Here is a 144179-nt window from a genome sequence, read left to right on the forward strand (position 1 = left end):
ACCTGATCGATTGGAAGGGGTAGTCGGCCTGCGATCGCTCCTGGGAGCCTGCTGTGAATGTCCATGCCCCTCAGCTGGTGCAGTGTTTTTCCATCTTCATCCTTGGAAACCTGCGTGCTCCTGGGGGAGGGCAAGGTGTCAGGCCTCATGCCTGTCACAGCTGCGATCTGTGGTCTCCTACCTGGCGCTGTTACTCCCGGTGGTGCTTGGGGTATGGAGGAACAGGGAGGCAAGCCGGTTTCTAGGCACCAGGTCCTCGGGCCCGGAACAGTCCCTGGCATTCTGTTGGCATCTTTAGGCAGGGCACAGCCATGTTGTCCTGTGTGCGCACGTGCAAGGGCCCTGACGCTGGTTCCTAGCACATGCGTGATGGAGGCAGCGTCAGGCGGCACCATGGCAATTCCGTTTACAGAATTGTGTAAACGCTGGTTCTTCTGCAGGCGGATGTGTCTGAATGCGCTCTGTAGTTAGTGTGCTTGCACCTTGCTTCCTTGTTCCTGCCTTCTCCTCGTTTTGCCTTTCCTGCTGTCATTTATCCTGCCCTGGCTCTTGACTTCCCTCCCTGTGCTCTGCCTGCCTTGCTCTTTCTGCTTTGCCTCTGCCTGCCTCTATTGCCTGATTCCTCTTTGCCTGCCTTACCTTCTCTCTCCTTGGCTACTGAGAGATACTGCTATTCCTGGAATTGCATTGCTGTTAACCATCTACTGCTTCGCCCGATATAATGTGGCTTCCCCCGCCAGTGCTCCGGCACTGTCCTCATGCCACGTTAATACCGGGTAAGCCTTTCCATGGTGTGGGAAGTTGTTTTCCGAACCTTCCCCTTGCTTTGCTACGAATGGTGGGTTGGGAGACTTTTCTACACACTGCTCTTACCTCATCTCGTAACCTGGATGAACCGACGCAGACCAAGGCTTGAGGGGAGACAATGCAATCCTACCAGCAACCAGATCGGGTATTTGACACTATGTCACCTAACCAAGATGGTGGCACAAAAGAGAGAGCGCATCCCGAGTGTTATCATGGTCTACTGATGCACCCTGTCAACTTTTCTCTCAAACCCAAGCAGCCAAACTTCCTTTTTTGGCTTCTCCTTGATGAGCTCACGGCTCACACATAAAACAGAGATATAGCATGCATCATCTGATGGCCTGGAAGGTGGGGATGAGTGAGCAGAAATGATTTAAGATATTCTTTCTAGCAAGAGATCCTAGCATTGAGAAAATACTTAAGAAGATCCTTAGAAGTTAGCCATGTTGTTATAAATTTACACGTAGCCATCCCCTGGCTTTTTACAAAATATCTGCCCAAGTTACATGAGGAGGAGATGTGACGTAGCGGTCAACCTTCTGCCCTTCGAACATGGATTTCTGTGTTAGAAATAGTTTCCATCTTCGAATAGTGGAGTTGGAAACTTTTTCAGGTGAATTGTAGGAAGCCAATGAGCTTCCTATTGTTTGGACATGCGCTTGTTGGGTATTTGCATCTTCAATATTCGGCAGAGTGATTTCATTCTTTGGAATACCAATGATTGGAACAGAGCAGATTGGAAAGGAGACTGATGTTGTCCCTGAAGAAGGTCTCGGAGTAGTCCAAAATGAATTGCAAATGTTGTTTTGCAATGCTTGTGTAGTTACACTTATTAACAAGAATGGAATGAAGAGTTAGTGGATATTCCACTGGAGAACACACACCATCATGGAAAGTGTCCTTGATCATAGATCATAGTTAGTTAAATACAGCACATTTGCAAGTGTGGTAGTTGTTGTCCACATACCTTATGTTAAATACACATTGATCATGCCTAACCAAGGAGGTGCCAGGGACCACATCCTGGCCGCCCTTTACTGTTCCAGTTCTGTTCACAAAGTGAATCACTGAAAATCACCAAGTGGACGAAGCAATGTGCAGTCACTTATTTGTATGATAGGGTGCAGTGCAGTTTTCACCAGGCGCTGGAGAAGCATTTATTTGGCTGAAAGAGGTTCTGCTATATTTTGAATGAAGTTGTTCAGGAAAACCTGGATATTTCTGGGAGAGAAAGAAGTACAGGAAAGGTCAGCTATGCCTCCAGGGGTGGAGGGGCTTTAAGAATTGAGGTTGGGGCTAGTCCTGGCACTCTTCCAAAAATGCAAGTGAGCCGGGGCTCTGCTCTCCTCTGAGCCCCTTACTAGACCTAACCAGCCTTCGAGGCCGCTTGGCACTTAAGGGTGTAGGTTTGACGAATTGACACATGCGTTGGCTTGTTCATTTGTTTGGTGGGGAGGAGCAGACAGCGAGATAATTCCTCTCACTTTCCAGCCACCCTACGCACCCAACAGATGCTGTTGATCGGGGCTGCAGCGTTATCAAAAGGCTGCCTGCTGGGGGCGCCAGTGCCACAGCCATTATAAAACAAAAGGAGATTTGGGCACACAAGAGCAATGATTGCAGTCTGTTCACCTCCACAGCCAGGTGCCGGCCTCTCCTGCCTAGCTCGGAGTCCAAAGTCTGATATGATATGATAGGTTATTAATAACGCGCTTAATACCGAGCGGTTTCTAAGTGCGGACCCGGGTATCGAACCGTCTTGCTTCCAAGGCGAGCACGTTGCCGCTGACCTATCCTCCCGAGACTGGCATGTCAGTCATGATGCATGGACTGCTGAGGCAGGCCTAAACCCAAAAACAGACTGTTTTGGAGCCAGAATGTGGGGCGCGTGGTTGTTCACTCTCTGGTGCTTTGGCAATAAAAAAGTAATGATCTCCCTCAGGCAGTATATGTAACAATGACTGAAATTAGCCTTATAGGTATGGCAGCTAGGATTAAGGAGGAGTTGGCCATAGCATCAAGATGTATGGTACAATGTTGTTGCATCGCCAGGCTTTTTTTTGCTGAGTTTTTTTGCCAAGATGTGTATTAGATTAGCCACGTGTGACCACCTTCTCTCTTTCTTACTACACAGCAAGCTCTGTAAGTGCAGCCTTTTCTGGGAAGGAGGCTTAGCACGGGATGTGCTGCCCTCCTTTCATTTTGTTACCTATATGTGCACAGTGGCAGGGCATTGTTGCCCATTCTTGTCATACTCCCTGCATGTAGGCTCAGTCACAGTCCTTTCACTGTTATACCTGCAGTGAGACTTAGCAATCCTACTAATTAATGAGCCATAATAAGGCGGATGGATTTCATCTATGTACATTTTTTATGTAATTTCCAGGCGATTTTGGGGATATGAAATTCATTCATATGCGACTCATGGAACTATAATGGCTATCTAAGATGTGTTTCTGGCTGATATGAACATGTTCCAAACGTGAGAGTTGGTGAGTGGCTGGAAAATGAAATTATGAATATGCTTAAAAACTTACATATTCATAACCTTTTATGGAAATGGCAGAAATGTGCCCCATGGCTGTGCTACATGATACGGATTTGGTGGTCGACTTATCTAATTCCCATGATTAGCTGAAACAGAAAATATGTTTAATATGGCAGTGTTCGAGTCCTAAAAATAAAAGTGTGGTGACTCTGACGTATGCAGTGCAGAGTTACGTCACAGGCAGTGAATGTAAATTGAAAGATATTTGCATTTTTCATTTTAAGATGTCTTTCCTAAATCAAGAAAGTCCACAGGACAAATACTCATTTCCCAAGAGAACATGATTTCTTAAAACATTGCTGGCTAATTAGAAAAGGTGTGCACCTTTTATATCTTAGAACGTGTAAGAAAAGTCACAAAGTCACTATGAATGTTTCCCAACTAAAGGCTCAGAGATTCTTGTGGTCTCAAGGTTGAGTTTCTTGCCACACGGGTCAGAATCCCAGACACAGCGCTGGAAGTAGCAATTTGTTTATTTAAAACATTTATTAATTGAAAACACCTGGGGGGTGGGTGCACGCCCCCTGAAAAAAGTGGGAGGACGATGTCTGCCAGCGTTTTCCCTCGATTTGAGCCATGTTAATGAGAGACACAATATTGCAACACCCAAAATTCACGTTGATGTCCTGTGAATAGTTCAAATTGGTAAAAGTCCCATCCTTACCCCACATTTAGGCAACACGCAGCACTTTTTAGGCCATGCCCAGTACTCAGGCCACACCTCCTTGTTAGAGGCCCCTACTCGATTTTTCATCCCACGTAAAACACTGGGTACTACAGAGGGTGGTATGTTTAGGAGGGTGTGGGGTAACAGGGAAGACCCCTCCGCTGTAATTGTGGAGGTTGAGGAGTGGCTGCAGGGTGTAGTAGACACTGGGTATTGTTTGAAGGACAGAGAGTTTGCACCAACGTTTCCTCACAGTATGCTATGTTTGGAGGGTGGATGGGTGCAGGTGTGGTTGTGTGTTTTTTGAGAGGGAGAGAAGTGACAGGTGAGATCCATGTGCCATATCCCGGTGAGATGGTGGGTTGAGAGTTGAAGGGGAGCTTGTGGTATTTTTTGGTGAGGTAAAGATGTTACAGGGATTGTCGATTCTTCAATATTTAGGAGGGGTTGGTGGGAGTATTGCTGAGTGAGAGCGTGTGTATTTTCTGGGAGGGAAAGGGGTGGCTTGTGCGCCATGCTTGGGACTGTGCAGGGCAGATATGTACAGGAGAGGTCACAGGGAATAATCTACACTATAATTGCTAAGGGTGATGGGTGTAATGTGGAGCAGTGCCAAATAGGCTTGATATTTTTGAGGGAGGGAGTGGTTAGAGGGCATGCCTATCAACTATATTTGAGGGGTGGGTGCCATGAGGAGGCATGAAGGAAAGGTTGGGTGTTAATTTTTTGGGAGGGAGCAAGGTTACAAGAAATGCCTGTCCACTATATTTGTGGGGGTGGGTGTACTGTTGAGATGTGTAGCGAATGCTGTGTATTTTGGTAGACAAGAACAGGAGAGATCTGTTATATTACTTTGGGAGGGGCTTTGAGAAGGTTAGATACTTCTGTCTGTGGAGGGATATAAACAGTACAGGAAAAGTGCCTGGACTGTTGCTTGCTGGACCAAAGCTGCCGCAGTATGTAAAAAAATTACTTGAAACGATACCATCTTTCAGAATCCGTCCTCTCTCAAAAGAACTGAGTGCTGCAGGCCTGCTTGGCATTTGCGCAGATGGGTTGAGGCACTCGTCCTGATTTTAGCAATGTTGCAGATTTTGAGGGCAAGCCCTGCTCGTGGTCCTCCTGAGTAAGTCAAGGAAAGAGCCCAGGCCCCAGGTGCATACCGCTCAGTGGCAATGTATTGGTCTGTTACAATCCTCAGCAGCTTACCATGACTCCTACTGGCCAAGGAAGTAAGCCTCCATATCTTATTAGATTTCGTTGTCAGTTTAATTCTGCAATAATGCTTTCCTTATGCACTGGTGAATTTCTTTATCACTGATAATTTCAATACAAAAAGAGTTTAGTATAACACCAAATGGCACCCATGGATGTTTCTATCTGGTGCTTATAGAAATGGATGTTGGATTGTTTGTGGTATTCACTTTTGTGCACAGTTGAAAAACCTGCAAAGAAAGATGTAACTTTCAGGTATTATTAGTAGACTACAAACTAAGTGAGTCATTCAGAGTTGGGGAGCTTTTATAAGAAAATACCACTGGAGAAAGTTACCACCTCCGCTGGTGGTATTTTTGAAAGCCTCACCAATTCAATGTTTACTGGTGGTGAAGGTGGTATTTCTGAAATACCTCCGGAAGTACTATAGAAATACCACCTCTGCCAGTGGTAACAGAAACAGGTGTTTTTAAACCATTTTCTTAGGCATTTACACCTTAACTGTAAAGGTGGAAATGTAATATGTACAGTAAAGGCTCGTCCCACTACTGTACATTTTCTTTATTCACAAAAGGAGCAGTTCAAACCCTTTTATACATTACATGGATAAGGTTGTAAGGTGGGGCATCAGAGATTCCCCCCTTACCATGGCCCTTTGTAAAAATGTTGTTCACTATATTGATGGGAAGCCCCTGCACTTACCTACTGTACAGCAAAAACATGTTTTTAAAAAAATGGGACCACAGACTATACTTGACTCCAGAAACCTCCTATTATACTGATTTTGTTTTATTGAGCTTCTATACCCCCTCTTCTTCTTTGCTATATTTTTCTAAGGTTAATGTTATGTTTTATGTTTACGAAATGCCAATAAATAAAAATATCTAAAAAGAAAGAATTGGGACCAATTTTTATTTTTTTTACCTCTTTCTCTTAGGTGGATGTACAAATAGGCAGATTTTCAACTGAATGTCCACCTAAAATACTGCTGCCGGTGGTATCCGATAAAACCCTGAATTGGGAAGACAGTAAAATCAGCTGTATTTGCCAAATAATGCCTGTTTTACTATTACCACCCTACTCTGAATGACTCTCCAACTTTTTTCTTCTTGTCCAGAACACTTATGTGACCAACAAAAGCACATGTAAATCAACAACATATTCACATATGTAGATACATCCATCCACATATACTTTAATCACCATAGTCACACAAACCGAACATAAACACACAGACAGACAAACACACTCCACCGTCCTTGAAAACACAAATATGACAGGTCCCTCTTGCTCGCTCTCCATCGCAAGATTCCAGGTCAACTCCCCTTTCAGTGTGGGGTGCATTCAAAGGCCCCAAACAGAAGTCCATTTCACATGAATAGCAAGATTTTAAACACTGAAACAAAAACGGCCTGGCCTTTGTTTTTGATTTTCAAGTATAATTAAAGAGACATGTGGAAATGGGCTTACCTGTCATTACCAATAGATAAGCAGCATTTTAATTTACAAAAGATGGAGGAATCAAATATCCCGGTCACATGGAAAACAGGATTGTTAAAAATTGAAAACAAAAATGGCCTGCACAGGTGTGTGCAAATAAAAATGGTTTTAAAAAGTAAAGGTGAAGAAAATATCACTGCTCACAGAAAAATGTCAGGAAAACAAGACATGATGTGCGGGGTTGACCAAAAGCAATGTATATTATGTTTCACCTACAAAACTCCAGTGACATATCAAGAGCCACTTCATCTTCATGGAAAATGTCAAAGAGCAAGCTTCCAGCACAAAGGAGACTGATTAAAAAAACAAAAATCTGGGCACAGGCTGACCCATTGAAAACAAATGTCCGGAAGGAATCAGGGCCATTTGCCCCCCTTGAAGATTAACAATTAATTTAAAAGGACTATTCTCATTTAGGCCTTTTTCTCAGCCATCATAAGGTGGATGGATTTCATCTATGTACCATTTTGTATGTAATTTCCAGGTGATTTGGGGGATATAAAATTCATACATGTGTGACTCATGGAACTGTAATGGCTAACTAAGTTATGTTACTGGCTGATCTGAACATGTCCCAAAGGTGAGAGTTAATGAGCGGCTGGAAAATGAAATTAGCGATATGCTTAATAACTTACATATTCATAACTGTTGTGCTTCTTATGGAAACTGCAGAAAGGTGGTACATGGCTGTGCTACATGATACGCATTTAGTTGTTGGCTTATCTAATTCCCCACAATTAGAGGAAACAGAAAATATGTTTAGTATGGCAGTTGCTAGTAAAATTATGAAGTTGTGATACATAACTAGTTTTTGCCAAAAATGTGAAAGTAGAACAAAGGGCGATTACAATTGGGAATTGCCATATGTTGCTCCAGGCACCTAAACCAATCCTGACTTGGAGGCTGGGTTTGGGAGGAGAGAGAAGGATAACTGTCCAATTCTAGTGTCAGGAAATATTGCAGGGTACCTCCCCAAGATCATAGAATTGGTGGTGTCATTGCTGCTATATAAGGGGGACTGCACTAGGAAAGTGAGAGACAGAAAAAAGGAGTAAGATAGGAGGGCATTTTGTTAAAATCCGAAATTAAGAAAACTCACTTCCCAGTGTGTGCTGATAACTATAGCCTATTAATTAATTGGGTAATTCTTGTTGTCCCGCTGCTCCCGACTTCTTTAAGGAAGAGGGGTATCTTTGTTTTTAAATCAGTCCAACCTTTTTATCCACCTTCCCCAAAACAGGACTCATTAAGGGGATCCTGAAATCCGAAATTCTCCAAAACATTCCAATTGTTCTGTCTGACTTCCCAACATAGATCAAAGCAAGGGGGGTCTGAAAAACAAACCGCTAAATCACCCTATGTTTATTTTAAACCACAGGTGTGGGCAAAATCATAATTACCAATCTTGAAATCCTGCTGCTAGAGTTTTATGCTGGCAGGGAAATCAAAATCGCACATCACATGATAAGTGCCTTTATTATTATTAATCAGTGTAATTATTTTGTGGAGAATTGTGATTGTGTTCTTTTTCATTCTTTTTCATTAACTTTTGTGATTAATGTACACTGAGAGAAGTTGATTGTGTCATGACATGGATAAAGTGGTTTCGGACATTTTTGTGCTCATTTCTATTACTTTTAGTATAAAAAAATACCAATATATTTCCAATACACCGTCCTGGTTCTTGGCTCATTGTTAGCTCATGGAAGAGGTATCCAAGGGGCATGATATGTGTCTGAGATAGGGCTAAAAAAAGAATCTGTTAAACAGTTTGTTGCATAACCACGTGAGTGGGGAGGGAAGGAACTCCCTGTGCTGAGGGTGGCTTCTCAATAAACCGTTAGAGCAGTTCCCTATGCTTGGATGAACTAAAATATGCAGCTGACTTTCCAAGAAAGTGCATCTTGGGAGCACAATAAAAACCAGGTCCCCTCTGAGTCTTTAAATCTGCATTGTCCAAGTGCAGTCCCCAATTACCAGCAAGACCCCAACCGCAGCTTCTTGTCGTGTCTGGCAGAGGCTGACCAGCAAATAAAGGTGGTCTACCCTTTACATGTGAGCCCGGGCACTGAAAAGAGGGCGAGTGACAAAGAATTGGTAACTGAATGTGGGCAAGGGACGTGGGTATGTATGAGTTATAGGGATTGAGTTGAGGGTTAAGGAATGGTGCAAAAGGGGAACGGAGGTCTGAAAATGATTTGTAAGGAAGGTGGGTGAAAGGGCATTGAGGATGTATTGCATATGAATGACATCAGAGCATGATGGGTAAGGATAAATGGGTGAGACAGAGGTACACATCTGGAAATGTAGGCCAGCAGATTGAGTGACTGTTGCTGAGAACTATGGCTGACCTGCAAGCCACTGCACCAGACAGTAGAACTGGCACAACTCCTTTTTTTCTGACAAAGTGATGCCTGCTTGCTTTGTAAATATATGTTTCAATGAAGACCTCTTACATTTTGTCAGGTTGCTTTATCATTGGACTTGGTGCCTTGAAAGCCAGATTTATTAAACAGTGTACTAGTTTAGCTCGTAAATAACAACTTTGCAGAAAGCATTTTATTGGGTCTGATATTGAAGATGGGATAAGAGAAGATGAATTCTCCTCTGCTTTCCAAATCTGAAACTGCGGAGCTAGCAAGCTAGGGCTCAAATCCCTGCCTTCCTCGGTTGATACATTTTGGAATCCTGAGCAAATCACTTTTCATCACTGTGCCTTGCCTGTAGGTGAAGTCTCAATCATATGGGTTTATGAGTTCTAGTCTTATTCCATAAATAAATATTGAGCATTTATATAATGTGTACTGGTGTGGAGGCATGAAGCCAAGTGAGGGTCTTATGTTGCAAGGGATCGGGGGGGTTAGACAGGGTGCTAGGTATGGGTTTTGTGTTGTGGGGTGGGGAGGCCGGAACCCAGGTATGGGTCCTTTGCTTTGCCAGCACGTGCTTGGCTCTTTAAAGGGAAGTCAGACACCCTGACTCGGCTCCACTAATGAATTCAAAAGCTTCTCAACCTCTTTTCATTGGTCTAAGCCTAAAGATGGAATGGGATGGAATCCGCTGGGAAAAATGTAGCCAGCTGTCAGATTGCAAACTGCTGCACGAGACAACCAGGGCTCAAATCCCAGCTTTCCTATTTCACCAAATTATAATATCCTGATGAAATTATTTTACTAGGTTTTGTATGTGGAGGAGGTTCCCTTGAGTCCAGTCCCTAAAAGAAAAAAGCGGACAGATATGTTGCAATTATGTGGACAATATATTCTTGAGAATATGTGGGTGTGTGAGAGATTAATATTGAGTTTAATTGTTATGGAAGTTGGGGACCCTGCATTGTCCGGCTTGGGCTACTGCACCATGATCATGAAAATAGTGCTTGCCCCCAGACCAACAGTTGCCAGTCCTCCCCTGGACGAACACCACAGCAGAGCAGAGAAAGCTTGAAAATAAGATGACCCGTAGACCCCAAGAAATATCTGCCCCTAACTCCACTCTTAACTATTGAACAGCACTGCATAGAAGGGAAGCTAGAAGGTAGATCGGGGGTGTCATATTGGGGTCAAGAGGAGGGCAAGACTCCTCCTTGCTGTGATCTCATCAGCAAAATATAAACCTGAACATGTCCCGCTCTTCTAATGAAAGGTGTGCCTCTTTCATTCGACCCGTTGTAGCCACGCCGTCAACTTTGCCCAATGGAGGTGAATGTTGGTCTATGGCTGTTTTTCCCTGCGGGTTTAATAGAAGCATCGTCTCTGATAGGAAGCAGCACGTCACTGCAGTATTACCATTGCATATTGCTATGAAAGTGTCTTGCTGGGGGCACCCGAACTAAGGACAGTACCCTGGTACCTAGCCTTCCGGAACAAGGTAAAACTATGGCTCTTCGCACAATCCAGCTAATGTCACTACGTGCTCGCCGATGACAGCCTAAACCTTTAGACCAGTATGACTACAACTCAGACACCCTCTATGTTCTTTCCATACCTGCCCTGGCATCCTCCCCTAGTCAGCGTATCTCTGTATTTAGAACAAGTTTCCCACGGTTATGTCGTTTGCTTATGGTATTTCTGTGACTTGATCTGTAACACAAGTGTATTGTACATATCCTACCACCTTTTTTGTCTTTACCTGTCCTGATAACCTCGGCTTATCAGTCTCTTGTAACAACTGTTGTACAATCACGTGAAGCGCCCAGATACCTCTGGGTTTGGCGCACTATATAAGCAAATAAACTAAACTAAAAGTTTAAAATGAATTAGGAAGAGATCCGAGTTTAGCTGAGGCGATCTCAAATCTCTGAGGCTCTTTAAAATCCTCACTCTTTTTAAGAATAATAACAACAACAATCATATTTTTTTCCATAGAGCCTACTGCCGGTTTCTTCCTGCTTCTAAGTGCTGAAGTAGCAAGTGTGACTGTAACTGGATTTAATTGTACTCAGGCTATCAATGTAAGAGCGAGGTGGTTTGCCCCTGCCACGATTCGAACTGGTGATGGAAGATCTCTGAAGAGAGCGCTTTCCTCTTTGGGCTATTGTACCAAGTTAAGTAATCTGATAGTTTTAAAAAGAACATTGTGATGTAAACATGATTTGACTTCACAAGTCAAGCATATCTCTTGAGGATCATGAAACCCCTAATTTAAAACTATTGACTAATATTCTATGCATTTACCTCTGCAGAAATACATCTCATGTGCTGGGTGGAAAACCGTGGGTCTAATTAATGTACAGGAGGAACAATATTTTTATGTCACATTTCCTAGCGTTCCAACATTTGACCTCTTCCTCAAGGCGCTTACATCTCAGACTCATGCCTGTGAACTCCCTATCGTCAGCTCCATGCTGCAATAACTGGGCCTCTGGCTGGTTATAGTGGCCATGTTTTAAATCCGTGTGTCACTAAGCTATCATCATATGTCCAGGACCCCTGGGATGCCCCAAATAGGATAGGGAATATCCCATGGAAGAGAGACTATTGGCTGTTACCACTGGATGTGGCATCTCGTAATACATGTCTTAGATATACAATACAGATGCCATCCAGGTACTTGAGGGAGAATCATCCACATTCATGGTGGATACCAGTATTGTGGCAAGATGACCACTGCTCTGCAGAAGTACAAGAATAAGTAGTGGCTAACATGCCTACTCAGCCCCACACTACTACTACTTCACCAGTAGTGAGCCCAGTCATAAACCAGGTATAACCCCTTCACCTTTTTGGGGTAGTACAAGCCAAGGGCATGCAGGATACAGTCTCCTGTAGGGGTGTGTGCTGGTAAAGAAGCAACACAAGCAATAGTACAGGGGTACCCAAATAAAAGAAAGTATGGCCAACCAAGGTTCTATAAAAATAGGGAACTTTCATTAAACTAGCAAAAATGCACACAACTAATAATATTCTAGTGGCCCACCCCCATAAGGGAAAACACAGTGACGGTAGACTTCAAAATAAAGAGGCACTCAGGGTTTGGAGACAGGGGTGCTAAGTCAAAGATTTCAGCAGCAAAATCTAGAAGTTAATGGATATGTCTTTCACAAAGGTAGAGAAGGGGGCCTAAATTGCTTAGCGTTCTTTAAGGTGGACCAGTGGAACAGGGCCTATGCTAATACCTTTAGTTCTTTTGTCTTTCAGGGCTTGACAGCGTTGAGCCAGGCTTCAAGATGCTTTCTGATGCAGTCATTTGGCTTCGGATTGGTGAGCAGGACGACTAGGTCCAACACACGGCAGGGTTCAACAAGCGGCAATGGAAAATACATATAGTTCCATATATGGCCATGGCCAGTGTCATCCTGCCTTGAAGAGAGAAGACTACAGTGGGCAGAACCAGATTTTAACTGTTTGTTAATAGTTCCCAGGATTCAAGTTATGTATCCGCACTTGAGAGGAAGCCCAGTAAGGAGCCAGCTCATGTTGAATGTGGCTACCCGGGATTTGGTGACCTATAGATGTTTCTATATATGGTCATGGCGAATGCCTGCCTCGGAGAGCTGCATTTCCGAGAACCAGATGTGACCGCTTTGTGAATGATGTCTGGGATTCAAAGTCTGCATCTCACCTGAGAGACATCCTAGGAAGAAGCCAGCAAATGCTGAATATGGCAGCCCCCCAGTTATTGGGTGGCCTAGAATGTTGGTATATAATGCCATGGCTACTGACTGCCTCAGAAAGAGATGACATGATTTTTCAGAACCTGGTGTTACCTCCTTGTGTATGATGTCTGGGACTCAAGCTCTGAATGCATACCTGAGTGGAAGCCCGGGAAAAGCTAGTGAGTGCTGAATGTTCTAGCATTTACTGACTGGGTGGCTACTAAAATGTTGACTGAATGCAACCTTGGGATTGGAAGGAGAGTTACAGGCTCAGCTTCCAAGAAACTGTCTAGCCCGTCCAGCTGTATCCTTACTTGGTTGAACCTAGGCTTGAGTCCCAAAGCACAGAAGACACTAATAGAAGGGGAATCGCAAGGGAGCTCTCTTCAAACCGTGAAACTGTGCCCGTCAGTAGCTGCAGAAACCAGCCTTCTTACAAGCAGAGTGTTGTAAAGGCCTGGTGCTCTCTTGTCTTCACCGGGTAAAACCACCCGCGCCACAAGTTCTCAAGGACCCCGTGCTCACTGGAAAGACTTGCTCATCAGGCCTTTTGCATGAGATCTCCTGCTGCTATCCACGTCAACTAGAGCTGAGTAAACTGCTTTCTCTGGCACTCAGTTGACGACATTGACGAAGAGTTGAGTGTAGGTAACTGACAGAATCTAAAGCCCCGTAGTTCACTGCTCGATCACTGCTTCCACTAGGAGAGCCACAGAAGCACAAGGAACCCATTGCATTTACCTAGTCTTGACATAACCCTCTCTTACAAAGAAACGTCCGTCAGGGATAACACGAATTAAGAGTTTGGGGTGGAAAAAGCGTTGGCTATCTCAGTCACACTCGATTTAGGCCAGGGATTTATCTTCTTGCCCAAAATATGTGTGTGTGCGTGCATGCTCGTGTGCATCAATGCCACACTTTCTATGTTCTTTAAATGTACAGAAACATGAATAGACGAAAACAATTCTGATTGCGCCTTGGTAGGCACTTCTAAGGAAAGAGGTGCCCACACAAAAAGACAGGTATAAGCAAAATATTGAATCCCATTTGTTTCTCGGAGCTGTTTGAATGACTAAAGCCTGCCTTATCAGCATCGGCACTGGTGAGTTTAATGGAGACGACACAGATTGTTTCAATGCGGCGCTAGCCAGGGTCACTGTTGGCATTCTAACAAGAGTCCATTTTAATAGATCTTATGTTTCGAATTGAACTCGTCCGTTTTGCTGCCGGATGAGAAGCTGGCATAATAGGGGGACTGATCTGAGCCATGTCTCTTGTAGGCACAGTATATCAATCTGCTCCAGAAGGGAGGACTTTTCCCTTAAAAAGAGCCCTAAATCCTCTCCTGTTCCATGAAGCAACTCTAAGGGTCTGTATTGTAGGATGGCTTTTAGTCTATTCCTGTTTTGAATTTCCCAAAGCCCCGGCTAGCTAGTCCCAAGCTCTTTCCTCCTTTCTTACATCCACCTGCCCCTCTCCATTAGTATTAGGCTTTTTTCTGATTTCCCACTGTGAATTTAAACAAAATCAAATCCTTTTTTGAAAAAGTAGGGGACTTTGGTTTACCCTCATGTCGAGGCTTATTTGAGATTTTATCTCCCTTTTTCGGGGTTAGTTTCACTTATGCCCCTCTTTATTCCATTCTTGTCATCTGTCGCCTCCTTCCAGTTGACTCTAATTCTCTCCTGGTAATCACTTATATCGTACCCTAGCGGTAAGAATGTCTCATTTTGTGTCCTCAGCAAATCCTTCTTGGCCTGTGAATTTAGATGCAGGATGACCCAGTCAGTCCTCTTTTCCAATACGAATTCCACAATCATAATATCAACTGTGGATATCTGTCGTAGTGGTAAGATTCAATGCAACCAGTCTCAAAACATTCCTCCTATTTAAGATTGGTACATTAGGCCCAGTGACAATTCGTTCAAGATAGATCTTCGGGCTAGCCGTTGAGGTCACAGGATATTAGGTTTGTTTTGCTCAATCTTTGAGAGTGGCCCAGAGATTACAACTTTCGTTTGGCCTTTGCTACACTTTCCCCTGAAGTGTGTATCGGGCTTGTTACTTGCAAACTTTTCATTTGTTTTTCTTCCATTGTTCTAAATCGCACTGAATACTTCTGTGCTAGCGATTGTGTTTGCTTAATGTTGGATTTTAGCTTCGGCATATTTATAGGTTGGGTAGTTAGAGCCAATAGGCTCTCAATTTCGTCCCATTCCGATCTGCTCAGATCATTTCAATTGACATCGTCTTCCACCTTCTCAATTTATTCAATTAAGTCACTGAAACAAGTGTCTGAAAGATCGACTACTTCCTCACGACTCTCTGTCGCAGGTGTTGTCAACAGATCACCAGTCAATAACACCAACGGAAGCATCAGTTCTTTCCTTGCAAGTTTCAATATAGGTCTATTATCCGTTGGAGGTGGCGAGTGCAGGTTTCTTAGCAAAGCTCTCGAGCCATTCGATTTACTCTTGGTATTAGACACCATACTCTTCGATTTTCTTTTCTGTTGCATGCTCTTCTTCTTACCACTAAGTGGAAATATAGTGGTTTCCGGAGGCTTGGTTGGTTTGAACATTGAGAAGATGTGACAGATTTCGGGTTTTCTGATTCATTTGTCGTGGTCGCAATCACCTCCTTTGCAGAGTTTGTCTCCTTTTTCGGTCAGTGGTTGATGGGAAGGATCCCTTTCCACTACCTTCGGTTGTTTACATTGGGCTCCCATCCATTTACAATCAGCTAATAGAGCATCCATCAGCAAGGACTTATCCATGGATTTCTTCCTTGCTAGGTCACATAGTTGATTTTGCCAATTTAAGTAGTTGTCTGCCTCTTTATCCAAGTGAGAGTCCACCTTATTAGCCAGAATTTCCAGCCCCACCATTTTGTTGGACATGGCTGTGATGAGGGTGCTTTGATCCTGCAGTGTGTTACACAAGGCCTCATACAATTTTGTAAATGGTGTTAGGGACGCTGATAGAGATGCCATCACAATCTGTTGGAAGAAGATCAATTCGCAAATACCCCTCACCTTTCCATTGCTTCCATTGTGCGCTCTCTGAGGCTTGCTGTGAGGAGGCTGATGAGGGAATGGAACGATCGCTTTTCCTAGCCTCCTCTGCCTCCTTTAGAGCCTCACTGTCAGACGGAGAGCCCCAATGTACACCCTTTTCCATAGGTTCTTCCCTACTTGGGCAGGTCCCTTAAGATACCATATTATATTCAGTTTCCATATTATATTCCGTCTGCGATTCCAGGTCCCATTGTTCTGTCTGTCGTTGGACAGATTTTCGCTCCACAGGCCTCTAATTTTCTTTGCAGAAGGGGTCCCCCATCCCCTTTACTGGCTCCTGTCACTCTGCGCTTTTATCAGTCTGTTTCATGGATTGGTCAAGCATGAGTAGCCTATCCTTCACACAAGGTAGACTAAGTCTTTTCTGCTGTGCAATTTTGGTAGTTAAGTCCATTAGCTCTCTGGCCAAATGAGTTGCCAGATCTAAGTTCCGACCTCTCATTGGAGACCAGCCTGGCTCACCTTCTCTCTCATTTTAGGTATTTGGCTCTTGTGTAAATTGTTCAGCCTCATACTGGCTTTTTTGGGGCTTTGGTGCGGGATGCCCCTGTTTCGCCATCTCTTAACAGCTCGAGCTATAGCTTGGGCTAATTAATGCTCCTTGCACATTATTTAAACTGGACTCCAAGTCCTGGGATATTGCAGCTGATTCAATATTCAGTAAATTGTTTGTAAAGAGCCCACAGGGGGTGCACTTCTCCCTCTCCTGCGCTCCCCCACTAGCTTGCTTCAGGCAAGGAATCTGCGACTGAGAATCAAAACCCTCTTTTCTCTTCCACTCCCCCTTGCTGGGCGACCGCTCAGAAACAACCGCACATTCTGTTGGGGAGCTATTCGCAGTGAGCATTCACAGAAGTGGACGTTTGCTTAACTCCCTTGTTATCCATGCCTTAGCGTGGGCACTCAGCGCCTTGCCCCCCCCCCCCCCACTCTATCCGGCCCCTCTTGCCCCCCCCATCCCTACTACCCCCCTCACCCCCCCTTTCCGCATCAGTCATCCCATGCAGGCGGAAGCAAGAATTGACACGACACCAGTTTATGATTGGAAGGTTAACATGCCTCAGCAGCTTTATTTGCATAAAGTCTTGGAGTTATCTTACAGGTGATCCGTAATTCACCGTCACTGATATACTATTCCAAGTGCGGCTACCTAGGGCTTACCCCCCTCCCCCTCCCCATCGTCCTCGTCCGGGGGACGCCTCGGATTGAGCCCGGCCCTGGCTATCCACCTCTCTCTACCCCGGCCGTTGTTGATGTCAATTTTTTGCCCCCATTTCTCCCTGCCCCTTGCTAGGTCTTTGTTGCGGATGCCCGACCCCCCCCGCAAACTTACCCCGTGTCCTAATCGGGCTCTAGCTAAAACCGGCAGCCACGCGGTGCCTCGCTAATGTTCAGGTTCCTATACCGGCACCACCACAAGTGCCCTTACAATTTCCTATACCGGCACCACCACAAGTGCCCTTACAATTTAATTTACGTATCCGTATTTGGGCCGGCACCGCCCTCCGATGCCGTCCCCCACTTTCTGCCTGCCTAGTTGGTCATCGCTTGCGACGTCCATCTAACCTTTTCTTACCAAACTCTACTCAGCCCCCCCTACGCCTTCGCGTTGTTCCGGTTATTGGCATCCCAGTCCTATCCCCGCTATGCAAAGCCCCCCCAGGTCTCCCTCCTGTGTCCCCGAGCCCCCAGAAACTTCGCAATTCCCTCTCACTAAAGGCGCCCCCCCCTCCAACTGCAGCCTTAGCAGGTGTCCTCCCCCCCTTGGCTGGTGTCGTATCTCTTCCGGATTCCCTGTCCCTCGTACTATCTTCCTTTCCCAACTGTCTCCCCCATTCCCCCGGTCCCCTTATGCTGCACCCCGCCAGGCCCCCTCTTTCCTGTCCTTGCTGGCCCTCCTTGTCCGAGCTCCCCCCCCCGATGTTCCTACCTTTCTTACTCCCTCCTCCAGCTCCCCCCCCTCTTGCCCCCCCCTTCGTGACGACTTCCCCCTGCTGTATTTTTTGTCCCGGTAGCATAACCCCCCGTATTCTCCTCTTGTTCCCCCCCAACCAGCTTCACTTGCTGCCCTCTTTTGGTTTGTTGTTCGTTCCCTCCCCCACCCGCAATTTGGGTCTTGGAATTGTCTCCCAAGTCCCCTACATCCCTCCCCTTTTTCCCCAGGGCCTCCCCCAAGCCTATTGCTCTTGGGGCGCCGTGCATCTAAACTCTTGGCTGCTCATTCCCCTGTGGGTCTGCTGGCAGTGCTTCGTAAGGGGATCGCAATGTAACTCCGCTGGGCGACCTGTAAAACAAAAGAAAACATTTTTTATTCACATACTTTTTACCGGGAGGGTGGGTGGGAAAACGAACGCTGCTTCGACGCGACGGGAAACCGAGGGAGGATGTGTGATTGCTCACACAAGTCCGGGCTTTTATGGCCGACTTCTCCCCGGTTTCCCGCCCTGCGCCTCTGCTTTCGCGCCCTTCAGGGGGGGGCGGGCCCTGTATTACATCATCATCCCGCCCCCCCGGCGCGTTATTTCTTACGGGCGTGGGGGGGGAAGGGCGTCCTGGACCGCCCCCACTAAGGGGCGGCGCCCGCCATGCCAGCTTTCCTGGCGCGTTCGCCCGCCGTAGCGTGGGCACTCAGCGCCTTGCCTTCCCCCCCACTCTATCCGGCCCCTCTTGCCCCCCCCCATCCCTACTACCCCCCTCACCCCCCCCTTTCCGCATCAGTCATCCCATGCAGGCGGAAGCAAGAATTGACACGACACCAGTTTATGATTGGAAGGTTAACATGCCTCAGCAGCTTTATTTGCATAAAGTCTTGGAGTTATCTTACAGGCGATCCGTAATTCACCGTCACTGATATACTATTCCAAGTGCGGCTACCTAGGGCTTACCCCGCTCCCCCTCCCCCTCCCCATCGTCCTCATCCGGGGGACGCCTCGGATTGAGCCCGGCCCTGGCTATCCACCTCTCTCTACCCCGGCTGTTGTTGATGTCAATTTTTTGCCCCCATTTCCCCCTGCCCCTTGCTAGGTCTTTGTTGCGGATGCCCGACCCCCCCGCAAACTTACCCCGTGTCCTAATCGGGCTCTAGCTAAAACCGGCAGCCACGCGGTGCCTCGCTAATGTTCAGGTTCCTATACCGGCACCACCACAAGTGCCCTTACAATTTCCTATACCGGCACCACCACAAGTGCCCTTACAATTTAATTTACGTATCCGTATTTGGGCCGGCACCGCCCTCCGATGCCGTCCCCCACTTTCTGCCTGCCTAGTTGGTCGTCGCTTGCGACGTCCATCTAACCTTTTCTTACCAAACTCTACTCAGCCCCCCCTACGCCTTCGCGTTGTTCCGGTTATTGGCATCCCAGTCCTATCCCCGCTATGCAAACCCCCCCCCAGGTCTCCCTCCTGTGTCCCCGAGCCCCCAGAAACTTCGCAATTCCCTCTCACTAAAGGCGCCCCCCCTCCAACTGCAGCCTTAGCAGGTGTCCTCCCCCCCTTGGCTGGTGTCGTATCTCTTCCGGATTCCCTGTCCCTCGTACTATCTTCCTTTCCCAACTGTCTCCCCCATTCCCCCGGTCCCCTTATGCTGGCCCCGCCAGGCCCCCTCTTTCCTGTCCTTGCTGGCCCTCCCCCCCCGATGTTCCTACCTTTCTTACTCCCTCCTCCAGCTCCCCCCCCTCTTGCCCCCCCCCCTTCGTGACGACTTCCCCCTGCTGTATTTTTTGTCCCGGTAGCATAACCCCCCGTATTCTCCTCTTGTTCCCCCCCAACCAGCTTCACTTGCTGCCCTCTTTTGGTTTGTTGTTCGTTCCCCCCCCCCCCTGCAATTTGGGTCTTGGAATTGTCTCCCAAGTCCCCTACATCCCTCCCCTTTTTCCCCAGGGCCTCCCCCAAGCCTATTGCTCTTGGGGCGCCGTGCATCTAAACTCTTGGCTGCTCATTCCCCTGTGGGTCTGCTGGCAGTGCTTTGTTCAGGGATTGGCCTGTGATTCCTCCAAGACTCTCTGCTGGCTGCCGGCGGCGGAGAGTTCCCCCCCAGCTTGCTTCCACAGGGCACTCCCTGAATTTTATATGGCTGGCATCTCGGGCCCCTCATACACATCCCGCATTCTGAAGTGCCGTCATCCATTCCAGGGACATCAAGGCAGTGCCCACCTCGGACAAGTGGGTCCCGTCCCCTTCAAAATACCCTGGTACTTTTATAGTGATGAGGGGATGGCTATGGCTCGTTTGTTGCGCAGCTCGTGCGACCAAATGTGCATAACTGCCGCCACTGGGAATAGCTCCAGCATGGTGATGTTTTTGCACCACCCCTTTCTCACCCATGCCTTTGGCCAGTTAGCCCTGCACCATTCCTTCCCTAATATTGCCCCGAATCCCACCCTACCTGCAGCATCCGTGAATAGCTGTAACTGAGCGCATGCCCAGCTTTCCTGCTGGGGAACAGTGCTCCTGCCCGTCCCTACTGGTTTGGTTGCATGAGAGGACTCCATAGGACCGTCTGCTATTTCCAGAACGCCCCATGTTAAAGCACATGTAAACTTGGAGATTACCCGTGGTGCACTGTATTGCTGATGTTTGGCTACGAATTGCTGTGTAGGCGTCTTCCTTGCCCTGCCGCAACGCCTAGGGTTGTGTAAAGGATTTCATAGATCTCTGGCAAACCCTTGGTTATGGTAGGCTGAAGTAGTGTTGTGTGGGTGTATGCAGCACACTGCTGACTTGTCCATGGTCTCTCGACGCTTATAAGGTGATGTCATATTTCCATCGCTTTAAAATTACTAGCCAGTGCTGGATTTGCGGGGAGCGCAGTGGCTAGCCAGTGTTGGAATACTGTGGGAACACCCTCCTTATTGCGGGAGGTGTGCGGGGGGGGCAAGGGTAAATCTAGGAGGAGTGTCCAAGGTGCGTGACCCAGGCACGCTAATACCAAGGATGAAAAGGGGCCCTTCATTTGCTTAACCTGCAAGTGAATGTCATGAACTAGCTTAATCAAATCAGGAAGCCTGAGCATTTCTTTGTCCTATGATCCGACACTACATCGCGCCCTGAAACACTTGTGTATAAGCGCGTTACAAGTACCACCTCATAGCATCCTCTTGTATGACGAATTGTGAAATGCATACCATAATAATGCATGTTGGCGATGAAAACCTTTAATTTCACACCAAACAGGCCATTCACATTTTTTTTTTTTTTTTTTTTGCCCCCCTGCTCGAGAGGCAGCCCCCCCCATGATACCCCGCGCCGAACGCCACCCCCCGCCTACCCCCCGAACCCTGGTCCCGCATGAGCCAAACCAACGCCTCCACCCGGAAGACCCCCCCCGAACGAGCAACCCACGCCACCACCTTCCCCGCAGCGGAGTCCGGTGGCAGAGCCACCCGCCCGGGGAAAGCCATCCAAGCAAAGGCGCCGGTGCCAGTGGCATTATTTATTGTAATGCGGCCCCCCTGCCCATGAGGCAGCCCCCCATGATACCCCGCGCCGAACGCCACCCCCCATCCAGCCCCCGAACACCCGGTCCCGCAAGAGCCCCCCACTCCCCCCCCAGCCCCCAAACCAACCCCTCCACTCGGACAACCCCCCCGAACGAGCAACCCCGCCACCAACCCCCCCACAGCGGAGTCTTGCGGCAGAGCCACCCGCCCGGGGCAGGCCTTCCAGGCAAAGGCGCCGGCCCGAAAGCCGGAAGGGGAGAAACCAAGAGCCAACGGCGCCCGCAAGACCAACACCACTGCTCCGATCTCATTTAAACTTGCTGAGTGCAATGGCGCCCCCGTGCCACCACCGCGCCGGCCGCACGGCCAGCGCGCCCGTACCCCAATGTCCCCTCACCCCCACACCAGCAGCCGCTCGTGTCCAGTGCTCGAAGGACCAGAATGAGAGCCGCCCGGCCGACCCCTGAGATGAAGCAGGGACACAAGGAGATCCCGCCCCATATCCTGGCCGGCGCCCATTGCACGGAGGACCTTGTCCACACCTCTGCAATGCTCACCCTACTAAATGTAGCCGCCCCGCCGCCCATGTACCTACGACGGCCCATCCACCTCCATCCGACACACTGCCCCTCGAGTCCTGCACCCCTCCCGAGGGGGCCCCGTATGGAGCCGACGGCATCGCCAAGGCCCCCGTCCCAGTCTCCACGCGCATTCCCCCAACACAGGCAACGAGCAATATCCAGCCACGTGCTCCCCCCACTCCGGCGTCCCCTATCTGGTCCCAAATGACCCCAGCTGCCCAGCGCCCCATGCGAACCCCGTTGGCACTCCTTTGCTCAATCTTGATCTATAACGTTGTTTACAAAGAATGCATGGCTGCGCATATCTGCCTAGAATGTTCCTGTGTGGGGCGATGTTAGCCATGTTGCTTTACAATGTTTTACACAGAAACTTTCATAAGCACTCAGACCACAAATTGCAGAATGTCCCCCTCGCGCATTGTTTTCATTGTTTGCGCTATCTCCCCGGCAGTTACATTACTTTTTCATGTCCCGAAAGTTGAAAATGGCTGTAGCTTTAATAGAGCGTTAAAGATTACACACTCATCCATTCGTTGATACAAAAGACATGCTTAGATCCAGCTTCCTTGCTGCTTTGTACTGTGGGCTCGTTGCGCCCAGGGCCGCTTAAACAGAACTACTCCGTGTGCTCCTGGACCACTTTTCGGCTAAGGAGAACACCTCGGACGGTGCTGAGGAGGCCGAGCACCGCGGCCTGCATTCACTGGCTCCCGCACAGCCCACAAGCCCCCCAGCAGCAGCCGGAACACCGGGGGCCGCCAGCCAAAGTAGGCTGCCCCTAAGAGGCACTCAGTATGAGCCTGACAGCCCGGCGGGCATTCAAAGGAGCCCGGTGACCATTAAATACAGTGATGCGAATGCAGATGGGGCTTCCGCAGTGCCTGCTGGAGTCGATGCAAAAACCCCAAACATAACTGCCCGATAAAACCAATACCCTAACGCTCCAGTCGCAAGGCACCACCCGTACCGAGCCTTCACCATTCAGCAGACCATCGTCCAGTGCGGCCCGCCACCCACCGCGTACTTGGCCTTCGCAGTCCAAGAGAACATCCTAGGGTACACCTTACATATCCCTCTTTTCCCAAAATTAGCAATGCTCTCTTAAATTATCAATGCTCTCTTGTACCCGTCCATACAGCACCGAAAGTGGGCACGGCATCGTTTCCCCTCTACACAAACCCTCACTTTAAATTCAAACCAGAAATGTAACGCGACCCACGGTCACAGCTTCACTTAACACGATTGACCTGCCCTCAAAAGCCCACTGCACCCACAATGGTGTGCTGGGAAACCATCCTCACTACCCCCCACGCTACCAAGCACCGCCCACCCCCAGGTCAAACATGCAGGCAAGCGCAACATCCCCAACTTCGACCCCTCCACTAACCCACAAGGCCCCCGTCCTCCGTGACAGCATGTGGCCACCCATACCCGCTCTCCCAACAACACCCTGCATTTGCACGCGCCACGACCTGGCCGGCAAGCACACCATGCTACCCAAAAGCGATGTCTCCCCCCCGTACCTTGGTCCCCAACCGCCCCCAATGCAATACCTCCCCCTCACCGTGGTTCGCCCCCCACACAACAAACAACGATTTGTTTGGGTTATGCATTTTTAAACCCCCCCCACCCGCGCACCATCATCGCACGCACCAAAAACCCCTTCATAGCGAAATAGCCAAACACCATATGCATTATCTCCCCCCGCACCTCAGTCCCCAACCGTTCCCCCGAAACTTGCGGCGCCATCTTGCACTCCCCAATGCATACCCCTCACCGTGGTTCGCCCCCTCCCCCACAACAAACAACGATTTGTTTGTCTTATGCCTTTTTTAAACCCTCCCCCCACGCATCATCATCACGCGCAACAAAACCCCTTCGTAGCAAAATAGCCAAACGCCATATGCATTATCTCCCCCCGCTCTTTGGTCCCCAACCGTTCCCGCGAAAATTGCGGCGCCATCTTGCGCTCCCCCAATGCATCCCCCTCACCGTGGTTTGCCCCCTCCCACACAACAAACAACGATTTGTTTATATTATGCATTTTTTAAATCTCCCCTCCCACGCCCCATCATCGCGCGCAACCAAACGCCTTCATAGCAAAACACCATATGCATTATTTCCCCGTTCGAATGCGTTCACCCTCCCTCCGCCCCGCGGTCTCGTCCGTTCCCGTGAAAACATTTTGTGACACCCTCTTGCCCTCTTTACGCGCATCGCACCCTACGATGGTTATACCCCTTTCACCCTCTCGGCACCTCCTCGGTTTGCCATATCCCCAGCCCAGTGGGGGCTAGTCAGGGAGATTGCTTTCAACGTATATTTCACCGCCCCTGGCGCCAACCGATGTTACCGAAAATTGCTCCCCTGGTCCCCCGCTCTACCCCCCCGACCGCCCTCACTTTAACCGGCCCTTGACTACCCCCTGCCTCTCCCCCCACCCCCACTACCACTATACACCCCTAACTACCTTGCATTCGGCGGCCGCCAAGACGCTCGCCGTGGGCCGACCAGCAGCGAGCCGTGCAACTATACTACGTACCTTTAATTGACCCGGCTGGAACCGAAACCCGCAGCGGCAGGAACTCCCGAGAAATCCACACGTCTATACTCCTGGACCACGCTTGGAACCAACCGCAATGCCAACGAAGCCCGGGGAGCAGGATGCAAGAGGGTTCTCCACGTGAGGCAGGATGCAAAATAAAACGTCGATCCGGCGAGGCAGGAAACTGGAAACCAACACCAAAAACGAACGCTGCTCCGACGCGACGGGAAACCGAGGGAGGATGTGTGATTGCTCACACAAGTCCGGGCTTTTATGGCCGACTTCTCCCCGGTTTCCGGCCCTGCGCCTCTGCTTTCGCGCCCTTCAGGGGGGGGGGCGGGCCCTGTATTACGTCATCATCCCGCCCCCCCGGCGCGTTATTTCTTACGGGCGTGGGGGGGGGAAGGGCGTCCTGGACCGCCCCCACTAAGGGGCGGCGCCCGCCATGCCAGCTTTCCTGGCGCGTTCGCCCGCCGTTCTCTGCACACCGAGCAACATGCCTAGACAGCGCCGCGTGGGGGGAACCCCACAGCTGGAAAGCGGGGGCCAGTAACCTGTGCCCGAAGGAGGACAGGGAAAAGGAGAGGGACAGTTAGTAGTCGGGGGGGGGGGGGAGACAGGCACTCCTCCCTCTGCTCACCCACCCCCTCAGGCACCTGGGAGCCAGGCAGGCTGAGGGGGCAAGTGCAAGTAACACTTCTGGCAGGACAAGAAGTAGGTGCTAAGCACTCCAGGGCAGGTGAAGCAGGAAACACACAGGTAGGGACAATGAGGCACCCCAAGGTGCAAACTGCCATCAGTGCCAGCCAGCCAGGGGCTGAACAACAGCCCCCACACAGGCAGACAAAGCCCAGGGCTAGTCCCTGGCCAATTTAAGGAGCTGCAGAAGCAGCCAGAAACCACAATCATTGTGGGACTCAGAACGGAGCCCCAAACAAGTATCCTGCATACGCAGCTTACTTTTTCTTTACGAAACATTGACCGGTTTCAGCTGTGTGTGTTTCAAGTGTGAGCTCTGCCGCGCTCCGCTAGAGTAAACACAGCTGCATTGCCGGTGCTTGCTGAAAACTTTGAGCAGTAACTTGCTCGAGTTGTGCGGCGCACACTGAACGAAGGGTATGTGAACCTTTTTGCTTATCCCAAAGGGCTGGTGAAGTACGTCACAAGAAGCCTGTCATGGGGTGCTGTTGGGAATTCAGCGGTGGTGCTTACAGTGAGCTGGTGCCTCGCGCTTGGACGGGCAGAACTGTAAGCGGAAACAGAGAAAAAACTACGGGGAAAAAGCTAACCGGCGGAATGCTGCAAAGTGGACGGAGGATCCGAGAGTTGCGACAGCCACTACCCTAAAGAGCAGCTAACGCGACGAGGGACTCCCCCGAGCATTTCAGCTCAGACAAACGGCTACCCGGAACAAGACACCTCGGAACATTCGGAAGGCAGGCTCACAGCAGAGATAAGGAGCGGCGGAAATAACAAGACCCGGCGAGGGTTGCAGGCAACGCAGCGTCGGGAAATAACAAAGTTTTCAGAAAACGAGAACTGCAAAGCATTTCTTTACGCAAAAGCAAGGTGGGCACATCATGTCTTGGAAACAAGACCACGCAGAGCAAAGAACGGGCCCAGAATACGAACAGCCACACATACAAAACTGGGGCTGCATATAAAAAATATAGTGCAGTCTGGACAAAGAGGCTACAATTGGAACACAATGCAGAACGGGGGAAAGTCCTGTCAAGAGCCAACCACAGCCATGAATACAGTTACCAAGAAGAGAACAAAGCTCATGCAATGGGCAGATGAGCTAGAACTAATTCATGGTTGGCCATGGGTGAGACAACGCTTAAGCGAAAACCCTGATGATGAGGAAGCAGGCATCACAGCAATAGATGAAGAAACACCACCAGCAGAAAAGAAGACCAAGGAAAGCATGGAAGCAACAGGTTCAGGGGAGCAGACCACACACAGAATCGAGAACAAAGGCAACAAAAAAGGTAAAATGAAAGCTATAATGTCTGAAGTATTAGATGATTTTGCAAACAAGTATTTAAAACAACAGGAAACAGTAGTAAATGCAAAATTAGAGCAATTAAGGCCGAGCTGAGGGAGAAACAACGGCAGCCGGTCGTAGCAGAGACTGCAGGTGAACAGGTGGGTGGGGGGGATGGGTCTTTAAGGGCATGGACAGGCCCTCTCCCTACCCAGGGGCAGACAGTCAGGACAGGGGCCAGCCACACAACCCCCCCCAACAACTCTTGCAGCAGTAGAAGGGGGCCCACATTAACAGGCAAAGGGGATACAAGCGATGTTGTGTGTGGGTCTAGTCTTCTAGTGCGAGAGAGCGTCATGACATCCTCATGATGCTTCTCTAATAAAAGGGGCTCTGCTGGCACGCACACAGCAGTGCAGCAGAGCCCCAGGAAGTGGCAACTCGTGTCTGTGTGTTTTATTTGGGGTCCACTTGCCGCATGGTCGCGGCCTGGTTGGCGGACTTGCCTGCGTGCCCCCAGTGCCTAGGCTGCCGTTGCAGCCTTGTGACAAACGCTCCGGTGATCCAGGCATTGCAGGGTGAACCCTGCCAGCAATCAGCTGCATAAGTGCAGCGTCTGTGTGCTTTGTCGGGTGCCCCCAAACCGATCTGTGGCCTGCCCCGGTGACTGGAGGCAGGCCACCACATTGGCGACGGGGATGGCCCAGCCCTTTGTGTTGGTAGCACGCAGGCTGGCGGAAGCCTGGTCCTCGATAGAAGCGGCATCCATCCGCGTGTGAGGAGAAAGAGGCAGCCACAGTACATCAGACTGCTGGAGGCCCAGGGACCTTGTGCTGGGCATCAGCGCGGGTCGCCTGGTGACGACACGTGGCGGTGCAGCCAACTTCGCTCGTGGCTGTGTTCGCCGCGTGGCCGGCCATTGGGGGCGGAGCCGGCCCTCCGTTTGGCCTGCAGAGGAACATCCTTGCAGACAGCTGCCCTGTGGGGCAAATCAACGCCCCCACTAAGATCCGGGCCGCGAGGGAAAACACCCTCACAGCGCGACTCCATCCGGGCCTGACGGTGATCAAGAAGGGAGGTCTTGTGCTCTCCGATGAAGGGGAAAACTGCCGTATTGCGACCCGGACCGCAATTCTGGGCGGGGACACGCTGAAAAGGAAGAGGGCGTGGCCTCCAAGCTAGCCCGGCGAGCAGCAAATGAAACCAGCTGATCCTACAGGGGAGTGTGGGCATGGCCCAGTAACACCAGACTGCAGTTTTGGAAAGCAACTAACAGACATCAAGTGATGAGGGTGGGCATTCCATGACCCAGAACTGGTTAAGGAGCACATTGCTCACAACGTGAGCCTAGGTAGATGCAGTAACCCCGTGCTGAAGAACACAGGGGGAGGACTCTAGATTTGTGGAAAGGGACAGGCGGGCACCTACCAGGGGCAGTGCCAACACGGGTTGCGGCTCCCCTAGGAGTGCTTGTGCACCCTCAAAAGACTACACACCCCAAGACCCACCAGCAGTAGTTGTATCCTGGGCCCTGGTATGTCGAGGACAGCCCGTGCCGCTACATCACTTTGATGTGGTGGGTTTGCCTGCCAGTTTGGGACCCCGGTGGACAGCCTGGGCAGAGAACCTGGAGTTATACTTTGAGGCGGTGGAGATGAAGGATACAGCCAAACGCCCAACCCTCCTGTACTCCGCCGGACTGGCTGTCCAGAGGCTGTTCAAGACACTAAGGCCTGTGGATCAGTCCTATGACGCGGCCATCGCAGCCCTGAACAAATATTCATGGTCAACAGGGACTATGAACGGTTCAGGATGAGGTGCGCGATGCAAGAGGAAGGGGAGAGCATCGATGCATTTCACGGGAAGCTGCGCGGCATTGCACTGTCCTGTGCCCTGGGCAATTTTGAGGAGGACGAGATCAGGGCGCAGATCATCTACGGCTGCAGTTTTTCGAAGCTGCGGACCCAGTGCTAACCCTCGAACGGATACTAGACCTTGGCCATGCCCAGGAGCTGGCAGAGGTGCGGGCCTCGGTCCCGAACTCATCCAGACATTACCTCAAGCTGGAGGCCCCCATGCAGTGGATCAAGTTGGAGGAGGTGTCAGCTGTCGGCAAGTGGCATGAAGGGAAGCCGCTGAGGAGGGGAGATTGGCCAAGGAGAGACCCCAGTGCCACCATATGCCATCAGTGTTGGTGGTATCTTCCACACCCGCAGGACTGCCCTGCTAAGGGACACATCTGTGGGAGGTGCAGGAAGGTGGATCACTTTGCACGGGTGTGCCTCGCACCGACCCCAGCCAGCATGGTGGGGACATCGGGGGAGAGTGATTCGAAGGGGAGAAAGACCCCCAGAGTGGCTGCGGTCCAGGTGGCGGAAGATCAAAGGAGAATGCGGCAGGATGTAGAAGAGGAGGAAGATGAAGAAAAGATATTTTTCTTGTCCTGCAGCAGCGCCAATGGTCAGTTCGATCCTGGAATATTCTGAGTCGGAACAGCCCGCTGTCGGGCCCCGTGGTATGAGGAAAGGAACACACCTGTTTGGTTGCAGTGTTTAAAGTTCAAGGTTTTGATTAGTTATTAGGTGGTGCTCGGACTGGAATGCACCTTATGTTTGCGGTGATTATATAGGATTAGAATGGGTGCGCGGACTGGAATGCACCAAGTTAGACCCAGTAGAGGGTCGCTGTTTTGCAGTGGGAGATATTTTTCTTTTGTTATAATAAAGGAGGGATGTTGTGTGTGGGTCTAGTCTTCTAGTGCGAGAGAGCGTCATGACGCCTCTCTAATAAAAGGGGCTCTGTTTGTGAAAACAGAAACAAAATATCGAGGCTGAGTACCACAAAAGGAAATACACCGAACACGGGTTACAAAGGAACATACAAAGTACTTTATTCTCTACTGAATTCAAATACAAAAACAGTGCAAAGTCAAATAGCTATCGGCCCTCAGTACAACACAACGAACTCCAGCTTGTTTCAGTGTGTTCAGTGAGAGACTGTACATTAGAATGCATTTGCTTTTTATACATTTTTTGGGCACTATGTCCAGCCCCACTTCGGGTTAATATTCCACTTTATACATCACCAATTCTAGGGTTCGTTGCCGAATCCCAAATAACCACATCTAACTGGTTTGTTTTTATTACATGTAACAATAAACGTATGCATTAACTGTGTATTATAAAGTTTTGCATTGCAGGTCTTCTTAAACATAAATACAATGTAGTAAAACAGATGTTCTTCGCTCAATATGTAAATACATTATCATAATATATACTCGTGGATTGGTTTCATTGCACGAGTAGTCCTTTTACACATAGGTCAACGTAGGACGCGGTCTCAGTTCATGACCTTAACAAGTAGCCTGCAGGCAGATTACACATTAGCGATGTACAGAGGTCAAGACGGCCATGTTGTATTTTGCAATGACATCGTCCACCATTTTAGCTCACAGGGTGACTTTTCCACACAAATCCTAAAATGGCGGTTCGACCTAAAATGGCGCCCTAATTGGATTAAAGGTCAGGACCTTGCAACACAGATTTCTCTCGCAAGCGACTTTCGAGCAATAGGAGGCACAATATATTTTTCTATTCCAACAAACCCTCCTTTTGGCCTATGCCAAGTGCTAAAAACTCCTTTGGGTCTCCTTGCGAATAATTCTATGCATTAGTATCCATGTACCCTGAATCACTATCTGAAATATCTATTGCCATTAGGTCTTTTACTTATATATCTTTTAACACATATTCTTTGGAAGCTTTATTTGAGGCATGCACCTTATGTCCTATCGAATCTATTGCTCGTGTGCAACATCCCCCTAGCATTGAACACATACCAGGCAGACACTGAATACAGCAACAAAGGAACAACAGAATTCCTAAAATAGTTAATAAGACCGAAAGTACCTTCCAACCCCAAGATCGCAAGAAGTCCCAGAACCAAGCGCCAAGATCCAAATTTCCCTCGGGAACGTGCACTTCGGAACTAAGGACGTGCAGATTGTGTATTGCATTGAAGATAGTTGGGGAGGAATCCGGTACGAAAACACAGCAAGCGGACCCCGCTAATTTGTCTACTCCACCACGCTCAGCTGAAATGACATCTAATGCTATACGATTTTGGAGTGCTACTAATCTTATTGCTTTCTGCTCTAATGTCACATTGTAGAGTATATCCGTGGTCCGGTTGATGGATCTCTCCAGTACTCTCACTAGTCTCCTGATATCCTCTGAATTCGCTATCTGCCCCCAAAATGGCACAATTGATTTCGCTATATCTCCCAAAACCTGTGCTGGGGTTGTCACCATTCTCTTCCCGTCGTGGATGAGCTTTTGAAATTTCTATAGTACTTGCTATGAACACCCCAGGTAACAGGATCCCTGCCAATCCCTGGGCAACCATGGAAACGCTACATTACTGCAAACAAAATAGACAGGTTCACCTACATACAAAGGTCTGTCTTCCCCAGTCAAATTCGCAACGTTGGCACAACCTTTAAAAACTCCCATTGACCGAGTGCCATTCCTCTGTATGCAGAAAGAAACTGAATTCTTATTGCCTATCAGAGCCATTTTAAAGGAAATCAAAGATTGAAAGGGACGGGACAGTCTATCAGAAGGCCTAATAGAAGCAACATTCGGTTTACTCCTATTTGCAAAAAGAGTGCATCCCAGGGGAGTCAAAACACGTTTCGCAAAACTATTCAAATTTGTGCCATCAAAGTTCCCTGAGACACTATCATTCCATCGGCCAAAATAGTGCTGTAAGAGAAGCATAGCAAGCAGTTGTCAACGGTAAAGGATGAATATACCAACCTAGCCCCTTATCCCCGTGTTGCGGTAAATGTGAACAGACCCAACAATTGGACCTATTAAAAATGGCATGTGTAGCGTTCATGATAAGTAACAGTGTATTATTATGATACCTTTGTCTGTGCTGAGAATCTCTAGGGGACAAATTATGCAAATGCACAAAAGGTGTATGGACAGTGGGTACAATTTTAGTCGGTAGCGAAAACTCTAAAGGATAAGCTTCTTCTAAATACCAGAGGCCTACAACAGTGCCTATTATAAAACCAAATATTATTACAAAAATACAGCAGTACGTTTTCGGGGCCCAGGCATTTTGTCCATTGTCCCGGTTGGTCACCCCCTTATTTACAAGTCCAATACGAGCGGCGGCGGTAGCAGGCATTGCAGTCTTCAAACGTAAACCCCAATGTTCGTTGCTGGCGACCCCCCGGTCGCGCGATTTCTGTGTCCTTCCAAAACCCGAGCCAACAGAACCCACTTTTTCAAATTTGGGCAAAAGCAAGCCCTCGATGACTCTTTTCCTTCCTTGAATGCACAGCCGAACCGTGCCGTATGTCTATCAGATGCACAGCAGAAACGTGCCGTGTGTCTATTTTCTCGGACGCAAGTGATATCTGGCTATTCCTGGTACTGATTGATCCGGAAACAATGTGTCGTCACTTCCCGTTGGAAGCAACGTATCAGGGACAGATGAGGCTGAATTTGAAACAGCCGTTTCCAGGTGCAAAATTTGTGGAGAGTGTGGAAACAAAATGGCAGCTTCCCCAAGCCTCTCGGGCTTAGAGATATTCTCCGACACACTCTCAGTGCTGCTTACTGCTTTGGGATCATCAGTTGCAGTATCAGCGAGGGGTTCTGCTTCTTCTGTAACGTGTGGCACAGGGTGAGGAAGTTTCTTGATGTGTGACGCGGGGATCCAATTCTTTCGGCCAGCTACCCGCACCGCTGTTTGGGTGACCAACAGAACCTGGAATGGCCCACCCCAGCGAGGCGCGAGGCAGGATGTGCGCTCAAATGATTTAATGAGCACCCAGCTCCCCGGTCGTATGCCGTGGCCCGGGCCTTCGTAACGCACAGGTAAGGCCTCTCGTACCTGGTGGTAAATCAAATACAGGTTTTTAGTCAATTGGCTACAATAATCTGAAAGTAGTACATTTTCAATACTTCTGAAATTTCGACATTTTGGAACATTCCAGATATTGGCAGGTCTCCCCATTACCACCTCAAATGGAGAGAGCCCAGTCTTAGGTTGAGGGGTTGTACACATAGCAAGTGACACGATCGGTAAGGCGTCCGGCCATTTTAGTTTGGTGCCGGCACACGTTTTAGCAAGCTTGTTCTTGATGATACCGTTGTGTCTTTCTACTAGTCCGGCGCTCTGAGGATGTCTGGCCGAATGGAACCGTTTGTCAATTCGTAACGCTGTACATATCTGTAGGGTTACAGTGGCGACAAAGTGTGGACCATTGTCCGACCAGATAACTCTCGGCAAACCGAACCGGAGAAAGTACTCTTTTAACATGGTTTTCACAGTGGTCATGGCTGTAGCAGCTTTAACAGGGAAAGCCTCAACCCACTTACTAAAGGCACAAATGACTACCAATACATATTTTAAATTGTTGCATCGCTCCATTTCAATGAAATCAAAGTGAATTACTTCAAATGGGACAAAGGGTGGCCCAAAACTTCCCCTCGGGGTTGCTGTCCCCTTTCCCACATTATGTTGTAAGCAAATCATACAATTCTGGACGTAGTGCTGAGCAATTTTTGAAATGTTGTCATTTACCCAAACTTTTTCTAACATTTTCGTCATCTGTTGGGCACACACATGCGTAGGACCGTGTGCCATTACAACCATCATCATCACGTAAGCATCGGGAAGTAACCATTTCCCATCAACCGTGTCCACCCAACACCCATCATCATCAACTTTTCCCAAGCCCTCAGCCCACCTCTTAGCTTCCTCTAGTGTGGCATCGGCTTGGATATCCCGTACAGACCCCACGCCCTCATCCATCACATTAGCATTTTCAGTCTCCCTAGAAACATATATCTTCGTAAGGAGATCAGTGGCAGTTTGTCTAGCTATTTGATCAGCGAAAGCATTCCCTCTTCCAATATTATCTACAAATCTTGCGATGTGCTGCACATTTTACAACTGCTAACTGAGTAGGGAGTGCAAGTGCTGAGAGTAGTTGCACTATTAGGGTGCCATGTAAGATCTTGGTGCAATGCGAGGTTAGGAATCCTCTTTCCGACCAAAGTCTCCCAAAGTTGTGAACCACCCCAAAGGCATATTGACTATCAGTATATATATTTACTACAAGCCCTTCGGAAAGTTCACAAGCTCGGGTTAATGCTATAATCTCTACGGCCTGCGCAGAATTAGGGGTAATTCTCTTAGTTTCCACAACCGTGCTCAAGGTAGTGATTGCATAAGCGGCTGTGGATGTACCATCCGGAAGTTTAAAGCAGGAGCCGTCACAAAACAGCTCTCCTTGCGGATTATCCAAAGGGGTATCTTTCAAATCAATCCTGCCCTTTGTTTCTTGTTCAGTCGTATACAAACAATCATGTGAGTCTTCATCGCCGCAAGTTATATCTTGCGGGAAAGGTAGGAGTCCAGCCGGATTAAGAACACAACACCTCTTAATTTGAATGTGAGGGGCAAACGAGATCAATTCATATCTCGTCAATCGTGCGGAAGGGAGGTGTTGCGTTTGAGTCCGGTTCAATAGAACATCTACAGAGTGAGGCACCATCAGGGTCAAATCATGGCCTAGGACCATTCCATCACTCTTCTTTACAGACGCAGCAGCGACAGCGCGCAAACATCTTGGCAAAGCGCATGCTACAGGATCAAGGGCGGAGGAATAGTAACCGCACGGCCTATTCTTCCCTCCATGCTCCTGCGTTAATACAGCCAAAGCACATCCATCACATTCATGCACAAACAATACGAAGGCCTTTTCATAGTTTGGTGTGCCCAAAACTGGTGCAGAGCATAATGCAGTCTTAAGCAAGTCAAACGATTGCTGGTGTTTCGAGGTCCATGGCAACTGCGAAGAAATGCCCTTCTTCGTCAAGGTCAACATCGGTTTTATCACTAATGAAAAATTTGGGATCCACAACCTACAGTAAGAAGCCATACCTATCACGGCCCTAACTTCCTTCTGCGTATTTGGGACAGACATGCCAGAAATGTGTTTTATTCCTTCAGGTGTCAATCTTCTTCCCTCCTTTGACAGGAGATAGCCTAAATAGGCGACCTCCTGACAACAATATTGAAATTTCTTAAGCAAAGCTTTGTGACCATGCTTAGCTAGATGAATAAGTAGTAACACAGTGCCCTCCTTACAGGCACTCTCAGAGTCAGCAGCCAGAAGCAAATCGTCAACGTACTGAAGCAAAGTACAAGTAGAGGGCAATTCAAGGGTATCAAGTTGTTCTTTCAAAGCCCTACTATAAATATTAGAACTCTCTGTGTACCCTTGAGGTGCACGAGTAAATGTAAACGAGCGTCCCCCTAAGGTGAACGCGAACAAATATCTACTATCCTTGTGTATAGGAACACTAAAGAACGCATTCTTTAGGTCGACAACACTAAAGTAAGTAGCTGTAGCTGGAATCATGGTTAGAATTGTCATCACATCAGGCACAATTCGAAATTGCGGTGCCACAACTTTATTAATGGCACGTAAATCAATTACAAAGCAGAATGGAATTACATTATCGCCTTTCTTGTACACGGGTAAAATCGGACTATTACACAAACTTCCGGAAATTTCTCCAATCACACCGCGGTGCACAAAATCGGAAACAATACATTTCTCAGCCGAAATCTTACACTGGGGAATGTGTGGCAGCTCAATTCCATGTTTCAAAACTATCTTAACAGGCTTAATCTGCAAAACACCGACATCATTGTCATTGTCGTCAACAGCCAACAGCTAACAAGTTCTCTGGTACCTCAATGAATTCTGGAGGCAAAGGTCTAGTCAGAAATTGTGAGGCAGAAGATTGCTGTGGTGAAATCGTCAAGCGCACTCCATCGGAAGAACATAAATCACTGCATTCAATTCTTTTAACAAATTGAACCCCAGCAAGTTTTCCCCGCAATCCGAGGTCAATAGAAAAGGACACTGGTCCGTAAAGGGACCCAAAGAAATAGGTACCGGCATAGAGACCGGACAAACAACTGGTGTACCGGAAAACCCTACAGAAACATTGGTTTGCCCTGACAGTGGAATGTTTGTAACCCGCGAACGATCAATGGAACACTTCTGTGCTCCAGTGTCTATCAAAAACTGATGTTTCCTATTTCCCACCATCATCTCAATGTAGGGACCTTTCTGATTGACGGGAATAGGTGTAGGTTCCAAACCCTGCTTCGGGCAATCCTAACGAAACAGAATATTATCAAAAGGAAGCTCTTCAGATAAATATGCAGTGGAAGGATGATCGAATATGTTCCTAGTGTCCGCACTCGGAGTCTGATTGTCCTGTGAAAAAGGCTGTTGAGGGTCCTGTGTAAACGGACCTCTACCAGGGCCCCCTACGCCCGGGCGACCTCTGGATCTCCTACCCATATTATTATTCGACCTCTGTTGAAGGATGGGGCATTGTGCTCGCCAATGACCCTCTAGACGACAATAAGCACATTGATTAATGTTCACAGGACCCAAGGGCACATTCCCCTGTGGGTCATACTGACCTCTAACCTGAGAGTTACCCCCTCTGGGGCCTCTAACAATTTGCTGCAATAGCAACTTTGTTTTTAAATCACCTTTCCCTTTTTCAATCCTATCTTTTTCATTATTGACACGATTCTCATAGTACTGAGCCATGTGCAGTACTTCTGATTGCGATTTCGCCTGCCAAGCGCTCTCAGAGGACATAATCAGTGACTGGATGTCAGGCAGCAATCCACGTACAAATTTGTCCACAAATAAACTTTTCCCAGACTCTGTGCCTAAGTCTTGTCCACTGAAATCTGAAAATACCTGTTCGAACTGATTAAAGAACTCGGTAGCACCCTCAGACTTTCCTTGGACACAGGCCGTAAGCTTGTCCCAAATAATTCTTTTTTCGGGAATTATGGTTTTTAATTTAGCAATAATTCTATTAGGCAGAGTTAATATCACTTGTTGTGGTCTTTCGCCAGCTGGCCTTTCACCATCGAGCCTAGTTAAATTCGCCCATGTATCTCCCAACCCGGGTACAACGTCAATAGTTCTAACTTGTTTCCATAAATTTACAGGCAGGAGTACTGGAAACAATAAATCAATGTCACCTAAGGTGAACACTGAGAATTGCAAAACAGATTCCATCTCTTTATAGAACCCTGTCGGATTTTTCCTAATATCAGGAATAGACTGTCTAATGGTGTTCACTTCCTGTCGTGAAAACGGGACGTGAACAAACTGTGATACATAATGTGCGGGAATGTCCACAGCGATTATACCTTGAGCAACATTGGCCGCAACCTTAACCTTCGGGACAAATGTCGGAGGGACCTCTCTCATAGGCAACTGAGATGTAGGCAACTCCGAACGCTTTCTAAGCAACAGAGCCAAGTCGAGCGCTAAAGCAGTCGAAGAAGTGTCAAGTGAAAAAGCTCTCATAAATATTCAATAACTCTGTGGGACAACTAATCTTCCTCTTTACACATTCATCCTGCAGGTACTCTACCATTACCTGTATCACTTTCCTCTGCATTTCCAACGTATATTGACTATAAGTGTCATATACCTCAACTGGAGTTATCGATATGTCTGAAACCCATCTAATCGCATCTTTCTTACAAATGTGCATTTCCTCCGATATCGGTTTACGACACGGAAGGTACCGTTTCTGTACATACATACTTTCCTCATCATCATCCTCATTCCGTATCCTTTCTAACTCCTTTCTATACTCAGATAACCTCTCGACATGCTCATTTACCTTCTCCACAGTGTCTCTGGAAAGTGCTAAAGTATTTAGATCCCTTAACCCTTGCGGAACATCCACATTATTTAATCTTCCCCACATTATACATAACTGAATCCCCAAACCTTCAATAAAAACATTTTTCTCAGGAAAATTATCCGTATTAAAAAGTGTGGAAAAAACACTAGCCTGACCATCCTTCTCCATACAATGCTTAGCCCATGCAATTAACTCACGTTTCTTATCCGGTGGTACAGTACTGCGAGTGACAACCTTTGAACCTGCACCATGATCGATTACAAGCGGCCCAAGACCACTTGGAAGAGGGGGAGCAGGCAAATTCGATGGAGGAGCTATAACTGGTGCGATAAAAAGAGGCGGAGGAGCAGGTGGAGGGACAAAAGTCGGGGGAATAGGAACAACAGGTTGAGTAGGGAGAGCAGGAATAACAACAGGAAAAGGTACAGCAGCGGGAAGAGGAACATATGGAGGTGGCGCAGAGGCACCAGACCTTCGTTCATTTAATATTTTCTCAAAAAACTCATCAGAATCATGAAGATCTTTGGAAGGATAGATTTTCTGAATACCAAGTGAGAAAGCCCTTTCCATATTTTTAGCCGATTCAGACTGTTTATCCTGGTCATATAATAACGCTTTTTCGGCATTCATTGACAGCGCACATGTTTCTCTCTACTCTTAAGCTGTTGTAACGCTTCTTTTTTCCAATTCTGCAAAACATCAAATGCTGCAGGTCTAGCCTTTTTCTTCAACAATACTGACTCCAAATATTCAATGCGAGGGATCTCAAAACTACCATTGATTGGCCACTGACGTTCGGAGGCATGTCTGGTTTGTCTGTGCCAAATATCAGTAAATACTATACTTCCAATGCCATGCTTACAGTACATAGTACATGCCGGCGACCCCTCCTGTGGTGCGGGAAGGCTAAATTCCAAAGATTGTCTATCACTGCGGAATAATGCCCTAAAGCAGGTAGACAATTTACCAGGCATATCTCAAATTCTTGGCGTTACCTGGTCAATAATTGTGTATGCAGATACAATGCGCCAAAATTCAAATTGCCAGGGTTAAATTAAGAGTCGGGGCACGACTCACCTGGCCAAACCTAAGGAGGACCGATCGGTACTTCTAAGAATCTTACCTAACAAATCTTAACCTCGTGTATGGTGATTTCGGCAAATCTGCCCGCCTTGATAAGTGGACCCTCGTCAAGATGCCGTCTCAGATCACAGGCTAGTCATCCAGGGATCGGATCATGCAGCGCTGCTGAGGTGTTGCGTCTCATCCAGGAGCCCCTTACTTTTTGTCACACCGTCCGATCCCGGTCCGATAGCATGTGTCAACCTTCAACAACCCGGCATCAATCTTGAGGGTCCCTATTCGGGCACCAACTGTGAAAACAGAAACAAAATATCGAGGCTGAGTACCCCAAAAGGAAATACACCGAACACGGGTTACAAAGGAACATACAAAGTACTTTATTCTCTACTGAATTCAAATACAAAAACAGTGCAAAGTCAAATAGCTATCGCCCTTCAGTACAACACAACGAACTCCAGCGTGGTTCAGTGTGTTCATTGAGAGACTGTACATTAGAATGCATTTGCTTTTTATACATTTTGTGGGCACTATGTCCAGCCCCACTTCGAGTTAATATTCCACTTTATACATCAACAATTCTAGGGTTCGTTGCCGAATCCCAATTAACCGTATCTAACTGGTTTGTTTTTATTGCATGTAACAATATACGTATGCATTAACTGTGTATTCTAAAGTTTCGCATTGCAGGTCTTCTTAAACATAAATACAATGTAGTGAAACAGATGTTCTTCGTTCAATATGTAAATACATTATCATAATATATACTCGTGGATTGGTTTCATTGCGCGAGTAGTCCTTTTACACATAGGTCAACGTAGGACGAGGTCCCAGTTCATGACCTCAACAAGTAGCCTGCAGGCAGATTACACATTAGCGATGTACAGAGGTCAAGACGGCCATGTTGTATTTTTCAATGACATCGTCCACCATTTTAGCTCACAGGGTGACTTTTCCACACAAATCCTAAAATGGCAGCCTACATGGATTAAAGGTCAGGACCTTGCAACACAGATTTCTCTCGCAAGCGACTTTCGAGCAGCTTGGCGTAGGCCAATATTAAATATATTTTCCACAATAGGAGGCACGATATATTTTTCTATTCCGACATGTTGGCACGCTCACGGCAGTGCAGCAGATCCCCAGGAAGTGGCAACTCATGTCTGTGTGTTTTATTTGGCGTCCTCTTGGTGCGTGGTCGCGGCCTGGTTGTCGGCCTTGCCTGGGTGTCCCCAGTGCCTAGGCTGCCATTGCTGGGGTGATCCCCATCCTGGTGACAAACGCTCCGGTGATCCGGGCGTTGCAGGGTGAACCCAGCCAGCAATCAGCTGCGTGAGCGCTGCATCTGTGTGTTTTGTCGGGTGCCCCCGACACGATCTGTGGCCCGCCCCGGTGACCGGAGGCGGCCCACCACAAGTGACACAACGGCAGCAGCGAAAAAAGAGGACGTACTGGTCACAAACACCCAACTAATGGAAAGGCTTAAAACTGTAGAAAGTGGGAATTTTGAACAGATACAAGAGGTCACCAGCTTGCAACATTGAACAAGTGATCAAAAAATCAATCTGGAAAAAAGGGTCCTTGGAAATATTTTCACTTTTAGAAGCTTAACAGAAGGGTATAGATGCCTTCAAAGACCCCAACAAGGTGCAAGAAAACGTATTAGCAAGAACTGCACAGGTAGAACCTAACTGGGACAATTGGCTAAAGGCATTTGTTATTTTAGCAACCATAATAATGGAAAAAACACCAGAGGAGGGCACAAAACTAATGATTTACATAGATAAAATCAGTGAGGTAAAAGAAGCATATGGTGGAGACACGTGGCTCGCATACGATGTAAGATTCAGAAATGCTATGTCTGAAAGACCAGAGAGTCGAATGAGGTCCAAAATGACTTATATCTAATAAATGGAAAACCACTGGGGAATGGGGAGAAGACACAGCCACAAAATAAGACAACATATGCAAGCAGCAATAAAGGCAGTGAGCAAGATAAACAAAGAAAGGGCGAACAGCCCTTTTGGAAGAAGCAGCCATGGGGGGAGGTCCAATACCCGCAGCCAGTACACGAGCAAAACTCAGAACAACAGCAGAAGTAACACCAGTTGTTGGAATTTTGAAAAAGGGCATTGTGCATGGGGCAAAGAATGCAGGTACAAGCACAAGTGTACCAAATGCAGGGGAGAACACCCCAGCAGCGGGTGCACCCGGCTCCCAAACAGAGCTCCCAAAAAAGAAGAGCAATGAGACAGGAGACAAAAGTATTAATAAACCATGGGAATCCCCAATCAACATAGAGGATTTCAAGACGGCATTAGTCGCCTACCCTGACAAAAGCATCAGCCAGGCAATAGAGAAGGGTTTCAGGGAGGGTTTCTACATCCCTTTCAAGGGTAAGGGGTCAACCAAAATCTCAAAGAATCTAAAATCAGCAAAAGAGAACCCGGGGATAATAAGGGAAAAAATTTAAAAGAGCTAGACCTGGGGACAATAGGGGGGCCTTGGGAGCAAATGCGTTTCAAAGAATACATATTTAGGCCTTTAGGCCAAGTGACCAAAATAAGAGCCTGGAAAAATGTGGATGATACATCATCTATCATACCCAAAAGGGCAATCCGTGAATGATGAAATCCCAGAAACAGAAACCGTAGTAACCTAAACACATTTCCAAGCGCCAATCAGAATAGTCAAGAAAAGCGGAAAAGGGGCTCTAATGGCCAAACTGGACAATGAGCCAGCTGGCTTTTACCAGTGCATCCAAAATCCCAACCCTGGTTGGGTTTTTCTTTTGATAGAAAATGTTATGTAGATAGGTGCCTACCAGTGGGGTGCGCAGTATCTTGTGCCCTATTCAAGCAATTCAGCTCATTTCTTCAGTCGGCTTTTCTAAAACATTTACCAGAAGCACAGGTAGTACACTAACTACCTGGATGATTTTATGCTGGTAGGGCATCCAGAGTAAGGAGAATGCCAGAGCGCACTAACAACAATGATGGATATGGCAGCTCAACGGTGCATATCATTGGCAGAGGGAAAAACAACCAAACCAGAAACAAGCATCATTTTCTTAGGGATAGAAATGGACTCCATAGCTGCCATTTGCACGATACCAAGCAAAAAGGTGGAGGAACTACTTGATAAAATCAGGAAAATAGGTAAGAAGGGCAAGGGTACAGTAAGAGAGATACAATATTTGACAGGAAGCCTAAACTTTGCAGCCAGGGTCATACCACAGGGCAACACATTTGCAAGGCGTTTGGAGCTAAGGACAAAAGGCTGCAAAAAACCACATTTTCACATTAGGTTAGGGGAGGAAGTTAAACAAGACCTACTAATATGGGAGGAGTTCCTCTCAAAATTAAACGGCACAACACTATGGCGTACGCCATTGAACACAAGCGTAAAAGAGTGCTTTTTACCGGTAGAGCTGGGTGCAAAGGTTTTGGGGCCATTCTGGGAGCAGCTTGGGTCGCTGGAGAATGGCCGGACTCATGGCACGCAGCAGGGTGAACCAGAAACATCCCGCTTTTGGAAATAATACCAATCTGGCTGGTGCTACACATTTGGGGCAAGTAGCTGGAAAACGCAGAACTAACCGCTTGGTCAGATAATATGGCGCTAGTGTGGATTATTAATAGAAGAAACACTAAATGCCAGCTAGTGTTAAGAATTCTAAGAGCTATAACCAAGATCACACTTGTTGAAAACATTGTGGTAAGAGCAAAGCACATTTCAGGAACAGACAATAACATTACTTATGCTTTATCTCGTTTTCAGTGGACAAAGTTTCGCCAAAGGGCCCCAAATGCACAAAAAGCAATGACAAATATCCCAAAGGACTTCTGGGATATTCTGGAAAACTAAGAAAAGCAGCATCAAGGCCAACGTTGGACGGCCGGGGCGGAGATGCGCAGCCATCAACATCAAACACCTTAAACATGGGTGAATGCAGGCAAGCACTGCCAACAGAAAACTCAGGCCCTTGAACTGGGTTACTTTTAGATCGGGCCAAGAAGGCACTGACGGTCAACACCACAGAACTGTATAGTAAGTGTTTAAAAACAGTACTGAATGTTACAGGTTTGGCACACATGGAATTGATAACGACTAAAGATATTAATGCATTTTTAATCTGGGCTTATAAGTAGGGAGTAAAAAAGGAATGGGCAAAAAGGCATTTAACAGCAGTGGCTTATTTTGCTAAAATAGAGGAGGAGTCAGACCCCACCAGGAGATCGTTAATTACATACGCCCTCAAAGGCTGGGAAAAATTGGAAGGACCAGACAAGGATAAAAGACGCACGTTAGACTTTCAAAAATTAACAATATTAACAAACTGGTTGGCGGTGATATGCTCACACCCTTTCCAAGAAATATTATTTAAAACTGCTTTCTCTTTGACATATTTTGGGGCTTTCAGAGTTAGCGAGCTCATAGCATGGGGCACAAAAGCCAGTGATGGCCTAGGGGTGATGGACATAAGGGAAAGGTCAGACAACATCACCATCGAAGTCCAGAAATCCAAGACAGGGTGCATTGTATAGATGACACCAATAATTGCCCAGTGTGCACGGCCAACAAAAACATGGGACAGCGGCCACTAGTGGGAGACGGTTTTTAATCCATAGGGACGCATCCACCCTAAGCCTTTTTCAATTCAAGGCAGTATTGATGAAAGCCTTAGGAAAAACCGGGTGGGACCTGAAGGAATTTGGGACCCACTCCTTTAGAATAGGCGCTGCAATAACTGCATGGCAAGGAGGGCTGGGGGCTCAGCAGGTAAAAGAAAGAGGGGGATGGAAATCTGAATGTTACAAATGATACATAAAACCAGAGCTAATCTAAAGCTTTTCTTCATGAACAGATCATGACACCCCCCTCGAATGATATGATAGGTTATTTAGAACGCGCTTAATACCCAGAGGTTTCTAAGCACAGACCCGGGGATCGAACCTGTGGTGCTCCGTGTCGTCTTGCTTGCAAGGCAAGCACGTTGCCCCTGAGCTATCCTCCCGAGACAAGGATCAGCCTGGATAGTAGGACACTCCTTCGTATTCCGAACAGGGAGATGGTCAGAGGAAACGAAGGAGGGAACAGCATTAAAAAATGTCATCACTTCATGATAGGGGTACAGGAGGCTAACATGGCCAGACATTCATGACAAACTGGCAGATCTAGTTGCTCACAGGGACCCCCCAGAATTTCTGATTATACATTTATGAGGCAATGATTTGGTTCCCATGGGAAGAAAGCAATTATTGGAAGACACATGCGCTTCCCTAGCACGCATAGCTCACAACTGGAAGGACACAGAAATCTTTTACTCAGCCATTCTACCCAGAAAAGCATGGCTGGGGGCAAATTCATTCAAAGCCATAGATATAGCCAGGAAAAAATTGAACAGAGGAATGGAAAAGTTCTGCACTAGCAGAGGGTTTCATTTCATTAAACACAGCGCGATAACTTTGGCTAATCCTGACCTGTTCCACAGGGATGGGACCCACCTGTCAGAAAAGGGAATAGAACAGTTTTACAGGGAAATAGTGGAGAACTTGGCGGCAAGAGTATGTCAGTAGCAACTTTTGGGTGAACCTGAATGGCCGGCAACCCATCCAGGTGTGGACCTCGTGCCCAAAAGTACACATTATGTATTGTTACTATGATTGTCACGGTTTTATTACACTGCACACTCTAGCCAGGGACTCCTTCCCTAACAATGAATTTGGCGTACAATAAAGCGCTTTTTATTTTTAATAAACCACGGGTTCTTTTCTGTTTGAGTAAGCCTCCAACCCGTCTTGCACCCAACCTCCACAAACACCATGTGTCACAATGGCCAGGAATCACACCAGTGTGTATCAATAGATATTTATTAATGTATTAATTAATGAAAAAGAAAAATCAAAAATTTTACAGCCACTAATGCTGTGGTACATAATTGCACTAATCTCTAAAAAAAAACAATTTGGTTAAAATATACTGTTACAATTCTCACAAACTTTAATGGCAACACAGAAAAAGAGCAATTTTAGAAAGAGATAACACCAATGGTTTAGCACTCCCCCCTGCAAAACTCACCCCGAACATTAGCTAACTTGATTCCTTTGAATGGAAGCCAGTGGCATTGAGTAGGGATAGAGAGAAACAAACCGATTTTGAGTAAAGCCCACCACCCCAGGAATCGGAGGCCAGCAAAGAAAGTGAAAACCCATTTCTGGAGCAAAACGGCAGAATTGACTTTTGATTATTACTCACACGGCTATGGGACAGAATGAAAGGAAATTCGTGTTGCTACACTTGAGGAGAGAGGGATCTTAGAGACTACTAATCAGCACACCAGAGCAATGTAGAAATAAAGTAGGACAATCGGTTTTGCAGAGAAAGCAAGTGCAAAAGGAAAAATACAAAGAGCAAATGGAAATTCGTTTTACACTGGATTTACAATGACAGAATAGGCAAATCGGTTTTCATTGACACGGACAGAGACACATAACAGGTAGATTGTCAAATACTCCTCTGACATCTGCCGCCTCCTGAAGGAACTTGACCTTGATGTCCTCGGTCTCACCAAGACATGGTTCACGGCCAGCTCTGTCACAAGCTCTGATACTCTCCTCCCTGATGGCTACAAGATTCCCTGATCGCTACAAGATCCTCTCTCTGCCCAGATCCAACTGTCTGGAGGGAGTGTAGCCCTGATCTTCCCAGAGTGGGCTACACTCCTCTCTCTCTCTCTCTCTCTCCTGACCACTCCCTTGCTGTGGCTACCATCTATCAGCCACCTGGTCAGATCTCCTCCTTCCTCTCTCAGTGGGCGGACCTCTCCTCTTCCCTCCCAGTCTCAACCACTAACCTCCTCCTTCTTGGAGACTTCAATATCCACCTGGATGCTTCCAGTCCTTCCCCTGGTTTCTTTCGTGACCTCTGCGACTCTCTCTCACTCTCTATTCTTCTCTCTGGCCCTGCTCACTCTGTAGGGAACACTCTTGATGTTCTGATCTCTTAAGACCTTCCCCTTTCGACCCCTCTCACCACTCCTCTCCCCTGGAGTTATGCCTTTCTCCTTTCCTCCCATCTCTCCCTCTCTACCCCTCAGGCCAAGCTAACTCCTGCCCTGCCACCTACCTTCTCGGATATCCGACCCACGAAGCGTGTGTCAGTTGAGGCTTTCGCCACCCCTTTCTCCCCCCCTTGGCTGACTCACACCCTGACACAGCCCTTTCTATGCTCCACTCTGCTACATCTGACACTCTCGATGTTCTTACCCCTGTCATGAGGATCCGATTGAAGCCCAAAGACAAGTGCAACTCATGGTATGACTCAGACCTCGTTACCCTTAAACACAAGTGCAGGGTGGCTGAGAGGAAATGGCGTGCTTCTGGTACACCCTCTGACAAACTGGCCTGCCGCCTGCTCCAAAGGCAATACCGGCTCTCTGTCTGCACCAAGAAGAGAGCTCACATCCAAGCCTGCATCTCCGCAGCATCTAACAACTAGGCCGAACTCTTTAAAATCTGCAAGAATCTGGCCAATCTGATGCCGTCTCTACCGCTCATGTCCCCTCCCAGGCCTCTGCACGACCCTGGCTTCTCATTTAATCTCTAAAACTCAGGACATCCTGTCCTCTCTCTCTTCCTCTTCCCCTCCTCCCTCCACTACCTGCTTTTCCTCTGGCCCTTCTGCGGCTACCTCTCCTCCCACCTTCTCTGCCTTTCCCCTATTCTCCTCAGACGATCTATCAAAAAAGTCTTGTCAAAACAGGTTCATCCCTGTTCCTCCAAAACCATCGAGGACCACATTGACACCCTGGCTCCTTCTCTGGCTGATTTCTGCAACCACTCCTTCGCCACTGGAGTCTTCCCCTCCCCCCTGAAGCACTCCCTTGTGCACCCTCTTCTTAAGAAACCCTCTGCTGACCCTTCCTGCCTGGCTAACTATCATCGAATCTCCATCACTCCTTTCCTGGGTAAACTCCTGGAAAAGCTGGCCATCTCTCAGCTTAATCTTCACTCTGAATCTGTTGGTTGTCTCCATGACCATCAGTCTGGCTTCAGAGCTGCCAGAAGCACAGAAACTGCTCTCCTGAACATCTGTGAAGACCTGCTCTCCAACCTTGACTCCAACACCCCCTGTCTCCTCATTTTACTTGATCTCTCTTCTGCCTTTGACACAGTCAACCATGCCATCCTGATCAACCGTCTCTGTGATAAGCTGGATATCACTGATCAGGCCCTGGATTGGCTGACCTCCTTCCTCTCCGATATACCCTCCCAGGTCCAACTTGTGTCCTTCCTCTCCTCTATCTCTATCTCTGCCTGTGGTGTTCCCCAGCGGTCTAACCTCTCTCCCTGGCTTTTCAACCAATACCTGGCACTTCTTGCACGCTGCATTGTCACTCTCTGCCCCAACTTTCAGTGCTATACGGATGACACTCAACTAATCTTCAGGCTCCCTTCTGCCCCCTCTTCTCCTTCTCACATCCTTGACTGTCTGTATGCCATCCAGGTGTTGTGTGTCGCCAATGATCTCTGCCTTAATGCCAGTAAGACCGAGATTCTACTCATCGGCACACCTGCTCCCTCCTTTCCTGTCACTCTCTGGCTGGCCACTCTTAGCCCTCTTCCTGCTCCCACCTGTGAGGCTAAAAACCTTGGGGTCATCTTCGACTCCACACTTTCCTTCTCTCCTCACATCTCTGACGTATCTAAGAAGTCACATTACCAGCTACACCTCCTCAGAGGTATTCTTCCTTTCCTCTCCTTCCCCCAGAAGCTCACTGTCTCCAGAGCTATGCACTGGCTCCCAGTGGCGGCAAGGATTAAGTTCAAAACCCTCTCCATTGTCTACAAGGCCTTCTGGGGCCTGGGGCCTCAATACCTTCAACTCTCTCTTCCTAAATATCTTCCTTCTCAAGCTCTTCACTCATCCGCCTCCAACTCCCTCAGGGTTAGTCGCTTCTCCAATCAGGGAGCTGGTGGTAGATCTCTTTCTTCTGCTGGGTCCTCCCTCTAGAACAGCCTCCCTGCCTCTCTGAAACTTGAGGAGAACCATCTCTGGTTCCGGAAGCACCTCAAGACCTTCCTCTTTGCTTCTCCTTTCTCTCCACCCTCTCCCCTGCTGATCTGGCTGAATCTGAAACTGCACTGGTTACCTGGCTGCCCTCTGAACTCTGACCCAGCTCCCCTCCCCACCAGTTGCATGCCTGCAATGCCCCCCTGGCAATCCTTGCACTCAGGGACTGTTTCTGTGTCCATACAGCCCCTACTAGCACTTGACACCTGATGTCTGCACTTACTGTTGCCACCAGCTGGCCGCACTTTTATTTACTATTATTTTATTTATTTTACTGTTTCCTATATACAGCACTGCCCTCTCCTCCTCCCCCCCGCACTTTTCCCCTTCCCCCCCCTGCACTAGCGCAATCTCAATGTCACCTGGCCTAGTAGGATCGCTGTCTCTGTCTTCCCTCTGTTTCCCCTGCCTTGCCTCGTCGTGCCTTGAAACACATGTGTATAGGCGCGTTATAAATGCCATATCATATCAAATCATTTGGAGGCAAAAGGGATTGCTCTCAACGGGACTATGGTTTGGGGGTTTTTATAGGACAGATGCAAATAGGAATTTGTGGGGTAATGCACACAATACACGGGCAAATTTGTTTTTCATTTACAAGGAGACTAATTCTTTTAAGGCAATACTTAAATGACTATAATTATTAGAAAAAAGACACCAGCGACAAGGGGGTTAATTTTGAATTTTAACCAACTTGTAACGTGATTTTCAATGGCGAATTAATTGATTTACTTAAGAATATGCTAAGGATTTACACAGACACTGAGATGTTTACCAAAGGGAATGTGCTTACGTACACAGGTTAAACACAAATTATTTTATGTGGAAGTGACTGAATTACACTAGCAATGTGAGGTTGTCATTGGGGTTTTTAATGGGATTTTCAATGGGTTTTCAATGCTACCAAAAGGAAGGGCATATGCAATTTAGGGCTAGGGTTATTTGCTACTTACAAAGGTAGCCTTGGTTTGGGATTTCTGGAAAGTCAGCTTGATATCAGGACACTCTGGACAGCTAGGCAAGGGGTCTGGTCACTGCACTCTCCTTGGTTTGGGATTCTGGACAGCCAGCTGTATCTCAGGACACTCTGGACAGCTAGGCAAGGGGTCTGGCCACTGCACTCTCCTTGGTGATGTTCAACTGCCTCAGTACTTTATAATTACCCCTGCCCTCGGATAGGACAGTTTCCCATTTCTCTCTCTGCCCCCTGGCATGATTGGTCCAAGGGAAGAGAGCACCATCTGTCTATTGGAATTGTATTACCCTTCTTTGTTCTCTTGGCCACTTTTTGACAAAAACTCAGTTATGTCTAATAACTTCTTATTTCTACTAGTCCATGACATATTCATTAGATATGCGGTTTGAGGGGGTCATAGGGAATTAGGTAAACTGATCGCCAACTTCGTACGAGGTAGCATGGGCCTTTGGCACATTTTATGTCATTTTCATCAAATGTATAATAGTTATGATTCTGCAAATGATCAAGCATGTTCCTAATTTCACCTTCCATCTTTCCATTAAATCTCATACTCGTCATATCTTCTGAGCAGCCATAAACTAGTCTTAACTGGCCATTTCAGTCCCCAAGGTCCAAGGAAAATGCACTATAGCTCTTAAAAACTGCCTGGAAATTACATAAAAACAGCATAAAACAATATTATTTTGCATTCCAATTGTTACAAAAATGCCTAAAAATGGACTCAGTCCTTTAATGTCAATTTGGAGGAGCTGTCCCCCTCTGTGGGAGGGGCACTTTATTCCCCACAGCCGGTGACCAGAGATTTTGATTAGCCCCTTTGAAGTTGTCAGGTAGTCCTTGGTAGTGTGTGCAGGAGGAACTAGCTCCTCCCAGTTAAGTTTTTAGCCACACTTGTTTTCCTTGAAATCCCTGAGCCCCTGACTTCAAGTCTGGCAGAGCAGGGAATTATAACGCCCTCAGTACATCACATGTCATTGCAGGCTGATGCACTACTAGGTGTGACTATCAGTGGAGAGGGGGGCTTCCAATTAAGAGGTTTCCTGCCTGAGCCCAAAAACTGTTTTTTCCGGTATTGTGAGCCTCTTCCAAGGTGATTGAAGTCTTGTGGGTGGGAACATAATGTACATTGCTTAGTCAGCCCCTTCTCCACAGCATTTTTCACTGACATATCTGTGCGAGCAAAGCTATCCTTTCACAGTGGCTTTTTAAAGTCATTTCTTTATTTATATGTTACACGTGTGCAAGCCGTTTCTGCGTCTGATGTTTGAACTCCTATCTTGTGTGTCACAGGATTCTTTAATTTGTCCTTTTTGAGTGAGTTGGCCTTTACTGTTGGTCCATTGACATGTTGATAACCCGACTCATAAATTGGGCAACATACTGGATTTGGTATTTGCGCATAAATTCCTTCTAACACTTCAGTCTATTGAACCCATCCCCTGGTCTGACCATTTCCTGGTCTCTTGTGGACTGGAAGATATAGGCAAACCTATTAAAATTCTGACAGAGAAATTTGGCAGCGCTCCTGGCGTGCTGTGGACACCTCACGTTTGGCTACTTTGATCCAAGCCAAATGCAGCCGCGAGTCAGCAGTGTCACTGTCCTCTATGTCCGAGGCTTTCCTTGAAGTGGCTAACATGGTTGCCCCCTCTTCGGTCGATTCAACCCCGTAGATTGTCTCCTGAACCATGGTTCACACATTTTTTGAAAGAAGAACGCCTCAAACTACACCAGTTAAACCCTTAACGCCTGATTACGAGGTCCCTTTGCGGGTGGCCCAGTCCCATTGAGCCCTATGGGGCAAAAATGGGAATGGGGAAGGGCCATGGCGGCGTGGGGAATTACCGCCCCGCCAACCTCGGAATGGGGCGGTAATTCCCAATTCCGCCATGGCGGAGTCGGTAAGTTACCGGCATGGACCATGGTGCAATTAGCACCATGGTCCAACGCCTGGATCGTAATGAGGGCCATGATCCTGCTCTTAAAATTCAATATAAAATACATTCTGCTACATATTCAGCTACAATTAAAGCTGCCAAAATGGCACATTTTACTACCAATATTGAGTCCTCTCTCTCTCAGCCGAGGGTCCTGTTTGCTGCTGTCAAGGATCTTACATCAGTGGATAGGCTCACCCCTACTGTCACACCCACCCAGGAACTGTGTGATGCCCTATCTCACTTCTTTATTTCTAAGATTGATCAGACAAACCATCGCTTTGGCAGTGACAAGGGCTGGACCCATTGATAACACCAACCCTTTCCTCACTGTCTCTGATCTCACCACTGCTAATACTTGGTCTATCTTTCCGACTTATACCGAGGAAACCGTCCTAACAGCTATTGGAAAAATCAAGTCATGCTCTCCCTCGGATGCTATGCCCTTACAGGTCATGAAAGATATTGCCCCTGATCTGCTATCAGAGATTACTAAAGCTAATAATGACTCCTTTCAAACAGGGTATGTCCCTCGGGAGCTGAAGTCTGCTAGGGTGATCCCTCTTTTGAAAAAACCTACCTTGGACCCTACTACTCTATTTAATTTTTGTCCTATATCACTTCTCCCTTTTCTGGCTAAACTTCTAGAATCATTGGTGACCCCCCTACTATCCACTTTTCTAGAATCTTCTAATCTTCTGGACCCGGTTCAGTCCGGGTTCCGTCCCGGTCGTGGCACGGAGAGGGTTCTGGTCGCGTTTTGGATGATATGACCAATCTGGTGGATGCAGGTGGAGTGGGTGCCCCGATTTTGTTATACCTATCAGCGACTTTGACGCGGTCGACCACTCCATCCTGCTATCTCGCCTTGCCCATATCGGTATATCTGGACAGGTACTAGCTTGGTTCAGTTCATTCCTTGCGGACCGTACTCAGACCCTCTCGATGCCCCCTTTTCTCTCTGCTCCTTGTCACCTCAGTTGTGCAGTGTCCCAGGGCTCCTCTTTGTCACCTATATTGTTTAACATCTACATCTGGGCCCTTGTGTGTCTCATCCGCTCCTTCGGCATCAGTTGCTACTCCCAAGCTGACGACACCCAGATACTGATCAGATTAGATCTTGATCAGACTGAGGAGTCGTCGTGCTTGCGGGGGTGCCTAACTGCTTTTGGAGATTGGATGAACCACAACGTGCTCAAATTGAACGGGGATAAGACTGAGGTGATGGTGTTGGGCTATCCCCCTGAACCCACACTCTGGGTATCCTCCTTCTGGCCCTCTTCCCTGGAACCCCTGCCGACTCCAGTTAAGAAAGTGAAAAACTTGGGTGTGGTCCTATCTGCATCCTATGGACCAACAAGTCTCTACGGTCTGTCGGGCTGGTCATTTTCAGCTGAAAATTCTGAGGAGAGTATTACCTCTGATCCCGGCCCCCGTTGCTGCCATGGTTCTATCACAAATAGACTATTGTAACTCCAAACCCAATGGCCTGATTAAACGGCTGCAGGGCTGCATAATTTGGCCGCTAGGGTAGCCATAGGTTCCTCTTTTGGAGCTCACATCTCCCCTGTGTTACGGAACCTGCACTGGCTTCCTGTGGCTCAACGGGTTGAATTTAAGGCCTTGTGTATTGTACACCGTGCCCTTCATGGTCAGGGAGCAGAATACCTTCAAGCCAAGTTTATGTGTTATCACCCCACTCGTAACCTTCGCTCAGCCACTTCCGAACAACTTGTTGTTCAAAAGTACAACAGAGACCGGGTTGGCGGCCAGGCCTTCTCTATTGCTGCAGCAGTTCTGTGGAATAATCTCCCACTTACCATCAAGAAAACCCCTAACTACCTGGAGTTTAGAAGGCGGGTTAAAACCTACCTATTTTGAATTTTCATAGGGCTGTCTCCATCTCTCTTAGCGCCATGATGCCTTCGGACGACCATGCGCTTTATAAGAAATATTAACATAACATAACATAACATTGACAATGAGGTGTAGGCCCCCTTCCACAGGGTTCTTTAATTTGACACTGAATAAAAGAAAAAGCCAAGCCATTTTTCATTTGCAATGGGGATGCTCAAGTGAAATGGAAAGCAAAAGCCGTGTCTGGTTGTAGAATTGCCATTCTTGCCCGTCATGTGAATGAAAGGTAAAATAAGGCTGTTTTTGATGCAGTGAATGACTTCATGTCACAAAAGCAATACAGGGCCTTTTTTGGATTGCATGGTTCAACTGCTTGCCACCCACGTGACAGCGAAAGCAAAGCACAACTGTTTTTGGTGCAGAGTTTCAATGCGGTTTTTCAAATGAAAGAGATTTCTGTTTATGGACGTTAAATGCACCCCACATGATTATGATTGTTTGGTGTATTATTACATAATGATGTGCAGTAAAAACACACGTCTTTTTATTGCCACAACTCAACAAATGTTTTGTGTGGTACATGGGGGGTTGATGGGTGTCAGCCACCAACTTCTTGGGTACACCGGTTATAGCCAGCACTGCGTAGGGGGAACCCCACAGCTGGAAAGCAGAGGTCAGTAACCTGTGCCCCAAGGAGGGCAGGGAAAAGGAGAGGGACAGTTAGTATTGGGGGGAATACAGGCACTCCTCCCTCTCCTGACCTACCCCCTCAGACACCTGGGAGCCAGGGAGGCTGAGGGGGCAAGTACAAGTAACACTTCTGGCAGGACAAGAAGTAGGTGCTAAGCACTCCAGGGCAGGGGAAGCAGGAAACACACAGGTAGGGACAATGAGGCACCCCAAGGTGCTAACTGCCATTGGTGCCAGCCGGCCAGGGGCTGAACAACAGCCCCCACACAGGCAGACAAAGCCCAGGTCTAGTCCCTGGCCAATATAAGGAGCTGCAGGAGCAGCCAGAAACCACAATCAGTTTGGGACTCTGAACGGAGCCCCAAACAAGTATCCTGCACACGCACTTTACTTTTTCTTTATGAAACATTGACCTGTTTCCAGCTGTGTGTTTCAAGTGTGAGCTTTGCCGTGCTCCGCTAGAGTAAACACAGCAGCATTGCTGGTGCTTGCTGAAAACCTTGAGCTGTAACTTGCTCGACTTGTGCAGAGCACACAGAATGTAGGGTCTGTGAACCTTTTTGCTTATTCCAAAGGTCTGGTGAAGTACGCCACAAGGAGCCTTTCGTGGGGCACTGTTGGGAATTCAGCGGTCGTGCTTACAGTGAGCTGGTGCCTCGCGCTTGGACGGGCAGAACTGTAAGCGGAAACAGAGAAAAAACTACGGGGAACAACAGACCCCACACAGGCAGACAAAGTCCAGGGCTAGTCCCTGGCCAATACAAGGAGCTGCTGGAGCAGCCAGAAACCACAATCAGTTTGGGACTCTGAACGGAGGCCCAAACAAGTATCCTGCGTATGCAGTTTACTTTTTCTTTCCCAAAGACCCTCCCACCCAAGAAAAAGGGAGAAAAGAAGGAAAGGAGATAATAGGGCAACGTACAGGCCCCACATCTGTGTGAAACTAAAAAGGTGGCACGTGCCTGAGGGGTAACCTTTGGACCTCGTGCCCAAAAGTGCACATAATGTATTGTTACTATGATTATGATTGTTTGGTGTATTATTACATAAAGATGTGCAGTAAAAACCCAGAGCCTTTTTATTGCCAACACTCAACCAATGTGTCATGGGATTATTGGTGTCAGCCACCAACCTCTTGCGTACACCGGTTATCAGTGAACTCCAGTAAACTCCACATCTATGACAAGACTGGAGGTGAGCATTATGCTTCAACTTCTTTAATTCACTACTCTTCAGCAGTTTCAACAAAACTCAAAACCATAACACACACTGAAAACAGTCTGAACAGACTTTTCTTCCATTTCATCTACAATCCCCATAGTCTCTGTAGTCCATCACATTCCTTGCCCAGTAATAACCACTTCCTGTCTCTGGGCTCATCCTCTTCTTTTACTGCTCTTCAAGCAGATAAGTACTATTTTCAGTTATCTCCCTGTTATGTGGATAGATCACTATTGCAGCATGTGTAAAGTAGATTTTGTGTTGGGTAGACATTGCCAGTATTTTGCAGACAGGAACGTGAACGCTTAGAGCCTCATTTCGTTGTACTCAGTAGATATAAAAGTAAGCTGCGCAACGACGCGCCAAGCAGATTAGACGAGCGTTCGTAGCTCGTTCGTATCACCGGCTCGTTTTACGAGCGGACTCGCCCACGCCTCGCGAGCCCAGTGCTGATTTCCGGCACTTTAGGGGATTTAGTCGTGGGCGTGGAGAGCAGAAGCGGATCGTATGACCGCGCGTAGGATTAAACCCTGTTCTCCCTCCCGAGCACAGCCGGAGGCAGCGGGGAGACCGAGCGCCGTACAGCGGCCCCTCCCTTCGGGGGGCGGAGCCTGTGGCGAGTGAGCGGCCCCCACCGTTGTGTGGGCGGAGTCAGCGAGTGCCTGCTTCCTTTCGCGCATTCGAAAAGGCATGAGACACGGAGCAGAGCACCCGTGATAAACCGGGCCGGGCGGTGACATTAATATTAATCTTCGAGGCATCAACCTCAGTACATTGTTGTAACCCGGCCCGGACAGCGCGTTCCAGCACGTGTGCAGCAGGAGAGAGAGAATCTCCTAACCAGCACGGCTGGAGAAAGCCTCACGAGGCATCCAGCAACATTGAGAAGATAGCTGATTAACGGTCCTCTAGCTTAGAGGCATTTCAGAAGACAGCCACTACCAGGCTCCTATAAAGACTACCTCCCATCCGGTACTGCCACCAAGAAAAAAATAAGAAAAAAACAAAAGAAGGAATAAACAGATAAATAAAGATAATTGCATCTATTGAGTATTCATAGAAGGGGCACTAGAGTAAGACCCCAAAGCATCTACAGTGAAAGGGACGTGCAGGGACACCCTCACGAGTAAAGCAGGCACACAGCACCCACACATGATGTTGGAGTTTGAGTGGAGTGAAGAGGAGCAGACATCAGATCTAGCTGCCAGCTTCAAACAGGTGCTGGGAAGCTCACTGATAGATGCGGTGGCGCAAGGGGTGAAGCCCCTGCAAGACAGGCTGGAGTCCCTAGAAGTGATGTTACACCAGCCTTTGGACAATACCGGAGGGAGAGAGTGCACGCCCGCAGAACCCTCGGAAGCAAGGTCATTGGGGAGTAGTAAGGCCCGAAAGAGGAAAGCCCCTTTTGACCCCCAGGGCCCTTTGGATGGGGCGAAAGAAAAGGCCCCAGAGGTCATCGACACCTTCGCAAAGCTTCGGGAAGCATACTTGCAACATCAGACTGTGCCGCACCTCACGACCCCCACTCCAGGGGACAAAGAATATGGTGAAGGAGACCCTTGCTCGGAAGAAGAGCTGGAGGAAGGTGAGAACCCCTCTCAAAAGGAAGAGGAGGAGGTAGAAATCAAACCTAGTGGAGGGAAGAGAATACGCAAAGAAAAACACCTCGAGGAGGTGGAGGAGGACATGTTCGATCCGAACAGCATCCGGAACCCGAGATCCTCGGACTGGCAGCCATCGTCGAGAGTGGCTCAATATATGACCAAGAGGTTGCGAAAGGCACTGGATAAAGAGGTGCGCCAGAGACTTCGAGCGGAATGCCCGAGACCGGACCTCCCAGGGAAAGTGGCCGAGACGCCAGAATTAGACCCTAAGATGTTGACTTTCGTCTCCAAAACTACCAAGGACCCACAGAAGGGTATCGATAGGTCCTGGAGGAGCTGCCAGGAGAAAGTGTTAGACCTGGCCGGACCTCTCGCAAAAATAATGGACCTGGCCGAAAGAGCTAGAGATACCGGGGAGGAAGTGGACCCCGACGTCCTAGCCGCCTGGGCACAGAGAGCAGTATGCCTCCTAGGGAACGCGAACTGTGCCATCGCATCAGAACGACAGAGAGGACTCCTACTGAAGATAGATTCAAAGCTAAGTGATTTAGCTTCGTACGAAGCCTGCGAAGTGACTCAAGGGCTCCTCTTCGGGGAGACATTCGGAAAAGAGATGGGTCGCTTCGTGGGCACCTACGCGTCTCTGGAAAAGGTGCAAGCTTCCATCCGGAAGATTTTCCCCAACCGTGTTTTTGGAGGGACCAGTCACCACAGGGGTCGTTCGACTGGTTGCAACCAAGGTGGGAGAAGACCCCAGAACCCCAGAGCCCAATACTGGGAGAATAGGCAACAGGACTCCTTCTTCCGCCCAGAGGACGCTTCCCAAGAGGTCGCAGAGGAAGAGGAGCCGGTCGTGGACAAGGATTCACTCAAGGTGAGAGCAGCGTATTATCCCCCAGTGGGGGGGAGAACATGCAGGTTCTTGAGAAACTGGCGCGAGCTTTCCAGCGATGCCTGGGTGTTACAAGCAGTGGTGGGTTTGCGCCTAGAGTTTGTTCAGTCACCACAGTGCAAGGGCGCAGACCCCATCAGCAGCGCTTAGAGCGTGCAGAGCAGAGCCTTTTGGATCAGGAGCTGCGCCAGCTGGCGGCGAAGAACGCCATAGAAAGGTGCTCGAGAGCCCCAGCATTTATAAGCAATATGTTTCTGGTGCACAGGAAAGAGAAAGTGCGACCAGTTATAAACTTAAAGGAGCTGAACAGCTGGATAGTGTACCGGCATTTCAAAATGGAGGGCATTCATCAGCTCAGAGACTCGCTCAGAGAGAGAGATTGGTTAACAAGACTAGACCTGAAGGGTGCATATCTAACGATCCCGATAGCAGAGGAGTTCAGAACTTTCCTAGCTTTTCGCTGGAAAGGGCAGCTTTGGCGATTCAAGACTATGCCCTTCGGGCTTGCTTCTGCGCCATGGGCCTTCACCAAAGTAATGAAGCCTGTAGCAGCGGCAATAAGAGAGAAGGGAATAAGGATAATCATTTATCTAGACGATCTCCTGCTGCTGGCCGAGGATCGGGAGACCCTCAAGTACCAGACAAAGTGGGTCATGGACCTGTTGTCATCCCTAGGGTTCCTAGTAAACAAGGAAAAATCGGATACCGAACCAGCGCAAAGGCTGGATTTTCTGGGCTTCATCCTAGACACCAGGAAGGCGACGCTCGAGCTGCCAGCTCGAAAGATTTGCGACATCAAGAGGGAACTCAAAGGATGTCTGCAGAACCAGACAGTATCCCTCCGGACTCTAGCAAGGATTGTAGGGCTATTAGTGGCTTCTATTCAAGCCATTTTCCCAGGACCGCTACATTATCGGGCACTGCAGCAATTGAAGATAAAGCATCTCCAGCAGGGCCTGAGGTACCACCAAACAGTGCCGCTAGATCAGGAATCCAAGAGAGAGCTAGAATGGTGGTTACAGAATATGGACGCCTGGAATGGACGTGCCATTTTCAGAGACAGACCAGATCTGGTCATAGAATCTGATGCCAGCCGGCTAGGCTGGGGCGCGAGGTGCGGAGCCCTTTAGACAGGGGGGAAATGGAACGAAGAAGAACTCTGCTTACATATAAACTGCCTAGAGTTACTAGCAGGATCCTTTGCAATCAGAGCCTTCACGAAAGGGAGGATGAAGTCTTGTGTCCTACTGAAGATGGACAACATATCGGCGGTGCGATACATAAATCACCTGGGTGGCACCAAATCCAGAATGCTAGCCGAACTAGCGAAGGACTTTTGGAACTTCTGCCTTCAGTCAGAGACATCCGTCACGGCGGAATACCTTCCGGGGGCGCTGAACGTCGTAGCAGACTGGAACTCTCTTTACCTCACGGATTCCAGCGATTGGAAGCTGGATTCAGCAGTGTTTCAGAGGATGACGGAGAGATGGGGGTCAGTACTCATAGACCTCTTTGCATCACGACTGAATGCCCAGACAGCAGAATATTTCAGCTGAAAACTGGACCCAGGTGCTCGAGGGACAGATGCGTTCCTGCAAGAGTGGAGTGGAGGTCCGCACTACGGGTTTCCCCCATTTATGATGCTGAGCAGAGTTCTAACGAAGTGTCAGAGGGAGACGGCGGAGCTACTCGGAAGTGTGGTTCCTGACTCTTATGGAGTTAGTAGTAGATTATCCGAGGATGCTTCCAGAAGGGGAGCACTTGCTCACTGACCCAGTTGGGTCGTATCACCCTCTGAGAGTGAGGGGGACTGTCCCGCTCGTTGCGTGCAGGATATCAGGAGACGTTGGGCGTTGCCAGGCATTTTGTCTCAGGCTGCACAGCTCATCGCGGAATCCTGGGCTCCATCCACTAAGAGGAGCTACGACGCGGCTTGGGCCAAACGGACGAGCTGGTGCAGAGGGAGAAGTGTTCATCCCATTTCTGCGCCTGTAGTGTCGATTTTGAACTTTCTAGCTCATTTGTTGCAGGACGGGAAAGCGTTCCGCACCATAGGAGTGTACAGATCCGCCATTTCCGCAGGGCACCTCCCTATCGAGGGAGTGCCAGCGGGTGAACACCCAGCAGTGATTTGGCTTATTCGAGGAGCAAAATTCAGAGTGCCCCCAGAGCCTCGGTATACAACCGTCTGGGATGTTTCTTCGCTTCTTAAGTTGTTGGAGAGTTGGCCCGCCAGCAGATATTTATCTCTTAAACAGTTGTCAGGAAAGTTAGCAATGTTGTTGTGCTTGGTGTCGTATAAACATGTGTCAGACATAAGAGCACTTGAGATAGACAGAAGATCGTTTGGGCCAGAGGGAGTGACTTTCTCTATAGTAGGAAGAACTCACCGCGTCTGTCCATTATCCATATTTCCCGAGCAGAACCAAATGGTGTGTAGCAAGCTTGCGTGAAAGAGTACGAGAGCAGAACGGCAGAGTTCAGAGCAGCAAGTACTAAGCAATTGCTGATAGCGCACAGGAAACCCTTCAAGGGTGTATCCACAGCTACGATAGCCCGATGGGTTAAAGAGGTCATGCTTGCAGCGGGGATAGACGTTGAGAAGTATGGGGCGCATTCAGTGCGTGGAGCTATGGCATCTAAAGCCTTTAATACTGGGGTACCTCTTAGAGATATTTTATTAGCAGCAGATTGGTCAAATGATCGAACTTTTAAAGAATTTTATTTTAAGCCAACCGAGAATTTAGAGGTTACGGTGTTGGGAAGCTTTGAACAAGCATAATGCTCGCCTCCAGTCTTGTCATAGAATAAAGATTACCCCTGCTAGCTGCGCAGGGAGTATTAATTCTATTAAAGACTAGGAGGCGAGCATTAAATTCCCACCCAGATTATGTATTGTACAGGATATTATGAAATTGCATAAAATAATAATATGATGATATTGTCAATATATGGATGGATGCCACCCTGATTTTCTGATTTCTATTATTCTTAGGAGAGGAGCAGAAGAACAATTGATGTGGGAATCTAGCAGAAAGGGTCGCCTGAGATCGAGGAAGTTCGACATTTGGTTGGAGTTCAAGTTACAGCCAGTTGCAAGGCTTAGTGTGGAGTTCGCAATATGACTTTCAGAGCGAGTAAAAGAGAGGAGGAGCCCAGAGACAGGAAGTGGTTATTACTGGGCAAGGAATGTGATGGACTACAGAGACTATGGGGGTCATTACGACCCAGGCGGTAAGTACGCCAACTTTACCACCATGGTGTAAACTACGTTTACACCATGGTGGATGGCGGATTTACGGCCCCATTCCAAGGTGAGTGGGGCGGTAAATCCCCATTTCCCATTTTACCCTTCCCCATTCCCATTTTTGCCCCATAGGGCATAATGGGAGTGGGGAAGGCGCTAATTACGCCACCGTAAATTACGGTGGCGTAATTAGCACCAAGGCGGTTTAGCGCCATGGATTTTAATGGCTGCTAAAAGCAGCCGTTAAAATCGGAATCAGGCGTTAAGGGTTAACGACGGCGTTAACCCTTAATGCCTGAGTTGTAATGAGGCCCTATGGGGATTGTAGTTCAAATGGAAGAAAAGTCTGTTCAGACTGTTTTCAGTGGGTGTTATGGTTTTGAGTTTTGTTGAAACTGCTGAAGAGTAGTGAATTAAAGAAGTTGAAGAATAACGCTCGCCTCCTAGGGCCTCATTACGACCCTAGCGGAAGACCATGGTGCTATTAGCACCCTGGTACATGCCGGTAAGTTACCGACTCCGCCATGGAGAAAGGGGGAATTACCACCCCATTACAAGGTTGGCGGGGCGGTAATTCCCCCTTCCTCCATGGCCCTTCCCCATTCCCATTTTTGCCCCATAGGGCTCAATGGGAATGGGGAAGGCGCTAAGTACGGTGCTGCAAATTGCGGCACCGTAATTAGCACCAAGGTCCCTTTGCAGGTCCCTACTTAACAGCTGGTCTACACCAGCTGTTAAGGTTGGGTCCTGCAAAGGAACCTCGTAATTAGGCGCTAATAGGTTAACGGCGCCGCAGCCTTTTACGGCGCCGTTAACCCATTAGCGCCTGGGTCGTAATGAGGCCCGTAGTCTTTAATAGAATTAATACTCCCTGTGCAACTAGCAGGGGTAATCTTTATTATCTGCACCACGCTGCGCTTCGCGGAGGAAGGAGGTTAAGTATCCCTATGCAGGTGAGGCAGCAGGGCAGAGAGGGGCTCAGCAGCCAACAGGAATTAAAGGCAGCGCACACAACGCCACAGTATTCTACAGCACAAAGACACTCCAGTAAACTCCACTTATCTCCACTTTCATAATTGTGTTTCGTCCAGTAGTTCGCTGCCTCCCGCCCCCTTTTTCCCCTCCCACCATGCCCGCACCTCAGAGAAAGCAGCCTATGTAGCGCTGCCAGCCCGTTTTGTGGGACAAGCCCCAGGGTTGAGAGAAGCTGCCCTCCTCTCAGCATCTTCTAGGGTTGAGAGAAGCTTCCCCCCTCTCAGAATCTTCCAGGAGAAGGGCATAGTCGTGTGGCGCGGGCCTTCCTTAACCTTCAGCGTGACGCATAGTCTCTGCCGTGTGTCAGAGGCGAGTCTCGTAGCGTCACCAGAGACAAGGGTCTTGCTTGGGGGCTGGTCTTCGGCGAGGCTCCCTCACCTGCCACTGCCAAAAGCGGTCATAAGGGTATTAATAAACCGGGGCGCGGGCAGTATTTATTGTCTGGGCGCGGAGTGGATTCGGGAGCAGCGTTTGGAATTCCTCTTGCAGTCACATTCGGTCTCTCCGCGTCCAGCTGAACAATGGTAAGCCGTCTACTCCGGGCCCGACAATGGCTCTGAGCGGAGCCTGAGGGATGCGGCCTGGCGGGGATGGGGCCCGCGCTCCTCCTGGGGATGGCGCCAGCGCGCGGGCGTCCCCGCGCTCCTCCTGGGGGCGCTCCTCCTGGGGATGGAGCCAGGCGCTGGCAACTGGGGACAGAAACGCAGCAGAGGCTCCGGTGTGGGATGCGCCCGGGAAGCAGGGAGCAGGGTCAGGGGGAGGAGGGGGGCGCGAGCCAAAGACCAGGGGAAAGCCAGTCCCACCCCAGGCCTTGCGTGATCCCATGGAGTACTGGTGGGTGACAAGTGGCAGTAGATTCATCTCAACCAAAGGTGTAGTGGGCCACAAAATCACAGCAAACATATGGTATGTCCGATGCTATTGGTCAGTACCACTTTATTGCCACTGGTGTATGCGTTCGTGATGTATACATCCATGAGTATGTTTTCATATGATGATATAATATGTACTCTCATGAAACGTCCATTTTATGTATGCTGCTTATGTATGGTCGCGTTATTGCCACTGGTGTATGCGTTCGTGATGTATACATCCATGAGTATGTTTTCATATGATGATATAATATGTACTCTCATGAAAAGTCCATTTTATGTATGTTGCTTATGTATGGTCGCGTTATCGCCACTGCTGTACGCGTTCATGGTATACAATCGCGTATTGTTCGTATGATGATGATGGCATGTGTGTACTCCCATGAAATGTTTCCTTTTAGCTATGGTGGTCACGTCTATCTGAAAATCATGTGTGGGCGTGCGCACACACAACACCACACACACACACACTTTTAATATAATATAGTCTTGTGTATTTTGTGCATGCATTTCATATCTGGGTGCACCAATGTGTACTTACGGTTGTACTATTTCAACTCTAATAATACATTAGTCCGTGCACTCAGCACTTTATAGAGTTTGGCAGCAAATTGCTAACATTTTAGAGAAATCCCTCATTACGATACTGGCGCTAAACCATGGCGCTATTAGCACCATGGTTGGTGCCGGTATCGTAACGAGTCCGCCAATGTTCAATGGGGATTTACCACCCCATTCCAAGGTTGGCGGGCCGGTAATTCCCCATTGAACATTGGCCCTTCCCCATTCCCGTTTTTGCCCCATAGGGCTCAATGGGACTAGGGAAGGCGGTAAGTATGGTACCGGACTTACCTCGAGAGTCCCTTTGCGGGTCCCTACTTTAACGGCTGGTCTAGACCAGCCATTCAGGTCGGGTCCCGCAAAGGGACCTCGTAGTAAGGCGCTAAGGAGTTAACGGCGCCGCAGCCTTTTATGGCGACGTTAAACTCTTAGTGCCAGGGTCCTATTTTGAAACTTAAAAGATGAATTAACGATGAAAGGATTTCATTATATTTAGTGTAAATGAAGTTTTATCATTTTAAGTTGTGTAAAGTATGTCGAAAACATGCGGTGTTATAGAAGTATGTGAAAAGTTTTTATGAACTAATCACATTAAATATAAATTAAAAAATAAAAACATTTAAATGATATCTGTATCCCACATGATGGTAGTCTAGTCTAATATGTATTTCATGCACGTATGTTAAAAATGAAGAAGAATATCCCATCACATTATATGTGTATGTTTGTGTGTGTACTCAGTATGTGTGTACTGTCCTATATGGGGGTGCCATTTTAATCTCAGTATCAGCTGGCCCACGCGTGAGCAGCGCTTGCAAATGGCCACCAAAAGCTCAGAACACGGCCCTGATGTAAGTCGTGGGAGGACCTGTTGGGCCTGGAGCTTTTATTTCAGAAGGCGATGTTATCGGCCAGAATAACTCCAGGAACGTCTTCAGCTGCGCGGCCCCAGGAGCCCCGCAGATAACACCAGCCTGCGCCCTAGTGCTGCGCAGGTTAGCGCGCGCCTTACATGTGATTTGTGGAATTGTGCGGCCTGGTCACTGCCGCGGCACGTGCTGAGCCTGAGAGAATGCTCTCGTTGTGTCTGGGATGCACTGGCCACACAATGGACCCCCATCGTGTTTCACACTGACGTTTACGCAGCACACTGACGGCACGCACTGCATTATCCAACAGGGCAGACTGGCCTAATGGGACATCATGGGAGGGTCTGAGAGGCTGGCACCTCCGAAAGGCCGAGAGGGCTGGGGCTGAGTCAGACGTGTGTCAGGCAGAAATGGGGATGAAAGCAAAGACTAGCCATAAAACAACATTACACATGAAATTAGAGAGGATTCTGGAACTCTCCCCGGGATCTCGAATTCCAGAGTCAGGGCAGCTGCTGAGATTGGAACATTCTGTGGGACAGAAATTGGGAATTTCTCAGCGAAGGATCCTGGCTGTGTGTGCACCTGGAGCAGACCAGGCGGAATGGGGTTTTAGAAACTCTTTCCTGGGGTTGGCAGGAGCATCCTCACGAGCTTCGAGGGCTGGAGGGAGTAAGAGTGAGTAGAAACTCACTCCTACATGAATATTTTCTGGAAACAGTAGTACGTACGTTGCATGCATGTAGCACTAGTCCTCCAGCAATGCCAGTCTTCCCATTGAAGCACACTGGCCTGAGTATAGGCATGAGGTCCCAGCTTGGGTGTGAGGGCTGCCCTATACCCGGGCTTCCATTGGCTCTGATAGCGCCGGGCACCTTCTAAAGACATTGGACATCTCATGCCTGGACCGAAGAGACTGGGCTTTAGGAAGGAGTCACTTAAATGCAGCACTATTTCCATCTTTCGTACTAAAAGGGGAAACTTGAATTTAGTTACATGGCTTTTTAAATGTTTTATTTAGCATTTATATAGCGCTACGAACCCTCAGGTATCTGAGCTCTGCTCATTATTACCCACGGTGTGTGGTGCTCATTTATCGACCTCGGAAGGATGAACGGCTGAGTTGGGGCCTGCGTCAGCAGGCTCTGCACAGATGTCAGAGCGAGCGCTCTACTGGCTGTGCTATCGGACTTTTCACACATGAAATATTAAATTAACTCGCTGTCAACACTCCTTACTCTAGTAACAACTTTATGCACTTTGTAACCTAGATTCAGCCTGGAAAGCTCCGCTCTTTGTATATGTTTAACCATGTAACCACAGTGTTTTTTTATTGTCATGAACAGCGCCTAGCTACCTCCGGCTTTGGTGCGCTATACAAGTGGCAAAATAAATAAATACAATGAAATAGAGGCCGGCACTGGGAATTGATTCGCTCGACACTGCGGCTTCCTGTTGCTCTATGCACCTGCTTTAGGGGCAGTTCAATGATATTGTGAAATGAGAGAGATGGACCATAAGATAAGGTTACTTACCTGTAGCAATTATTCTCCAACATATCTATCGTTCATAGATTTTGAATGAATAACCCCAGTCTTTTTAAACACCTACACAGTCCTGCGTGCCTGCAGGCAAGTTCAGCAACCAGGCACTGCCATTCCATTACTTATAGTATGTTTTATCATGCAGGCATCGAAAAAGGCGAAGAAGAGAGCCGGAGGCGCAAACTCCAACGTGTTCTCCATGTTCGAGCAGACGCAGATCCAGGAATTCAAGGAAGTAAGTGAACGGGTGACAGTGCTTTGCAGGGAGTCTTCATGAATCTACTCCCGGAAGCAAGCACTTCATGGCTCGAGGCTGCGAGTCTGATTGGATGGCAGGGAGTTTGTTGGGGACAGATGAGTCTTGACAGGATTTCTGAAGGCTGATTAATTGGGCGTCCTACCGGTGTTCCCTTAGGTCTAAATGGAGATGAGGGAAATCCACACTCTCCAGACTCTCCCAGAAATTATTAGGATGGAACCATTGACCAATCCAGAGTGCAGGCACTGGGGAGATAGTCGACAGCAGACACAATGTGGCAGTTGTCACACCTGCAGAGGTCTGATCTATGACCACTCATAGTGTTCCACGTGCATGCCTTCACCTCAATTTACCCCCACACAGCATCCCCTTTTACTTTTCAAAGTTTGCACTTCATAGCGTCAATTGAATCTAAAGCGGGAGAGTTAAAAACAAGGTTTCGAATGAATTGCAATAAATAAATAAATAACTAGAACATTAAAACGTAACTGAGTCTAATATTGAAAACATGCGCCCAAAGACACATTTCCGGTCTCCTTTCATTGGCGTGGTTCAAACCCACCCTGTAAGATTCCTCCCATTGCCAACCCTAACCCTCCACCACTTCCTAAATATGTGTACCCTTTAATTAACATTTCCCAACGGGATCTGTTCCTGTCACTAGCAAGACGGGATGTGCTTAGCTGAAGTCCCTCATGTAAAACAACGCTTAGTCCCCCCCAATAACCCCTCATGCCTATCTCACACGCATCCAACAATACATCGCTCCGTGCGTGTGTGTGTGCGTGCGTGCGTGTGTGTGCGTGCGTGTGTGTAGCGGTGGGAGAAATTGCCAAATTTCGCTCCACAGTAAAACGAGTGGATTCGAGGTGAAATCCTCACTTCTCCAGTGAACTCAAATCAAATTGTCAATTTTGCCTGTCCCGACCCCCGACCCACCACAAATGTAGATTTTTGGGGAGGCTTTGCTTCGTGGTTCCAAATATTTCCACCAATTTGCTTCTACATTTCAGGTTTGCCAGTTTCTAAGCACCCCTAACTTTGGCACCTGAACCAAATGGGCTCAATGGCCTGCTGGTTTCCCCAGGGTCACACAGTGTGGTCACGTGGGGAGCTGAGATTATTTCTCAGTTCACCAGGTTCTATGGATAGAAGTTTAGACACCAACCACGTCCTTGCTTTGCAACCTGCATTTGTTCCCTGTACAGCCCTGCATGCTTCTGATGCTGTCACTTACAGCCCCCTCAGCACCAACAGCCGGATGACAAGTCATTATGGACATAGCGCTCACTGTATGATTTCACTTAGTGCCTTAGCTGAGGGGCGGGGAGAAGTATAATGACATCCCATGTCTCTATATAGCGCTTAATGCCTGATTTCTACCACTTTGAAGCACTGTAATGACAGGCACTATTATTGCCCAGTTCAAAGGAACTCAAATAACCGGTCTCGCTAGGATGAAGGTCTCAGTCAGCATCGCTTCAATTCAAACCTGAGCCTGCTGGTCCCGCTTAATCCACTGAAGCGAGCCCTTAACTTCCTGGGCTGTCTTATCGACTCATTTGTGTTAACCAGGGTTAAAGTCGAGGGTGGACTCAGTCCCCCCTCACAGCTAAAATGAGAAACATTGAAGTCTTCCTTGAATATATGAATTAAATCCGACCATTGGAATCGAACTGCACCACTGCACCATACAACTTGATGAAAAATAGCAAACAACTAAAGGTGAAATGTCGCATTTCCGTACTGCATGTTCCAGGGAGAACATTCGTATTGTTGGTTCTTGGAGTTTAAAAGATGCACACCTTTTAACGTTTTCAAAAACACGATTAGAAGAAAATATCCTCTCTTGGTTTTGTGTGTGTGTAGATTTTATGAAAGGCAAATGCCATTCGTCCTGTGCAATGTCGGTGGTTTTGCAAATCCAATTGAATGAAATGTGCATATGTCACCTTGATATGCTAATTTCTGGCGACGTCCCATCCCTGCGTTTGTTGATGAGTTCCCCCACTTTTATTTTTAGGACTTGACCCCTGGTGTTATCCCTGATGTCTGAACGGCGCTCCCTATCAACGTCAGTGCCCTGACATCCCACTAGCCTTTGGGCACAGCTCGAGGTGCGCTATTTACAACTGGGCTCCCACTAAAGAGCTCCTTCATATTTGATGCAGTTTTTTATGTCCCCATTTTACTGGTGCAGAGCTGTGCGAGCCCCTTATGCCATGGCAATTCAGCATTTCATCTCGCTTTGTCTTAGAAGGATAGCTCAGGGGCAACGTGCTCGCCTTGGAAACAAGATGATGCAGAACAACACATGTTCGATCCCCGGCTCCACGCTTAGAAATCTCTGCGTATTAATCACATCATATCATAGAAGCCTTAAGAACATCAAAGCAGTGACATTAACATAACAATCGTGCATGTTATGCAACTGGCTCTTGCCAGGTTATATGGGGGGCAAAATCCAATGGTGATATTACCCAAGGCGCCCAGAGGCGCACTGGCAACCAAAAGAGGCCCTCAAAGTGATCCCACATTGCCCAACCCTTTTCCTATAGTTTAAAGAGGCCCAGGGTGCAGAGGCCTACCAGGAAATCTCCAGTGCCCCTATGGGCCAGTCCTCCCTGAATGCACCATGAAAGGAGGGAATGTTTGTTGCGCACCGGCCATCCCGCGCATGCGCACAAAATGCATTGTTAACATAGTGCTAGGTTATCAAAACGTTGCCCATGTCCCAAAAAAGTGGAGCAAATGAATTTAGCACCAATTTTGCTTCATGGAATGGAGGAAACAGGTTTAGCCCTAATCGGTATTACCCACAAATATTTTCACTAGGGCAAGCATGAAGCCAGCTGTTTTTTTTACCATGTTTGCTGTATAACATGAAAATACATTTTGTAAAAACATTACTTTTATGTTATGCAGCACATCTAGTACCATGGTCCAAACTTTTTTAGATTAAGGATTGTGTCACATCCTGCTTTATCATTCCATATTATTTAAGCACTCATCATGTTGCCTTTGCTATTGGCGTTAAACAAGGCATGCACAGTAATCAAACATGTCCTTGCTGGCTGCACAATAATACAAGTAAAACATGCCATGCCATTGTAAGAAAACGTCAATGCTCAAATCCTCGCTGGGCCTCAGTGTTGCATGCACTCACCACATGCATACCCATTCACCCACCAGTCACTCACCTATGCAGCTTCTCAATCATTCTTAAACGCACCTAGAACGTTCACACCGCATTACCATTCACACGTGCACTCATACCCACGCACAAGATTCCCGTGGACTTTAATTCATATACGCACTTACATAGCCACCCTCTCACATACACGTACAGACCCATAGACATCCAAAATCCTTGCATGTCTACACTTAACCAAAAATGCTTTTATTTTCTTACATGTTTCCGGTACAGCTCCATACTTGACACCGCTCCTGTTCCTCCAGCTTGTGCTGTTCAAGCAGAGCGCAAGCAAGGAGAGCTTCTTGGTTCTTGACATAAGCAGTGGAGCCAGAACACCTCCATCTGGCCACCACCACTGCTCCTCAGTAGGCATTTAAAGATGTCGGCAAACCTTGCCGGCTCAGTTCCTATGCAATCTTTGCCCCTGGGTATGCAACCTTTTATATTTCATCTTAACTGACGCAATGAACGTGAAGACTGTACTTCCTTTCCCCGGCATATGTAATTTCCTGTCTGTGGGTTGGAAGCAGCTCACAAAATGGAGGGCAGTAAGGAAACCCTTTGAAACATAGGAAGAATTGGGACAGTTCTGACTAGGGAGACCAGGAAAAAGTTCAAACATCCATAGTAAGGAGTAACAAAAATGTTTCAAGATATAGTGTGTGCCCCCTTTGCACTGTGTACAAACAAGTTCCATTCTGGCTAGGCTATAGACATCTTTCTTACGAGAATGAAGCAAGAAGTAAGCTTTGAGTGCACTGGGGAGGGCATTCCCTCAAAACCTGAAGCAGAGCTCAAAGCGGTCTCCAGTTATGGAGTAAATCAATAAACAGAGGAATTACAGATCTCCCCTTCCCCTTCTCCCCAACCTCGCAGTGCCAAGAGGGAGGATTTGCTGTATTTTGGGGTTCTATGGGGGCAGGGGACAGAAAGGAAAATGAGTGGGGCAGGACTGATGAGTAGTTTTCCATTGTTATGATAAACAGATGGCCTACCAGGTGAGTGGAGTGCCAGAGGACCAGAGTTTGCAGGAGAAAATCAGATGCTGGAGCTTGCCAGGGAGGCCTGGACTGCTGTCTTTCCCAGGGGATCGTGAGGATGGTTGAGGCGTTGAAAGATGGGATTTCAAGTCGCTGATGTATCTGCTGGGAGGGGAGCAGGATCTAATAACAGTGGCTCGGTGGAGGGTGCGAGAGAAATGTTTGCAGGATATGGACCCATTAAAGATGGCGCCAATGTGTTACTGGAGAGTGTTCAGAGAGGCACAGTAGGAGCTGCCTTCCGGTTTGGGTGCTTGTCGCCTAACCATCCAATTTAGGATGCCTTCAGTTCGCTTCCTCACACCTCTTGCTGACACCCCATTCATCATCATCCTCACTCATCAGTTATTTAGTCTGATTCCTACTGGGACAAGGAGGTGAGACATTAAGAATACGAATGATGACTGTGGAGTGAGGAGTTGAGAGGAGGAGACATGAGGCTGTCGCCAGATGTGATCTCCCTTTGAAGAAAGCCTCATTTTTCATTTTCGCATATCCTTCTGGGTTCTCCTCCTCACTCATCAGACCTCATCTTAATGTGCGGCACATTTGTTTATTGTATTGCCCTAAATGTGTAGAGTACTTAGATTGTCATAGTACATATGCGCCGGTGGCAGTGAGTTCAATTAATATTTATTGTTGGCAATGCTTTCAGAGATAGGCATGTGTTTCGTGTTGCAGCAGATCTTGAGTTTGGTGTCATTTCTCTGATGTCTTCATTCATATGAGTGATAAGGAGTGAGGCATTGGGTATACGAATGAAGACCAATGAGTGATGAGAAGTGAGGCATTGGGTATACCAATGAAGACCAATGAGTGATGAAGAGTGAGGCGTTGGGTATACCAATGAAGAGCAATGAGTGATGAGGAGTGAGGCGTTGGGTATACCAATGAAGACCAATGAGTGATGAAGAGTGAGGCGTTGGGTATACCAATGAAGACCAATGAGTGATGAAGAGTGATGCGTTGGGTATACCAGTGAGTTGTGAGAAGTGAGGCATTGGCTATACCAATGAAGACCAATGAGTGATTAAGAGTGAGGCGTTGGGTATACCAATGAAGACCAATGAGTGATGAAGAGTGATGCGTTGGGTATACCAATGAAGATATACGAATGAAGACCAATGAGTGATGAGGAAGACTAAGGAGGAGGCATGAGGGTGCTATAGAATGAACACCTGTAGTTTTCTTTTTAGGGCATCCGTGTTTGTCCTCCTGACAGTTTATTGCCACAATAGTGGGGCCGGAGCTGGGGTGGGGGGCGGTGCTCGGAGGGGCAAGAATTTAGGAATGCTAACAAAGACCGATGAGTGGGGCGGATGACTGAGGGGTCAGTCCGAGGAGCAGAAATTAGGATTTTCTCAAAATGGACGATGTTCAGGGGAGAAGGTCATGTGCTCCTGCTACTGGCTGGCGAGAGTCCACAGTCACAAACCCATTGTGAACAAATGAGTGTTTGTCTAATAGTCCACTTGCCCCGTGTCCTCGGAGCTACCTGCATCCAGGACTGGATTAATAGCCAACAGCAATTAGCATCCATGCCATGGCTTGTGAGTCCATCTACAAATGGGAATAGGCAAGCCCAGCTTGCAAAGTGCTAGTGGCTGAAAAGTTAGGGCTAGAGAAAGAGGACTCTGATGGCAAAGCTGATCATTGCGCTTGGCTTTGCGGCATACATAGAAGCAAGGTATATGCATGCATGGCCGTTGAATGAGAGGTAGAGGCGCCCACCATAGGGTTGCTCATCTTGCCTGCAACCGTTCAGAGTGGCATTGAGGGTGATAATTGCCTTTCTAACTACCCGGATACTGATAGCTTCTGGAGGGAGGAGAGAATCCAAAGATGCCTGACGTATAGCTACCACCTAAAGCTCACAGTGTCTCACGTCACTGATCCATATCATCCACTTCACTGACCCACACCATCCCGGTATCAGGTAATATTATCCCCACCAGAAATACCGCCGTATATATGGTCATTTGGAACGGCCAAAGGCGATATTTATGGGGGGGGATACATTTTTGTGGTTTTTGGGAGCGGGGGTTGAGGAGGTGTCCCCCGCTCCTTTAAAAATAATGCAGGGGTTGCGGGGGTGTCCCTCGCAGGTTTCATGCCTTAATATCGCCGCAAAAATATGGTGATATTTTTGTATGGCGATATTTTTGCAGGTGATATTAACACATTGAACCCACCATCCCCTAGAATGAAGATGGCACTCAGGAGCTGCATGCCTGGTGTTCAGAGAACTGGGCAAGTAGGGTGATCAGAGGCACAGAGAGTTAGGAAATGCAGAAGTAAGTAGAAGACCATAGGGGCCTAAGGCACATGGGTTAACACAACTCAGCCATGAATATATCCAAGGAGAAGGTAAGCAGTCCCTCCAGATCCTCACAAGTCCTCAAGGCATTGCATTGGGCACTATTCACTGCAGATGGCCAGCATCCCACTTTCTGTGGCACATGAGATAATGATACAGAGAATATAGGAGGGGCAGCACATATGGACAGAGAGTACACCACACACGCACAAACAAGGACATGGATTCTTCAGTTGTGATTCTTAATAGGGATCTTAAGCCTTTTTAATCCTTCCAAGGGCATCCGGAGGCTGGATCATTGCCTGTATCCATCAGTTCAATGTTTCTTGACATATTTCAATAGTGCAAACGTCAGACGGATGGAAGGTGGAGTTGACCAGCCAGGATTCGAACCTGTGCCCTACAGGCTGCACACTGATCATTGTGACGGATGGATTAGTCCACTGAGCTATAATTGATGTCAACGTCATGTCATAGCATTCTGAATATATAGGAAGTTACAGAGGAGAGTAGACCTTTAATTAGTCAAAGTGAAAATTCATGAGATCCTCTGAGAAACCAATAGATTCACTTACTCTCCCTCCCTGCAGGGACACAACTCAGATGCACAGAGATGCACAGTGCTCACTCAGACACACTCTACAAAAGTGTGCACCAAGCCCTCAGGGATACAGCTGACAGGGATCTAAAGGGCACACACTCATACAATCTGCAAGGACCCTAAAAGGGCAGAGACATTTCCTACAAAAAAAGCACCCATCACCACGCTCCTCGGCTCCTGCAGCTGAGCCCCACCTGCCCCCTCCCACTGTCCCCCTCGCTGCAGTCTATTGGTGTTTCCCTGGTCATTTCTCACATCCTCCCACTGTGGCTAAACATCCAAAATTAGAGGTTTCCATCCCTACTCATCCCCACTACACACCCAATTGAGCACTCACAAGAAACAACGCCTAACCCCCCCTTCCTGCCGAGACAACCCACACCTCAGCACCCCTTTGATCATCTACCATCCCTCACATAGGTTGTCAAACCAGTTCTCTCCCTCCCGCCAGGCCTACCCCAATTTTGACCACTCCACTTCCACCCCTATTAGCATTGCCTGCCCTCCAGCACCAAAACCTCCTCATTCAGATACCGCTTTGCATCTCTATGCACCTTGTGTGCAATCCTTGGCTCTACCCCCTGATCCCCAGCTCAGCCGACCCTCCAACTCTTACCCACACGCCCAAAGCTCCCTCAAAATAACTTAATAATAGACACCTCACCTCCCGCGCCATTCCTATCAAGCAATACTTTCCCTAACTACTATCCAGATATAATGATAACTCCCACACCCACACTCTCGCATCCTACGACACACCACCAAACCCAGTGAAATTGCTCCTTACCTGGTAAATAGCCCCCAATGCCCTCGAGCCAAGCACTCCCCCCCACACACCTCTCCTATCGAGCAAATCCCCCCTAAACTACTGCCCAGACATAATAATAGCGCCCACACCTGCACTCTTGCATCCTCCCCCACACTTCCAAAACCCGTGAAATTGCTCCTCAACCTGCTAAATAGCTCCCAAGGCCCTTGAGCCAAGTACTCAACCCCACAGACTTCTAGGAGACTGTCACCAGACACCCCCCAGCCGACTGGAAATCCTACCCCCATCTCAGATACCTTCTGGCCCTCTTCCCCCCCCCAACACTACAGAAAACACCCCACTAATCCATTTAGCCCCAGCACCCGGCACACTAATTCATGCCCTCCACCGCATACACTCCCAACCCTCGTAACCACATTACCATCCGACATCCAGACCTCTTCCTCTATCCCAGCCCTCACCACACTTCCACCAATAACTCATAGGGGCTTTGTCCCTTTACCCCCTCCGGAAACCAGCTGTCTTCCTCTGTGGACACTTCTCACACACACATTTCGGACCATGCACCGAGTCCCACCTAACATCTTGGTCACACAGCAAGCCAACCGCTTGACCTCTCCATCCAGCTCTCCCTTCCCTTCACAGCCTTCATCACTGCATCGACCATCAATCTCTCCCACCTCCACAGCGAACCAACCCCATCGCTCTGGGGTCATTCCTTCTCCTCCCCCAGCACCCACCCAGAATCTAACTCCCCCACTCGAAACAAATGACTAACCAATCACCTGAATTGCATTCTCATCAATGCCAGATCTGTCACAAAGAATCACCACAATATATACAACCTAATCTTATCAGAATGCCCCACCGTCCTCTTCATCACCTAAACCTGGTTCTCCCAAGACTTCCGGCTGATTGCGCATGAAGCCTTCCTGCCGGGTTACAAACGTATTGTCCAGAACAGGGCCAGCAGCATGGGCTGCATTGCCAGTGGCGTAATACAAAATGTGGGGCCCCGCCTGCGAGCCATTCTGAGGGCCCCCCCCCCCAACTCAGGAGCAAATCACGGTTCGTGCTACACACTGGGCAGGCCTAGATTATCACGCTTGCACAATACGCATGAACGTGCTGCTGAAGGGGTATGCCGCACACTGTACTAGGAAAAAGATATAAATATGTGTTTTAATGCAATATACAGCACACTTTGAGAATAATCAGCTAACATGCCAGAGTGTTTGCAATTGATTTGTAGGGTAACACCAATCCAATACACGGTAGTCACCAACAGTGTACAGGAACATGAATGCTTTGCTATTAAAAATGTCATGCACATTGAAAACAGGTCCCACTGGCTGCACAATGTAGACCAGTGTAGACACGTCCTAACACTACAGTAAAGCATGCCAGGCAACATTTAGACATACCTAGACTGGTTGCACAAAAATGCCAGTCGAAGCAATAACACTCATCAAGAAGAGAGCACACACTGAAGGCCGGATCTCTGCTGCCTCCAACAACACGGCCAAACTCATTAAAATCTGCACGGAACTGGTCAATCCTGTTGCGGTCTCTGTCTCTCCTGTTCCCTCCCAGGCCCTCTGCATGGCTCTGGCCTCGCACTTCTGTGCTAAAACTCAGGACATCCTGTCAACTATCTCCTCTTCCTCTCCCTCTTCCTCTCTCGGCCTCCCTTTGGCCATCTCTACCTCTCCTCCTCCTTTCTCCTCTTTCTCTCTGACAACACCTGACAAGGATTCTAGACAAGTCTGATCCATGAAAGTGTCACCCAAACAGCTGCTCCCCTGCTTCTCCAGAGCCATCAAGGACCATATTGACACCCTTGCTGCACCTTGGCCGATTTCTGTAATCAGTCTTTCATCACTGGAACGTTCCCCTCTCCCATTAAGCACTCCCTTGTGCACCCACTCCTCAAGAAGCCGTCTGCCAATCCTACCTGTCCGGCAAACTATCGCCCAATCTCCATCACCCCTTTCCTGGGCAAGCTCTTGGAAAAAAGCTGGCCATCTCCCAGCTTACTCTCCACATTGAATCTGTTGGTTGTCTCCATGACCATCAGTCTGGCTTCAGAGCTGCCAGAGGCACAGAAACTTCTCTCCTGAACACCCGTGAAGATCTGCTCTCTAACCTTGATTCCAGCCTTCCTTCTGCCCTAATCCTCCTTGATCTTCCCTCTACTTTCGACACAGTCAACCATGCCATCCTGATCAATCCACTTTATGAGAACCTGGACATCAAGGATCAGGCCCTGTAGTGGCTGACCTCCTTCCTCTTGGACTGCCCCTACCAGGCCCAACTTGGTCCCTTTTTCTCCGCCACCTCTCTCTCTGGCTGTGGCATTCCCCAGGGCTATATCCTCTCACCCTGGTTTTTCAACCTCTACTTGGCCCCTTTGGACCACCTGATCTCTACCTTCTCCTCTAACTTTCAGTGTTAAGCGGATGGCACTCAGCTTTCCTTCAGGCTCCTTTCATCTCTTGCTCATTCCTGACTGTCTATCCGTGATTCAGGATAGAACAATTTCTACCTTAGTGCCATTATGATGGCGATCCTTCTCATTGGGACCCCTGCCCCTGCGTTCCCTCTCTCACTCTGGCCGCCCACCTTGGGCCCTCTTCCTTCGCCATCCTGCAAGGCAAAAAACCTTTTGTCATCATCAACTCCACTCTCTCTTCTATCCTCGCATCTTGTACGTGGCCAAGAAGTCTCACTACCTACCAGCTGCTCCTTCTCAAAGGGACTCTTCCCTTTCTCACTTTCCCCCGGAAGCTCTCTGTCTCCAGAGCCCTGTTTCTCTCTAGGCTGGACTACTGCAACATCTACTCTCCGCCCTCTGCAACTAATCCAGAATAGGACAGCAAGACTTATCCTTGGCCACAAGCCCAGGGATCATATCTCTACAGCCCTGAAATCTCTCTACTGGCTCCCGGTGGTTGCAAGAATCAAGTTCAAGACCCTTTGCATTGTCCAGAAGGCTTTCTGGGGTCGGACCCACACTACATCCATTGCTCTCTTCCAAAATACCATTTTTTTCTAGCCCTTCCCCCGGCTACCTCCAACTCTCTAAGGGCCAGATGCTTCTTTAGGCAGAGAGTGGGGGTTGATCTCTCTCCTCTGCAAATGCCTCCCTCTGGAATGGCCTCCCTGGCCCTCTCAAACATTAGCGGACCACCTGATGTTCCAGAAGCAGCTCAAAACGTTCCTCTTCTCCTCTGCTTTCCTCGCTCCCTCCCCTGCTGACCTACCTGTCTGCTGTACTGACTGGTTGCTTAGCGAGTCTCACGGGGCCCAGGCTCTTTCTTGATCAGTCACCCTTGCACTGCCTGCAGCCTACCACGCACTTAGGGACTAACTGTAACCCTACAGCCCCTTGTTATCCTTGCACTATCCAGAGCTGCACTGTCCTGGCTGCACTTACTAGGAGCCTTGTAGCCCTGTTTTCCCCTCCCTTCTTCCTTGCACTTCCCCCCTCCCTTTCCCCTTGCATTTCTCATTCTCACACTTGCACGATTTGAATGACACACAACCTAGTAAGATCATTTGTCTTTTCCACCCTCTATCTTCACTCCATTGCTTGTCGCGCCAAGAAACACTTGTGTACAGGCGTGTTATAATAGACTTATATCATATCATTTTATCACAGATGCTCCAAAAAATATACAATGCTGCAGTAAGAAATGGCTAGACTGGCATCACCCAAATGCCAATCTAGCCAGGTAATTACACTTAGCAGGACTGCGCATTAAAAAGAAAAGTCATACCAAACTGAGGAATAACTAGACTGGCTGCACCAAAATGCCTCTCTAGCCACTAATACCACATATCATGCCTACTTAGCCTGGACATAGACAACCATTATGACTTTTCGCACAATCCCACCGCCCACAGATCCCCTCTCCCTCTTATGCCCTACCCCAACCTCCAAAATCAGCTGCTTGTCCCTCTTCCTTGTCCCAGAACTTACGTTTGAGGCTCCTTGCCTCATAGGTAAGTACTGGGATGAGGAAGCGTGGCATTAGGAGTAATGAAGATACAGGTAGCTAAGTCAGGGATTACCTCCATGTACCTCTACCTCATCAAATACTGCCTCATACACAAGTACTGCCTCATACACAAGTACAGGGACAAGTAAGAATAGGGCTAGGAGTAATGACGATTACCAATAAGTAATTAAGGCATCAAACACAAGTAGCAGTTTAGCAATATTCAGTTGACTGGGCTGCAGCACTCACCCCCAGAAATGTTGGGCTATGTTGACTCACCCTGGCTGACTTTCAGATAAGTTGCCGGACAGAACAGGAGAAAGATGTTAAACGGCACCTGGGTTTCGCTGTTAACAAGGGCCCATCAGTTACTAATGTAAAGCATTTCACTGTTAGTACCTGCATTCAAATGCCAAATGTTTTAGGCAATTGAAATTGTGATGTGGGCTTAGTACTTTCATGCCAGGGAAATGTAGAAAGGGTACAGGGGATCGTTCATTCTCACAACAGTTCATAAGTGGGTGCTTTCACACTTAAAGTAGAGAGTTAACTGCTTGTAACAGTGATGCTCTACTAGAAGAGTCTTATTAAAATGCGTAAAGAAGTTAGATGCCCCCACACAAATAAGTTTGCCTCCCCCACCACCCGTGAAGATAGCGCCTCTCCCAACATTTGAAGGATCAGCCCCCCGAAATGTAGGTTTTGTTGCACCCCTGAACACAAGCACAAACACCATTCACCATATACACGCATGCACACCCAGTCATCCTTACATTTAAGTGTGCACTCCTTCACCATACAGGCACACCCAGGCAGCTATTCATACATTTAAGTGTGCACCCTTTCACCCTGCAGGCACACCCAAACAGCCACCCATACATTTAAGTGTGCACCCTTTCACTGTACACGCACACGCACACCCAGTTACCCATACATTTGTGTGCACCCTTTCACCATACACTCACACAGGCAGCCACCTGCACATTTAAGTGCACACCCTTTCCCAATACACTCACACACGCACACGTCATGGGGTTGAGGGGAGCCCTATTACTTCAAAAAGAAATTGGGCCTCAGTATAAGTTTGTCGGTCCGGTAACAACAGTACCGGTAGGCTTTCCGGTACCGTTGTTACCAGACCGGCAAACTACGAGTTCTGCTCGCGGGCGCCTTCCCACCGGCAAGGTCTGACTTGGCGGGTGTACCGGCACCCGCGAGCCGAGCATGTTGGATGCACCAGCAGCATTCTGAATGGTACCGGTGCATCCAAGCTCCCCATTGCCATTGGAATATGGGGATCAAATGGGAATGGGGAGCATTTTTTTCTGGCGCTTGTGAATGGGCAATTACTGGGTCCGGTGGAGCCATAATGACCCGGTAATTGCCCATTCGCTGGTGCTGGAAAAAAGCACAAGTTGGGCAGCAGCCTTCCGGTTTTACCGGCAAGGCTACGGCCAAACTTTTAATGAGGCGGATTGTTTCTTTTGAAATCACTCTGACTTCATAAAGAAATGATTTCTGTTAAGAACCGAACCATAACAGAAATAATTTCTTTATGCAGGCAAAGTGATTTCAAAAAGAAATTAAAAAAAAAAAAAGATTTTGAAAAATATTTTTTTCATTTTTTTTCCAGTTGGGGCCCCCTCCTAGGACATGTGCTAGCGGGGCCCCCCGCACAGCGGGGGCTGCAGGAGCCCCTGTTACGCCAGTGTATTGCTATCCTTCACAAAGCCTGCCTCTCCACCTCGCACACTGACGACCAGGTCTGCAACACAGGCTGAAAATCACTCTTGGTACAATTCCTGCTCTCCCATAGCTTCTTGCTCATCTATCGAACCCGGGATACAGCAGAATCTTTGCGTCTTTCCCTTTGTGACTCCATAGAACCATTATGGTCTCCCACCCCCACCACACCGTACTAGGGGATTTCAACATCTGGTTTGACATCCCACACAACCCAATGACCTGATCACTACTGGACAACCTGGAAACTTTGGATCTAACAAAGCTATTCTCAGGGCCAACCCACTCTGCTGGTTACACCCTAGTCGCAATATTGGGTTCATCTGAACTCCTCACCACACTACCACTTTACCTGCTTGTCTAGTCTGGGGGCCACTAAACCAATCCCGCCTCTGGAAGAAGATCAAAGTGACTCCTCACCTGGCAGACTATACTCACCTCCCAGAACTCCATCCCCCGCCACACGGGCCAGATTACCATCTCTAACTTCGATCACTGGCTTTCAGAAGCACTCCGCTACATCTCCCTGCATCAACCTTGAACCATATCCTGGAGCATTAATGGTGTGCAGACCCATTATGAGCCTGCAGAATGGCCTACATCTCCCAGCTCAAAATGCAGTGCAGAAATACGCAAAGCCAAAAAATCCTACTATTGGAACAGAATCTCCAAAGCCCCACACCCATCACAGGAACTCTTCAAGATCACCTCTAAATTCTACGCCCCTGCCTGCACCACCAACACTCCCAGCCACATCCAATCCTCCTTTGACTCTCTCAGACTACTTCCACAACATGGCCCAAGAAATCTCAACTCTCTGCCCCCTCTCAACCACACCTCGCCCATGATATCAGAGCCACCCTCCAACCCCACACCTTTCTCTATCTTTTCACCCCCCATAATTCCTCAAGCTACTATCTATCACTCAGCCAGGACTCAGGCTCCCCCCCTCACTCCTAAAAGAAATCATAGCAGCCACCTGTGCCTTCAACCTCGCTAGATCTATCAGCAACTCATCACTCACTTCCGGTACCTTCTCAGAAGAATTTAAGACCTCTTTTATCAAGACCTGCTAAAAAAGGCTTACCTTGACCGTCTTGTCCCAGCAAACTACAGGCCCATCGTGTACAACCACTTTATAGCTAAATTAGCTGACCGAGTGGCATACTCGCAACTATGACTCTTCTCAGAATCAAACAAGATCCTCAACGACGCCCAATCTGGCTTCAGACCTTTACGAGGAACTGAATCCTGCCTAGTCTCCATCTGGGACGATCTTAAAAGACACTCAGACTCTGAAGGCTGTACCGTCCTAATTATACCTGAACTCTCAGCAGCGTTCGACACCATTGACCACTCCAACGTCCCCAAGAGACCACACACCCTCGGCATCAGGGATACAGCTCTGAATTGGACATCCTCCTCCCTCTGCAACAGATCTCAAATAGTACACATGCATCCATTCTCTTTGGCTCCACTCTCAGTTGCCATGGAGTAAAGCAAGGTGGCTCTCTTTCCCCACTCCTCTTTAACCTCTTTCTGAACGCCGCTCCCCGCAGCCATCGATCCAATAGTCTATCATGCTACAATTACGCAGACAACACCAAAATCATTCAAAATCCCTAATAGCCCAGCGTCTACCTCCCCTGATCCCGCTTGCTGCTGCTCAGAGATTGAATGCTGGATAACGTCCAATCATCTCCTATTCAATCCAGGAAAAACCGAGACCCTGCTATGTGGGAAGACAACCCTATTCCCTCAACCCACCCTCTGGCTGCTTTCCCTAGGCCCACCTTGTACCCGCTCCAACAAAGTAAAACACCTCAGGTGCATTATGGATGTGGACTTGACCCTGTCACATCCTTTGCCGCCTTTTTCCATTCCTGAATTTCCAACACAGTCACTGCGATCGTTGCTATCATCCTTTCTGTCTAGACTATGGTAACGCCCTATACTTAGGGGCCCCTGCATCGCATCTAAGAAAACATAACATTGAATTTGAAAATCCATGGAGTCCAAAATAATAAACATAAAGCTGTACAAAGGCCTTACCTAAACCTGGCCTATGTGTTCACTTACATTTTGTTTTCCTATGAACTATACCATACATCCTATAATGCACCTACAATGGTCCCTATACACTCGGGTACATACAATCCTGAAAATGCAGTGTAATTACTTGTTCCTTAGAACAAGGCATTGCGTGCCTCTCAATCAAGCCATGGAACAACAGCCTCAAAACAAATCTAAAGCATTGGGTGTATGTATAACAGCAACCTCACTACACTGAGGTAAAATACTGCCCTACACCTCAGACAAAACCCTCCCTAAACACGAGCATTCAAATGTACAGAAACATACCAACCCAGCACACATATACATCTGCCCTTACTGCCTGCAGAAGTGGTGGTAAATGAAGCAGCCGTGCCAGCGTGAAAAACCTGGCTCCACAACACCAACAAATGAAATATTCTACAACAACAATTTGAAAAGTACCTTGATGGAGGATGGTCGATCCACAGACTGGCGTCCGGCCCGGCCACTTACTCGTCTGAAGGTGCTGGAATGCCCTTAAACAACCACTGATAGAATAACTACCCTCGTGGCTACCTCCACAAGAAGCAGGATGGCCGGACAGCGGAGCCCCAGAGATCAAATAACATTTTGCCCAAGCATTTCTGACAATGTTCCCGCACAGAAGGTTCCCCTTACAATTCACCCTGCACACCAAAGCAACCTGTCTTTTGTGCCTCTCCTCCTATGCAAGAGACAGCTGGAAGTGTCATGCATCTGTGCAGGACTGATGTGGCGCACAGAGCTATGGCCCTTGGCCGCACACAATGGCGTACCAGAGATGTGATCACATCATGTGCAAGACCAGGCAGTGAGGAGCTACAATACGCTCCATGTTATGGATATTTTCTGTAAGCCCTTTGGTCAGGACCTTTAGGTATAACTTACTGATTTACGGTACTAATAACTCTCTCAAGTTCATCAGGCTCTCTCAGCAGTAGTGTGGCAGAGCAGCCCCGGCACAACTCTCAGAAGAGTGTGATCATTTTCAAATAAAAATATAATCTTTGTATATAAGAAAAGGCAAGAGATAAAACACTACACTAACAGGTAAGTAAACTCTGTAAAATAAATGCAACACTGTAACAAGTAAAAACAGTTTCAAAAGTAATTCCCGAGAGTTAAATAAAGATTATTTTCTAAAAGGGAAAATGCAATCACAGTTAAGTAAAACCCTTTTCCTATCAAGGACAGAAAGGTTGAGAAGAGACCATGGGGAACCAGTTGTGCAGCTTAGGCCTCTCTTCTGTGAAAAAAGTTACCTTCTGTGAAAATTGTCCAAAAGAGCAGATTCTGGATTTCTAGTGGAGTTCAAGCCACATGAGGCCCTCGGTGAAGAGGATGGGCCACAGAAATGAAGATTTAATCAAAGAAAGAACTTTCAGAAGCATTGGAGAGCAGCAGGCGGCTTTGCGGTTTCCAGAGGCAGTCACTGTGCACGTTGTTTGGCAACCACCATAGGTTCCACTGACAACTCACCAATGCAGGAAGGACCCCAAGACCTTTTGCAATCAATATTCTGTGATTTCCAGGTTGCGGGTCTGAGCCAGAGGAGTTGAAAGACAGAGACACTGCAGTCGGCAGTAGTCAGTGATGCAAGGTTCCTTTGTCATCCTCCAGCACAGGATTTGGCTTCTGAGGTCGGCTTGCGAAGACCCAAGGGAAGGACAAGTATTGCAAATACTTTTGGAAGTCACACTGGACGGATGCTAGAAGGTCTGTGAGGCTAGTTTAGTGGTGCCTTCCCAGGACAATGCACAGCATATGCCCCTGGAGCAGATGGGAGAGATTGAAATAGGGTGCTAGCTTGATGTCCTGGGATGAAGAAACTCATGTGGGCTTGGCTCAGCGAGTCTTCAGGGTCCTGGTAGCACAAGGGCTCCCGCTTCTGGATTGGTAGATCCAGCGACAGTCAGAAGCTTAGGAAAGAGGAGGCCTTCAAGCAGGAGCAGTTATCCAGTTGCCCCCAGTGCAATTAGTGGAAGGAGCACCAAAGTCAGTTCCTTCTGGTCTTCTTGTACATTGAAGTGTCTCTGTTGGGGTTGGGGGAGCATCGACGGAAGCTGGTGAACACAGCACCCATTCACACACCCAGTATCAGGGATGTTCATCCAAATGCGCCCCATCTCTCCAGACACAGCCATGCAGTCAGAAAGGGCTCTCAAACAAAGGTAGTGAATCCACACTATCTGGAACGGGGCACTGCATATGCCGGTCAGAACAGTTTTCAGGCTGACTACTGCCCCCGGTCCTGGGATGCAGGCATGCATCGGTCCCTGGTTCTTACAAGCATATGATTTATGAATGCCCCTTTGTCCACAGGTTGTGGCAGGAAATTTGGAAACCTAACAGCAATCTTCGAAATATATGTTCCTCTATCCTTTACAAATGCTTTTCTTGGTAGTATCGCCGTCAAAGAGGACGAATCTCTCCCCTCCCCCACCCTATATGGCCTTGTTATTGCTATTGTCATCAAGCTTATTACAGCCAATTGGAAACACTTTCAAAACATTTCTGCTAAGGGCTGGTGGAACAATGTCTGCCACACACATAGAAGTGGACACTGCATGGCTACATACCTTGATACCGCCCCCAAACACAATATGAAATGGGCACCTTTTATTCATTACTATCATAATATGTCTGCACATGGCTCATGAAGTCTTTCTTTATGTTTGTAACACATTCATTTCATGCCAATGATGCTATGTGCTGAATGAATCCCTAATGGTGTATGAGGGAACTGGTTAACTGTACCCCGTGCCCCATCCCTCTCTCCTTTTGTATAGTGTCTGTCTCTTGTTCGTTTCCCAGTTTGTCCAAAAATCAATTGTTTATCTACTCTGATGCGAATCACATAACAGTGAATGATTATTTTTTTCACTCTTGATTTTGGTTACCCAATCCACCTGCTTGTATCCACTCACCAATCACAGGCCTATCAAGATTTTATTATCTTGCCACAAATTTCGCCTCAATTTTCTATCTCAATGTTCTTTGTATCAAATTTAATCATCCCAAAGTCTTGAGGTTCATTTTGTAAATCTCAATAAAAATGTATTAAACATAAAATATTTTTACAAAAAGATAGGTTTGTAGAATAATCAAGTACCCCCCCCCCATAAAAGCAAGCAAAATGTACCGGGGACGACCTTCTCAGACTCACACTCCCTCGCCGCAGCACTCCTAATGTGCTAGGGTTACAGGGACTGCAGCAAATAGGGTGCACTTTATTAGTTTGTGCCACTTCCTATGCTCTAAGCAGCAACGTATTTCAAACCATTGAGGACAAAACTGCTTAACTAACACAATTCCCTTGTTGCGGGGCTGGATTGTGCCGCCTCTCATCCCGCACCCCCATGTAGTACTTACTGTTAATGATAAATATAAGTGCGCACTGATTCATAACTCGGGCCGTGGTAAACATCCACAATTCCGGTTTTGGCCTACAGTTTGTCCATTTGACACTTTCAGCGTGTTATCCCTTGCTGGCGGTGAACATGACTGTCTGTCTGCTGGCGGTGAACATGACTGTCCTGTCCTGGCTGCTGATCATTCAGGACCCTTTTTTTAGGCTAAACCGACTGCAAGCACTGCCTTCTGCTCTACTATGCCTGAGAAACTGGTTGGGGGTCGAATGTTTTGTTGGGTGGTGGTGGTTGGTCTATCTTTTTCTACTCCCCGACACAGCTCTTCTTACTTGTTTGCTTGAGTTTTGGCGGGTCCCTTTTTCTACTTTTCACCACACTGTTGTAACCAAAAGCCAGTATGTGAGTTACTTCATTATTAAATGTCCAGGTTACTTTGTTTACAGCTATGTACTGGTTCCAGTTAATCTGAACATATGTACACATAGGACCACTCATAGGCCGTCCCTATGCCCTCCCGCTCAGACTTGTGACACTCTCAGAACATTCACACACAGCATTCACCAACATTCTCCTGAGCTGCCAATCACACACAGGAACCAACATTCTACCTGCAATCATGGGTGGCCAGCAGGACAAACACACACCCCCAACCAAGGTATACCAAAATTCGATTTACTACGTAAATAATCAGACACAATTCATACACAGACAGAGACCAATCACATGCTTGAGGACATAACACAAAGACAACAAATAGACAATAGCAATCCGAGAGTTATGCACAAGTAAATTCAAATGATATTAGAGATATAATATTCGTATAATTGACCAAAGTGTTTCAACTAAATTGATAAACCATGTTATGCCCTGTCTTCATCAGTGCCAACAGGTTTTCAGTTGTTTGAAGTAAAACATACCTTTTTGGGAATGTTCTCAAAGCATTGTGGTCAAATAATAAGCCAGGTGCAACTACATTCCAGTTCAGAAGAGTTGGTGGAAATAGGAAACCACAAGAAAAGAATAGCAGGAAAGAAGACAAAGGAGTCAAATTACCACACAGTGTTCAGCCACCTGGAGAAATGGGAGGCAACGGAACCGCAGAGGCTACTCACAGGGATGGAAACACATGCGCACTCCAAATGTGAACTGAAATCTTCAGCCATGAAGAAGATTCTAGAACATGTTTCGGTGTTCAGCCACCTGGAGAAAGGGGAGGCAGCGGAACCGCAGAGGCTACTCACAGGGATGGAAACACGTGCGCACTCCAAATGTGAACTGAAATCTTTAGCCATGAAGAAGATGCTAGAACATATTTCTAGCCGAAATATGAAAATCTTCCTAATCATGCCGGAAACAGAAAGTGGGGGTGAGAAAGGGAAGCGTGGAAGACCGCCGTTTACCCAAGTCACCCAAGCCACCACAGAGAGAACGATGAGGTGCCAGAAGCTTCCAGTGCTTCCACCATGGCAGCAGCGGCTGAAGGAACCGAGGCACCAGTCGGTAGGACGCACCCAACCCACTAAGCCTGTTGCGCCGTGCCTTCCATAAGCACCCGTGCCACGAAAGGCAAGGCAATGGAGCCAAAGCTAACAGTGTAGAAGCAATTGCTGTTCTGACTGGGCCCAAGGGCGGTTCTGACTGAGGGTCTGAAATATTTTAGTAGACTTTGCGTATTAGCGTGAGTGCCTCAAAGATAATCTGTTGTGTTTGGATGCAGGAGAGTAATTTAATTTAGTTTTTATATCTTGAGCATACTACAATATAATCAGGGTATCCTTAAAAATGCACCCTCTAGACAATCAAACACGTTTCCCAAATATCCTAGTATTAGAGGCAATAATATATAATTATACCCCTTCTAGAAAATTTGGGGAAAGAATTTTGGGGGTCAGGAAAAAAAAGTTGCCCCTACCCGGCGACATTATGGCATGGAACCATAATCAGAGATGAACATGGGCCCGGGCAGCCAAGACACCACAAACGTTCACCTTTCCAGACGTACCCCAGAAAGCATGAGGGGGGCTTCAAAGCAAGGGCGGCAGGATTCAGGTCACACAGTTGGACTCCGCGGGTCATATCTCGCTACAAATGAGCACATGTATTTAGCATGGTGTTTGCTATGTCTTGCTTGCATCCATATTACAGAAAGATGCTTGCACTGGGGCAGCCATCGAGCAGAAAGGCTTTGCCAATGTATTCCTTTTCAATCACAGGGAATTGAGAAAACATGGCTTGCTCCAAATTAGACTCTGGGCCTTATTATTTAAGTTTTACATGAGGACAAGAAAATGAAACAGACACAATATTTTTTTTTCTGCTATTTACCAGATAAAACAAAAAACTATTAAATACTTTTGCATAATTCAAAAGTGAAACGTATGACTTACCTTTAAGGTTAAACTGTTAGCTGCATGTCTACTTACTTTAAGCACGCCCCAAAGTACAGTATGTGATATTCTGTGAAGCAAAGCCCGTATGCTCCATTCCATATTAGGCAAAACAACAAACTGCTGCAAAAGTGCATTTCTATTCATCTCAGCCCACATTGCTTGCATTTGCTTTTCAGTCCTATAAAGGAACATAACTCTTGGTCACTGGGCCCCAAATATGTCAGTGCAGTGCATTGGCAAAGTGTCCTGCCGTCAACCATTGGGAACTCATTCATCCATTTTATTTTGGCCAAATTCTACCCCCAAACCTGCTGAGTTACTGTTTTCAATTTGCTCATGTTTTGGAAAGATTTCAATCATGATGGGGACTTTTAAAGTGTTGTTACTGTGTATTGAATGTTTATATTTACTCACGTGCACTAATATCCAGATGGCCAAAATGTGTTATAATTTTTAAAAAAATTAAATATTGAAAATGACTAGGCATTTAACAAATAGTTAATTCCTTCATGTTGTGAATTGTGAGATGTGTGTGTTTCCACCTACAGGCGTTCACTATCATGGATCAGAACCGAGATGGGTTTATTGACAAAGAGGACCTGAGGGACACGTTTGCTGCACTTGGTAAGTCGTTATCTCGGAAACTAGAAATGCTGCTGTTTTAAACCAGAGATTATGTATATGTCTGAACTAGTCGAGTTTGATCCAGCCATCTAGGAATGCAGGCAACCAGCAGGCATCAGTTGGCAGGAATCAGGCAATTTCCCAATTTTTGCAAGAAATGCTTTTCTAAAATGTACCACTGCTTGCCGGGGATGGGCTCGTTAAAGCCCATCAGTTGCAGTGCATGCGCAGTCAGCATTTGGGTTGTGCGCTGACACCAGCCCTCCACCCATGTGGGTGCCTGCCACATTGCTTATATGGCTGTCAGGTGAACACCCGACGCTTAACTAAGGAAGAGCGGCAGGGCTGCAGGTCCTGGGCACCCACCGCCAGCCTTCTTTCTGCCCGTTGGCCCCCTATGTGAATCCGAAGGCCTAAATGCAGAGACTGGTGGCTCTAGGATGCTGAAAGCAATGTGCTTATTTCAGACAATGGCCACCAGCCTTTGTTAATTTGAGCCAGAGAGTTGAGCCCAAATCCCGCTTTAGTAAAGGGGGTCCTCCAATCAAAACACAGAGACTGTTTTGGACTTACAGATACATCATCAGTACCAAACCCGTTCATCTCTGTTGAAGAGGGACTGGAGGAGCTACACAGTGCTGGTTGGAGTGCCCGATCTCCTGTTATTTGAGATGAGTGAGACTGACTTGTCAAGGAATTATCCTGCCTAACTCTTCTGGATGGTGAGGAGCCAGGTCCTGTTGGCTGTCCAGTTATCTTGGTTCACCCGCCTATGTAGAGACGCAGTGGCATCTGTTGATTGGCTGTGGAAATGAGTGGTTGCTTCAATGCTGCCTTCTGATCAGCAGAGTTATCTGAGATGAAACGCCTCTTGTGGTTGGCGGTTTCATCGCAGTGTCCCTTGTGGACCTCCTGCAACTCATCATGCGATGAATTAGACTTCCAGCAGCGTGGATCCTTTCCCAATAGGGGTCTTTGGTAAGGATTTGAAGCAAGTTACTCTGATGGTTAACTAAGTATGCTCTGGTCCCTTGGAAGGGACGTTACCTGCGGCATTTAGAATGAATCTTGTACTTCTTCTACTAAGGAACTGGCTTGATGTTAACCTACTAGTTACTTGTAAATTACGGTCTGGTCTCCAGCCTGGCTTTTTTGAACATATTTTAGATATAATTGTCTTAGTCTTCAACCAGGTCCAGAGCGGCTTAAAAGGGTACACTTGTACATGTGTACCAGTCAGTCTGTGTTTGGGGCCAAACCTGGAACTAGGCACGCTCTAATCCCCAACCGCATATGGTCACCATATGATGCCTAGGCAGTTATTGGTCCTTGTGATGCTATATCATCTAGTGACCATAGACGTGATTGATCACAGTGCGGTTCTGCACCACCTTGGTGGCATTGGGGGGTGGTTGAATGGATATGCCCAGTCTCCTGGGTCTGGGTCCAAAATACCTTCAACTACCCTCTGTAAATAACTCCCCTCTCGAGCCCTTCGCTCCTCTACTTCTAACTCCCTCAGGGTCAGTGGTTTTTAAAAGAAACGAGCTGGGGTAGATCTCTGTCTTCGGCTGGGGCCTCCCTTTGGAACAGCCTCCCGGCCACCTTGAAACTTGAAGAGAACCATCTCTGGTTCTAGAAGCTCCTGAAGTCCTTCCTCTTCGCTTCTGCCTTTGCCCCTCTTCTCCCCTGCTGATCGGTCCTCTCTCTCTGCACTGTGCACCTGGCCACCCTCTTTCCTTCGGCCCGGGTATCTGCTCACCCTGCCACCTTCCTGCTCTGTCTCCGGGCCACCCCTGCACTGGGGCCTGTATCTGTACCCATACAGTCCCCCTCCCTTTTTCCTTATGCACAGATATACCCTCTCTGACTAACCTAGCACTTGCCACTTGCTGGCTGCACTGCCACTGTTCATCGCCTTCCGCACTCTCCAATCCCCCCCCCTTCCATGCACTTTGCCCCTTTTCCATGCACTTGCGTGTTCTCAATGTCACTGGGCCTAGTAAGATCGTTGATTTTTGCTTCTCCCTTGTTCCCCTCCCTTTGCCTGGTCGCGCTCTGAAAAACCTGTGTACGAGCGCGATGCAAATAAAATATCATATCATATCTTCTTTCTCTTGTAAGGGAGGATCCTGCATGTGTTCCTGAGGTCCCAGCTTTCACTGGATGGTTCTGCACATTTTGTGCCTCTCCACTTGTCTGTCAGTGCTCCCGAACCCGGTTGTTTAAATATATGTGCAGCCGCTGTGGTATGTTATCGGAGACCAGGGTCTGTTGTGCCATCCGTGTGCTGGTGGCCCTGGCACAGCCCATAGATCTGGATCTTCTAGATTCCCCACCGACAGCACCCGGCTCCTGATCAGGCTGCCTGACAGAGGTGCATTGGCTGAAACTGAATCCAGACAAGACAGAGGGGATGCCGCTGAGGCTTGATTGAGATTGGGGCCGGAGGGTCCTCCCGATCATTCAATGGGTATCTGCTCCAGGATTCTCTTGCCGGGGTTCACTCAGACCATAGCCACGTTTGCAGCTGTATTGAGGACAAGCTTTTGTAAGCTAGAGTGCTCATGGGTTACAATTCTTAAATCAGGCTTTCGTATCAAAGCCTTTTTAGATTACAGCCCCCCCCTATGATTTTGGCCTAGGGACCTGTACATTTGATTAGGCCAGTGAAGCTTGTGCAGAACAAGATTGCTTGGATACTGACGCAAGCCGTTGGATTTTTAGAGGATACTACCCAAGCCGCCCAGGACTTCTGAATTCAACTAGAATGGGGGTCATGGCTTCTAAAGCTCTCCAGGGTTCTGGCCCATTGTGTGCCACACTTGGTGGACATGGCCAAAGGCTGACCAATACCCCCTGACACCTTCTGAGCTATTCAGCTATTGTGTAGAAGGATTGACTTCCAACCATGGTTGGGTGCAACGCACTCCACCCTGAGGTCTGGTCCTCATTGGGTGTACATCAGTACCCGGGTGTTTGGTTTGTGGTAGCTTTAAAATGTGAAGTCATGTTCTGTTTTGATTTTTGCAATGTGAAGCATATTGTTATTGCCGTCAGTTGGATGTGGGACCCCATTAAAACCAATCTAAACGGAAGTAAGCATGCGCCAGAGCCACAGATGCCCATTTCCAACCATACACAGAGCTTTATAAAGAACTGTTTATGAAGTAAGGATTCTTTTCCAGCATCTATTGCTAGGTAAGGCTCGGTGCCTGAATCTATTGCTAGGTAAGGCCTGGTGCCTGAATCTATTGCTAGGTAAGGCCCGGTGCCTGAATCTATTGCTAGGTAAGGCCCTGTGCCTGAATCTATTGCTAGGTAAGGCCCGGTGCCTGAATCTATTGCTAGGTAAGGCCCGGTGCCTGAATCTATTGCTAGGTAAAGCTCGGTGCCTGAATCTATTGCTAGGTAAGGCCCGGTGCCTGAATCTATTGCTAGGTAAGGCCCCGTGCCTGAATCTATTGCTAGGTAAGGCCCGGTGCCTGAATCTATTGCTAGGTAAGGCCCGGTGCCTGAATCTATTGCTAGGTAAGGCCCCGTGCCTGAATCTATTGCTAGGTAAGGTCCCGTGCCTGAATCTATTGCTAGGTAAGGCTCGGCGCCTGAACTACGCGAGTTTGAAATTGGTCATAAGAACCTGGGGATTGAGTTTTGTTTACGTAATATTTGTTTGTAAAGGTTTATAAGAACTACAGTAACCCACATGTAAAGTTGTTGATGTCTGGTATTTCATCATTTACATTTTATGTGTGTTTGTTTGTGTGTTTTATTGATTTATAAAGCGCACCACACCCTGAGGTATCTGGGCGCATTACAAGACAGCTTAGATGCATAAGTTCCATACATATAATCATTATAAGTGGACCTTAATATGAGGTCATAAGTACAAAGTGGCATAAGCATATACAGGTACTATACAATGTCAGGCAGAAAGGAGACGTATACTACCGTATGGAAGCAGGAGCAATAACCAATGGGAATTGCTCAGGTCTTCAATGAGATAGGAGCATTCTGTGGTGCAGAGCCGTTCGACACTAACCACTTTTTCGTGTTAGTCCTGAAGTTTAGGAAAGTCTGATTGCAGTGCAGATGGATGGGGAGGGCATTCCAGGTTATGGCGGCCTGGACAGGGAAACTATTGCCCCACTCTTTTCAATTCCCTTCAATTCCCCTAATGAACCATTAGAAAACTCACTAGAGGGCTCTATTGTGTGGTAGGTGAGCACCACCATAGTTAGTGGTCCCGAGCCAAAGGCAATGTCCTCTACTGAGGGTGAAGGTCATCTAGCTCACAATAAAGCCCAATAGTAAGGGCCAATAATAAGGCCTCTCAAGCTAACAGAGCTTGTGCAGGGGGGCGAGGGGCTCAAATGGCGCCTTCTGTGACGGAGTTGTTCAACGTCGCCTTGACCAGTGTGTAAACATCACGGAGGCAAGCTTGGAATGTAGCCTTTACACGGAGTGAGAGTCTCCATTCCAAGCTTGCTGATAGGCTAGGGAGCTGGAAGCAGTGTGAAGACCAAAGGAGAAGCACGGAAAACAGGCTTCTATTGGTGGTTGGGGCCTGCATTCTACATGTTGGAGAGTTTAAAGAGTTTAAAGAGTTTAAAGAGTTTAAAGAGTCGAACACGTGTTCTAATGATTCATTTGATGATGAACAACAAAATAATTAGAAAAGGTATTTTGTGCAGCAACATTGCTTTATTAGTTAGAGTTGTAATTGAACTAGGGAAACAGGGCGTTTTAAGTAGCAACTCAATATATTTCCTGTTGTGTTTTTTGGAAGATCAGCTTAACTTGTGTCCCCAAGTGTTCACTACAACCAGGTAATGAAAGAGTGTTATAGAATTTGGGGTGGTTAATCACCCTGATCTGGAATGTATTCCACCCAGATTCCCACTCACACCTTAGAACAAGAGAGTGGTAGGGCAGTGTTGCAGTAGTAGGCTATGGTGATTAGCCCTGGTTAAATTCATAGTTAATGTATCCCACCTTGTAAGCCCTCCCATCTTTCAAAGGCACCATTTCTCAGGCTGTGGAGGTACCACAACGAAGGGAGTGGAGATGCTGGAAGGAGGGGACCTGCATGAGACACCTCTCCTTTTACTACCCTGATCTGACCCTCCCCCCCTACACTGCCACAGGAGTCACCACTACTGCAGTACTTTAAGGCCGAGAGCAGAGAGGCCGAGGATAAAGGTGTTCCCGAAGTAACTAGTTGTCATACTCCCAGAACTGGCAGCACCATCTCCTTTCTGGGTTGGACACAACACCTGATGTCATACAGATCCCCCGGAGCTGGGTGGCCCTACCAAGGGAAAACACATGCCTATCCTACAACTGTCAGTTAGCCACAGCAGATGCTACTTGTTGCCTTAGAAATGGATTGGAGACTACACATAAGTACAGCAAGATATTAGTCCTGTTACCTCCCTATGGCAAACATAGGCCACAGAGAAGGACGGCACTGCTGGCTACATCAAGTCATTGTCTGACAACAGTGCACAAGGGGTCAAGACTTTATGCCTCCAGATGTGATTGCCTCTGTGTTCTCTTTTGTTACCATCGAAAACATGTTCAGTGCCCTCTTGTAGATTCACTTAAGAATATATTTTAATTTGCTTTAATGCAAAACTCCTGCATGTACGCTGCTTCCATAGGTCGCCTGAACGTGAAGAACGAAGAGCTGGAAGGCATGTTAAAGGAAGCAGCCGGGCCAATTAACTTCACGGTATTCCTAACTATGTTCGGAGAGAAGCTCAAAGGTACACAAGATGGCGCCCCCCCATGACAGTCTTAGTTCGGTGATGCTCTCTGTAGAGGGGACAGGATGAAGGCCTAATTTATTTCTATTGCACATTGCAGGTGCTGACCCGGAAGAGACCATCCTCAATGCTTTTAAAGTGTTTGACCCGGAAGGCAAAGGTCTTCTGCGATCTGACTAGTAAGTGTCATCCATGGTGTTCTCACATACCTTGTAACAGCAGAAAACCAATTGTTCACCGTAAATCTTCCTTGAGGAACCACACTTGGCAACAGAAGCACACACCTCATACACCTCAGTTGTAATTTTCCTCTTTGTCCCTGCCATGGACAGCATTTAGAAGTTGCTGGAGGTTACAATTGAGAACTACATGGTTTCCTTTACATGTTATCCCCGATGTGCTTGTGACACATAGCCTTCAAATGAGCTCTCTGCTAACTCTCTTGCATCTATATAGTTTATGTTCAAGACGTTTTGTACATCTCCACTGCCACCTCCCTGCACCCATATGGGATTACATTTAGGAAGGTGTGTGCACAACACTCCCACCACCCCACGCCCATGTGGGATTACATTCAGGAGTTTTTGTGCACCACCACCTTGCACCGCCCTAACGGCTGCGGCCTGAATGCCACACCACGAGGGCTTCGCAGGATCCCGTTCTCTGTTTTCACTGGCTAGACCTAGAGGTCTAGACTTCGACATGCTCTGATTTGGTGGACGGATCGGGGTCTCTTACTGGATGGATTGGATGGGTTTCTGCATAATAAGAGAGGCAGATCCAACATTCAAACTGCAGAGTTGCACTGGTGGTGGATCGTGTCTCGCCCTAATGGTGGATGCGATTTTCTCCCAGCCCTGAGTAAAAGCAATCTCAGGGACAGCAGCAGAGTTCCACATTTTACGAAGAACTACAAAACGAACATCCCAACGCCAATTAGATTTGAGGCTTTGAAGAAGAGGGTCCCTTCATTCTAGGCCAAGATATCCAAGCGTTCATGGTTGCGATGGCTTACATTGCAACACATTGAATACCTTGCCTGGAATGTATCTGGTCTGCTAGCTAAGCCAGTTGCATATGCTCAGCTAAATTCTCGGCTCAACTTCCCGCTCATAGGTCCAAATCCCAGCTGAGCCAACTCTCCGTAGGGTATTTGTAATGCATACTATTTACTGCTCTACCAAACTGCAAACATTGTGGCAGCAGCTGCTCTTTTAAAACATGTCATGAATAATATCATTGTTTTTTTAAACTCAAATGTTTGTCCCAGAATGGCAGCTAATGCTCTGCCACTTTCTGGGTGGAATCTGCACCCGATGGATGTACAACACTTGAAAGGGCCATGAAAGTAGGTCTGATGGCTCATGGCTGGAACACAGCAGAGGGTGATGGCCGTGAGAGAGGCAGACCGCAATCAAGTGGACTTTAACGCTATGCTGATGCAATGAGCCCAACCACTGGGGACGCCCTTCGCCGCGTGCACAGATTTTCAAACCCACCATGCCCCGAAATGGCTGACAGATAAGCCTTCTTCCACTTGCTCTCCGCCCCCCTCACTTATAAATCCACTGTCCTGGCATTGTGGGGGCAGATGACACCCCTTTATTTTCTTGGTTGATTTTCTGATTTTTCATAGAGGGGCATTAGTGAATACACAAAATGTTGTCATATTGTTCTCAGCAAAGGGGGATAAAGTCCCAACCATACTTTTCAGTGTTTACTTTTTTAACCAGCATATTAGTGAATTTTTCGTGCTTCTTTATCTAAGCATTGCCATTTAAGCTGTGCTCACAGAGTGAAAGACAACACACTTAATACTGGAAGCCAGTCTCTAACTGCAAGCCCCGGGTTCGAGCCTGTCTTGTTCTGCGCTGTCTTGCTTCCAAAACAAACATGTCGCCCTTGCGCGCCCTATCCTTCCCACCTCCCGCCTTTATTGAAGTATGTCAATCCAGCTCCACAGAGAAACAATTGGGAAGCAAGAGAGACATTATGTAACGTAGTGGGTACTGTCATATTAAGTTGTTTTGTCCTTTTTCGTTTATAGTATAAAAGAAATGTTGATGACGCAAGCCGAAAGATTTTCAAAGGAGGAGGTATGGTCATGCATTTCCCCACCCAGCTGTATTTTTATTTACTCTTGGTTCTGTAATATTGTTGCAAGATGTTATGTGATTTATAATAGTGCATAGGCACGGATGGCCTCCATGATCCTTTTCGCCCAAGATCTCATCTAACTTAAGGCTGGTTGTATCACAGGCAGCTAACAGTTGTTACTTATGCAATCCTGTCCGTATCCTCTGTAATCTACTATTTATGCAATCGATTCAGGTGATGTCTGTAATTTATTACTGCTTCAAATGACCTGTAACTAACACAAGATAACGCTGTTACCCATGTGACCTATCTATGCAATGACTGTAACCTGCTGCTACAAGCATCTACTGTGACCAAAATTCTTACGCTAAAAACGCCCAGATGCCTCTGGGTCATGTGTGCTATATAAATGACAAAATAAATAAATGATATTCTGATGGACACAGGTTTGGGATCAGAGCATAGATTACAGGAAACATCAATTAGCATCATTCTTACTAATAATTGGAGAAATATCAGATGGACTCATCAGAATAACCTGTGGGCCTTACATAACATATTTATGAATGCTCAGTGCATAATTTTGGAAGACCCAGACATTAAGATTAATGATGAACTCGAATTGAACATCCTTGAGGAACTCCCAGAAGTGACTGGATCACCCTTAATTTCTTTTTTTTTGTAATGCAAGCTCCTTGACTGTGGCCAGCACCATGTGGCTCTTTGCTTCTGGAGTGACTGGCTTTCTTGTTCAGGCCCCTTAAAAAAAATAAGAAAAATAAGAACAGGAGTGCCACAAGTCTAACACTTTCAGCACTGACCCTAAATAAGAAAGAATAGGAATACCAAATAATGTGTCTTTCTGGAATTCTATACAATAATTGCTAGACACATTAAAGGTTTATTTCAGGCACACTTCAGGGGGTGAGTCACTGATTTAGTCTGTTCTTAAATGCCTCAACTCAGCCTTTCATCCTTCTGGGGTCGATAAATGAGTACCAACACAGATTGGGTGATATTGGGTGTATACTCTTTCTATATAAAGCGCTTAAGCGTAAGTGCTATATAATAACACATCATTACCATTTGGTCATGAACGTCTGCTTGCATTAACAGTAATTTGGTAATATGGGCCTATACACACTGATCTTAACGATACATATGGCGATCCATTCTTGTATGAAAAGTACATCACATTATAGTGATATCGTAACCATATTTCTCGTAGTGTACATTGCTATGTGATACCACTTCATGTATTGTCAACGGGTGAAAGGTTGTATTCCATCGCTTCCCACAATATCACTTTGGAGTGGGGTCAAATGACACCAGTTCCTGTGATGTCATCAGGGGTCAAGGGTCGTGTGATGTCACTTCTGCTACCCCTGGTTATTTTGATGAAATGACGTCGCTGCCTGCCATGTGTTATTTTAGAGACTCAGTTCTAATTTAATTCTTTTATGCTGCATCCCACTGGCTTATTTACCAGTTAACTACTGTAACAGTTTATTGAGAAGCCACCCTCAGCAGAGGGAGTTCCTTCCCTCCCCACATAAGTGGTGATGCAACAACTGTTTAACAGATTCTTTTTTTTTAGCCCTATCTCAGACACATATCATGTCCCTTGGATCCCTCTCCCCTGAGCTAACAATGAGCCAAGAACTAGGCTGGTGCACGGAAAATATATTGGTATTTATTTAAATTAAAAGTAATAGAAATTAGCACAAAAATATCAAAAAACACTTTATTCATGGCATAACACAATCAAAAATACATCGCAAAAGGGAGTTAAAAAGAACACAATCACAATTCTTAACTTTCTGCAAATTTCACTTCACGATATAATTACACTGATCAATAAAGAAGGCTCTTATGTAAGCTTGGGCGATTTTGATTTTCCTGCAAGCTTAAAAGGCGAGCCGTAGGATTTCAAGATTGGTAAAAATACATATGCCAATTATAATTTCACCCACACTTTTGGTTTCAAATAAACACTGGGTGATTTAGCAGTTTATTCTTCAGATCCCACCTCTAGCTTTGGTCTATGTTGGGAAGTCAGACAGAAAAATTGGAATGATTTGGGGAATTTTGGATTTCAGACACCCCTTACTGAAAGGTCTGTGTTGGGGAAGCTGGATAAAAAGGGTTGCACTGATTTAAGAACAAAGACACCCCTCTTCATTAAAGTAGTTAGGGTCAGCTGCACAACAAGGATTACATAATTAAATTATAGGCTATACTTTTCAGCACACACTGGGAAGTGATCTTTGTTAATTTTGAATTTTAACAAAATTCCCTGTAGTGTTTTGCCAAATGGGGAATTAATGAAATTAATATTTTTGGTTAAATAGGCTAAGGATGTACACAGTTCTGCCCCCACCCACCCACTATAAAGAGAAAAGATTCAAGGCAAGCAGACACCTTTTGGTTTCCCATGGCTCAGTTCTACTTACATAGCAAGCCTCTGTTTAAGGTTCAGGAAAGCCAGCTGCATCTCAGAAAACTCTGGAAAGATAGGGTACGGGCCTGGTCACTCCACTGTAAAGATGGCCTACCACTCTCCACCATAGGACCCAATGAGCTTTGAGGCCTTCCTAGAAATATACAGTGCCACCCAGATGCACTTTCAGCAATCTCCTCTGGTGTCTCCTTTGAGCTGTCAGATGGTAAGTTTCAGTCTTTTCTGATGGTCTGCCTCCTGTCTGTCTGTTCTTCTCCCTTTTCTCTGTGTTCCTTTCCTAGTGGAGTCCCCCTTATATAGCAGTGATGACACCACCAATTTTACAATCTTGTGGAATTACCTTGCAATAATCCCTGCCACTAGGATTGGACAGTTAACTTTCTCTTTCCTCCCAAACCCAGCCTCCAAGTCACGATTGGCTAAGGGGTCTGGAGCAACATATGGCAATTCCCATTCGTCATCATCCTTTGTTCTTTTCAACTTTTTGGCAAAAACTAGTTATGTATCACAACTTCATAATTTTAGTGGCAACTGCCAGACTAAACATATTTTCTGCTTCAGCTACTCATGGAGAATTACATAAGCCAACCACCAAATTTGTATCATGTAACATGGCCATGTGGCACCTTTCTGCTGTTTCCATAAAAAGCACAACAGTTATGAATATGTAGGTTATTAAGCATATCCCTAATTTCATTTTCCAGCTGCTCACCAACTCTCACATTTGGAACATGTTTAGATCAGCCAGAAACCTAGTTTAACGGGCCCTTACAGTTCCCAGAGTCACAGGAAGATGAATTTTATATTACCACAATCACATGGAATTTACATAGAAAATGGTACATAGATGAAATCCATCCACCTTATGATGGCTGAGAAAAAGGCCTAACTGTAATAGTCCTTTTAAATAAATTGTGAATCTTCATGTGGGACAAATGGTCCTGCTCCTGCTTCCGGCCATTTGTTTTCACTTGGTACCTTTATCAGTCTCCTTTGTATTGGAAGCTTGCTCTTTGAAGTAGGTGCCCCCATTTTCACACATATTAGTTGTGCTCAAGCCAAGGGTGACTTTTCTTGGAGTCAATGATTTCAGAGCCAGCAGGTCTGGAAAACACTTAATTTCAACGCCTTTAGCAGGACATTTTTTATTGCGGTTGGTCATTAGATGGGAGATGTGACATCCAGGCTAGAAGTGGGAGATGTCCTTGTGAAGTTTTGCACACAATCAGCAAAAGGGTCGGCCTTGGGCTGACATTTTTTCCATAACGACAAAGTGGCTCTTCAAATGTCACTGGAGCTTTGTGGATTAAACATTATATGCACTGCTTTTGCCAACCCACACATCATGTTTTGTTTTCCTGCCATTTCTCTGTGATCAGTGATATTTATTTCACTTTGACTTTTTCAAACCGTTTTTATTTGCACACACATGTGCAGGCCGTTTTTTTTTATTTTTATTTTTATTTTTTATTTTGTGTTTATCAAATTTCTTTGATTTTACAAAAAGCTGCTCGGTCTGTGCAGGAAAGATCTTTTTCTTTTGTGTTGGGAGTGAGTTACTCTGCGAGTAAAAACGTTTGATTTACAGATGCTTGGAGGTTATCTTCTTTGAGGCATTTTGCCAAGGATAAGTCTATGATCTTTGCTGCTGCAATCGTCCAAGATGTTTTGTTTCCACTTATGAGTCGGTTCCACCAGACTTCTTCTTCTCGTAAAACAGAGGGCTTTAGTAGGGGGAGTAAAAAGGCTTGCCTTAGGTCGATTGTTTTTGTGCAGGATATTAAAAGATGGCGTATTGTTTCGGTTTGTGTGGCATCTTTGCACAGTCTGCAAGTACTCACGTTGGACAGACCTCTCAATGCTCTAATTTCATTTGTTGGTAAGAGGTTTAGTCGTGCCCTTAAAAACAGTTGTCTTGTTGTTTTGTCAGGAAATCTTCTCACGATTAGTGGGCGATCGTTTAGTTTTTTGTGTGTTGCGGCAAATGGGCGAGAAGTTTATTCGTTGTTGCTTTTTCTTGCGTGAGTATCCAGTATTTTCCTTTTTTATCGCCCAGGCGAATAACGATTTGCAGTTTCCTCTTTGAATTTCTTGATTGATTAGTTTGTACTGACTTGGAGCGTCTGGCATGATTATTTTCCTGTATAGTAACATTTCATTTGAATCCACTGTCGCTTTCAATGAAGTTAGTCCTAGTTCTCTTCGGATTGCCGCTATCGCTGTTGATTTTGGGAATTGCATTACTTCTCGCCAAAAGTAGTCCTCCAACTTGTCCCAGATGGTTTTTGGGATTGTCAGGAAGGCTTCCCCACCATATGTCAGCGCTGGAACCACTTTGCCCTTGAAAAACTTTATGATTGGGAACAAAGAGAAGCGGCCAAATTTCCTGTCCATTGCTCGACCCTGGGCTGTTAGTTTTCTGGTCTTTTCCCAAAGATTGTGTTGCATTCTTACTTCGTTGCCTGAGCTGTCAATTAGTACTCCAAGATATTTGAACTCTTTTACCACTTCGATTTTGGTGTTCTCGATTGACCAGTGGAATGTTTTTTTTCCTAGCAGTTGATTTCTCGAGGATCAGAATTTTTGTTTTCTCCTTGTTTATTTCGAGGTTGTTTTCTGAAATATAGTTTGCTAAGTTGTTTAGTTGGTGTTGCAGCCCCACAGGGGTTTGATCAAGGAGTATAATATCATCTGCGTAGAGAAGCCTTGGAGTTGGGATATCACCCAGTTTTGGTGCAAAGGTTCTGAGATCTTTACCGGAGTCTTTGTAATCCCCAATGAAAGCCGTAAAAAGTGCTGGAGCCAACGGGCATCCTTGCTTTACGCCTCTGCTGATTGTGATTTCTTTTGATAGAGTTCCAGCGTGGTTTAGTTTTACCCTCATTGATGTGTCTTGATGCAGTGCCTTTATAGGCTCTAGTAATTGGGGTGGGCATTTCCATTGTTCCAGTTTGGCCCATAGCCTGCATCGGTCGATTTTGTCAAAGGCCTGTGTTAAGTCCACAAAGGCTATGAAGACCTTACGTTGCTGTGCTCGAGTTTTGTTCTTTATGATATTGAGTATCATGATGTTTACTTGTGTGCCAGTGTTCTTCGTAAAGCCTGATTGGAGGGGATCCCAGCTGGGTGAGGTTGAAGCCCACCTTTGGAAGCCTTTTAGCAACAGTGAGCCAAAGATTTTCCCGATGGTATCTAATAGTGCTATTGGGCGGTAGTTAGTGGGATCAGTTCTGTCGCCCTTTTTGAAGATCGGGACTACCGTGGCCTTTGTCCATGAGCGGGGTATCAATTTTGAGGTTGTTACCATTTCGAAAACAAGGCTTATAAACTCGGCCCATTCTTTTGGGTTGTTTTTTAAGTCTACATTTGTTATTCCATCCGGTCCGGGCGCACGACTAGGCTTTAGTTTGCGGATTGCATCTTCTATATCTTCAATGTCGGAGATGTCTTCCCAATTTGAATTGTCGTTGGCGGTGTTTAGGGTTTGTAGTCCGTTGGGGTTTTGGAATAGGGTGGAAAAGTGGGTCGTCCATCTTTCTTCACTCACTGTGTTGGCTAGGTTGTTGGCCTGGTTGCTGTCTATCTTTTTTATGAGTGACCAGAAATCTCTGGAGGTTCTTCCCATTACCTTTTTGAGCATTTCTTCTGAGTCTTGTTGGTATAGTAGAATGCGGTAAGATTTTAACCAAGCTTTATATTTTGCTGTTTCTTCTCTTAGTTTTTTTTCCATAAGTATCGATCTTGATTTTGCTGCAAGGCGTTTTAGTTTCCTTAGTGCACGGCGCTTGAGTACCAATAGTTTATCGTACTTATGATGTCTTTGGGGGTTGTCTTTTTTCTGACCCATTGTGGGGTTTGTCTGGTATTGAATTAACAGGGGTTGGTAGTCTGGTTCAGTTTTACACCGATTAGGCTCTTTGGCAAGTTTCTTTTTGTAGTTTTGTGCCAGATCTTTTATCCTTTCAGCGTTCAGTCTTAGGCGATTGCCTTGGGTTGTTACTTCCACTTCTTCCGACATTACGTGTCTGACTGGGCGTTGTGTGGTCCATGATATTAGAAGGATGTTATGATCGCTTTCCTCTGTGCATAGGACCTCAAATGAGGTTAAGAGTTCTAACATACCTTCTGAAGCAAATATATAGTCGATTCTTCCCGCTTGAGATGCTTTTTCCCAAGTTGGAATTAGGGGTTTTGTTGTTGACAGCAATGCCGTGTTGTCGAGGTTTCTGGAGTCCATTAATTTTAGCCATTTTTTGCCTCTTGAGTCTCCTCTTGTCTCGCTGTTGGGTAAGAGCTTTTATGGGGACATTTACCGTTCAGGTCTCCGCAGATAATTAATTTGGTGGTTTCGGAGTTTATTTGGGTCTCGTCTATTTCTGTTTCAATTATACGAAGAAAATCGTCATCTGAGATTTTGTCTGGGTTCCAGTACGTTGTTATTATTACGATCGGGGTTTCCCAACTTTTGTTCGTGATCGTGTTTTGTCGGGTCCACTTCACCTTAATTGTTAGATGGTTCTGTGAGGAAGATAGCTCTTTGTCTATTTCCAGACCGCTTCCTGTTCGAACTGCGATCAGGAGGCCTCCAGATGGACGGCCCGTTTTTCCTCTTACGGCTTTTGAGGTTGTCAGTTCGTAGCCGTCTAAAGCTGGCGAGGTTGTAAGCCAGGTTTCTTGTAGTGCTAGAATGTCTAAGTCTCCTAGATTCGTTTTTCCTGTTTTCATCAGGTGTTTGAATCCTCGGGTGTTCCACGATGCCATTTTCAAAGTTGTTGTCGTTGAGAGCAGGTTTGTTGTTTTTCCTAAGGGTGAATCTTTCTCTGCTCTCGTTGGTCATTGCTATTTAGTAGGCCTGTTTGGGGTTGTTTTAGGAAACCAGGACCATAGCTGTTTTATTGGTCCAAGGGAGAGTCCGGTTGTCCTTTTCTGTTCTTTGTCTTTAAGGTTGATTCTTGGTGTTGGGAGCTTTTCTGCTGTTGTTTCATTGCTGGCGTCGTTGTTTATCTTTCTGGGTTCTCTCTGTTTCAGTTGATGGGGTATTTCTTTCTCGCCTTCTCGACTGGTTTTCAGCGTTAGATGAAAGGTTTTTGCGGGGTGTTTCCGGTGGTGTTATCACCTTTTCTCTTAGCTCCGAGGCGGTGCGACTGTAAGTTGTCCGGGCTGGACTGGATCTGCTGGTTGGGTGTTTGGCTGTCGGTCCAGTATTCCGTCAGGAGATAGCCTATTTGTCGTAGATCTGTGTCCGTTTCTTTAGGCTGGGTGATTCTTGCATTCTTTTTTATGTGTATGTATGCTTTTGCTTTGCGGGCTTTGTGGTATGGTTCTACTAGAGGGATGTCTTCTGGTTTCAGGTGTCTAAGGGACTTGATGTTTCTGAAAATGTTCATTATCGTTCCTCTATTTAGAGTTACTGCTTCAGAGTTGTGATCTGTTTGTTCCATTTTGAGGATTATTGTCTGGCGGTTTTCATCAAACTTTTTCTTTAATGCACGGGAGGTCCATTCTTTTCTGGGCTTATTCCAAGGGGCCTTTTTTCCTGATCGGGATCAGCTTATTGGTCTGCGTCGAGGGGTTCTTTCCTTTGACCTCCTGGTTTTATTTCTTTCAATGTTGGGGGTGTCTTTGTTGTTGACGTCGCATCTTTCATCCAAGACTAGGGCTTGACTTTTTTGGGATACTGGCAGGGTTGGCTTTGGTTGGGAGGAGAGGTTCGGTCCTTTCGGATATCGTAAGTTCACTCTGGGGGTGGTGCGATGTGGTGTTGCGCTTTTTCGTCTTCTTTTTGTTTGTTGCTTTGATTTTGGTGGGGTCGAGTCGATGCTGATTGTTGAGACCTCTTCAGCATCTTGATCTGGCGTTAAGTGTATGGACAGGTTCATTAAGTTTGTATCCGCCAAGAAGTCTTCCGTTGTTCTTGGCGATTTTTGAATAGATTGTTGTCCCAGTTGATGAGTGGGGGGTGATTTTGGTTGCTGGTTAGTAGAAGTAGTTTGTTTTGGAAGAAGTATTTTTTCTGGTCTGCCACGATCGGTAGTTGAATCTTTGGTCATTGTGCGATTTTCTGCCAGTGTATTTTTTTCTGAGAATTGGGTCGGTAGATCTGTTGTTGTGTTGAGTTGGTTGGGTGACTGATTCTTCTTGCGTGTTTCTTTTCCTTTGGTTCCCAGGATTTTCTTTATTTTGGGCTCTTCTGGTAGTCTGCTTCGGAAACTGAAGATCTGGGCGCATAGTGGTTGCTCTGTTTGCGTTTCTGCAGTCGAGTACTGTTTTTGTTCTCCCTTTTCAGCTCTCGAAGTATGGTCTTTAGTTTTTATTTCTTGTTCCTTGGCCGTGATGAAGCCTTCTAGAAAGATTAGTTTCGTGTGCATGAGAGCAATTAGGGTTGTGTTGTCTTTTAGCGTGTCATTCAGGGTCTCGTAAAGTTTGCCGAAAGGAGCTAGAGCTATGGTTATCGCTGACATTATGGTCATCGTGTCTGGTTTCCTTGACAGAGTTTCTGTTGTTTGAGGGAGGCTTGTTCTGCCGGGTCTAGCCGGTGATGTTTGGGGTTGTTCTTGATCTTTCTTGTGTCTGATTGTGTGGCAGGTAACTTCCTCTTTGGTCCCTTGTTAGGGTGCTTGTTCTCATGGGTCTGGGCGTTAGCAAAATTTCCCAGTCTGCTCTGACTGCTGGGGCTGGTGGGTCTTGTCTTTGATCAATGATTTTATTTGTTGCTGTTTTGGGAGTTTGGGATTCCTGCGGCTTGGTTTGGGATCCAATATTTGTTTCTGCGTCTGAGTGGGTTCCATTGGCTTGGGAGGGTGCATCTTCGTCCAGCTGTGACTTGGTTTCCTTTTAAGGCAGAGGGTCGATAGAGTGCTGTGGGTGTTTGTCTATGATTGCCGCTTTTGGTGGTGGTTTGTCCATGAGTTTGCCAATTGGCGTTGTCGAGTCCTGTGTTATGCTGTTGGAGTTTGGACTAGGCTGGTCACCTTGTTTGGCGATGTCTAACGTTTTTTCCTCTAAGTCTAGGGCCTTGGATGTCGTTTTGCGAGCTTTATTTGTCGGCACTGGGTCAGTTAGGGCCTCCAGTATCTCGTCGTCGGTTACTTCGTTGAGAATATCGTGTTTACGTTTCCCCTATCTGGAGAAAAAGTCTTTCAGGGAATTGCAGAAGGTGGTTTTTAGTAGTGCTTCATTTGTGGGGTCCTGTTTCCCTTTTATCGTTTTTTGCTGATTGCGGTTTTTGTTAGTTTTTTTTTTTGTCTGGCAGCCATTACCCTGGTTGGTTTTCTGTGTTTTTTGAGCAGGCTGTGTCAGACATTTTTTTTTCTTGTTAGTTTCTGTGCCGGGTGCTGAGTCTGTTTCAGGTGTGACTTTTTTGCCTGGAGCAAACTCTTCCCAAACACTATTTGGTTGAGTTCCGTCGATCGCCTCTAGGGGCGCTCTTCCAGACTGCGGGGGTGTTGGAGCGAGGGGCCAGGGAGGCGTGCTGTGATTCTCCCAGCCCTCAGCTCCTGCTGCTTCCTCCGCGGTCTCCGACACGTGGACCAGAGCTGCGACAGTGCTGCGAGCCGGTCTCTCCGCGGGAGCTGGAGCTGCCGGCGACCTGGTCGAAAGCCTCGGCGTTCGTCCTTCGCAGGTGGTGCTGGGAGCCGGTGAGATTTCTCGGTTTCCTGCGGTGCTCGTGTTATTGTTGTGAGCGGGCTCATCCGCGGTTTCCCCCTCCGCTGGGGCGAAGCCCCTCGCAGCCTGTCCTCCGACCTGCTGCAATGGGCTGCTCTCGGCGGGGGGAGTTGGCGCGAGGTCGGGTCTTCGCTCGGCTCCGCATTTGATTCTTTTGTGATTTGCGGCTGAGAGGCCGAATTATGGTGCGTTGTCACGCCGGCTTCGGTCGCAGGCGACGACTGAATGCTTTGAAAGTCTTTAGCCAATGACATGGCTTTTTTTGGTGCTGCAGGGTTAAAGATGCAGTTTGAGCGTCCGCTGGAAGTCCCGCTTAAGGTGGTTGAGAGTAGGGGGGGGATTTAGGGCCAGGATTTGCTTGAGCTGGTAAGTGTGCTTTAGGTGCTTGTTTTGTGGCTGGTTGGTTTGTTGATTGTGAGGTTTGAAGTATTGGTGGAGCCGGGCCAGTACTCCTCAGATATCTTTTTTCCGGTTCTTCGACCTCTGTTGTTGGTCTCCCCTGCGAAGATTGCGCGGGGTACGCGGGTTCTGGGTTCATTTCTTTTTGCAGCCTGACAGCCTTTCAGTCCTGACAAGGACTGCAAAGACTGCTCAACTCTGCTCGAACTCCGCAACCGCTCCGCGGTGCTGGGTACGTTTTTGTAGGTCCTCCCACAAAATGGTGGCTGTAGAATGGAGCACAGAGAGAGAGGCAGCCTGGGTGTCTCCTGCAAAGACTGCTCAACTCTGCTCGAACTCCGCGACCGCTCCGCGGTGCTGGGTAAGTTTTTGTAGGTCCTCTCACAAAACGGTGGCTGTAGAATGGAGCACAGAGAGAGAGGCAGCCTGGGTGTCTCCTGCAAAGACTGCTCAACTCTGCTCGAACTCCGCGACCGCTCCGCGGTGCTGGGTAAGTTTTTGTAGGTCCTCCCACAAAATGGTGGCTGTAGAATGGAGCACAGAGAGAGAGGCAGCCTGGGTGTCTCCTGCAAAGACTGCTCAACTCTGCTCGAACTCCGCGACCGCTCCGCGGTGCTGGGTAAGTTTTTGTAGGTCCTCCCACAAAATGGTGGCTGTAGAATGGAGCACAGAGAGAGAGGCAGCCTGGGTGTCTCCTGCAAAGACTGCTCAACTCTGCTCGAACTCTGCGACCGCTCCGCGGTGCTGGGTAAGTTTTTGTAGGTCCTCCCACAAAATGGTGGCTGTAGAATGGAGCACAGAGAGAGAGGCAGCCTGGGTGTCTCCTGCAAAGACTGCTCAACTCTGCTCGAACTCTGCCGTTTTTGTTTTCAATGTTTAAAAATCTTGTTTTCCATGTGACAGGAATCTTTGATTCCTCTCTCTTTATTTTGTAAATTAAACTGCTGCTTATCCATTGGTAATTACAGGTAGCCCACTTTCCACATGGCTCTTTAATTTTACTTGAAAAAGAAAAACAAGGCCAGGCCGTTTTGCAAAACTCACCTTGGCTTCTCCACCCAAGGCTACATCAGTGTGGCCCAGGATGGGAGAGACCCTTTTGTGTCCCCAGCACATATTCTGCACATAGCCAACTTCTGGATCTGATATCTTCATCAGCAGGCTTGGCTTTACCAGAAACCACTCCCAGCTGTCATTGAAAAGGAGTCCAATATAATTATCCGCTAATTAGCTCCCATAACTCTCAGGAAGTCTTGAGCACACCTCAAGGCCATCAGGCATCCAAAGCAAAACTAAACATAATACCACTACCACACTAACAATTGCCGCCATGAAAGTTCTAACAGCCAACAAGGGAAGCACTCATCCCTTCTATTGATTACATTTTCTTCTGATCAAAACACTGAAAAATATACCTTCACCCCAACGATCGCTATCACTCACCCTTATTTTTTAATTTCCCTACATGTTGTGAATTAAGGCTGTATGTGTTTGTCTCCCGGAAGTTTCCCACTCTTCTCTGTTCCTGTTCTGCTTGGCCCTGTTTCCCTTTCATCCCACACACCACGGTCTGGCTGCCACTCTAGGTGGGGTCAGAATTAGCATCTACACAGACAAGGCTTCGCTCTTGAAGACCACTACAATGGTGATGTGTGCTGTAGAAATGACAAATAACATAATCTAAGAGAACATAACAGTTTTCTGAAAAATTATTTGCCAAAGCTGGGGTTCACACCTATGAAGTTTAAAGTTTAAGGCTCCTAAAACACCATTAGTTTCTATTCAGCCTCCACATTGCCCAGTGTTCCTTATATCTGTATACAAACATAAGATAGTTCAGGAAGGTGCATGAAAGGTGCAAGAGATGGCAATAGTATTATGTGCCCCACGCATTATGACATTATGAGTAGATCAGGACAATGGTGAGGCCCGGAGGGGATGAGAGCGGGGGGGACGGGGAGGGGTTTTGTTGCTTCTTCTCTCAGGTATTACGTTTCTAGCCACATAATGGGGATCATGTCGGCATGATTGGGCCCCTTTTTGCACTCACGTTTTTACTTTTTTTGTGATTTATTTCAACCAGTAAAACACATCCTTCTGAAAGCACACTCATGGGCAGTGGTTTTCAAACTTTGGGGACGTGCCCCATAGGGGGGCCGGAAGGATGTTCAAGGGTGGCGCAAGGCTCTTTAACAAGGGATTACGGTGACTGCTTTAGGTCGTGGAGGGAGGTGGAAACATTGGGCCTCATGATAAGTCATCCGGTCCAGTGCTAAAGTGCCAGTATTAACGTATACCGGCACTTTACCCGGACCGGCCGACTACAGGTTTGCCGGTGGGGCACCTGAGTTACTTCCAGGGAAAAGCAGGAGGTAAGGTAGGCACCTTGCCAGCAAAAAACACTGTGTTTACCGGCACCAGTATTTCCTGGGCCGGTAATGATAGCAAGTTCCCCCCATGAGTCCTATGGGACTCTGTGAATCGGGATTTACACTGTCACTCTGGCACTCAGAATCCAATGGTAATGCCGACAGACCGAGTGCCGGAAACAGTAATAGCATTTGCCGGTATGCTGGCCGATTTACAGCCAGGATTTCGGCATGGTCGTAATGAGGCCCATTATTTTCCCTGAAGGTGGGGCTCAGTATAAAAATTTTGAATACGGCTGCTATAGGTTATGCATCTGCTGAAGCATATTTTCCTCCATTTAGGATGTAATGAAACAAACCATTACCTTGTCTGTCTTTCTGGTTTCAAACCTTACTCTGCCACAGAGATAGGTGATTCAAAAGACCCATAAAACAAGCCTTCCCTAAACTTAAGGTCAATCATATTAGAGAAAATAAATCCCCTCCCTCAGTTCAGCATGAAACCACATCAGACTCACAGGTAGGTCCTGCTTGAGCATCAAACACTACTATTGTTTAGAAGTACTACTATTGTTTAGAAACAGTACTAGTGGCATGACACACTACTATTAACATGAAACACTACTATTGGCATGAAACACTACTATTAGCATGAAACACTACTATTGGCATGACACACTACTATTAGCATGAAACACTACTATTGGCATGTCGGTAGGAGTGATCTTTAGGATTGTGCCGTGGAAGATTTGAACTCAAAGTGATGAAGGTGACTTGTAAGTAATTAGGCCATCTTCTCTCCAGCCTTTTTACAACTTCTAATTGTAGCAGCCTGAGGCCGGAATACCCGGCACAGTGCATGTTATGCTATATTATGTCATGTTATTGGGCTTTATACCACACTCAGCTGCCATTTGCATGGTCTCCAGGCACTCAAGTGGATCTGAAAGTGGGGTTAGGTTTGTTATGAAAGAGGGAAATGCAAGATATCCTTATTGCTGTGGTGATGCATGCAGTTTGGAGGTACCCGGGTACAGGGTACCAGTGAGTTTCTAGGTGATTTGTGTCGAGGCCATAGGGTCATTCCAGTCCATAGGGTATCCTGGTGTGCACGTGGGACTTGGTGCATAAACATTTCTATAGAGTTTCTAACCGCAGAGGGAATTCAGGCCACAGGTGCAGCCTATTCCTCTGCATGCACTGACAATGCTGCATGGAATCAGGCTCCTTTCATCGCATCATAAGTCTGCATGTCCAGTGGCAAGCATTGGATTCTGCGTCCACCCAACCCAAATACGGTCGGTTGTGGTCATGGCGTCTTCACCCCCATGAGGCCGACAGCGATCATGGAAGGTGGAGGCATGCTTTGAAGAACCGTGAATGTCCATCTGGACAGTTCCTGCTCATGCTTCTCTGCATAGGTACACACTGCTGCGCCGAAGGGCATCCGCTGCCTCAGCGATGAGGCCTGAGTCAGCCTTCATGGCGTATGGTAAACTGTCCTCCGCCAAAACAAGAACCATGAGACTTCCATCTTCAGCAGACGGGAACTCCAGTGGATCAAGGACGGTGGTCAGAAGATGAATCCATTTTCTGAAGGGAGGCAATCGCTTCCGGCCCCCCGAAATATGGCGAGGAATTTAGAAGGAGATACAGACCTAACATTCACATATATACTGTCTTCTGTTTCTTCTGCCCTCAATACCATCTGCTATGCACCACCGATCCCTAACCCTTGTCTTGATAGTGCTCTAAAGCCAAAATAAAGTGGTATGAGTGTTATGCAAAAAAAAACATGAAAAAGGAAAATAAACACTTGCATCCAGAATTGGTGACATGTATTCACATCTTTATGCATTCTCATCTACTACGTTTGCAACTGCTGCATTTACATCGATTTTGCTCATTCTTCAGGGAACAAGCTGTTCAAAAAGAAGTATAGGTTCGAAAAATTAGCAATGCAGGGGTTGTCCCCGGCGTCTTTTTTTAAAAGAAAATATGCAAATGCAGTAGATGCAAATGCAAAGAGGGGCAAATGCAGTAGATGCAAAGAGGGGCAAATGCAGTAGACGCAAAGACATGGAACCACATGAGCATAATAGATATTCTTTAGAGCCGCATCCTGCATGGCCAGTGAATGGTAATGATTGTGGTAATGACAGTAGTCGCCTCAGCAGAATCATGAAACCAGTCATCCTTGAAGGGTTTTCAATCAGGGGGATGTACCCAGGTCTACAGCTGCCGCATCAACCAACCAAGGTGCCCTGTGCATGAATAATGGAGGACAGGGGACAACGGGGCTCGCCCCATGCAGAATTACTAGTCCCTGTAATGTGGGATGCAGACGAATCTCGTTTGGCCTTCACCCTCTCTTGTCTTAGTGCACGGCTTCTTTTTTTAAGGCCAGGATGGGTGGAAGATGGCCCCTGTGTGAGGCAGCGTTTCTAAATGTTGCGAACTCCACTCCAGTATGTCTGTGGTGAAATGCAGTTTTGTGCACTTTATAGTTTGGGGCGACTGTAGGAATTGCTTGATCATGAAAAGTCCTTGTTTGTAAGCCATTGCAGGCGTTGTCACGCATGGCATAAACATTAATTAATAATTAATTAATATGGGGTGCCAAATAACAATTGTTTTGCGCAGGGGCATTGCTAGGGGGAGTTCTGAGGGCGGGGAGGGGGCTTTAGCCCTGGGTCTTTTGGTTATAGCCCCAGACAGAAGCTCAGGGGCTACAACCAAAAAGGCCAGCTAGCCCCGAGTCTGGACTGTCCCAACATTAATGCAGACCGAGATGTGTTCCAGACCTAGCAACGCCCCAAGTTTTGTGATTAGAAGAATTAAGACTCCTTCTCATAATGGGGCTTCTGTGGAAGGTGAGATCGAAGGCTTAGAAAGAGAGTGCCCAGAAGCAACCCGCATGTGGTATTGGCCAAAATGACCGAATCCAAATGACCTAACCAACCAAAAGTCTGAAAGAAGGTACCACCAAATGGTCAACCTTCTTTTGGACTTTTGGTTGGGTAAGTCATTAGGATTCGGCTTAGGGCTGCGGGACTGTCCCCAACCCCTGCTTAATATACTGTGAGGTGGGGTTGCAGGGGTTTCCCCCGCAACCCCCGCTCACTATACTATACAGTATAGTGAGTGAGGTGTTGCGGGGGACACCCCTGCAGCCCGTAGTTGACCCAAAGAAAAAAAAAAGGAAAGGACCCTGCAGTGCCGGTTCCCGATCACGGAAGTGAAAGGGAACTGGCGTTGCAGGGACCAGCGAGACTGATTTGAAGGTAAGTAAAGGGGTGGGGGTGTGGCGGGGGGCTCTTGGGGGTGTGGGTAGGGGTGGGGGTGTGGGTAGGGATTTGGCCACATCGGGAATGTTCAGGGGAGAAAAGACCAAAGATTATTTAGAACAAATAATCTTTGGTCGTTTCTCCTTCGAACATTTCCACCTCAAACAACCCCAAATCCATATCAAGCTTACCGTGGAGCTATTCGTCGATAGATGGAGGATGTGTGGACAGCAGGGTGTGACCGCATCAGAAGAGGAAATGCAGAGCGCTGCAAAGCCTGAGAGGAGGCTGGTCCGACCCCCCATCCCAATTCCTAGGCTCAGTTTCTAATACTGGAGATGCTCTCCAGCAGACCATAACTGATCAACGTTCCATCTGCATTAAGGGAAACACCTTGAGATTGTGCCTGGGGCAGTCTGTGTCACTGGAGACTTGGCTAAAAGGAAGACAGGCAGCTCACTCATGGGCCTGATTTCTACCTGAGCTGGCTCTGCCTTTTAACATGCACACAGCCTTTGACCAGAGTGCAATTGTGTGTAAGAATCAGGAAGCATTTCAGCGCATTCGTCCAGTATAAAAGGTTGTTGTTATTGTTAACATGACTGTTCTCATGAAACCTAATTCTATTGTGGCTATGATCTTAATGTGTATATTATATCACATTATCACTGGCATACGTGTTCATTTGAATCCAAGTATTCTGTTACTGTTAAATGGATCATTTGCCCTTGTGACACACCTTATCATGTCTTGATTTTTTTTGCTACTAGGTTGACCAGATGTTCACAGCTTTCCCCCCTGATGTCACAGGAAATCTGAATTACAAAAATCTTGTGCACATTATCACCCACGGTGAAGAGAAGGAAGATTAAGCGCTTTGAATTCCAGGCCTTTTCTCGGCCACTTGGTGGAGCCTCCCCAGCTGTCGGTTAATTCCTCCCAGTCGCCATATCATCCCCGTTTCCGCTGTCTCCAGTTCTGCGTCATCGTTTGTCAGTGAAGTTACGTTTCCAAAACAAGGTGTCCGATTGTACGTGAATTAAATTATTTGTTTTGCAAGAGGAACTCCAAACTTTTCCATGGAGAAAATAAACATTTCTCTAAATAAACGATGTTTTGTTTTATGGCATTGTGCTCACCAATTTGGCATGGAGACAGTCAAACATTCCCTTTTTAGTTTTGGCTATTAGGTGCCACTTAAGCACCACCTATAAGACGAAACTATTGCATTGGAGTACAGCTAGGAGGGTGATGACATGTGAGGAGTGGCACACAGCTTGTGGGCGTTGCTTGGTTACTTACCCACCCTCTGGCTACCCAGAGCCATGGAAATCCCTCTAAAAATTCCCACCCACAATCTCCCCCTCCCCACCCAAAACAAATCCTTCTGGGATCTCTTTCAGTTGACCTTATGAACCAGTAACATCGAACTTTGGGCTGCAAGTGTTATTTCTAAGCATCCTGCTGACAGTTGCAGCTGTAAATGTTCCACTGTTGTAATAAAAATGTCTTAACCTTCAGCCACTTGATTTATATCTGCGGCATGCACTGCAGTACTGATAAAAACGAGCATGGGCAAAGCCAACAGTTTTAGCATGTGTATAGGCATTAGGTATTTGCCATGAATTGCTAACATGTGCCCAGATATTTCACCATTTTCCAGCTGTTGCCATCTTATAGCCATGTAATACCATTATGGCAGTGCCTGGCAAATGCCTATCCCATGCCTACACAAAAGGCAAAACAGTTTGTTTTCTGTTGTCCTAAACACTGCCAACAGTCCATCCTCTTCCGGGAGACCTTCCGTCAGTTCCCAGGGTTTATAGCAAGCCAGGTAGGCGCTGCAGCAAACTCTCATGTCACTGACCCTAGCAACAACAGTCACAGACTCTATCAATTTCACACGCAGCACCCTCTTTGATACCCAGGCACATTAAACACCCAGACCTTAACCCCATGCCAAGACGTCAATAAAAATAAACATTTCATGGTGAAAATACAAAAACATGTGGCACTCTGGGCAGACCCCTTAAAACCTCAAAGCCTTCAGAACTTCATTCACTGCATGAAAAAATAGCATCCATAAGTGCCTACAAAACCAAAGACGATCCCAGAGGCCGACATGCAGGACCCTCCTTCAAGTGATCAAACTATGGCTGTGCAGCAGTTTTACCTCCACAATATTTAGAGTGGACTGTTTGGTCATGACAATTTTATCTCCATGACATAATATATATTGATTTTTTAAAACCTTTATTCATTGAACACTTGTATGGCACCTGTACAGTAAAAAGTGCTCTCAGGCACCACAAGACAAGAAAAGGGGGGTGTGGGAAAGAGGAGAAAAATAACAGTGACGGTACTACTAGGCCTTGTGACATTCAGAAAGTACAAGTGCAGTAAGGAGGGGGAAGATCAGGGAAGGGGGAAGAGGGTGGCGTGCAGGGAGGGAGCGGGAAGAGGGAGAAGTGCAGGGGGTGGGCAAGTGCAAGTGGGGCCCAGGATGGTCAGTGAGTGGGGAACCATGGTTGGGGTCAACTAGTGCGAGGACGGGAGAGGACCAGACTCAGTAGGTTTGTCAAGGTAGAGTGCCTGAGGGCAAGTGCTGGAAAAGGGAAGACTGTTTGAGGAGGGCTCGGCCCCAGTAAGGCTCATAGGGGAGACAAGCAACCAGTTGCAGCAGCAGGTGGAGGCTAGCAAGGGAGGGGGAGAGGGAAGGAGGAGGAGAAAAGAAGTTTCCGGAACTTAAGGAGATCCAGCTCAAGTTGGTGAGGGGCAGGGAGGCCGTTCCAGACAGAGCCTCCTGCCGAAGAGAGAGATCTATCCCCCACTCTCTGTTTGGAGCCATGTCTGATCTGCAGAGAGCTGGAGCTAGAGTAAAAGGACTCTAGCTGCGAGGTATTTAGGGCGAGAGTTGGATGTAGCGAGGTCCCAGGTCCAAGAAGGCCTTGTGGATGATGCAGAGGGTCTTCAATGTTATCCTTGCAACCATATATGTAGAAAGGTGCGGGCAGGGTGGATGGAAATAAGGGTGCGGGGCACCCATTATAAAAAAAGAAGGCAATGTTTATATGGCAACTGTTAAACTGCCAGGATCAAACAGTCCACTATACAAATTGTGGAGGTGAAACCACATAAGCATCCACGCTTTGTCATCCTCCACTCACTACCTATCTCACCACATATCATGAAAAAAAGCACCAAGATAAAAATAAAATAGGAAGTATACATCACAGGCTCTGCCTCTTGTAACCCAACTCAGATATCAACCCACTAGTGACCACCTGAAATTCATAAAGGAACTTGTTATGATAACTGTCAGACACCAGTGATGTTTACTATGGCGGTCACCCCTGCTGTGGGGGTCGGCCATGGCCGCTAAAGGCCCACCAGCCCGAGCGAAGATAGGCCTGGCTGCGGGGGTGAAAGCCATTCGCACCCTGGGGTTTAACCAAAAAGGTGGACGCCGCCATAGGGAAAAGGCAGCGCCGGGACCAGATCACAGCACTCCAGACCAACAGGTAAGTAGGGAGGGAGGAATGCGGTGGGTTTGAGTTGGGTTTTTGTTTTGTGGGGTGGGAAGGTGGGGAGGCAACAGTGAGATGTTCCCTGTTGCCTCCTCACATTCGAGAGAAAACAAAGATGGTGCCACATGGGGGAAGGGCCTCGGTTGGCTGGAACATTGGGTGAAGAATGGGTATCCTCCCCTGCTGTTCCAGCCACCTAATTGGCTGAGCGCCCCCATACCCTGGTTCGAAATACCTGTTCCCTTGATAGCTGAGCTGCTTGGGGCTTGCTGTCAGGAAGTGTTGTGGTGAGGGACATTTCTCACCAGTACATCAAGAGTTTTGATACATCACACAACAATGGCAGGATCGTTCAAATCAATAAACACATGAACATGTTATATTAAGACCAGGATGCATTTATTGGATGGAAAATTAAGAAGCACTTGGACAGGTGCCGTGCTGATCGAAAGGGTATTTAAAGTGAGGCAAATATAGAAAGGCAAAAAGTAACCTGTGGTACCAATCCACATATCAGCAATGAATATTTCAATAGCTGATAAGAGAACAATATACACTTGTGGGTGAAGGTTGGCATCCATGTAGACTCGTGCACTGGTAAAATCGTTAGGTCATAGTGTAGTACAGGAGACCGCTTCCTTTGGCTCTCCGGATGCTTTGGACTACAACTCTATTCAGCCTTAGCCAGCATAGTCAATGGAGAGGGATGATGCAAGTCCGACACATCAGGCCAGGCACCGTTTGCAGACCCTGATGTAGTGTATGCCACCTTGTGCCTACCCTGCATGCCGCAATTGCATTGGCTGGGGTGCCTTTTGGAAATCTGTTGGCTGGTACTGTGCACAATGAAAGGCAATGTGGTCTGGTTCCCAGGCCTGGCGTCCCTGGGCAAGGAGAGTGGCACAGCCTGCCAGATCCCTGGGCAAGGCCGCCCAGGCTCAAACTACATAGGGAAATAAAGGAATAGCGGCCTTAAAGGACCTCTGGTGCGCCCCCTCACGCTCATGTTAGCTTCGCCACACACGTCGGTAAACATATCCACCAAGTCAGGTAACAGGGAGGGTCTTTCTGTTGACACTGCGGTGGGGGGAGGGGAAGATAGCACAGCGCGTAGAGTGCTCGCTTTGACATCCATGCAGAGCCTGGACACAGGTTCGAATCCCAGCAGGGCCAAACGCAGCCTTTCATCCTTCCGAGGTCGATAAATGATCACCACACACCATGGGTAAAAATAAGCAGCGCTCAGATGCCTGAAGGGTTTGTAACGCTATATAAATGCTAAATTATTAATATTATTATTAAGAAGGTGAGAACTGCATGCTGGACAGCAATTAGTGCACACGCTAGTCAGTTGCCTACGGTGACACAATATAGGGGAAGCACTTTGGCAAATACATGAATTGTAATGATCAATAACAGGGCCCTGGGTTGCTTGAAATGTGCAACCCGCTCAGACAAAGAAGAGCTGAGATGACTCATCAAAACCTTTGGCTTTCATAGGTAAGAATGCCTGGATCCCAATACTGAAGTGATAATACGACAGCACGCCCCAGTCTGGCCCCAGACCTCTCCTGAAACATGGTTCCTCCTAGCTCTGGCCCAAAACCGCTGTTTCATTCTTTCAGCCCTGTACTGTCAATGTAAGCTGATTTCTTCAGCCTCTGTCCTGCGCCACTTCCTGCCGGGGGCGTATCACATCCTGATCTGTAAATTCATCCACACTTGACATGCAGCAGCAGGCTGTGCAAAGGCAGCTAATGTCTGCATAGGAGTAAGGTGGATACATGCAAGATTATAAGTCCCAGAATGCAAAGTAAAAACCAGAACTGACTAAAACTATATATAGTATATATAAAATAGTAAATAAACGACATATTTATTTATATGATCATATTATATACACATATACTAAAATATAATAATTAATTAATAGCAAGCATATATGATAAATATAATAATGACATAAAAATAATACAACATAACATTCATATGTGTATGACATATATTTTTCGTATTTATTATATATGTTTAATTTATTACAGTGTGGGTGTGTGTATGTGTGTGTTCACATATATAGACAGTAAAAACACTTTAGTTAAGAGAGATTTAAGGGGTTCTCATTTATCGTGACAAAATCCTTTAAATTCAACGGGATGTGGGAAGTGATGACCATATTAACTCAGTGTCCCTTTTATTGTAAATACCATGAGGAGATATACGATATCACAAAAGGTATTCACAATCAGATACAAATTGACATCCCAGGGGGACATCAAAATGGTCATACCTGCCGAATTTCGAGGGTTTTGTTGTGATAAACTAGATGACTCTCTCTTAACTAAAGATTTGTCACTGAATTTGAAAGCTTTTGTTATGCTATAGATTCTTCAGCCAATGCCACCGTAGATGTTGCACCATTGATTGCAAAATAAGGAAGGCTGAGGCCCATGCCCCTCTTTTCCACCTAACCAGTTCTCACTAGCCGTGGTCTAACTCCATAGTATGAGGGACAGAAATAAGAGCCGGACACAAGGTTATTTTCCTGGTTAAAGACAACTTTATTAAAAAAAAAAATGGTTTGGGAAAACGTCTCTCTAGCCCTATTCTAAAGAGGAACTTCCCTACCTCGAAACCAAAAACTAAGTGGCTGTCTTTGTCAGGATGGCAGCAACTGAAAAGCTGTCCTTGTGTACAAAACATCCTATCCTGACCCTCACACTATAAACAAACAACAAAAGGAGCAAGGTAATGTCTTTAACTTGATGTTAGAAAAGGTGTTCAAAACCAAATGTTTAAGAATAACTCCAACGAAAATGTTATCTAAGGTAAAGTCCCTTGGCTCCAGAGGATGGACCCCTTCACCTGGATTCTTAAACAGGAAGGCAAAAATGTCTCTTTAACTAACAGTTCCTTTCAGTCTTCACTACACTCACAGAGTTCTTGTTCAAGCAAAAAGTTCTGTAACAGTTTTTCTATAGATGTTCTCGCAGATTACCTGGTATACTCCCCCGACAGGAATCTTTATACAATTTCAACTGCCTGGTGTACTCGCCTGCCCCGACTTCTTATGTGTTTCACAGTTCTTTGATACAACTTCAGCTGCCTGCAGTATTCACCTGCCAGGACTTCTGATGCATTTCACACTTCTTTGATATACCACAATAGCATATACCATGATGTACTTTATATATCTATGGTAATATTTGCTTAAACGTATTTGCTCAAACCTCTCCCCCACACTGGTATCTCATGCATCTTTACTTTATTGGGGTTTGCCTTTGTACTGTACCTTGTCTGCAGTCAAACATTCTTCTTATTGGGTCTTGGGTTTGTACTTTGCCATGCCTGCATTCAAACACATTTTGCCTTATCTGCATTCCAACATTCTTCTTATTGAGTGTTGAATGTGTACTTTGCCTTGACTGCATTCAAAGAAACTTTGTATGTTTTCTATATGCCATGTACCATTGATTCACTTGCTGGCACGCTTGTCGGAACGCCTTGCATACCCAGCTGCTTTGGGGCAAACTCATCAGTTTCTTCCAGCGTCTCTGAAGCTGCCTGCTCCTCTGCCATGGGGCTTCTTCACCCGCTTTCCAGTTTGGAGTGTGCAGATGTTCTTCCAGCATTGTTAAGCCCCACGGTCGCACACCAGCTTTCTTTCTCGGTCAGGGGTAGAGAATGCTATCTCGTTGAGCGCCCCAACCTCCAGAAGCTCCTGCATGGCTCCAGTCATCTCCACGGGCCTTCTTGCTTGCATGCAATATTTCTCTTCCTGCCCGGCAGCATTTTCTGCTTCGCCAGCCCTCTCGGTGTGCCTCGCATTCGGGAGCCTCAGCATGGATGGCAACGTCTCGTCCTTCACTACTCATTCCCATAGTGCGGTTGACATCTTTAACTGTCCCGTTCATTGAAGGTTTGGAAAAAGCAAATAGTCAGTATGTAGTACTTCGAGCTACTATCACTTTGCACAAACCCCCTTGTCCTCCTCCTCGTCTCAGTACCAGGGTGGTTATAGGAGTTGGAGTCCATGACCGTCTTTGGGCTTTTAACTCTAAGATGGTTTTTCGCATGGATGTCACATAAAGGCATCCCCCTGATATAACCGTCCTCAGGGTCAGGATCAGGTAGTGGCCGCCACCCCTGGCCACATTTATTTATTTTATTTGTTTATTTCATTTGTAAAGCGCACAAACAACCCAAAGGCATTGAGGCGCTGTTGCAAGTACAATACAGGTACAGGTAAGGGAAACACACTTAGTCATACAGTGAGGAGTTGGTGGAAGGACAGGGAGCATTGGTGAGGTTTGCATAGGTTACATAGTGAATTGAATTGAATTTAGGCCCAGTGACATTGAGAACACAAAGGTGCATGGGAGAGAGGAAAAGTGCATGGAAGGGGGGAGAAGTGGAAAGTGCAGAGCAAAGGAGAAGCAGATAAATAATAATAAATATATAAATAATAAAGGCAACAAACAGTGGTAGTGCAGCCAGCAAGTGGCAAGTGCGGGTTTAAGGCAGCAGACAGGGTAGGTCTGATAAGTGCAGGAGGAAAAAGGGGCGAGGGACTGTATGGGTACTGATACAGACCCCAGTGCAAGGGGTGGCCCAGAGGCAGTGCGGGAGGGTGGCAGTGTGAGCAGGTACCTGGGCCTGCAGGACAGATGGTGGCCAGGTGCACGGTGCCGAGAAAGAACAGATCAGCAGGGGAGAGGGGTGTGAAGGCAGAAGCAAAGAGGAAGGTCTTGAGGTGCCTCCGGAACCAGAGATGGTTCTCCTCAAGTATCAGAGTGGCAGGGAGGCCGTTGCAGAAGGAGGCCCCAGCTGAAGACAAAGATCTACCCCCAGCTCGTTTCTTTGAAAAACGGCTGACCCTGAGGGAGTTAGAGGTAGAGGAGCAAAGAGCTCGAGAGGGGAGGTATTTGTGGAGGGATAGCTGAAGGTATTTTGGACCCAGGCCCCAGAAAGCCTTGTGGACAATGCAGAGGGTTTTGAATTTAATCCTTGCATCCACTGGGCCAAGGACACGTCTCGCAGTCCTGTTCTGGATTAGTTTCAGAGGGCAGAGGGCAGAGAGTAGAGGCAGGTAGATTAAGAAAGAGGCTGTTAGCATAGTCCAACCTAGAGAGAACCAGAGCTTGGGAGGCAGTGAGCTTCTGGGGGAAAGGAGAGGAAAGGCAGAGTACCTCTGAGGAGGTGCAGCAGGAAGTTTTACTTTTTAGAGACATCAGAGATGTTGACGGAGAAGGAAAGTGTGGAGTCAAAGATGACCACAAGGTTCTTAGCCTTGCAGGTGGGGGTAGGAGGAGGGCCAAGAGAGTCCGGCCAGAGAGTGAGGGGAAAGGATGGCGAAGGTGTGCCAATGAGGAGGATCTCCGTCTTGCTGGCATTCAGACAAAGGTCGCTGGCGGCACACCAATCTTGAATGGCAGTTAGGCAATCAGAGATGATAGAAAGAAATGAGGTGGCCGAGGGCAGCCTGAAAAGGAGTGCCATCAGCGTAGCACTGGAAATTTGAGCAGAAAATGGCAATGCAGTGGGCAAGACTTGCTAGGTATTGTTTGAAAAGTCAGGGTGAGAGGTTAGACCCCTGGGGAACACCACAGGTAGAGAGGGAGATAGATGATAGGAAGGATCCAAGTTGGACCTGGGAGGGTCGATCAGAGAGGAAAGAGGTCAGCCAGGCCAGACCCTGATCGATGATACCAAGGTTATCACGGAGACAGTTGAGCAGGATGGTATGGGTGACCGTGTCAAAGGCAGAAGAGAGATCCAGTAGGATGAGGACAGAGGGAATGTTAGAGTCAAAGTTGGAGAGCAGATTTTCACAGATGTTTAGGAGAGTTTCCGTGCTTCAGGTTTGTACGATCGGACCAAAAACAAAAGGTCCGACGGTACGAAAAGACCGAAAAATGCTACCACCAAAGGTTCAAACACCAAAAGTTCGAACCTTTGGTGGTAGCATTGTAGGTAAGTATAAAAAAAAGACTGTGGGGGCTGCGGGGGTGTCCCCCGCAACACCCTGCTCACTATACTGTGTGGTATAGTGAGCGGGATGTTGCGGGGGACACCGCCGCAGCACACCTGAAAAAAAAATTACAAAAAAAATTGGGGGCTGGAGGGATGTCCCCCGCAACACCCCGCTCACTATGCTTTGCAGTATACTGAGCGGGGGCTGTGGGAGCAACCCCTGCAGCTCTGGAAAAAAAAAAAGGAAAAGGACCCTGTGGTGCCAGTTCCCGATCACGGAAGTGAAAGGGAACTGGCGCTGCAGGGACACAGCGCAACGCATTGACAGTTAAGTGGGGTGTGGGAATATTGTGGGTGTGTGGGGTGGTGTGGGTGTGTCGTGGGTGTGGGTGGGGGTGTGGATATGTAGGGGTTATGAACGTGTGTTCGCATGGGAAATGTACAAACCTTTTGTGGGTCGTACATTTCACATGCAAACATTTCGGCTGCAGCAAGATCAGCCACGTTCGGATCACGTAGATCCAGAAGGGGATGCACAAGGGAGTGCTTCAGAGGGGAGGGGAAGGATCCTGAGGTAAAGGAGAGGTTGCAAAAATCAGCAAGTGCCGGAGCGAGGGTATCAATGTGGTCCTTGATGGTTTTAGAAGAACAGAGATGAACCTGTTTTGACGAGGCTTTCATGGATCAGACTTGTCTAGTGACATCATCAGGGGAACAAAAGGGGAAAGGAAGAGAAAGAGGGTGGGGGTGGCTTAAGGAGGGTCAGCAAGCACAGATGAATAGGAGAGAGTAGGGGAGGGGAGGAGAGGGTGGACAGGATGTCCTGGGTTTTTGAGATAAAGTGACAGGCAGGAGCATTGCAAAGAGCCTGAGAGGCAACAGGAGGGGTAGAGACTGCAGCAGGGCTGGCCAGCTCCTGGCATATTTTAAAGAGTTTGGCCGAGTTGTTGGATGCAGAGACACAGGCTTGAATGTGGATTCTCTTCTTGGTGAGGACGGAGAGTCGGTATTGCCTTTGAGACAGGCGACAGGCCAGTTTGTCAGAGGATGAACAAGAAGCCCTCTATTTCCTCTCAGCCGCCCTACACTTACGTTTAAGTGTAGCTAGGTTAGAATCATACCAGGAATTGCACTTGGCTTTGGACTTCAAACGGATCCTCATGACAGGGGCAAGAGCATCAAGAGTATCAGAAATTGAAGAGTAGAGCAGAGACAGTGCTGTGTCAGGATGTGAGTCAGCCAGCGGTGGAGGGGGGAGGATTTGGCAGCAAAAGACTCAACTGACACACACTTCATGGGCCAGATGCCCGAGAAGGTAGGTGGCAATGTTGGGGTATGCTTGGCTTGGGGGGAAAGAGGGAGACATGAGAGGAGAGGAGGGAATGATCGCCCCAGCAGAGAGGAGTGGTCAGAGGGATGGAGAGGGAGAGGTCAGAGGAGATCAAGACATCAAGTGGGTTGCAGAGGTCACAGAAGAGTAAAGAGAAGGAACACGGAGAGTCTAAATGGATATTAAGGTCACTGAGGAGGAGGAGGTCTGTGGTAGAGGCCAGGAGGGATGAGGAGAGGTCCACCCACTCAGAGAGAAATTAGGTGATTTGACCAGGAAGCCGATAGATGGTAGCCACAGTAAGAGAATGGGTAGGAGAGAGAGAGAGAGAGCGCCTACAGACAAGGCATTCAAAAGAAGAGTAGGTCTGAGTGGGAATGATAGAGGCAGGAACCCACTCAGGAAAGATCAGGGCTACCCCCCCCCCCCCACCCCCCCACAGGACCGGGAAGATCTGGGTGCAGAGAGGATCTTGTAATCGTCAGGAAGGAGAGTGTCAAAGCTTGTGACAGAGCTGGCCATGAACCATGTCTCAGTAAGACAAAGAACATCAAGATCTAGTTCTTCAAGGAGGTGGCAGATATCAGAGGAGTGTTTGACAGCAGAGCGAGAGTTGAGAGTGGCAAGATGAAGGAGGTTGCCAGCCTTAAAGACCTTCCGGGGAGGGGTACAGATCAGAGGTAGGCCCTGTGGAGGATAAGGAGCCCTAGGAGGGGCAGAGGAGGAGGAGAGAGAAGGCAAGGTATCCAGGGAGTGGGGGCTGGGGGGACAACAGGAGATGATAGGAAATTGATGATGCGAGGAAATCACCTATCAAAGAGGAGGAGATTGGCCTGAGTGTCTTGGCCCACGGCAGTGCCATTAAGGTAGACATTAATGATGACTTTAGAGGAGTGGAAGGAAGCCATAGGAACTACCCAGCGAGTGCCACCATTAATGGCAGAGGAGGAGATAGGAGAGAGCACAGAGATCATTGTATCGGGAGGATAGCTCAGCAGCAACGTACTCGCCTTGGAAACAAGACGACACGGAGCAACACAGGTTTGATCACCAGGTCCGCGCTTAGAAACCTCTGGGTATTAAGCATGTTATAAATAACCTATCATATCATATCATATCCATAGATCTGGCGAAGGAACAAGAAAGAGGATGTCGGTGAGGGTCTGTCTGGAGGAAGCATTGGAATAGGTGTCGGCAATAGGAAGACCAGGGTTAGAGGCCAAGGTATCCCTTTTTTTTTTTTTTTTTAACTTTTATTTATTCAGCTCGGCAACACAGATACAGATGAGTAACAATAAAGCATATGGGATCAAAACAGTGCAATCGGCACCAATTCATATAGTACATATAAACGAAGTACATAAAGGAAAAGGAATCAACATATGCACATGGGGGGCACATAGAAGATCGGAACGAAGGCAGATGGAAAATAAATCAAGGACCAACTAAGGATGAACTAGGAGAGGGAGCTGGGGATGCAGGATCTGAGTCGGTGTCAGTGGAGGACATAAATGAACGGAACTTCAGCCAGATATCTCTAGGTCTGGAACAGGCGGGCTGTTGTATCGCCCAGGACTCTTCGTTGTCGGAGGCCCATGTAACTGCCCTGAGCCACTGTGCGTGAGTAGGGGTGATAGGCCGAAGCCAGCAAAGTAGAATTGTACGCACAGCTAGTAGCATACAGAGGCCAGCCAGTTTTCTGGAGTCACGGTGGAGCTCGGGGAAATCGTGAAATAGGCATTTCATTGGGGATGGGGGGATGGGGGATTCAAGGATGGACGACATAGTGGAACACACTGAGGTCCAGAATTGAGTGAGTCGGGGACAAGACCAGATCATGTGGATATAATCAGCATCCTCATAGCCACATCTAGGGCACCTAGGGGAGGAGTCGCTCGAGATGCGATGTAGCCTAGTCGGGGTGTAGTGGTACCTGTGGAGCACCTTGAATTGAATTAATTTGAATCGGGAGTTGAAGGAGACCCCCTGGATACGTGCACACATATGGGTCCAACGCTCATCGGACATCTCGAGGCCGAGATCTGTCTCCCAGGAGAATGGTTTGGAGAATGTGGGGGGTGATCTGGTTTGAAGCAAAGTGTATAGTCTGGAAATTTTGCCCCTCATAGGGACAGGTGAGGACAGTTCGGTGATTGCAGGTTCATCAGGTGGCAGTGCTGGGAAACACATGTATTTGTGCTTGAGTACTCTACGGAGGGATGAATATTGAAGCCAAACGGAGGGTCTCCGTCTAAGGGGCGTCGGAAGGTCAGGCCATTCTATGAAATTACCCTGTTCGAATATGTCGCGCAGCAATTGATAACCCGCCTCGGCCCATGTACGAACCACAGAGGGAGGGACTTGTGGGACCTCCGGAAGGAAATTCCAAATTGGGAAGTTACCGTGGAAGGGATGGGCGGTGTCCAATATTTGCCAAGATTTGGATAAGGCCAAGGATGTGCATGTCGCTGGATCCAGTGAGTCCGATACCACTGGCATTGGTGTGATCACCAGAGATCGAATGTCGCGGTCACTGACTGATAGCCTTTCTAGTCTGACATGGGGAGGGGGGTCCCACACATTGAACCAGTGCGCAGTGTGTTGGAGTTGTGCCGCCAGCCAAAGATATCCTTTTTGAACTTCTTCCTGCCAGAATAAGTGAGAAGGGAAGGATAGTCAATGGAGAAGCAGTTGGAAAAGAGAGGAGAAACAGAAAGCGCCATGGGGGTGAAAGTGAGGAAAGGAGGGAGAAGCTGGGGGGGTTAAGGCAAGTAGGTGCGGAACAAAGGAGAGTGGTGAAGTCACTGGAACGGCAAGTTACAGAGAAGCAGATGTATACAAGCAAAGTACAGAGAAGTTAGCAATGGGCAACAAGATTTGACTTTCTAGCAAAAAACAAAAGCAGCAGGAATTGACTTTCTAGCAAAAAGCAAAAACAGCAAGATTTGACCTTCTAGCAAAAAGCAAAAACAGCAAGATTTGACTTTCCAATCAGGGATTCCGATGTTAGCAAAGGGTTTTAAGAAGCACTGTGCATCAGAATGACAACATGAGAGAAACAGGCAGAAAGAACAGTGATAGTCAAAGTTGGTAGGAGTGAGTCCAGAAAGGAGGGAACTGACCCATAGTTCAGGAGGTGACAATGCCAAGGCAGTCCGGATTTCTTAGAGGAGTGAGGTGGCAGCATCATTGTGGTTAAGATGCATGGAGGACCCCATTTAGAGTTTCCAGGAGCGGACAGGGAGTAGACAGGGGCCTTAGAAGCCTGCCAGTTCCCCAGTTGGCCAGGAAAAGATAGTCGCCAACCAATGGCAGGGCAGGACAGAAGGATGCAGCTCAATGCCTTTGCCTCAGGCAGAGCAAGCACCAGAGCGGCCATCTTGAAGGCTTGAAGGCCCCGCATGGTGTAGGAATTAGGCAGGCAAAATAAAGCAGCAACCCAAAAAACCAAGTAGCAAGCAGCTCATTGTTAAAGAGGGACTGAGAGTAAGCACAATGGAAATGCGCTGCAATTTCATAAATTCGTACACAGAATGAAGCGTTCCAAAGGTCTTTTCAAACTACGCTCCAAAATGCATATTTAGTCGCCTGGAGGTGCCGTGGCTATGAACAAAGCACCTATCTCAAGTCAGAGGCTGCTGCTGCTGCTCAGCATGAGTAAACCTTAAGTGAAGAAGTCAGCTGGGAAATGATGTACCTCGAGCTCCATTGTGTAGACAATATGGGAGCAGTGAACCTTGGTGAGGGGGCCGGCTGAAGCCTGCTGGTCCCCAGTTGGCCAGGAAAAGATGGTTCCCAGTCAATGGCAGGGCAGGAAAGGAGGATGCAGCTCACTGCCCGTGCCTCAGGCAAAGCAAGCACCAGAGCAGCCATCTTGAAGGCACCGCTTGGTGTAGGAATTAGGCAGGCAAAATAAAGCAATAACTCGAAAAACCAAGTAGCAAGCAGCTCGTTGTTAAAGAGGGACTATGAGTAATTGCAATGGAAATGAGCTGGAATTTCGTAAATTCGTACACAGAATGAAGCGTTCCAAAAGTCTTTTCAAATTACGCTCCAAAATGCATATTTAGTCTCCTGGAGGTGCCGTGGCTATGAACAAAGCATCTACCTCAAGTCAGAGGCTGCTGCTGCTCAGTGTTTACAGTGGCTGTGTTTTCATATATATTGGTCCTCCTGAGGATACTGAGGTAAGGTTACATTGGTTACATAGGTTACATACTGCCAGTGTTTACATACATATTGGTTTTGCTGAGGATACTGAGGTGTCACAGAATAGCTGAACTTTAGGGTAAGGGGGGGTGGTGTTAGGAGAAGAGCTGTGTTTTGTCTGATTCTTACGCGCTGCAGCCTGCAGGCAGGCATCGGAACAGATTCTCGCCAGGGGGGAATTTGTGATAACTCCATTGGCTTCATCACAATAGCAGTCTCAGGGTCCACTGCTCTTCAGCCTTTGTGAGTGGTCCACTCTCCCTGGCCTTTCGCCATGTCCAAGGCATCCAGCCATACCTACTGCCCATGTTGCCTCAAAAGTTAAAAAACACAGAGGAATTTAGCCGATGATCTCAGGGTCCACTGGCCATGGTCTCCGGCCAACGTACATGTTGCACCAATTATTTAAAAATACCCTTATCCCCCTGCCTAGTAGTTTTTTCCAACCTGTAGGTTTGAAAGACTATTGTCAAGTCCCAGTGCTCCAATTGATTACACCCTTTTTTCCATTTTTATTCTCATGATAATACAGAGTATGCCCATCCACGCAGTAACATAGAAATTGCCAATTCCCATGGTAATATCATACTATTGAACTTAGAGCCCTTTGGGTAACACGCATGCAGTGGATGGGATGCAGAATAACTCTGACACCAAATAATCAAACCAACTCAGGAAGGTGGCAAAATTTACTGTTTTAATATCAATTTCCTAAAACAGGGAGTTACAATGGACATCAACAGACGTTCGCTCAGTTCTCTCAGTACATTTTACAAAAAATCACATCTTTATACTAAAAATTAATCATAAGTGACATCATACTATGTGGCAAATGAGAAAAACCTATGAGGTGTTGTGATAAGCTCAAAGGGAACATCTAAGTATAGTTTCTATAAGGGGTGAGGTTGTGATTGGTTTCTACTGTCAGGTAGAAAACTTATGCCTACCTCTAAAATGTGTCATCTTCTACACTAGTAAGTAAACAATATATCATTGGTTCTCAAACTATAAGGCCCTTCGTTATATAGCCCTCTATAATTGGTTGGCACGTTCGTGCCATGTCTGGAACATTCGGTTCACTTAGCAGCATGTGAGCTCAGACCCAGCTGCTAGGAGGTAGTCTTGACTTTACCTCCCCACACAAATAACACACCGTCTCTCATCACTCAAGCCTTCTGCCATGAAGATTGTCTATGAACTTGGCCTTGCAGAGTATTCTTGTCTCTGGGAATATAAGGGGGTGCGAGTACGCACTATCATAGTCCTGGAACTCAATGATCAACTCTATTTTCATCCTTTACTCACATGAAAGGAGATAACGATTTGGAACATTTTGCAGCAATTAAATGTCTTAAATGAATAAAACTTGGCACACTTGATTTTCTTTCTTTGGACCTTAACAAGGGATGATTCAGCTTCTCATATTATCCACTTTCAAGAATAGATAACCGTCCTTGGCTGCCTTCAGCTTTGGTACCAGGCCAGACAACCTCGCCACCTATGTCCACGATCTCAGCTTATTCTTGCGGTGACACAGTTCTCAGCCTTTCCTCTTCATGGGTCTGGGCTTACTAAATTCATGACACCGATGTCCAGTTCCTATACAATGACAGCTCCGCCTGTAGTATTTTCACTACGTATAGCCAGCTTCTAAGATGACTTAAGGCCTCATCACGAGTTGGGCTGTAGCCCTTAAATGCGGTGGTAATGGTATTACCGCCACATTTAAGGGCTGGCCCTATCACGAGTTGGGCACTAAATCGGCTGTTTTACATCCAGCTTTTTTCTGGAGGTGAAAATCCCTGTTTTCGGCTGTATTACAGCCGGCTGTATTAGCCCGCAGTATTAGCACAGAAAATTCCCAATTGGATCCAATGGACCCAATCAGGAATGGGGATTTACCGTTAAGGCCCAACCCATGATCCGGTGGTAATACCACCAGACCGGTCGGTGCTAGGGCTATTACAGTCGGCGGTATTACAGCCGGGAATACAGCCGAACTTGTGATAAGGCCCTTAGTCTACTTGCATTGCTGCATCTGTACAGCTATTGAACGGCTTGCTTTTCTGCAGTGCGTCACACACATGCAATCATCTTTTCATATATATTAAAGTTTAGTCGATTCTTAACTTTGTCATCAGTTTTTATAAGGTCCTTGTATTCTCTTCAGCTAGTATTCTCAGGGCGTCACACTCGTCTCTTGTGACATCACAAGCTCCTCTTTCGCTCTTTCTTATATTCCGTCTGGGAGTTCCCCCCTCAGATTGTCATCTCTTCTGGGATACATTTCATAAGGCTTTCTCAGGGGGTACCTTCTTTCAAATACTCGCTGCGGAATTGAGACGCATGCAGGTGTCAAGCATGGTACAATCTCCGGTTTCCAATATACTGGAAGTAGGGGGGTGGGACTTCCTGTAGGGGCATTCAGCTGGCACTCTACACTATGATAAAGCACCATTAACTACAAAATAGCCTTTTATATATGCCCTAATTATTACCCTATTTAATGGTGCTAAATGTATTGGCCCCAGAAGTAAGATGGGCTGAGTCCAGTGAGTCGACTCTGCCGAGGGATTAGAACATGCAAAGTGCAAGCTCACTGTAAGTCTGAGGTGAGCACTTAACCCATGAGCTCTCCACACTGACATGCTGTGCACGTGTGACTTGGAATTAGATAGCCCCATCTGTGTTGCAATGCCTCTGCCTGTAAGAGAAGCGTTCATAGTACCTGCTCATGGTGTACCTGTTGTGTGTCTGAAGAAAGCTTGCTCTGGCCTTATACATGCTATATATATTCTGAATGTGGGAGAAACTTGCACTGCCCTTGCTCTAGAAGTACCTGGTATGTGAGTAAAGGTTGCATCGCCTGCACGTATATGAGGGAAGCTTACACTGACCCTTTGTCGTACCCACTCTGATGGGAGCTTGTCAGTGTTTCTATTTACCCCGATTATGGTACACTAGGGGCGCGATTCATGGAATAATCTGTGCTGCAAACACTGGGCCTTGCACGTGAAATCACACGAAAGTCCTCGTTCGTCGATTCATGGAACACAATGTGCAGGGCTTACCTGCGACTTCCAAGGGAAGGGCTGGCCGGGCCAGTGCAGCCACATAAAAAGGGGGCAGAACATGTGGAATGAGGAAGAACATGCGAAAAAGTGGGCGTTACGTGGGACGTTCCACCATCAATCGCACCGCCCACAACCATATTCATGGAATTTAACAGGGATCGCAGGCACATGAAAACCACACGCAAATCCCAAAAAACACCTATGCCACGCGAAAGCAGGTGTAAACGTCAACGCGCGCTCAAACAAATGCAAAAAAAGCATGCAGATCAACAAACGCACCTATACAGGCATGGTGAATACACCATTTGTAACAGCAGTGATCCCAGGACACAGCAGGAGGAGGACTAGCCTTTTTTGGGATGCCTAATGAGCAGTTCTATGCCAGGTATGGGTTCCCCCCCATATCATCCTAGACCTGGTCACGGAGTGGGAAGATGACCTCACATCACCCACCATGTGCTCCCAAACACTGAGCCCCTTGCAAAAGGTGCTCACTGTACTGCATTTTTTGGCAACTGGCTCATTCCAGCGGACCACCGCCATGGTCGGTGGCATCTCACAGGCCATGCAGTCACACTGCCTACACCAGGTGTTGGCAATAATAAACGCATGTCCTTCTGTCGGCCGGCATATCTATATGCCCAGAACACCTGCAGAAAGGCAAGCAGTGGTCCAGGATTTTTATGGGGCGGCACACTTTCCAAAAGTGGTAGGTGCCATTGATTGTACACATGTTGCTCTACGTCCACTTAGAGCAACAAAGCACATCTACCGCAACCGGAAACACTGGCACTGCATCAATGTTCAGGTTGTGTGTGATGCCAAGGGCAGCATTACTGAAGGGTATGCCAACTATCCTGGCAGCACCCATGATAGTTACATCTTCAGGAGGTCCCTTCTACACCGGGCCCTGGAAGCTGGGAAGCATGGCAACACATGGATCATTGGTGAGTATGAATGGCCATGCACATGCATGCATGATGCACACAGACCAATAGACACCGTCAACAAATGACAATGACAACCATCCTCACCTCTACAGGGGACAGTGCCTACCCGCTGAGCACATACATGATGACGCCCATACGCAACACCAACACACCTGCCGAGGTAAGATACAACACTACCCATATTGCAACTCGGGCCATAGTGGAGTGCACATTGGGAGTGCTCAAGTCACGTTTCCGCTGCCTTGACCACTCTGCTATATGCACCACTAGTAGTTTGCAGGATCATTGTGTCAGCATGTGTCCTGCACAATGTTGCAACACAGCGTGGCGTCCTGGTGGACATGGTGGTGGCACACCATCCACACCCACAAGCTCACCGCTTGAGTATGGCTGGGCAAAGGGCATATGGAGAGGCGTCACATACCCAGCTTGTGCAATCGTATTTCAGCTAAAATCCCTTCCCTGCGGACTGCACACGATCCCGCTACATCCCAGGTGCCATTCAATGATGACAATGTGCCAATCCACTGTGCCCCCAAAACCACCCTGAGAAAGTGCCCATGGAAGTGCTAAATTGTGTGCATCTCTTAGAACTAAAAGACATTTCATCTTGTGTTTCCAAAAGAAACACATTGAAGAGGGAGTACACCACTACCACCATGCCAACTATTTAATTAAATCACCTTTGTGTCCCCAAAATCATCCTATATGTAATGTAAAAAGATATGTATACTGCGCACCATACCCACTGTAACGGTCCCCTTCTGCACTGGTGGTTCTGGGTAACTAACATACCGTTGAAATGTGTAAGCATCGATAATTCCTGAAACATCATGTTGACCTGCAAGCCATGCATGGCTTCAACTATTTACATGGACACAAAATTCAACAAGCACAATTGGAAATATCTGCACACATGTCCTAGTATGTGCATGATGTCCTCAACATCCTCAACATCCCATAACGATCAATATAAATGAACATCTCACCTGTCGCTTTGGAATGCAGTTGACAGTCACACTTCATCCCATTAAATAGCCAACATTCCTGATGGAAGGATCTGCAGACAATGAACAAAATGAAACATAGTGCAGCTAACACATCCCTGCACCAAAAAAGTCAAGACACACGGGCACCCCTCAGTGACATACTACACATGCAAACAACAACTCACAAGACAACCATCAACATGTGTCCCACCACAGATGCAAAACTGCATGCAAATCAAACACACAAAACACACACACTGACAAACAACAACATCCCACACACTGCCTGTCCCCCTCAATGACATGCAGCAAATGTGCATGTCACATATCCCCATTCACTAGACGATGGCACATACACAATGCACGCATCAGTCAACATGCTCCATGAAAATAAGAAGACATCACATATGCAGATGAATGATCCCACAAAAAAGCAGGGACACCCCTGGAAGACTATCAATGACATGATAAGGCATGCCATCATCTGCGTAGTATTGGGACAGTGCACTGAACACAGTCATGGGAGCACATGTTTTATAAACCTATGTATTGGTCACTTCTTAGGCACTCATACAATTATCCAAAATGTCTCTAAGTGCACACAGGGCAACAGGGTAGCGACAGGGGAAGATAGACAATGAATTACAACAGAGAGAAAAAATAGAATCAATATTACAAACAAATCATGACAATAAATGGTCGGGGAGATTAACCTACTGTGCCTTATGAGTATTCCCAGCGTGCAAGTGTACAGGGGAGGGTGTTAAGGGAAAATGTTCTGAGTTGTTCATGGAGAACTGCTTGGGGTGAAGTGCTAAGAAAAGAAAAGATAAATGTAAGTGCAACCTCCCGTGGTGAGTCTGAGCATGAGCAAGTGTAGTATATACACAGTGGCTTGGATGATAGATGTGGGGGGGTCAGGGCCCAGAGGAGACATATGAGCCCTGCACATCATTCACACTAGTGTATGATCAGCAGGGAAGAGAGGAGGAGAGGGAAGAGGAAAAGAGAAAGGACTCGAGGCTTATTGGGAACTTGAGGAGGTCCTGCTCAAGACGCAGAGGGAGAGCGAGGCTATTACAAAGAAGGCAGCTTGCTGAGGAAACCGATCAACCAACACCCCTTTCCATAGCAAAGTGCTTCACATGCAGGGAGTTGTTGCCACAGGAACGCAGGAGTCTAAAAGGGGAGTATTTGATCAGGAACATTGAAAATAGAGTGGTACCCGGCCCAAGATAGCCCTGTGGATGATAGAGAAGGATTACAATTTAATCCTTGCTGAGAGCATGAGCCAGTGAAGGCTTTGTAGCGCTGGAGAGATGCGGTCCCTGGGCCTGAAGCCAAGGATAAGTCTTGCTGCCCTATTCTGAGTAAGCTGGAGGGGTTGCAGGATGGATCAAGGAAGATTAAGGAGGAGGCTGTTGCAGTAGTGTAGCCTGGAGAGAACCAGAGCATAGGTAACATAGAGTCTCTCGGAGAAGGTGTGGAAGGGCACACTTACTTTGAGAAGTAAGAGCTGAAAGGTGCACCTCTTGACAATGCCCAGAATCTGAGGGATGAAGGAAAGGGTGAAGTCGAAGATGACTCCAAGATTCCTGGCTTCGAAGGAGGGGGCAGAAAGGTGGTGATTGAAAGGGTGCACTTGTTGGCTGGGCAGGAAGGGTCTGCAGATGTTATTGTAAGGATGGGGCGCACAAGGGAGTGCTTGAGGGAGGATGGAGACGAACCAGCAGCAAAGGAGTGGTTGCAGAGATCAGCAAGAGCAGGGGCCAGAGAGAAGATGTTGCCCTTGATGGTTCTGGATGAGCATGGGCCCACCTCTTTGGAATAGATCTTCATGGAGTTGACAACTCTGGTGACTTCTTCAGGGTAGACAGGAGTGAAGGAGAAGGAGGAAGGAGGAGGGTAAGTGGTAGGGGGTTGTACTGCTCTCCCCCGAAAAGTGCACGAAACTACCATAAATCATCAATGCAATTATGGAGCAAGTACTTTGAACCAAAAAACAGACAGACACAATAATTCACAACCACGCACTCTTAGAAGATAAATCAGCTCTTTACGGCTATTTATTCAAAGCTTACAAGTACATAGAAATAACTCATAAAAATAATATGGACATAGTTCACAGAAGAAATAAAGAAGTCAAAAGGAAATACATCACCGTGAGCGTAATTGAAGTCCTCATCTCGTCCAGAAGTGGCTGGAAGACTCTGCGGACAGCCAGGCTGAGAGTACCACAGCTCACAGGAAGGCCAGACGCAGTGTCCTTCTCTGGTTGAAGTCTCACCTGACCCCCTCCGGGTTTCCGCATACATAGACACTCCACAAAGGGGAGTTAATTCTCGAACCTTCTGGAAATTGCACATGCGCAGTTGAGGGACAGCTGTCGGTTGCCAGCTGGGTCAATCGAGAGCTCCCCCCAAGGAACGCAGGGCCTCCCTGCACTAAAAACACGCTCCACAGAGAACAGTAGCAAGCCATAACAAAGTTAGCTTTCCCAGCAGAAATGGCCTTGACTGCATACCAAGTTTGGAAAAGCATGTTTGTCTCAGCACTGTGAATCTAACACTTCAGCAAAATGTGTGCAGCCTTTCACTGCAGAGTGAAGTAAATATCCAACATGGCTCCGAGCACTCCCAGAATGCATTGCGTGCCCGCGCCATTTTGAACCAAGCATTAATCAAGCATAACAATTCCACCCTTTGGATATTTATCTTCCGTAGCCAGGTGGCACTGGAACTGGTCTCTGAAACCTACGAAATGTTAAAACTAAATTGGGAACACATTGAAAGCAACAACAACAAGCAATTATAATAGACAGAATAATAAAAATGCAAGCAAAAATATAACGTAGTGTACCCCATTATCAGGTATCCATGAAAATAACCAATCCCCCCAGTTTTTGTTACGATCTTGAGACACTTGAGAAATGAGATCCCTCAAACCTCGAATATGACATTCGATGGATCGGGAGTGGTCACTCAAATTGAAGCAACACATACCTTCAAAGGCATTACACCCTAAATTATGTTTCAGCAATATGTCATCAACAGCAGCTCTGTTCTGTAAAGTTGCTTTTCTAATAACTTGACTATCAAGGAGTAATTCTTCTAAAGCCTGCGAAGTATGATTAAGGCTTTGAACTACTAAACATGCTAATTTCATCAAAGATTTGTAACCTCCAGCAGCTAAACCCCAAACACCTACTAATGAAAGGGTTAGTGCTAAAACCTCAACTTCTGATACCAAATATACATGTGAATCAGAGTCAGGAGATAGCCCTACAGATTCAAAAGTTGACCTTTTGCCTTGAGTTATCGCTGAGTGTAAAGGAAACATTAGTCCTAATCGAGTCAACGGACATGGAATATAAGTATATGTAATGTTACCACATGAAAAGAGCCATCCTGTTGGCAGTTTCACATGATTCAAATGACTAGCAGTTATCACTGTATGATTGCAAGACATAGGGCCTCATTGCGACCCAGGCGCTAATGGGTTAACAGCGCCGTAAAAGGCTGCAGCGCCGTTAACCTATTAGCGCCTAATTACGAGGTCCCTTTGCAGGACCCGACCGGGACCCGCAAAGGGACCTTGGTGCTAAGTACGGCACCGTACTTAGCGCCTTCCCCATTCCCATTGAGCCCTCTGGGACAAAAATGGGAATGGGGAAGGGCCATGGAGGAAGGGGGAATTACTGCCCCGCCAACCTTGTAATGGGGTGGTAATTCCCCCTTCCTCCATGGTGGAGTCGGTAAATTACCGGCATGGACCATGGTGCTATTAGCACCATGGTCCTCCGCCTGGGTCGTAATGAGGCCCATAGTGTTATTTACACTGGTGCATTTGCGTGACATTAGTGAACACAGTCTCCTCTCGAACGTAGTATGATTGTATTGATTGGTCAACTCTATTTGTCTGCATTTACCAATTTCTTGTGCATTGCACGTCATAATGTAGCACACATCACCGTGGGTTATGTTGTACGTAATCACACGTGTCAAATTTCTCCACTTCTTGTTGGTTTCTTGGCAGAACCTACAATACTCATTTAAACTGAAAAAGATTGTCTAATGTCTGAGTCTTGAACTAAAGAATCATTATGTGTGACGCCGAAAATATGCTTTAAAACCGGAACAGGCGTCGGCACCGCTACTAAACATGTAGTCAATAAAGCTTCAGCATTGGGCACATAAGTAAGACAAAAATGTGATATATTCAGTACTTGCTGTGCCAGATATATCCACATATTTTCTTCTTGGGTTATCATAGGAGAGTGTTTCCTCCGTCCTACAAAGGGCTCCTGCACAACTGGCATCAAGGTCGTTTTCACTTGCTCCTGATGTGTTTGTCGCATTTCACGGATCCATGTCTTCGGTCTGGCTGATTTGTTGGCACTAGCATAGGGCTGCTTGGGGACAACATTATTCATCACTATCAGTATCCCCTTGATCACTGGCACAGATGTGATATTTGTTCCTGGTGACAGAAGATCGTCTAACCCGTCCAAATGGAGTCCATTTAGTGCCACAGTCACACCAACCAGACCTAGGATCTACAAAGCAAACCAGAAAAGAGATATCAGTGTTGCACATCACTCTCTTAGGTAACATTTGTCTGCGGGTACATATTGCCATTTCTTTCTACCAGGCTCCATTACTAAAACCACTTGATCTTTGCCTGATGCAATGACATCTGCTGGCACTGGTGGGCCACTTGGCTTTTCCACCCACACTTTTGCACCCGGTACCATACTGTCTGAAGATCCAAAACCGCGATCCCCACAGGTAGTTAACACTGTAGGAGGTTCCCTTTTCTTAATCATGGACAATTTAATGGGAATAACAATCAATTGGGCCACTCGATCACCCTTGTGTATTGATAACAACTGATCCCCACTATTCATTAGGATGACTTTAACCTCTCCTTGGTAATCAGCATCAATTACCCCTCCCAACCTTCAATGCTAGACCAGATCTAGGGGCAATCCATCCCATATGCTCTCGGGGTATCTGTACTCCAATCCCTGTTTCAATAACAACAATTCCTCATGGATCTAATCTGATTTCTTCATTAGAATGCAAGTCTACCCCTGCTGACTCTGGAGTTGCTCGATGGGGAGCTAAAGAACCTGGCGTAATTTCCCAGTATAACAATGTTTCTCTAACTGAATTGGGTTGAACCTGTAAATTAGGAGTCATTAATCGCATCATAGGAGTTTCATGTTCATACACAGGCCTATTGTTCAGCACTTGCACCGCATCAAACACACGATCACGCCAGCCTGCCAAACTGCCGTCTCCAGATTTGCGCAACTGTTCTTTCAGTAACCCATTCATTCGTTCAATTAGCCCTGCTGCAACTGAGTGGTAGGGAATGTGATATAGCGACTCAATGCTCTTTTCCTGACAAAATTCCTGGATTAGTTTGCCTTTAAAATGTGACCCATTGTCACTTTGAATCTGCAAAGGCACTCCATAATGTAATATGATCTGATCCAACAACCTGATGGTATTCAATTGGGTTGCACGTTTGCACGGCAAAACCATCAAATATCCCGAGTATGTATCTACAATAGTGCATGCATACTTACAACCTCTGCTATTTGGCATAGGACCGATATAATCAATCTGCCAAATTTGACCTGGTAATTTTCCTCTTCTCAATGTACCTCGAACAATCTGAGGTATAGGTCTATGCAATTGGTGTTGGCACACGGGACACTGCAAAATGATGGTTTTCACTAGTTCTAACGGAAGACTGATGCCTCGAGCTTGTGCCCACCTGATAGTAGCCTTTTCTCCAAGGTGCCCACTTTTCTGATGGGCCCATTTGGCCAAACACTCCATATCGTCTTCCCGAGCCTCTGCATCCATTGTCGCAATCTTGGTGTGTTCGTCTGCAACAGAATTAAACCAACGTTCTAATGAATCTGTGGCACAATGTGCGTCCACATGATATACAGTGACTTCACTTTGTAACAACATTTCTGCAATATCTTGCCACAGTTCCTTTCCCAACAACTCTTTTGAATGAATCTTCCATCCATTCTTTTGCCAAGTCGGCAACTACACTGCCGATCCATTCGCCACTGACCATGAATCTGTGTCCACATGACATTGCCCAGGGGTCTCTTGTTTCAATGCTTGGTAAACTGCGTAAAGTTCTGCGAACTGACTGCTCTTTCCTTTCCCTGTCATTGTCAACATCTTTTTGTTTTGGGATTGTACAGCACTGCTTTCCAGTACCGCTCAGTTCCCACATATCGAGCTGAACCATCCGTGAACCAAGCATGCTCTGTTTGTTTCACGGTCAAATCACTGTAAGGGACTCCTCATTTCACGGGAGACTCACGTTTTTCAGGCACCTCCGGTGGTATATAATCTGAGGGCGGTAAATTGGCTACTTGCTCATGTAATTTTGCCACTCCACCCTTTCCTGATTTGGCTCTGTCTTGAATATACCATTTCCACTTAATTATGCTGGCTTCTTGAGCATGTCCTATACGATGCGTTTTAGGAGAGCTCAGTACCCACTGCATGATTGGTATTTCAGGTCTCATGAATACATCATGACCTAAGGTCATCTGCTCGGTATCAACAAGAGCCCAATAACATGCCAGCAATTGCTTCTCAAACGGAGTATATGAGTTACCAGCATCGGGCAACTTACAACTCCAAAACCCTAATGGCACACGTTTCCTGTCTTGTTTCTGCCACACACTCCAGTTAGCATAATTGTCTTGCACAGACACATTTAATTCCACTTCGCCTTCCTTCAAGGGCGATAAATCAAGCACCTGCTGCACCGTGTCTTTCGCCATCTCAAAGGCTCTCTGCTGCTCTTCCCCCCACTGAAACTCATATTTATTACGTGTCACTTTTTAGAGGGGGGCCAATATCTGCCCTAAATGCGGAATGTGATGTCTCCAAAAGCCAAACAGTCCTATAAACTGCTGAGCTTGCTTTTTGCTCGTTGGAGTGGTGAATTCAAGTATTTTCAGTCGTGCTTTTGGCACCATTTCTCGATGCCCATGATGCCACTGAATCCCTAAGAATATCACTGTTTCAGCTGGACCTTGAATTTTACTCGGATTAATCTCCCACCCTTCCTTTTTCAATCCTTCTATAAGGACATCTAGCTGACTTTGCACGCTATGCTCATCCTTGCCCTGGATCAAAATATCATCAATGTAATGAGAGATTTGTATGTCAGGTTTACACAGTATCTTGTCTAAGTGCTTTGCCACCAGCCGGTGACAGATAGTCGGACTGTGCATGTACCTCATGGGTAGTCTTGTGAAAGTGTACTGACGTCCACCCCATGAAAATGCAAACTGTTCTTGACACTCGTCAGCAATTGGCACGGAGAAAAATGCATTAGCTAAATCGATCACTGCATACCAAGTCCCCTCAAGCTTTTGGGCATTTTCAATCAAAGTAATAGCATCTGGGACTGCGGGCACTAAGGGAGGAGTGTGTTTATTCAACTCCCTGTAATCCACCGTCATCCTCCACGACCCATCCCCCTTTTTAATGGGCCAGAGCGGATTGTTCCATGATGTGGTAATAGGGCGTAATACACCCGCCTCCACGTACTCTTTGATGGTGTCTGAGATTTCCTTGTGCCCCCCAGGAATGCGGTATTGTTTCATGGCTACCCGCTTAGTCGCCACTGGCACTTGCACTGGGGGCATCTTCAATTTGCCTACAGTAATGGGTGCACAAATTAATGCACTCACCCCAAACTGGTACATTTTACCGCCAAGTCCCAAGGTTAGCCCTTCCAAAATATCAAAGCCAATTATATATTCAGGTATCGGCACAATCAACACTTGGTATTTCTGCCTCTTTAAGTTGCCTATTTTCTTCTCCACTCTTGTTTGCACTGCGGGGGTCTCCTTTCCCCCTAAACCTGTAATCGTAAACAGTTTGCTTTTAAATCGTGTCGGATTACCATGAATCAAAGAGGCCTCCGCCCCGGTGTCTATCAATGCTCGCACCCCTTGTGTGTTTCCTGGCCCCCAAAAAATCTTAACATCAACATGAGGCTGCCTATCAACTTTTATGCGGGCAGACGCTGCCGGAGGTTGGCCGAAGCCCTAGTCAAACTTCAAATTAGTGTGACTCGTCTCCGCCTCTAGCATCGCACTCACCACCTTTCTCAAATCAGCGTATGTCGGCTAGTACGGGGAAGGTGTCCCGATAGACCCTTCATCTTGTTCTTCTGCAGGGGGAGCAGAAGGTGAGGCGCCCCCTCTGTCGTGGTGACTACTTGTTTCTTAACCTGTTTATGCCGTTCTTTGGCTGCAAGCCCTCGTTTTTTGTATAATTCATACATTACTCTGGTTTCAATACCATAAATTTCTTCGTGTGGCACACCATCTTTTAACAAAGCCAAAAACATGTCTTTTCGGGACACTCGCTAGTCTCTGCTATGTTGCCGCCTGCCTTCGGTTCTTCTCTCACTGCGCCCCTCTCTCTCTCGTGGCTTGTTATCGCTCTTATCCCACTCTCCCAAATCTGCAAGTTGTCGAATGGCAACTGCTACCTCATCCGTAGCCTTGCCCGTCATGCCTACGAGCAAAGTCATAATGATACTTTTGTATGCAGGTGGTGCAGTTCTAATCACCATGTTTCGAGTTGAGACTGAGAGCGGCATGGCTCCCATGTGATCAGGGGCGTCTATGTGAATCACCTTTTTCATAGCATGCTCTCTGACTTTTTGAATTGCTTCTCTCAACGTATACCACTTTGTTTCTTCACTGGGCGAATCTGTGGTAATAGGTTATTTACGGTTACATGCTTGGGCTATCAGGTGCAACAAAGACACCTGCGTATCTTGACCATTTGCATCAGGGGGCGGTCCTGCTCTTAAAACCTCCTGTACATTGGTGTCAATTGACAGGGGTAAAAAACGCTGTGAATCAGTAGAATCTACCAACAACCCTGCAGAACCCCGTCTAGAAATCTCACCATCCATGTCAATAAAGCTACCCCTGATTTTTGCCTCAAACGGGTAATAATTTACCCAACCTCCTGTTGTGTGTAATCTTCAAAAGTACTTAAATTCACCATACCACCACCAGGATTCTGCGGGTGTGGTCCGGCTCGCAGCCTTCTAACAGGCTTCGCCGCCACTGTTTTCTGTTTCACCTCTGGTTTGGGGTCAGACTCTTCTGCAGAACTACTTTCTAGACTGGTCGAATCAAAAATATCACCATTCCATTTGTCCGGATCCCAGTCTACACCAGCGGTAGCGATTACAGTTGCCACCTTTCTTTTGTTGACCCCTCCCCGTCTTTTCCTATACTTATATCGCGCTACTCTGACTGCTGCCCTCTCGGCCACCGCCTGATATGTGTCGGCCTTATCTTTAAACAATTTCATTTGAATCTGCTGCATTAACGCAGTCTGCCGTTCTGCAGCTAGTTCTCTCTCTAATCTCAAAACCTCATTTTTCATATCCATTTGCCTCTGATGTATTTTCCTATAGGCATGCAAAAGAACCCAACCTCGTCTACCTAATGCCGCACATTCTTTACCACGTTCTACTGGAACTTGTTGCTAGCATGAAATTACATCAGTCGGATCGGCCTCTCCCAATCCTTGATCCCAAGTTTCACTTAAACCGGCACCACATGCCCACGCTTGAGCCAACTTATCATACAGACTCTTAGTCCAACCTGGAATAACAACATCAGAACAGTCACCGCCAGCGGTAACGCTCTTCTTCTTAAACAAACTACTCATTATCGCAAGCAAAGCAAAGCCTCGTTGAACCTATATATTTTCTTCTCCACACTGCAATCACTCCCACAGGCACTCAAACAGTTACCAAAGAGAAAAAACATTTCGCTTCTCAAAAAAAAAAAAATTCACTTACACGACAACCAAATCTTATCTACATTTCAACAGATTCTTGGATACACGGAACAACTCATCACGTACATCCTGTTCGTGACGCCAAAAATGTACTGCTCTCCCCCAAAAAGTGCACGAAACAACCATAAATCATCAATGCAATTATGGAGAAAGTACTTTGAACCAAAACACAGACAGACACAATAATTCACAACCACGCACTCTTAGAAGATATATCAGCTCTTTACGGCTATTTATTCAAAGCTTACAAGTACATAGAAATAACTCATAAAAATAATATGGACATAGTTCACAGAAGAAATAAAGAAGTCAAAAGGAAATACATCACCGTGAGCGTAATAGAAGTCCTCATCTCGTCCAGAAGCGGCTGGAAGACTCCGGGGACAGCCAGGCCGAGAGTACCACAGCTCACAGGAAGGCCAGACAGAGCGTGCTTCTCTGGCTGAAGTCTCACCTGACCCCCTCCGGGTTTCCGCATATATGGACACTCCAGAAAGGGGAGTTAATTCTCGAACCTTCTGGAAATTGCACCTGCGCAGTTGAGGAACAGCCGTCGGTTGCCAGCTGGGTCAATTGAGAGCTCCCCCCAAGGAACGCAGGGCCTCCCTGCTCTAAAAACACGCTCCACGGAGAACAGTAGCAAGCCATAACAACGTTAGCTTTCCCAGCAGAAATGGCCTTAACTGCATACCAAGTTTGGAAAAGCATGTTTGTCTCAGCACTGTGAATCTAACACTTCAGCAAAATGTGTGCAGCCTTTCACTGCGGAGTGAAGTAAATATCCAACATGGCTCCGAGCGCTCCCAGAATGCATTGCGCACCCACGCCATTTTGAACCAAGCATGAATCAAGCATAACAGGGGTGGTAAAGGGGGGAGGGTTGTGTTGGAAGAGCGGTTCACACAGATGTTCAGTATGTCCCGGCTTTTTGAAAATAAGTGAGATGCGAGTGAATTACAAAGGGGCTGTGAAGGAGTAGGGGGAGAAGATACTGGGGATGGGTTGGCAAGTTGGCTACATATTTATTAGAGTGCATTGTGATGCAAACCACAAGAATGCAAGTACACAAATACTCACCTCTTGCACTCCCGGCAGGATCATGCTTGATGAATCAATTCACAGAGGCCGATGTCACAATGGAAGGCTGGGCACCGAGGCAACTGCCATGGAAGACATAAGCAGACAACACAAAGCAATGTGAAACAGCAGGCAAGGATGAATGCATGTAAAATGTAGGATGCACACAAAAATGGCATGGTCAATGCAGACTTCATTGTGACAGCATACAATTGTTCAAATACTTCAATCAGTAGAATGCAGCAGTACCAGGCACCCAGCTGTGGTCAAGTTGAAGCTGCAAACACCATGGTGCAGCATTCATGGTATATACATGAGAAAGCACCAACATCACTAACCCTAATATGCTGGTACACAACATAGCATCCCAAAAAAGTGCATAAATCCTCACATTTGTGGTTCTTAATTGCTACTGCACCCCGTAATGGTTATTCCATAATCAAGACCGCCCAGAAGTGCTGTCAATCCATAACCCCACAAACATTGCAATGGATGTGAAGTGTCACTCATTACACATGCTCACAGTGCCATGAGACACACAGTTGCACGGCCATCAACACCTGTCACAGGCCACAAACAGCTGGCCATGCAACCCACTCCGAAACACCAATGAAAGGCCCACACAGTTTTAACGCCCACAGCTTAGAATATGAAACCAGTAGCAGCACAAATCCATTGAAACAACACCATGCCCAGACCCATCACCTGAATCAGATGCTGTGAAACAAGCACCCATGAAACAGCACTGTGACCCCACAAGACAAGTCACTCCCAAGTGATCACACACAGTGCAAGACGCCCATGCAAACACCACACAAGCGTCTGCTAATGTCCTTCACTTACCTGTACAGGTTATCCACCCGGCTTGCATACGATGTACCCCATCGGGAGACGCTTCCCCTAAATGCAATCACATGCATAGTAAAAACAGAAACAACATGCACATCCATGACACCACATGATTTGTTATCAAAAATATGCAGAGTACACCCACTGTAGGAGCACCACAGGGTGCAAGAGGGTGACAGTACATATATTGTGATCTGCCCAGGAGTGCAGCGTACCACAACAGTGAGAGGAAGAGAGAGTGACACAGAGGGAAGCCCATGGAAATGCCACATCAAGGAGTACACGGCCTGGATTGGAGATGGCCAATGACATGCTCTACACCACAGTAGGTGCAGCCATAGATGAATAGACCAAAGTAGGTAACACAGTGACATGAGTACCACATAAATAACCATACCACCATGTTAGCATGCAAAGCACATATAAGTTAAGTAGCACATGCAGCAAACATGTTGACCAATCTGCGGACTGCAACATCTGCTACTCCCACTCAGTCTGCTCAGGCAGCACACGTCCCCTATGTGTGTAGGGTCCACGCCTGCCTGACCCATGGGAGCATGGCCCTTGCTGTGATGCCACTGTCTCTGGCTGCAGGACTGCAACCCTCCTTTGGACATCTGCCCAGGACCAGAAACCAATACATGGGAGCGTGTATATCTGGCACAGGGACTGCACACAATGGGAACATGCAGTAAGTGTGGAAAAAATGAAACAGTCCCAGTTGAAGGATGACTGTAAGAGTAACACCTAGCCAAGGCCTGTGAAGTGGAGATAGTAAGTAAATGCAGTTGGCTATAGGAACAAGGTAAAGTGACCCACAAGAGGGACAGGGGCATGGGCCCATGGAGTGTGTGCTGAGTGTGGGAGGGTAACAGGGATCAGGACTCACAACGTTTGACTCAGGAGTCACTGCCCTAGCAGCAGCAGGGATGTCCACAGTCTAGACATAAGCACACTCACTCATGACACTCCGTGAGGCGTTTTGTTTGCCATCTCAGGTGTTCTATGTAGCATGGAAGCACCTGCATACATGTGCGAATAGAGAAGCTAAACCCTGCAGTGCATGAAGTGTAACTTGTTTTTATGACACAAGCACATGTCTAGCAGAGCAGAGTCACTGACATCATGTATGCAACTAACAAGAGGGCACCTTGTGGTATAATGTTGCAGATGTTGGGTGGGTAT

At 47.2% G+C, this 144179-nt stretch overlaps 1 protein-coding gene across 3 annotated transcripts; it reads left to right on the forward strand.

The window, feature by feature from the left end:
- Positions 1 to 61261: 61261 nt before the first annotated feature.
- Positions 61262 to 112244, forward strand: MYL2 (myosin light chain 2). 3 transcript variants are annotated; one of them, XM_069619533.1, is made up of 7 exons: positions 61262 to 61383; positions 64851 to 64940; positions 87014 to 87089; positions 92753 to 92857; positions 92958 to 93036; positions 94905 to 94953; positions 111906 to 112244. In XM_069619533.1, the coding sequence occupies exons 1-7, from the start codon at positions 61381 to 61383 to the stop codon at positions 112005 to 112007; spliced, it is 504 nt and encodes a 167-aa protein (XP_069475634.1). In that variant the 5' UTR covers positions 61262 to 61380; the 3' UTR covers positions 112008 to 112244. The 3 variants fall into 3 exon arrangements, with proteins under 3 accessions (XP_069475634.1, XP_069475635.1, XP_069475633.1); XM_069619534.1 differs by lacking the exon at positions 64851 to 64940 and having other exon boundaries at positions 61352 to 61383; XM_069619532.1 differs by lacking the exon at positions 61262 to 61383 and having other exon boundaries at positions 64845 to 64940.
- Positions 112245 to 144179: the final 31935 nt, after the last annotated feature.

Source organism: Ambystoma mexicanum, chromosome 10 (genome assembly GCF_040938575.1).
Source record: "Ambystoma mexicanum isolate Mex_15411 chromosome 10, UKY_AmexF1_1, whole genome shotgun sequence".
Lineage (NCBI taxonomy): Eukaryota > Metazoa > Chordata > Amphibia > Caudata > Ambystomatidae > Ambystoma > Ambystoma mexicanum.

Coding starts and splice junctions, on each gene's coding strand:
- MYL2 (XM_069619532.1), top strand. CDS start 64,845: ATGCAGGCATCGAAAAAGGCGAAGAAGAGAGCCGGAGGCGCAAACTCC. Junction 64,941..87,013: donor AGATCCAGGAATTCAAGGAA/GTAAGTGAACGG, acceptor TTCCACCTACAG/GCGTTCACTATCATGGATCA. Junction 93,037..94,904: donor GGTCTTCTGCGATCTGACTA/GTAAGTGTCATC, acceptor TTTCGTTTATAG/TATAAAAGAAATGTTGATGA.